This window comes from Cetorhinus maximus, chromosome 14, assembly GCF_964194155.1.
Source record: "Cetorhinus maximus chromosome 14, sCetMax3.hap1.1, whole genome shotgun sequence".
NCBI lineage: Eukaryota > Metazoa > Chordata > Chondrichthyes > Lamniformes > Cetorhinidae > Cetorhinus > Cetorhinus maximus.
This window is the reverse complement of record NC_135892.1, coordinates 64,929,567-65,073,745: the sequence shown is the minus strand read 5'-3', so window position 1 is coordinate 65,073,745 and position 144,179 is coordinate 64,929,567. Positions and strand designations below refer to the sequence as shown.

The window sequence follows — 144,179 nt, the reverse complement described above, 5'->3', positions numbered from 1 at the left end:
GTAGCGCATTGATAGGCTAATATGTTACAAGGTTTTTTCTTCATTGCTGCAGTCGTGTGGTGATATTGAAATTCCAGATCTTGAATCATAGAGAGAATTGAGTTACTACATTTCCCCCATTAAACTAAGGTAATTAAAATATGCTTTTAGCATACGTCAGCAAAAAAATTCACCAGTCAGGGTTGATCTGAATTCCAGATGCCTGCTTATCCTTGAAGAGCTAGAACATACACGTGAAAGGGGAAGTGAATGTTTATACAATCTTTAGGAGTAGTTTAAAAAATTCCAGCAGCAAACAATAATTTAAAGTTTATAATCTATCAACAATCTATTACAAATGTGAGGCTTTATAAGTTTGTTACGTTTTGGGACTGTGCTTTAATTTAGGGGAAAATGGAGGAATGAAGGGGGCCATGTAACCACGTGACGAAAGTTACCTACTTATCTCCGAATTCACTACATTTACCTGGAAGCTGTTTTGAATTCTGTTGGTAGTAAATGTGGGTGGCTTGTTTGAAGATTAAAGGCAGGCTGGATGGGGGGAGGATGGTGGGGAGAGGATGGTGGCAGGTTGTTACACTGAGAAGAAAGTGCAAGGTGTTCATACTTGCAGACAATGGCAGAAGCATCTGTGTTAGGGACTGTTAGTCCCCAAAGTCACAAGAAGGTGTTGAGAATGGCATATTTTAAATGGTTAAAACTGGCTATTTTATCCCCAGATAGAATAGAGTTGGGGTCTAAAGGTGGCTTAATCAGCATTTCCACCTGGATACAAGGCCCATGTGATTCGCATTGCCACAGAGATGGGCTTTGAGAGGGGAAGAGGCATAGGAAGCCACTGTAGGATCAGATTATAAGTTCTCCTAAAAGATAACCCTGAATTTCACTGACAGAACAGTCTGCCAGGGTCCGAGAAAGAGAGGGATCAGATAAGGGTGGTTCACAAGAAGGAATGTGGGTGGGAGCTCTTGCTTAGATTAAAAAGACCAAATTTGTGAGGATTTAAAACGAGGCTGGAAGATTTGTCTAGCTTGAGCTAGAGGGAGATCTCAAGGAAAATTCTCACCATAAAAGACAGTTCCGGGGTTAAACGTTACCAGGCTGGGAAAGGAAAAGAATGAAAGTAACACTTGGGAGCTTAAGAATCCCTTTGGACTGGCTCCAGGAGAATTGAGTGCATACTTAAGGACAGTGTGATGAATAATCATAGAGTGGGATTTTTGGTTCAGTTAAAACTAAAAGGTGAAAGTTATGTTCTGTAATTTAAAGTATAGTTTGCCTGCAAAAATAGTATTTAGTCAAAGTTCCTTAGAGTTTGTATGTTGTAGTAAAAGTCTCAAAACTTAAAATCTTGTTATGTAATCCGTTAAGTTGGTCACTGTGAATTCAAATTTCTTTTTTAAGAGTTGTTGGTCTCTGCAGAGATCATACCCAAGCCCCAAAAATATGGTCTGTTTTTAAAACTGGATATAAAAAGCCTCACTGGTTTTGAAATTGCCTATTGATTTTCTCCTGTTCTATTTCACGTATGACACAGTTAAGTATGTGTGTTTTCCACATCAGTTTCCACTGTGGCTCATCTTGTGCTGCAAAAAGAGGATAACAATATCTGAAACTCTGATGTGTGCAGGTCAGCAGATTTGATTCAATCCAAAATGCAGAAGTGTTCCATTCTTTTCCTAACCCCGCATTGCCCTGTCGGTGGAAGACAGTTTGACAAATTCTGCAGCACAGCCTATATTAAAGCACAACGGCAGTTGGAGCTGTGTTGGTGTTTATAGCAATGAGAGTTCTGGCTTTTGCAGTTAGAATGAGTATGTTTTGATTCTATTCCTGGAGTGCTATAATCACAAATGGGAGCCAAATTGCCTTAATTTATCTTCAAGGTGCTAATGATACTAAATTACGTATAACTGCTAACCATTCTTCTTATAAATATTTTTTGTCAGTCCCAAAGTACAGCAGTAACACCAGTGACGGTCTGATGCGTTGTTAACCTGATCATTAATTGTCTAAGTTCTATCGCCGTTCATCAATCCTGTGGTAGTCTCATAAGAGAAACTAATGACATAAGCAAGATTCGTCTTAGCAAATGTAAGTTAAGATTAAAATGGCCAAAGTTTCAAACTCTCAGATAGAAATAACTGATTTTTCAAGAAATTAATTGTATTGTGCCTGTGCTTAGAATGTTGCACCTGGAACAGAGAGAGCGTTTCACAATCCCAATATCATTAAAATATTGGAATAATGTTCAAGGGTTGATGATCTCTTTGGAAAAACTATAAATTATTTTTGATTCAATAATTGAAACCTGAGTTATTACAGATTTTCTAAAGTGCAGCAGATAGAATTGTTTCAGCACAATACTAGTTTTGAATGAAAATATGGCAATAGACTGCCCTCCAACTGCCCTTCAAAAAAAATCACATTTTACTGAATAGCTGAACACATCATTTTTTTTCTCAAAAATAAGCTAGTTTGCACAAAATTCAGTTCTTAATAATGCACAGCCGGCACCAGGAACAAATGCCAACCTCTTTGTATGGCTGCCATCTAGTGGTCGCTTGTGTTCATTACAAGAGTCCATTGGAACCGAATGAAGTTTAACCATCAGGTTTGTGGAACATAGGTCACATTATGTCCTTGTACTAATCAGAAAAATATATTAACTACAGTCTTTTTATATATTTAACATATTAATCTAAGTGACAACTTTTCTATTTGTCAGCCTGATGCTCACTGATCTCCATTAGGCAGTCTGCGAAACTTCATGGTAACACCTGGAGAATTTGCAGATCAAAACTTCAAAATCAATTTCCATTTTGTGCAATGAAGATTAATGGTCTTAATCTAGAATAGGATTCAGAGCCTGCATCCTTTGACTGTATGATTAATGTATTGCAATTATATTATCTTTTTCTTTGCATTCTATTTCTAAATGGTATCTATTAGCTTTTACTGCCAGTTTTATATATTAATGTTAATGGAGTAGCTATTACTGGTTTACTGTGATGGTGTGCCACAAAATAAAAGCGCTTAATGATGGTGTGTGAGTTTGTTTCATTGATCTCCCTGTGCTTTTGAATTCCCAATCCTCCGTTCTGTCATTGTGGGAAACTGCAAGAAAGAAAGCCACCACTTCTCCACAAGAAAAATCAGAAGGTTCATAGCCTAGTACTTTGCTCACTACTGTATGAGATAGAGGTTTGTAAACAGGTATTCTACCCTTACATTTTACTTATGTTGCATGCATTCTTCTAGGCAAAGAAATGTAATGGGGAAACTATTTGAAAAAAAAATAGGTATTTTAATTTAGAAAAAAAAGTAAAATCAATGACAACTTTCATTTGCTAAGTCTTTTTGAACATAGAAAAACTCCCAAGGTACTTTTCAGAGGTGTGATCAGACAAACATGCATGCTGAGCCCAAGATGGAGGTAATAAGTGAGGTTACCAAAAGCTTTGTCAAAGAAATGGGTTTTAAGGAGAATCAGAAAGAGGAGATGGAAGTGAAGGAAGAAGTTTAGAGGGGAATTTCAGAGCATAGGGCTTACTTTTACAACTGAAGGCATGGCCATCAATGGTGGGGCAAAGGAAATTGGGTTGCACAGGAGGCTAGAGTGGGAGAAATGGAGGGCTTGTGTGGGAGATAGTGTATGGCTGAAGGAGGTTAGGGAGGGGAAAGGCATGAAGGCATTTAGATACTTTAAATTGGGGAAACTTGGACCCAAAGTAGATAATCAAGGACAGGGGTTTTGGATGAGCAGGTCATGGTGCAGGATAGGATATTGGCAGCAGAGTTACAGAAAGCTGAAGTTACAGCATGTTGAGGCTGGGAAACTGCCAAGAGAACATTGGAGGCGGCCAGGCATGGATGAAAGTTTCAGCAGCAGGTGGGACTGAGCTGAGGCATATTACGGAATGGAAGTAAACAGTTTTTTTTAATAGAAAGGTTATAGGTTTGGAAGCTTGGTGTCAAGTATGAGGCCAAAGTTACAAATAGCCTGGGTCATCCTGAGTCAGTGGCCCAAAAAGAGTGTGGAATTAGTGGCAAGATTCCACAGTTTGTGGTGAGGCCAAAAAAAATAGTGTCAATTTTAACATTGTGTTTGGATCAGTGTGTGAGTAGGGTTCTGAGGAATGTAATTGACTTGAACACTATCACTGGAGTGATGTCCTGATGACTTAAAATGCTGAGTCTCCATTACATGGTGTAATCTGTACCTTGCTGGTTTTCTAGCAAATCCCATGACTTGGAAAGCAGGCTAGAGTGGAGCTTCAATCAGTTGGAGGCCACTGTCATGGACCCGTAGGAACAGTCCCCATCACTTTGAAAGGCTGATCTGGGTAGGTGGCAAGTGGCGTCAGTAGACGGTTATGTTTGAGTGAGGGAGGACAGGGGATGTGTAAGTTTGGGCACAAAGGAGCTTTTCTGCCCCGCAGTGAAACCTGAAAAATGTAACAACTGTGTAGCTCAACGGCCCTCAGTCCAGCCCTCAGCAGGGTTGACCTGATGAAAGAGGGGTCACTGTTCAGCCAATCAGGCTTCCAGCTACAATTGCAGGATCCAACGACGTCATCAGGATCCAAGCTGCATATTTAAAGCAGAGATAAGTTGTTGTCCTGTTTTACCTTTCCCTGCCCAGTGGAAACCAGGCAGGAGGGCTTAAAAATCCCCCAAACTTCTCAAAGTTTAACTGGAGGGAATCGTGCACCAACTAAGACTGAATGTTGGATGAGAACTCTGACAATATAAAGGCTGTAGAAGGATTTCGGGAAGTCGTGAAGTGTTAAAGCCGGTCATCATCAGCATACAGGTGGAAATTGGCCCTCTGGGCCAGATTTTATTCAAGGAGGCAGGAAGGTCCTGTCGGGAAACCTCCCAACACAGCAGACCTGTCTCCTTCCCACTCTTCATGTCAGGGGCAGAATGGAGTCAGGCCCACTGCCTCGGGAGGCAGGACCAAAGCAGCAATGGGGGCAAGTAGATGGTCAGGCAGCAGGGTAGAATGCCCAATTCTGTTTACTGGGATATCAGCCCAGTTTTAATGATGGGGGAGAATTTTCTCCCCATCGGGGGGTGGGGGGTTGTGTGCAGCCGATTGGCGCCCTCGAGCAGCTGGGCACCCCCATTTTTCGTGGGCAGGTCGATTAAGGCCCGCCCAGTGTGACACACTCCCGGAAGTGCTGTGTGCTCCCTGTGCAGGCAGGGTCGGGGTTGCCTGAGTCGGGAGTGCGCACAAAAGAGCGCACAGATATCCCTGAGGCAAAGTGCTGCCTCAGGGAGATTAGTTTTAAGTTTAAACAGTTTAATGAGGTGTTGAAAAATTTTTATGACACGCCCCCTCATATGAAACTGTCACATGAGCTGGGACATGTGCATTAATTTTAATAACATTTTTTCTCAAAACTTTAAATGATTCATAAAACCTCATCCCGACCGTGGATCTTCACCTGCCCGCCAAACTTAAGGTTGGACGGGCAGCTCAGCTGATTGCCTTAATTGCTTTTTAACGAGCCTTAATAGGCCTTTGATGGTTCGGAGGGCGAGCAGCCAAGTCGGCTGCGTGCCCTCCGAATTGAAAATCTAAACGACCCACAGTGATGCCAGGACATACGCCCGACGTCACGTGCAATCTTTTACGCCTCGCTGAGCAGGCCCCACCCCCGCTCGCCGAGCAAAGATTCTGCCCATGAATGCCAGGCCCTCAAACCCTCACCCTCTCAACCCTCTCAACCCCCTCAACCTATACCCACCCCAATGTCCCTCAAGACACCTCATATCCCCATGCTCCCTCCATGCACCCATGTGTGCTGTATAGTCACTCACCCAGATTCCACTATGGGTAGATCTCAGGAGCCATATCTTTGAAACGATGAATAAAAATTAAACTTGTAAAAATCAAGGAGTTCTCACTCAAACATACTTCCCAATGAATAGAAGACTGTCTTCATAAAACCCCTTCAAAAATGTAAATCCCCTCAAGTCGTCAATCTGGTGTAAAAACAAACACACATCTATTGTACTAACCACATCAAAGACAGTTAATCCTTTAATAAACTCTTAAAACTGGCAAGCAAAATGTGCACACAGCCCTCGGCTGAGGTAAGTGTTTTTGAAGCTTTTGAAATTTAGCCAAGCATTCATAATGGGCTCAGCTGTAACAACAACCCTTGGGAAATCTAAACAATTGAGTCAATTGAAATTGCCAAAACATATGACTGCACCAGATGGCCTGTCAACTAATGCACTCTGATTGCTGCAGACAGTTTTTTTTTCAATTTTAAAAGATTGGGAAATTAAATCACTTCAGATCATGACACTTAACCAAACTTTAAATCTACCCATCACTAGCATTTACACCTACCCCATAAAATCGTGGTCCCATTACTGTGGGTTAAGGCCGTTGGAGCAACAAAAGTTGGGTCTGTTTGTACTCAGCAATCATATCAAATGGCCATCTGAGTATAGGTTTCCCACCCATGGAATTCATACTCTAACCTTGCTGGCAAAAATGGGATCTTCTATAAATGGAGGTGGGATGTCCACCATTTTTAAAGGTCCCCCAGGTCAGCCTGACGTGGTGAAAATCTTGACCTATGGCCTCAGATGATGTTGCCATGGGATTGCATATAAAGGGGGAAGAGGAGAGGACCAACAATAAATCATTGGAGGATTACTAAGAAAAGGATTTCTGAAAACTAATATATAATGAAGTTTAAATCTTTCATTCAATGTTAGTAAGGTGCATTTCCTTTTATAGTGCTAAATTTTAGAAATGATGGATAATGCATTTAGTGTTGTGAGCTTCTGATTTAATGCAGAGATCTGAGTTTGAAGTCAGTGGTGAAGAGATGGTGCTTCACGGTGTCCAAGCAGTATCCTTCAAGCATTGCGGCAACAGAATATATCATGGTAATAGCGATAGAGTCCATCATGGTGGCAGCAAGGGATAAAAAATCCACATCCTCATTACAATGCTGAAGAACTAAAGAAAAGAACACCTTCAACACTTTCTGCACTGAAGCAACCTCAGTTCAGGAGCTAATACATAGAAACATAGAAACTAGGAGCAGGAGTAGGCCATTTGGCCCTTCGAGCCTGCTCCGCCATTCATTATGATCACGGCTGATTATCCAACTCAATAGCCTGCTCCCGCTTTCTCCCCATATCCTTTGATCCTTTTGCCCCAAGAGCTATACCTAACTCTTTCTTGAAAACATACAATGTTTTAGTCTCAACTACTTTCTGTGGTAACGAATTCCACAGGCTCACCATTCTCTGGGTGAAGAAATCTCTCCTCATCTCAGTCCTAAATGGTCTACCCCATATCCTCAGACTGTGATCCCTGGTTCTGGGCTCCCCCACCAACGGGAACATCCTTCCTGCATCTACCCTGTCTAGTCCTGTTAGAATTTTATAGTTTTCTATGAGATTCCCCCCTCATTCTTCTGAACTCCAGCGAATATAATCTTAATTGACTCAATCTCTCCTCATATGTCAGTCCCGCCATCCCAGGAATCAGTCTGGTAAACCTTCGCTGCACTCCCTCTATAGCAAGACACTGAGAAAACTAACCAGAGAAGCTCCATAGACACGAGAGCCTGGAAGCAGGAAAAAGATAGAAGATTAAACACAGGCAGGAGACGCCACTGAATTCCCTGTGGAAGTTTACCTTCAACCAAGCAGCCTGCAGGGTGAGAAAATTATTTTAAATTTCCAGGCTAGCCAGTCCTGTGAATCCTCTCTTTAATCACATCAGGCAGAAACGCTGTTGTTAATTTCAGTCACTAGCCCAAAACCCGACTTGGCATCCTCCCCACATGGCTCCTGAGTTCGGAACGGAATGAAAAAAAAGGCAAGAAGGCAGAGATTTTTTTTCTTGAAGTTGAGTACCTCGCAATTCTTCAGCCTCCTAGACAGCAAGAACTCTGACCTCTCAAGCTGTTCCTGACCTGCAGTATGCTGTCGCGGAGTGAAAAGTCCCAAGGCAGCCCTCCAACCCCGCAGCTTCGCCTATGGCCCTGATGAGGCACAGATTCGAATCCCTTGCACAAAAATTTCTTTAAGGGACTGAATTACTCCAAACACCAGCACAAGGGCTGCAAGCCCACTAGCCACAGGCTTCTTTACCCTCGATAAGGCCATCCAGCAAAATTGAATGTCGGAGCTGCGCACACAATGCAATCCTATTTGTGGGGCAGAAGCCATGCCTCAGTTCTGCATATTGAGTCACAGAAACGCAGGGACTCCCCAAGTCAAGGCAAGCCACCCCTAAACCACCCTGCCAAACAACCTCGCCAGTGCTGCAGTGCAAAGCACCCTCACAGGGAAGAGCAATGTCCTGCCAGTAAGGCCTGGTCCTTCCACCACCACAGTCAGCTGTGTAAGTCGAAACCCCAGCACCACACAGACATCCCAAAAGCCATCCATGAGATCAAAGCCAGCCGACCCATAAGACTCACAGCCTTTCTTCTTGGGTGGGATCAAAGGGTGCAGCTCTTCGTTCTAAGGAGCCAAGATGCACTGCAGGAACACACCAATCCTCCTTAGACAGCAGCTTCCAAACCCATGACCACTACCATCTAGAAGGAGAAGGGCAGCAGATAGATTGGGAACACCACCACCTGGAAGTTCCCTTCCAAGTCATTCACCATCCTGACTTGGAAATATATCACCGTTCCTTCACTGTCGCTGGGTCAAAATCCTGGAACTCTCTTCCTAACAGCACTGTGGGTGTGCCTACACCACATAGACTTCGGTGGTTCAAGAAAGCAGCTCACCCCCATCTTCTCAAGGGCAATTAAGGATGGGAAATAAATGCTGGCCCAGCCAGCGAAGCCCACATCCCGTGAATGAATTAAAAAAACACAGTGAATGACAATCTAACAAATTTTAAATTAGACTCTGGTGCCAAAGTAACCGTTCTGTCCAGCAAGGTTCCATGACTTAAAGACCTCCAGCTTCATCCGATGGACACTTCACTCCACACAACGGGGGAACTCTGTCTAGCGGTAAAATGCACTCTGCCGTCTACTCTGCAATATGGAGGAAAAAACAATTCAAGCAACCCTTTCCATGGTCCTCAACCAGGACTACTCGCTGCTAAGCTTCAACACCTGTATTGACCTTAACCTCCTGCAACATGTCTGTGAGGTCAACCAGCATCAGCCAGGCTCAAAATACAGGCAAAAGTTCCCAAAGCTCTTCACCTGATTGGGCCATCGTATATATGCCTACAAGATCACTCTCAGCAGTGATGCCAATCCAGTCTGCCTCTTCACTCCGTGGAAGGCCCCTGGGACAGGCAGTCAACAGCACCCAGAGGAGAGTGCAAGAGGAGAACCCTGGGACAGGCAGTCAGCAGCACATAGAGGAGAGTGTGAGAGGAGGACCCTGGGACAGGCAGTCAGCAGCACCCAGAGGAGAGTGTGAGAGGAGGATCCTGGGACAGGCAGTCAGTAGCACCTAGAGGAGAGTGCGAGAGGAGGACCCTGGGACAGGCAGTCAGCAGCACCTAGAGGAGAGTGTGAGAGGAGGACCCTGGGACAGGCAGTCAGCAGCACCCAGAGGAGAGTGCAAGAGGAGAACCCTGGGACAGGCAGTCAGCAGCACCTAGAGGAAAGTGTGAGAGGAGGACCCTGGGACCAGGTAGTCAGCAGTATCTAGAGAAGAGTGTGAGAGGGGGACCCTGGGACAGGCAGTCAGCAGTATCTAGAGGAAAGTGTGAGAGGGGGACCCTGGGACAGGTAGTCAGCAGCATCTAGAGGAGAGTGTGAGAGGGGGACCCTGGGACAGGCAGTCAGCAGTATCTAGAGGAGACTGTGAAAAGAGGACATGTTTCTACCTGCCTGAGTCGAAGTGTGACGTCAAAGGAAAACAGGTAGGTGATTGGTGGGTATCTCTTCCATGTCTCTTTTGATTGGTCAAGTGGTTTAAATCAGTAGGCATTATTACAGCAGAAGAGTATAGTTAAGAAATTCACTATTAAAGTATTTAACATCCAAATTAATTCATTAAATAGAATAGAGATGGCTGGGCAGGCGATGTGTTGCAGCTGTAGTATGTGGGGACTGGTGAATGCCAGTGCAATCCATGGTGACCACATTTTGCAGCAAGAGTTGGCTGCTCAAGGAACTTCGGCTCAGTTGACGAGCTGGAGCCCGAGCTGCAGACACTGCGACACATCAGGGAGGGGGAGAGTTGCCTGGACATTTTGTTTCAGGAGGCAGTCACACCCCTTAGGTTAATTACATCAAATTTGGACCGTGGTCAGGGACAGGAGGGTGTGACTGTGAGTGAGGCAGGTATGGGGATCCAAAATTTAGCTTTGGAGGACCATCAGCCTGTGCCCTTGTCCAATAGGTATGAGGTTCTAGCTCCCAGTGTGGACGAGGGCACAGGCTGCAGGGAGGATGAGCGAACTGATCACAGCACCATGGTACAGAGTGCCATTCAAGTGGGGGAAGAAAAGAGAAATGTAGTAGTAATAGGGGGTAACATAGTTAGGGGAATAGAAACTGTTGTCTGCAGCAAAGACAGAGAATCCCGAAGGCTGTCTTGCCTACCTGGTGCCAAGGTTAAGGCCACCTCCTCTGGGCTGGAGAGGAACTTAGTGTGGGAGGAGAGGATCCAGTTGTCGTGGTCCAGGAAGGTACCAACGACATAGGTAGACTAGAAAAGAGGATCTGCTGAGTGACAAAGAGCAGCTTGGGGTGAACTTAAAAAGCAGAACCACAAAGGTAATAATCTCCAGATTACTACCTAAATCACATGCAAATTGGCATAGGGTAAATAAGATTAGAACGGTAAATGCGTGGCTCAGAGATTGGTGTGGGAGAAATGGGTTCTGAGACATGGGGCACTGGCACCAGTACTGGGGAAGGAGAGAGCTGTTCCATTGGGACGGGCTTCATTTGAACCATGCTGGGACCAGTGTCCTGGCAAATCGTATAACTAGGGTTGTAGGTGGGACTTTAAAGTAACTAGTGGAGGGGAGAGGGTTCAATTGAAGGGAAGTTTAAAAAACCAAAAAGAAACGAGAGAGCAGAGGTGCAGGGTAGTGAAGAGGTGAACGATAATCAAAATGTGACAGGAAGGGGCAGATAATATAAGCAGAAGAGTGCAGCAGAAATCAGGACAGAATGAGCAACAATGGTCAAAGTCAAAGCTCAATATTCAAGGGTATTTGATGTTCCGGAAAAAGGAGGTGGGGTAGCTTTGTTAATAAAGGAAGGCTTCAGTGTGGTGGTGAGGAGTGATATAGGTGCAATAGATCATGACGTGGAATCAATTTGGTTGGAAATAAGGAATAGCAAGGGGTAGAAGTCACTGGTGGAGTAATCTATAGGTCCCGGAAGAGTTGCCTCACTGTGAGACAAAGTATAAATCAGGAAATAATGGAGGCTTGTAAGAAGGGTGCTACAATTCTCATGAGTGATTTTAATCTGCATATTGACTGGACAACTCAGATTGGCAGGGGTAACACTGAAGACAAATTTGTAGAATGCATGAGGGATTGTTTCTTAGAGCAATATGTTGTAGAACCTAGCCGGGAACAGGCTATTTTAGATCTAGTAATGTGTAATGAGGTAGGATCAATAAGAGATCTCATAGGTAAGGGTCCTCTAAGGGGTAGCAATCACAACATGATGGAATTTCAAATTCAGTTTGAAGGTGAGCAACTCCCAATGCAGCTCCCACAGCATCCAAGAAGCTTGACACCACCCAGGACAAAAAGGGGGCTCGATGAGAAGGATAAATCATCCGTGGTTAACAAAGGTGATCAAGGTGAGTATCCAATCTAAAACTAAGGCATACAAAGTGGCAAAAACTAAAACTCATTTCTTCCTATCTTGACTCCGTTCTCTCTCCCTTTGTCCAGTCTCTTCCCACCTACATCCGCGATTTCTCTGATGCACTACGTAATATCAACAATTTCCAGTTCCCTGGCCTTAACTGCCTCCTCTTCACCGTGGGCATCCAGTCCCTCTACACCCCCATCCCGCTCCAGGATGGTCTGAGGGCTCTCCGCTTCTTCCTTGAACAGATGCCTGACCAATCCCCATCCACCACCGCTCTCCTCCGTCTGGCTGAACTTGTTCTCTCACTGAACAATTTCTCCGTAAATTTGTCTCACTTCTTCCAAATAAAAAATGTGGCTATGGGTACCCCCATGGGCCCCAGTTATCCCTGTCTCTTTATGGGGCATGTGGAACATTCCTTTTTCAAGTCCTACTCAGGCTCCCTCCCACAACTCTTTCTCCGGTACGTCGATTACTATTTCGGTGTTGCTTCACGCTCTCATCTGGACCTGGAAAAACTTATCAATTTTTCTTCCAATTTCCACTCCTCCAAGACCTTCACATGGTCCATCTCTGACACTTTCTTTCCCTTCTTTGACCTCTCTGTCTCAATTTCTGGTGATAGACTGTACACCAATATTCATTACAAGCCCACCAACTCCCACAGCTACCTCGACTACAGCTCCTCACACCCCGCTTCCTGTAAGGACTCCATCCCATTCTCTCAGTTCCTTCGCCTCCGTTGCATCTGTTCTGATGTTGTCACTTTCCAAAATGGTGCTTCTGACATGTCTTCCTTCTTCCTTAACCGAGGTTTCCCACCCACTGTGGTTGACAGGGCCCTCAACCGTGTCTGACCCATCTCCCGCGCCTCTGCCCTCACACCTTCCTCTCCCTCCCAGAACCGTGATAGGGTCCCCCTTGTCCTCAATTTTCACCCCACCAGCCTCTGCATTCAGCATAATGCCACCACCAAATACATCTTGCCTTCACCCCCCAACTGTCGGCATCCCGTAGGGACCATTGCCTCCAGCACACCGTAGTCCACTCCTAAATCACCCCCAACACATCACCTTCCTCCTACGGCACCTTCCCATGCAATCACGGAAGGTGAAACACCTGCCCCATTTCCTCCTCCCTCATCGCCATCCAAGGGTCCAAACATTCCTTTCAGGTGAAGCAGCCCTTCACTTGCACCTCCTTTAATTTGGCCTACTGCATTCGCTGCTCCCAATGCAGTCTCCTCTACATTGGAGAGATCAAACACAGACTGGGTGACCGCCTTGCAGAACACCTTCAGTCTGTCCGCAAGCATGACCCATGACCCTGTCGCTTGCCATTTCAACACACCAACCTGCTCTCATGCCCACATGTCCATCCTTGGCCTGTTGCAATGTTCCAGTGAAGCTCAACGCAAACTGGAGGAACAGCACCTCATCTTCCGATTAGGCACTTTACAACCTTCTGGACTTAACATTGAGTTGAACAACTTCAGACCATGAGCTCTCTCCTCCAACGCCATCCCTTTTTTATCCCTTTTTTCTCAATATTTATTTTCATTTTTTATTTTTATTTTTTATCCACTTATTTCAATTTTTATTTATTTTCATTTTTATTCGTTGTTTTATCCCCACTTTTTATCCTATTTTCAATCTTTTTCCCATCACCATCCCCTCCCCCCACCCCACACCCACAAGGGCCATCTGTCACTTGTTCATGTTGTTCTTTCCACAGTGCTTACCCTTGTCCTGCTATTATCACATTCTGCTTTCTGATCTTAATGCCACTATCATCACCTCCTTTAGCCAGTACCACTATCATCAACGCTCGTTTGTCCTTTTGTTCATGACATCTTTGGCAATCTCTCCTTTGCCCCCGCTTATTGCTGGCCTTGTATTCAGCTTCACCTGCTCCACCCCCTTTAAACAGCAAAATTTCATCACATTTTTACTTCTCTTTAACTCTGAAGAAGTCAAATGGACTCAAAACGTTAACTCTGTTTTTTCACCCCACAAATGCTGTTCGGCCGGCTGAGTTTTTCCAGCATTTTCTGTTTTTGTTTCAGATTTCCAGCATCCGCAGTATTTTGCTTCTAACTTGGGATTGGTTAGATGGCCGTTTGCTGAGATGTTCACATTCCAGAAGGAGGAGCTGCAGCGCCTGATGTCGCCCAGGAAGAAGGGCTGTGTCTCTTCTGGGTCAGTGGCCTTGTCTTTATGGATGGCTCTCGGGTCTTTGGCACAGTGTGGAGGGTGTGACTGGCATAGCCTGCTGAAGTGCCCCTGTTTGTGACAGTGGAAGCATTTAGAAGCGCTGGCCAGGCGTTTGTCTATTTCCTGTGGGTGCGCTTCACCCCGCAGCGCGGACACAGTCATTCAGCTGGGTGGTTGAGGGTTGGCTTACCCTGGCTCAGACAGTCTCAGCGCTTCTGTGGCTAGATGTGGCAAACCGAGGTATGGCTTCTGCCCCATGAAGTGCTCTCCCCTCTAAGAATGGTCCAATGTTGGTCCCACAGTTCAGGAAACATGTCTAGGTAGTCAAGAAAGAAATCATCTGGGTATTCTGGCTCAGGCCCCCCATAAAGATAAATCAACTGGGGTTCTTGCCAGTAGTGTGTCTTCTCGGCTTAAAGATTAAAATACCTATAGAAGGCTCTTGATATTTCATTGAAGATGATTGAGGACTCATCGATTGGCTGCATTAGGATAACATAATCATCAAATTCATCAAAGGAGTGTAAAAAGGTGCAAACCTGAGGGAGGAGCTTCCCCCTGTCGGGCGGACGGGCCCGGGAATGGCCACACAACAGTCCGCCGCCCACGATTGGGCCCCGATCGTGATTTCACGCTGGTTGGCCAATTAACAACCAGCCAGCATGAATCATGTGCTGAAACGCTAAGCAATGCCTGGGTGAGGGGGAGGAGGGCAAGCGCGGAAGTCAGGGAGCCGAAGATTTATAGCATTAACAATAAAGATTTAAAAATTAAGGTAAACATGTCCCCTCCTGTGGCTCTGTCACATGAGCAGGGACATGTTAGAAATGAGATTTAAACATTTTTATTTTACTTTTAATTAACATCGGAAACCTCATCTCGCCCGTGGATGAGGTCTCCTCAAAAATGCAAAGGCCTCTTGCCCTTTTCGCCCACCCACCAACTGTATTTTAAAATCTTTACTTGATGGTTTTAAATTCTTCAGCCCCCTGAGGCAACTCTCTGCCTTTAGGGAGCTTTTATTGCGCGCTCCCCAGTGCCCGCGCTGACATCAGTGCTGGCCCTCCTCCTGCCCCCATCCCAGCAGTGTTGAGCCATTCAGTGCACACTTCACGCTGGCTAGCCGTTAATTGGCCAGCCAGCATGAAATTGTGGTCAGGGGACAATCACGGGCTGCAGGCCATTTCTCGGATGCTCCTGGGCCCACCCACCGCGCTCACCCGACAACCTCAAAATTCTGCCCTTGGTCTTCCTTTGCTAAATTCTAAACTGCTCCCAATCCTCAGGCTTGTTACTTTTTCTAGTAACTTTATATGACTTCTCTTTGGATCTAATGCGATATTTAATTTCTTCTGTTAGCTATGGTTGGGCCACTTTTCCTGTTGTGTTTTTGCACCAGAAAGGAATGTATAACCATTGCAATGCATACATTTGTTTCTTAAATATTTGCCATTGTCTATCTATCTGCCATCATGCCTTTTAATGAAGTTCCCCAATTTATCGTAGCCAACTCACGCCTCATAGTTTCCTTCGTAGTTTTCTTTGTTTAGATTTAGGGCCCTAGTTTCAGACCGGACCACTCCACTTTGCATCTTAATGAAGAATTCTACCACATTATGGTCACTGTTCCCTAAAGGACCCCGCACAACCAGATTATTAATTAACACCTTCTCACTGCACAGCACCAAATCTAGGACAACCTACGTACATATAGAATGATTTTTGTGCCATCAATGAGAAGAAACCTGCCATTTGAAAAAAATATAGTGTTCTCTTGTGCCCATAGGAAAGCCATGAAATTGTTTCCTCTGAAATTAATCACCAGTTTTATGTGCAATGCACAGCACATTTACTCACACCACTGATGTCTCCACTGGCCATTTGGAAATAGCCTGAGGCAAAAACGTTTGAAGTGTCTGTCAGTAAAGAGGGCATCCCTGAAGCCATCCAATTATGCTCCGGCTGTCTTCTTTGTTATCAAAGGAAGAACATTGTATTTGAACAGCAACGTTAACATTTTTGCCAGTGGTATTAGAATATAAAGATATTAAAGGTAAGTTTCCAGGTTATTGATAAACTAATTACTGATAAAGTAAGGTTTCTTTGTTTCCTTCTAGGCTGAAATTTCTTTGTCAAAAATGTCAAACCATTCCTCTTCTTCTAGGGAATTTGTATCAAATGGAGCAATGGTATGTGGCACATTCTACAAGAATGATATCTAAATCTGATTTTATCTTTTAACTATAACTAAGGGCTGAATTTTCACCTCAGCATGTGGATGAGCGCCTGGCACGCAGGAATGTGAAATAACACGCGAAGGTGTTGGGCGAGCGTCCCAATGTCATTGTGCACTCATGCGGGAGTCGGCAGCGCGCCCGCCGACAATTAAGAGGGCTGTTAAGCCCATTAATTTATTAATTAAATGGAATTTTTCCCTGCTCGTCCAACCTTACGGTTGGCGGGCAGGCAAAAAATCCAAGCGGCCTTTGGATTTTTGAGGAAACCTCATTCACGAGTGAGATGAGGTTTCTGATGTTAATTGAAAATAAAATAAAAATGCTTAAATCTCATTCCTAACATGTCCCTGCTCATATATAGAGTCACATGAGGGTATATGTTTTCCTTAATTTTAAAATCTTTATTTGAAAAATTAAAAATCTTCAGCTCCTTGAGGCAGCTCTATGCCTTCAGGGAGCTTCCTGTGAGCGCACCTGCGTGCATGTGCTGACTTTCACGCTAACCCTCCTCTCCCAACCCCCTCACCCAGGCAGCGCTGAGCGTTTCAGCACACAATTCATGCTGACTGGCCGTTAATTGACAAGCTAGCGTGAAATTGCAGTCAGGGCCCAACTGCAGGCTGCAGACCATTGCGTGGCTGTTCCTGGGCCCGCCCACCACATCCGCCCGACGAGTGGAAAATCATCCTCTAACTTTCTTTTGGTTCCTAAATTTAACTTGCATCCTCCTGTCTTTAAGCAATCCTGAAAGCTTCAACTAATTCACCTCACAGTCCGCATTTCCCTGACCCATGCACCACTAATCGCAATTATGTGGGATCCCTCCTTCGGATTGTCAGCTCCATTTAACTTTAGCTAAGACCAATTACAACTCTAATGAAGTCCCTTAACCATTACAACAGGAACCACAGTGCTGTGAAATGCCACAAAATGCTCTAAAATAGGTCTTAATTGCCTATTAACATTATTCCCAACATCACAATAAACCCAATATAGCAAGAAAGGTTAATCACCATGTCTTGATTGTCTTTCTCTTTCAGAACAGTTTTATATTTATGCTTGTGTGACAGATCGTCAAAAAGTCTGGAACTTTAGCCTCATTGTTTGTATTTCAGCAATTTTGATTACAAGTTAGGAAACCCAAATGCAAATGCATCTTGTTGACACTTAGGAAAAGAACTGCAAATGCTGGATATCTGGAATAAAAACAGAACATGCTGGAAATAAACCACAAGTCAAGCACATCTGTAAACAGAAAAGGCTGGTTATGACACTTCAGGTGTAGTACCTGTAGTAACTGAAGGTATAGCCTCTCCTGCTGGCTATTAGGGGTCATGTGATGTTTTTGGAGGCTCCGACAATGAGCCCTAACCATGGGCATTCCAGGGGCCGAGGCTTCCTGACGAGAGTCCTGATCTAGCATGTAGCACCTGAAAATCTCTCTGGAATAGAGTTTATATGTTTCGTGTTGAAACCTGTCCACTCTGTTGAGTCATTATATTGGCGACAAGGGTAAAATAGCCCCAACGCTGCACCTCACCCTGTTACCGTGAGTACATCGAATCTTAAGAAAAAGAAAAGACTACTCGCCAGGCATGCCACTCTTCAGCAGAATCAATCCTTACGATGCAACTATGGAAGGCTGGAGCCAGTATGTAGAGTGCCTCGGATTTTACTTTGTAGCGAATGAAATTATCACAGAGGAAAAGCAGAAAGCCATCCTTTTCAGTGTATGTGGCAGTCAGACATACAATCTCATTTGCAACTTGACGGCTCCAAACGCTCCCAATTCCAAGTCCTATAATGAATAAGTGGACCTCGTGCAAATGCATTTCCAGCCGAAGCCATTCGTAACAATGCAGCATTTTAAATTTAATTCCAGAGTTAGGGCCCCTGGAGTATCCATCGCAATCCATGTAGCGAACCTTAAGCAGTTGACGGAACACTGCAACTTTGGGAACAAATTAAATAATATGCGGCGGGACCTATCAGTCTGTAGACTTCAGGACGATGCCCTACAGAGCCGTTTACCCACTGAGGTCGACGTTGACTTTAAGCGCGCCCTAGAAATCTCCCTCGCCATGGAAAGTGCTGCAAGAGACTCGCAGGCTTTGCAACACATACAACATGGCGCCATTCTTCATGTGGGGTAGGAGCCTAGCGCCGACTATGGCACCAAAAGCTCGGCCCACAGCAGCAAAGCGAGAAACAATGCCCGCTGTTAAAAACATGAAAAGGCTAGTAGAAACACTTCAGCAGCGACTCCAAGGTTAATTTGTTATAGATGTGGAGGTGACCACGGAACAGACACCTGCAAATTGAAGGAGGCAGAATGCCATTACTGCCATAAGAAAGGTCACATAGTAAGGCAACACAGGGCAAAGTCTAAGCAGCCCGTAAAGCAGCAAACCAACATGGTTGAATTAAAGAATACTGCAGAACTTGAAGCTGCCGACATTTATTCCCTGTATAACTTAACCGCTGTAAAAACAGAACCTATCATTGTCACGATCCAAGTTCATGAGAAGCCACTAATAATGGAGGTGGACATGGATGCCTCAATTACAGTGGTGGGACAGCACACTCTCAAATACCATAATGAAGGTAGACAGCTAAATTGAAGGCATACACCGGAGAACCTATACAGATAAAGGGCATCGCCACAGTACCAGTGTCTTACAGGCAACAGACAGCCCAGCTGCCTGTGATAATAATGAAAGGAGAAGGACCCAGTCTTTTAGGCAGAGGCTAGTTACAGAACATCAAACTTGGCTAGTCTGAGATATTTCACCTGAAAACAAGAGGAGTTCCTGAACTGCTAAGGAAATACGACACGGTTTTTGGGGATGAATTATGGAAGTTAAAAGGCATGCTGGCCAAGATATATGTGGATCCTCGGGTGACACCACATATCTTTAAGGCCAGACCTGTGCCTTAAACGTTGAAGGAGAAGGTGGATGCAGAATTGTGCCGGTTAAAAAAACTGGGCATCATTCAATCTGTCCAATTCTCGAACATAGTTTCAATGGTTAAGCCTGACCAAACCATATGCATTTGTGGGGATTATAAATTGACCGTAAATAAGGCAGCTAAACAAGGCAAGTACCCCATTCCAAGGATAGACAACTTATATGCAAAGCTGGCTGGAGGCAAGTCCTATACAAAACTGGGTATGAGCCACGCCTGCCAACAATTAGAACTGGATAGCACGTCGAGAGAAGACATGACTATTAACACACACAAGGGTCTTTATCAGTACACTCGCCTATCCTTTGGAGTATCGTCTGCATGCACAATCTTCCAGAGAACAATGGAGAGTCATTTGCGAGGGCCTCTCTGAGTGGTAGTGTACTTAGATGGTGTTCTGATCAGATACTTGGCCAACCTGGAAGAGGTGCTAAGGAGGTTCATGGAAGCTGGCGTGTGGTTAAAGAAAGAAAAATGCACATCCCAATCACCAGAAGTTGCTTAAATTAACAGAAGTTACCAATCATTTATATAGATTTTTCTTTTCCCACCTATTTCCATTATTTTTAAATGTATTTCCATCCATTGTTTTTATCTCTACCTTTTAGTCTTTTTCAATTCCTTCACCCCACCCCACCCCCACTAGGGCTATCTGTACCTTGCTCGTCCTGCTTTCTACCCTTAATTAGCACATTCCTTAGATAATATCACCACCTTCAACACCTCTTTGACCTTTTGTCTGTGACATCTTTTGGTCATCTCTACCTATCACTGGCCCTCTATCCAGCTCTTCTTCTCCCACCCACACCCCACCCCCCCACCCCGCGCCCCCCACCCACCCTTAAACCAGCTTATATTTCACCCCTTTTCTATTTTTCCTTTGTTCTGTTGAAGAGTCATACGGACTCGAAATGTTAACTGTGTTCCTCTCCGCAGATGCTGCCAGATCTGCTGAGTTTTTCCAGGTATTTTTGTTTTTGTAGTAGAAGTTACTTACCTGGGTCACAGCGTGGATGTCATGGGTTTGCATCCGGTAAAAGAGAAAGTTCAGTCAAAATAATACACACTCTCACCATCCAATGTAACCGAACTCAGGTCCTTCCTGGGTATGATCAACTACTATAGTCGCATCTTGCCTAACATATCAACTGTGTTGGCACCATTACATTTGTTGTTCAAAAATAGCCACCATTGGCCGTGGATTTCACAACAGGGAGAAGCCTTTGTGAAAGTAAAGAAACTGTTGTATTTATTATGTTTATTGGTACACTACAACCCATTGAAAGAGCTGGTATTAACATGTGATGCGTCTCCTTATGGTGCAAGAGCCCTCTCTACAGTCAAGAAGGGTTATTCCCAGTCAGAAAAGGAAGGTTTATCAGTGGGATTTGGAGTGAAAAAATTCCACTAGTACCTACATGGATGACATTGTGTCGGACCATAAACCATTAATGGGTTTATTCAGTGAGGATAAGGCCGTTCCGCCAATAGCATCAGCAAGAATACAACATTGGGCTCGGATAATATCTGCGTATGAGTATATTTTTATGTACCGTCCTGGCTTGCATATTGCAAATGCGGACGCACTCAGTCATCTCCCATTACCAGATAGCATTGTACATGCTCCAGTGCCACAAGACGTTGTGCTATTACTGAATTTCTTGGATTCTACCCCTGTGTATGCCAAACAAATTAGAAACTGGACAAATAGAGATCCAATATTATCGAAAGTCAGAGACTTGGATTTGCAAGAATGCTCAAACTCGCCTGTATCTGAAGATTTGAGACTATTCCATATCAGAAATACAGAAGGTGGAATAGACCCAGATTTGCACTAAGTATAGTAGCAAGCGGATAAAACAATGTGATGGCGGGTTTTCATGCTGTATCATCCCAAACCTGCCACATTATTTATGCACTCCCGGAAAACAAGCCCTTTCCATGGTGGGCAGGCTCTCATTCTCCTGCCTGCCAACACCCCACTGCTGCATCACGCTGGGAGCCATATTTAAAGTCCAGCCACAAGTAAACATCTCAGTGCTTCCAGACCACCACTGCTGCATGGAAAACCACTGAAACTGAAGAAGACAGCGGCCCCCAGGCTCAGCGACACGTCCTTCAAGTGCATTTTGGATGTCGTGGAGACCCATCAGGATGTCCTCTACCCCCTGCTCTGGGCACAGGATGGGCAGCAATGACACTAGCCTGGCTTGGAAGGCAGTGGCAGCAGTGGTCAGCACCACTTCCCTTCAAAATAGGACAGCCACCCAGTGCCACAAGAGGATGAATGATCTCTTCCGTTCCACCAGGGCAAGTCACTCATCTCAACACTCTCAACTCACAAACCCATCACACATGCACAGGGCCCTCACTGCTGTTTCAAGGGGCATCACCATTCACTCTCTCACAGTCACCGTCATTGTCCTCATCCCATCCATGGGACCACTCACCACCCACACATGCCAGGCACACTTATCATCTGGCCTGGCAGGCATCCTGCTTACACTTTCTCCATCTGTATTCATACAGGACAAGCTAGCACACAACAAGAGGGAGAAGTCGCAGACCGGTGGCAGAATGCCCGAAATCAAGGCCCTCACCGATTTAGAAAACTGAATTATCCAGCTGGCCGGTGACGATCTAGACCGGTCTTGTGCTGATGGTGAGGTTGGTGATGCTCTACCAAGTGATGGTCCAGCAGTGCAACCTCCATCAGACAACCATGCTGTGAGTGATGTGTCCTGTTTCACAGGCTACTGCCATTCTCTAGTTATCTCCCTTTGCTTCCGCAGGCACATCTGGGAAACAGTCAAGAGAGTTCACAACCCAGGGCCTCCAGTCAAGATCCAAAGAAACCCCTGACGAGGAATCTGAAGGCACTTTCCTTGAAGTCCCATCACATTGCTCATCCACACCCTCCACCAGTGCAGAGACACACACCTCGGTGGGACCTGGCTTTAGAATAGCCTCAGGATCATAATCTGGTGAATGCATCACACTGTCTGATAAACAGCAGGTGGCGGCAGGGACTTCCCAGATGTCCGGCACTCAGAGAGCGGCTGGAGGCAAGAAACTTTTGGGCTCGGGTGCTGAAGTCGGACAAAGGATCAGATGCTTCTAAAGTTTCATGGCTGAGTCTCTATGATATGACACTGATCGTGGAGCACAAGCGAGTTGTCCCCGGCCAGACAGGAGCCAGACATTCTCAGAGGATATGTGAAGGTCAATGGAGTGTCCTCATTGCATGTCGTCATCATCCTCCTGCAATCGAGCAACTATTAGGGCCTCCACTGCATCTCCATGACAGAAGCATTCTCACAGAGGGTATTGGCGCTGCCATAAACCAGACTGGAATCAAACATTCACAGATGCGATGTAAGGATCCATGGGGTCACCTCACTGCATGCCGTCAGTATCCTCCACAAATCAAGCAGCTATGAGGGCCTCCCGAGTATGCCTGCCTCATCTAGCCAATGTGAGGGCTTCATCCCCATCATTGTCGCCTCTGAGGACCTCCTCACCATCATCCCCATTGGCGTCCTCCTCATTGGAGGAGGTGTGCAGTTCCTCCTCAGCCAGCTCATCTCCCCGTTGGAGCGCCAGGTTATAAAGGGCGCAGCAAATGACAACAATGTATGACACCCTTTGTGCACTGTATTGCAGGGCTCCAGCAGACCGGTCCAGGCACTGGAACCTCATTTTCAGCATCCCGATGGTCTGCTCCACCAAGTTGCAAGCAGCAGCATGAGCCTCGTTATATTGTCGCTCTGCTGCAGCCTGAGGCCGCCCCATGGGTGTGATCAGCCACGGCCTCCTAGGGTAGCCCTTTGTTGGCCAGGGGCTGCAGCTGAATTGTTGACACAGGCAAAAAATGTGATGAGTCCTTATTTAGAAAAGGAGAAACAAGGTGATCCTGCAGGTCTTGGAACAGAGCCAATGAGAATGTGCCACAGATCAGGCAAGCAGGCCTAAACCAATGGGAAAGAGACAGCACAGCTTGAAGAGATACGATTCAGTATAAGACTGAAAGGTTTTCGGGCGTGGAGCAGCGAGACTCCGGAGACCAACCATCGCAAAAGCAGAAGCACCTACGTCAGCAACGTAGAGACGCAAGAGAGAGAGAGAACGGAACGCCTGTCCAGCGTTAACTCTCCTTTTTGGGTATTAGCTTTTATATTCTGTGACCACTCAGGGAGTGTCAGAGAAACCTAGTGGGTTTGCATTTGGATCCTAGTTTTGGGTGTAAAACTGTATAACCTGCTGTAAACTGCATGTCTATATTTAACCAAACGTATCAGCTATATGTAGATGATGTAACAACGTGAATAAAGCGAATTTAGAGTTAAGAGAGAATTGACTCTTCTCCTCTGTGCACTAAGCTAATAACTGTTACCGGTGACCTCTGGCAACATATCTGGCGTCCCTGGGTGGGCTTAGGATAAATCTCTGTTGAGTCAGCGGGAGGCTCGAGCCGAACCGAGTTGGCAAATTACACAGAGAACAGGAGTTTGGGTTAATTCATAGCTGTTAATATAAGATGACGAATCAAAGGGAATCTCCAAGCCCCGGGGACTTGGACTTTTTGACTGGAAGGGACTCTCTTCAAAAATACGTAATAGGGAAGTGGCCGCAATACAGGAAGTATGCGGGTCACATTGGTGACAAGGGAAAACCCGCTGGGGAAGCCCTTTGGAGAATTGCGCAAACAAAGATGTCAGATAAGAAATTTAAAAAGGTACAGAAGTCGGTAGCGATCGGATGTTTATTTGAGGAATGGATAGAATGCCGACAGCAGGCTAGGAGAGAGCGAGACAAACGAGAAGAAGAAAATAAGAAACTCCGTGAGGAGATAGCTCGCCTTAGTGAGAAGGTAACTGATTTAAAGGGACAGAGAAGTGCGGATTTGATGTACATGAACCAATATCAGTTACAGTGCGAAAAATTGGCTAATGAAAAGAGTAAGAGAGAGGGAGAAGCCCAAGCAGCTAAAGCTGAGGTGGAGGGATGGAAACAACAATGTAGTGATTTAAAAACTACTATGAATGTGATTCACAGAGCAGCTCAGGAAAAGAGGAGCAGTACCGGTGAGCACACAAAGTGTCAGAAACTGATAGAGAAGCTGTAAGATCAGCTAGCTGCACGGAGGGGCATATTGTGTGCTTTAGCACCCGGAAGAGGTGATGAAAACGGTCAAGGGGATATAGATTGGGATGATTTAGCTGACAGGGCGGATAGATACAGCAATGGTGATGGGGAACCTCCACCAGAGGATCCACCGCCAGCATATATTCCAGAGCCGGAAAAACCGTCTGTCCCAATGGCCCCCCTTGTAACCACTAAAGCACAGGTAGGGGCAGATGGCCAGGGGCAAGCCGGCCCAAATATGACATTCCACCCCACTTGGGATACAAGAACTGAGGGATATTGTGAAAGATATAGGGACGTGTGCGCCCGGGGATGATCCTAGGCAGTTGTTCCTAGCGGTCAGGCAACAGAGACGGGTACACGGCTTAGATGATGCTGAGGAAAGAAAATTAATTCTAATGTGCCTACACCCACATATACACTCTGCTCTACCGGAGGAACAAAAACTTGGTAGAGGCACAAATGAGGCCTTAAAGGACCAGGTATTATCTGTCATGGGCGATAACAGAGGAGACCCAGTGGAGGCACTTTTGAAATGCTATCAAAGAAAAGATGAACACCCCCACTGCATTTTCGGCTCGCATTTGGGCGGTGTTGAAACCCGACAGTAGCTGGCGACTAACAATAGACTACAGAGAATTAAATAAAGTCACCCCGTTAACAGCCCCTGCTGTAGTAACTAGCCCAGAGACAGTAGTTCGACAAAACGAGGATGCGCAGTGGTTTACGGTTTTGGACATTAGTAACAGTTTTTGGTCTATTCCACTGGAGAAAGAATGTCAATATAAATTCACGTTTACTTTCCAAGGGCAGCAATATACATGGACTGCCCTGCCGCAGGGATTTCACAATTCCCCGTCCATATTTCACCAATGGCTGAGGGAAGGGTTAAAAGTATTCTCGAGGCCTGAATGTCGAGTGCAGTATGTAGATGACTTACTCCTACAAACTAAAACCAAAAAGGAACATTATCAACTACTAAGTGAATTACTGCAGTTGTTACATGGCTTGGGATTAAAGATTAACCCTCAAAAAGCGCAGACCATGAAATAAAAAGTTACTTACTTGGGAATGATTCTGACACCGGAGAAGAGGGACATTGACAAGCGAAGGATAGAGACAGCTGGCAGACTCCCTGTTCCACGGGATGTAAAAGGGTTAAGGTCCTTCTTGGGTTTGATGGGATATTGCAGGGACCACATTGATGGATTCGCCACAAAGGCGGCCCCACTAATGGAATTATTAAAAAAGAATGTAGCCTGGGAGTGGAAAACAGAACACACCCAGGCCATGACCGCTCTAAAGCAAGCATTAGCTGCCGCGCCTGCTCTGAAAACCCCAAATCCAACTGAACCGTTTTTATTGGAGGTGGCTACCACAGACACCAGCCTTTCAGCAGTTCTATTACAGGAGACACATGGGAAATTACGACCAGTAGCGTATGCCTCACGTATGCTCTCATCAGTAGAGCAGGGGTATACGGTATGCGAAAAACACTTGCTAGCTGTCTTTTGGGAAGTGCAGCATTTTACCTATATAGTGGGACTAAACCCACTTACAATATTAACAGAACACACCCCTGTACAGCTATTGTTAGATGGAAGGATTAAGGATGGTGCATTTAGCCAAAATAGAATCGCTAGATGGACATTGTTGCAGCAAGGGAGAAATATAACCGTAAAGGGGGTAAAAACCACCACTATGTTAGCAGACAACTTAGTTTATCAGGGAGAAAAACATGAGTGTCAATTGATGATAGCAAATGACCCCAAGGGCCCATTTGTATCAAAGAAAAAGGGAGGGAGTAAGACGGGGCCTTAAAGTAGAAAAACAAAGGAAACAGGAAAGGAAGAACCCTATTTTAAAATTTTTGTGGTCTTCATCAGTACAGGATGGGGAAAGGAGAACTGGCTGTGGGATATACATGGAGGATGAACATGAACAGGAAAGATTTAGTGCGGCTTTGAAATTACCTAAAACCATGAGTGCGCAGGCAGCAGAACTAGCAGCTGTCGCATACGTGGTTGGTCACCCGGAATACTTTCCACCTAGATCAGTCATATATTCTGAAAGCGTGTATATCTGTAATAGCTTCACAGAATATTTGCCCCTATGGGAAGCGAGAGGTTTTGTCTCAGCAGATGGAAGGCCCCTTCCTTCAGCCCCGCTATTACGGTACATCTTTGAAGAAGCACAGGGGAAAGGATTTGGGGTCACAAAAGTGAAAGCTCATTCAAAACTATCCCCCAAAGGGAACAGGAAAGCTGATGAACTAGCCAAACGAGGTGCTGTAAGTGGATAGGAATGGCAGCCACCGACTGGGGAAATCAGGGGCCAGAAAGAGAAGCAAGTCAAAGTAATGGATTTAACGGAGGAGCAAAAGAAGGATGGAGAATTGAGAAAACTAATAGAAGGAGCAGAGTCAGACACATATAAAAGGCACGAGGGGGTCCATATTCAAGACGGAGTGGTTTTATGTGAGGGAAAATTTGTGGTGCTAAAGGGAGGGACGAAACCAAATTATCCACTGGTACCATGACTTATGGGGACATAAAGGGACGGAGAGCACCCTGGATCAGATAAAGGAGGTGTGCTGGTGGCCAGGAATGAAAGGTGACGTGGAACACTATGTCAAGAATTGTTTGATCCGTGCACAACACAACCCCGATAGAAATGTTAAGAAAGGGGCCCTCCGACATACTAAACCAGTAGAAGGGCCTTGGACTAATTTACAGATAGACTATGTAGGACCCCTTCCCCCCACTCCAGGAGGATACAAGTATATTCTAGTAATAGTGGATACCTTCACTAAATGGGTGGAAGCTTTTCCGACCAGAACAAACCAGCCAAAATTACTGCGAAAATTCTATTAGAAAAGGTGTTTACCCGTTGGGGTTTACCCCGAAGCATAGAATCGGATCAGGGAACACATTTTACAGCCCAAGTAATGCAAGATGTTGTGACCCTTTTTGGGATCAGATAGAGATTCCACATACCCTATAGACCACAGTCTAGTGGAATTATGGAAAGAATGAATCGGACATTGAAAAACTTGATAGCCAAAATGATGCAGCAGCACAAGACAACCCGGCAGGTCGTTCTGCCCTATGTGCTGATGATAATCAGGAACACCGTGGCTTCATCAACAGGCTACACTCCTTATAGACTTATGACAGGAAGGGACATGAGGGGAATGGAGGGGTTGGTAGGCTTGGATTTGTCCGAACCCGAGGTAGACCACATTATATCAGAAAAATGGGTACAACAGCTAGTAGAAACAGTAAAAGAAGCAAATTATGTAGCTGCTCACCGACAGGGAAAGAAGTAACAGCAAAGCAAGGCTTATTTCGACGCAAAAGCCAGCCCAATAGAGTTGAGCCCCGGACAAAGAGTAATGATTAGAGTACATCAGCCCACCTCATTCTTGAGTCCAAAGTTTGCTGGCCCCTAGGAGATAGTAGATAAAGCTAGCCCATCTGTATACAAGATATTAATGACACCAGACAAGAGTGGCCGGTATCACATTAATCAGCTAAAGTTAGCGGGAGAAAAACAAGATAATCACCATTGGCATGTGCTGCTCAATGCTAACGATGTTCCGAATCTCGAAGGTCAGGGAGATCAAGAACAGGACCAGCTACAGATGAAAGAGGAGGTAATTGAAAACAAATTTGATACTGTCCGTTCACATGCAGAGGCGAATCCAGGAAAAAAATGAAAGAAAGCTAAAACAAAGAGGGGGAATAAGTGGGTTAGGAGAAATGGATGGTTAGAATCTGAAACAAATTAGGAACAGGATATGGACAGTCTGGCTCAGTAAATGGAGAGACTGGACTTAAAATAGTACTCAAAAGAAACTGTAAATAAGAACAGAAATTACACTTGTTCATTACAGCCTAAAATGAAAAGGGTAATGCATTTTGTTGCTATCGGATTGACCATCATCAGAACTGCGGTTGAACCTGCCTCGGAGCCGTCACAACGAATGAACGTGCCTGAAGCAGTGTCTACGGAGGAGGGATATCCCGAGACCAGGAACAACTCTGTTCTGCAGAATAAGACAGTCCGAACCAACAAAGGGAAAAGAGAGGATTTAAATTTGTATTATACGGGAATGGATGGGTTAGCGTGCGCGGGAAAAACTTTGGGTATACCGGAGGGAACGGGAGTACAGTTTTCATGCAATAAAGTTCTAGAGGTGACATTGTCGGTAATCCCAGAGGGAAAAATTATTAGTCAATTTGTGGGTCCATTTATTGAGCGACCATCGGGGAGCGACGGTCGAGGTAAAATTATGGTCCACTGGGACCACACCTATGTGAATATTGACTGGGGTAGTGACTCATATCGGAGGTATATTCACTGGGGAGGATATAGCAGGCATTTTAGAAAGATTGGCTGGATCATCATCAGTTTAGTACTTATGAAAATTGTTCATTGTCCATTCTGCCTGTTAACAGCCAGTCCTTTTTACAATATGCCCTTGTGGGACAAACATATTACATAGCCACAGCGGCTATGAGCCATAGCAAAGGATGGAAACAGTGCCCTCTGGAAGGACACAGTGTGGCCATTAACAATGTGACCTTAGACCTGGTTATCGGTGGACAAGTTCTGCCTAAGCCAATAATGAGGATGGTAATAAATGAAAATCTCACAGTCCAACGTACCGATATAGACCAAGATCTGCAGAAATATGTTCCTACTGAACTACCACCTATTCCGCACCTGACTGCGGATTGGACGCAAATAGCGGAGAAAGCCAATGAGATAATTCATCAATGGACTGAACATACTAAAATAATTAGAACTCATGCTGATAAAGCAGAGGAACTGCTACGGGGCCCTGAGTTCTGGGATAAGTTTTGGAATTGGGGAACTAATGTTCAAATACATCCGTGGGTCAGGATTTTATCACATGCTGCTGTAGTTGTGATCATATGTGCTTTAATACTTGTCATATTCAACATATATCAGCTTAGAAGGTGGAAAATTGAAATTTTGCACCAATTGAATGTTAGTGCTATAATGAAACAGAAGAAACGATTATCAGTATAAGGATAATGTGTGAAGTATATTTTATATACGCTTCTCTTTTACATTTTTATATAACCATATGATATCGCGGATGTAACATGCCCGTTGGGGGACAATGACAACCTCAGGAGTGGTACACAGAAAGGGAGAGTAATGATCCTAAGGTAAGTATCTTTGGATCAAAAGGGGGGAGATGTTGGCCAGGGGCTGCAGCTGAATTGTTGACACAGGCAAAAGTACTGACCTGAAGTAACCTGAGTCCAGTTGCTGGCCTGAGTAACTTTTGAACCCTGACTCCAGTCACTGGATCTGAACTGACTAGAACCGGTTTTAAAGTAGCTGAGTGTCTTGAAGACAAAGGAAATGTGATGAGTCCTTATTTAGAAAAGGAGAAACGAGGTGATCCTGCAGGCCTTGGAACAGAGCCAATGAGAATGTGCCACAGATCAGGCAAGCAGGCCTAAACCAACGGGAAAGAGACAGCACAGCTTGATGAGATATGATTCAGTATAAGACTGAAAGGATTTCGGGCGTGGAGCAGTGAGACTCCAGAGACCAACCATTGCAGAAGCAGAAGAACCTACGTCCGCAACGTAGAGACGCAAGAGAGAGAGAACAGAACGCCTGTCCAGCGTCAGCTCTCCTTATCGGTTATTAGCTTTTATATTCTGTGACCACTCAGGGAGTGTCAGAGAAACCTAGTGGGTGTGCATTTGGATCCTAGTTTTGGGTATAAAACTGTATAACCTGCTGTAAACTGCATGTCTATATTTAACCAGATGTATAAGCTATATGTAGATGATCTAATGACATGAATAAAGTGAATTTAGAGTTAAGAGAGAATTGACTCTTCTCCTCTGTGTACTAAGCCAATAACCGTTACCAGTGACCTCCGGCAACACCTGGTCCCTGAGGAGCCATCCCTTCTGTGGACTCTAAAGCCCCAGCGATCTGTGACCAACTGAGGATGTAGGCATCATGTACATTCCCTGGAAACTGTGCCCGCATTTGCAGGATGCATTTCTAGTGGTTGTACACCAGCTGCACATTCAATGAATGGAGCCTCTTGTGGTTGGTGTAGTTCACCATTTGTTGCGACGGTGATCTGAGCTCCACATGAGTGCGGCCAATCGCACCCTGAACCTGTGGGGAACCCAAGATCTGAGCGAATCCAATTGGCCTTGCATCTTGGCTGTCCTGATTCCGGGCGAAATGCACAAAGTTGTGTGCCCTCACAAAGATGGCATCCATGACCTCGTGGATACATTTGTGGGTGGAAGCTTGTGAGATCCCACAGAGGTCACCTGTGGAGCCCTGAAAGGAGCCACTGGTGTAGAAATTGAGTACTGCAGTCACTTTCATGGCCACTGGCAATGGATGCCCTTTATGTCCCCATGGCACCAAATCCTGCAGGTGTGACCAACCAATTCCCTAGATATGTGCAGTTTTCGGCAACACTGCCCCTCGGTCATCTGCAGGAATGAAAAGCGACATCTATAGACTCTGAGTGTCACTAGGTGCCGACCAGCAATGGCTCGCTGTGGCTCTTGGGTGGAGTGTGCGGGAGCCCCAGTCGTCCCTTCTACCTGAGATTGCTGCTCCTGCCCCTGCACAGCCAGAAGCCTCAGTCACACTCTGCTCCATCGTCTTTGTGCTCTGCAGGCCATCAGGCATACAATTAGTTCACCAGGCTCCATGATCGTGGTGAATGAACCCTGCAGGATGAAAGGGAGAGACATGTGGTTAGCGTGGGTGTCCTTGGAACCTGTCCTGGTTAAGTGTGACAGCCCCTTAATGCTTCTCGGAGAGTGCTGGCCACCACTCGGATAGCCAGAGATTAATGCACTGCATGGCTGCCCTGTTAGCTTGAACCATGGGGGAGACTAGTCCAAAGCAGAATGCTGACATTGCAAGGGGCTGTGAGCACCTCCACCAGTGACTGCTCCATGGCCAGCTTTAGGGAGGAGATTGTACATGTGCAGTCATCTAACTGTTCTGCAGTCCACGAAAATGCTCATAAATTTGCAGTCTATGCTGTGGTGGGTGGGGTTTGTGGGGTGAAAAGCTTTGGAGCACTTGATGTCACTACATTGCTTGAGTGGGCAGATAAGCTGGAAGCCCGACTCCAATCATATCAATGTGGCTGCGCCTGAACTGTCTCAGTTGCAGAGGAATGGTCACTTTATACAGGTTCCCCTAATGTGTGGCCACATCCCTCTTGGCGCCCGCTCAGTTAACCTGTCAATATCTCTTTGCAGCCTCTGTGACCTCCCTATAGATCACATTCCCACTTAGCCTTGAATCATCATCAAATTTAGATACATTACTATAAAAGCAAAAAACTGCGGATGCTGGAAATCCAACACAAAAAAAAAATACCTGGAAAACTCAGCAGGTCTGTAAAGTGCCCTCCCACGGCACCTTCCCATGCAACCGCAGAAGATGCAACACCTGCCCCTTTACTTCCCCTCTCCTCACCGTCCAAGGGCCCAAACACTCCTTTCAAGTGAAGCAACATTTCACTTGCACTTCCCTCAACTTAGTCTACAGCATTCGTTGCTCCCAATGAGGTTTCCTCTTCTTTGGAGAGACCAAACGCAGACTGGGTGACCGTTTTGCAGAACACCTTCAGTCTGTCCACAAGCATTACCCAGACCTCCCTGTCGCTTGCAATTTCAACACTCCACTCTGTTCTCATGCCCACATGTCCGTCCTTAGCTTGCTGCATTGTTCCAGTGAAGCTCGGCGCAAACTGGAGGAACAGCACCTCATCTTCCGACTAGGCACTTTACAGCCTTCCGGACTGAATATTGAGTTCAACAATTTTAGATCATGAACTCTCTCCTCCATCCCCACCCCCTTTCCGAATATCCCCCACCTTTTTGTTTTATCCAATAATTTATATAGATTTTTCTTTTCCCACCTATTTCCATTATTTTTAAATGTATTTCCATCCATTATTTTATCTCTACCTTTTAGCCTTTTTTGATTCCTTCACCCCACCCCACCCCCACTAGGGCTATCTGTACCTTGCTCGTCCTGCTTTCTATCCTTAATTAGCACATTCCTTGAGATAATATCGCTACCTTCAACACCTCTTTGACCTTTTGCCTGTGACATCTTTTGGTTATCTCCACCTATCACTGGCCCTCTATCCAGCTCTTCTTGTCCCACCCCTCCCCCCCTTAAACCAGCTTATATTTCACCCCTTTTCTATTTTTCCTTAGTTCTGTTGAAGAGTCATGCGGACTCGAAACGTTAACTGTGCTCCTCTCCACAGATGCTGCCAGACCTGCTGGGTTTTTCCAGGTATTTTTGTTTTTGATTTAGATACATTACTTTCTGTCTCTTCATCTAAGTCATTAATATAGGGGCCCCAGCATTGACTCTTATGGTACTTGACTGTTCATTAACTGCTAACTTGAAAAAGTTCCATTTATGCCCACTCTCTGCTTCCTATCTGATAACCAATCCTCTATCCATGCTAATATATTACCTCCAACTCCATGCACACTGATCTTGCCTTTAGTCTTTTTTGTGACACCCTATTGAAAGCCTTTTGGAAATCCAGGCATACTACAGCTACTTATTCCCCTTTATCTACCTGACCAATTACATCCTCAAAAAACTCCAAAAAATTTGTTAAACATTAATTTCCCTTTAGTAATACCATGTTGACTTGTTCTAATCATATTATGCTTTTCTAAATGCATTGTTAAGACTTCCTTAACAATTAATAGATTCCAGCATTTTCCCAACAACTGATGTTAGGCTAGCTAGCGTGTAGTTCCTTGTTTTCTCTCTCCCTCCTTTCTTGAAAAACAGAATAACATTTGCCAACTTCCAATCTGATGGGACCCTTCCTGAATCCAATTAATTCTAGAACACCACAGCCAGTGGATTCACTATCTCTGCAGTTATCTCCTTTAGAACCTTAGGGTATAGGCCATCAAGCCCCAGGGACTTGTCACATTTTAGTCCCTCAAGTTTCTCCAATACTTTTTCTCTGTTGATATTAATTTCCCTAATTTCCTCACTCTTTTTAGTCCCTAGTTTACTGTCTACTCCTGGAATGAAACTTGAGTCTTCTACAGTGAAGACAGACAGAAAATATTTGTTTAATGCTTTTGCCATTTCCTCATTCCCTGTGATAATTTCTCCTGATTCTGAGCGCTAATGTTAACTTTAGCTACTCTCTTCCTTTTTATATACTTATATAAGCTCTTAATATCTGTATTTATATTACTGGCTAATTTACTCTCATTCTATTTTTGTCCTTTTTATCAACTTTTTCATGGCCCTTTGCTGATTTCTAAAATGTTCCCAATCTTCAGGCTTGTTACTGTTTTTTAAATCTAATACTATTGTTATGATCCCACAGCATTTCTTTCTCCCTTGCAAATTCAACAATTTTTTGATTAGGCTTTTTCCACATGTTCCTAAACTTTAATCGATAAGCTTCAGGAACAAGCTCATAAGCATTGAGTATTGCCCTTTTAACCACTTCACAGACTGCAGATGGTTCTTCTGACAGACTAGTGCACACATTCATAGCTGCACCTGTCAGGACACTTTGTAATGTTAAGGTCCAATCATCCTTTGGCCACTTCAGCTTCACAGCTATCTTTTCAAATGAGGTGAAATATCTTTCAACTCCGTCCTCTGTAAATTTAGGTGTTAAATCAAAATCTTCAGTGGAATCAGGCTTGTCCTCTGAACCACTATCTCTCCTTTGTTTTTTTTATTCTATGCTTTCTCTAGCCAGTTCATATTGTCCGGTGTATTTCTTTGAAACTTGAGCTTCCACATTTCCATTTCTTTTAATCTTTCTTTTTCTTCTTTTCTAATTCAAGTATTTTTTTCATTTCTTGTTCTTTTTCAAGTTCAAAGCTGCTTCATCTGCAACTGAACTCTTGCTAAATCTATCTGTGATACACCAGTTTTAGGTCATTTTAATTGTAAATGCTAGATAATTACTTTAATCAGATCATCCTTATGAAATCCTGCTTTTATTTCTACATTCAGTTACTCTGCTAATTCTCTTAGCCTTATGCAAGGGTTTCAAATAATCTACTGTTACATTTTCTACTCCCAGAAAAGTCTTAGCAACAGTCAAAGCCATTTTTGAATTCCAGCTTGTGTAATATACTTTACAGTAAATTCTGTTCCTATGCCCAATATCCCCACGTACTTGTTTATTTAAAGATTCACAAATCCCACTTAAATTCAAGGATTTTTGATCCCAGACAAGCTCCCACTTTGTTATGATCCCAGCTACTGTTAATGCTGGACAAGTCAGATCCCTGAGTGAAACCTGGCTTTACAGATCCTAACTTTTTTATTCAAAACATGGAGGAAAGTTACTGAACAAATTCACAGGAGTCTGCTGATGAACTTTTAATACAAAGAATAAAATATTCGTTAAAACAAGAAAGATCCCAATACAAACACAAGAAGGCAATTCAAATTCCCACTATTCATTTACCCCAGCAATATATTTAAAGACACATAAAATCAGTGAAGAATTACCACTAGCTTGATACAAAAGCTTCTCACTTGGGACTGGCACAGTTGCAAATGGTTTTCTTCCAGTGAATTCCTAAGCATTCACTTGATGCTTCTCACCCAACTCTTATCTCTCCCTGAGACACCCAAAAACCACACTCTAAACACACTGGCCAAGATTTCCCGTTCGGCGAGCTGGGGATGGGGCCTGCTCGCCGAAGCTTAAAATTACATGGGGTGAGGTCGGGCAAAACTCCTGGCATCACCCTGCCTCATTTCAATTTGCAGGATGCCGGGGGCTCAGCCAAATCAGCTGTGCGCTCGCCAGCCTGTCAACGGCCAATTGAGGCCACCGACAAAGTAATTAAAGTAATTAGTGGACCTGCCCATCCAACCTTAAGGTTGGCGGACATTGGAAGAAGCATGAAACCTCATCCACGGGTGGGATGAGATTTCATGTATGTTTATAAATTTTTAATAAAACTGAAACTGAAAGTGATGGACATGTCCCAACTCTTGTGACAGTGTCACATGAGTAATGTGTAGCCAATCTCTCTGAGGCTGTCTCAGCTCAGGGAATCCACCACCCCCCACCCTCCCCCTCCCCCCCACCCCCCCCCACCCACCTTCCACAACAGGGGGAAAATTCTGCCCACTGTTTCATGAATTGTAGAACAAATAAATAAGTCCCCTAAATTCAGTCTCCCAGTCGCACCTTGGTTAAACTGATGATCTCACTGAGTCCAATAGCTGATTATTCAGCAACTATTGTCCCACTAGCCTTGCAGGCTTTCTTCTCAGAGAGTTTCAGATCCCAGATCCCTGTCTTCTCTCTCAGACACACACACTGACCTCCCCCTCTCTCAACTCCTGTATTTTCTGTGTCTGTGTCCCTCGATCACTGTCGCTGGGCAACAGTAAAGCTTTTCTACTTTGTGTTTTCTTCCAGAATCATTGAACTTTCAACCCTTTTAACTCATCTCTTTAGCTTCAGGGCTTTTAACACTTCGTTAAAAATGTGCTTATACAAACAAATCCAAAAGGCCTGAAACCTTTAGCCAAAATTATATCCAGACACCCAGGCACCAAGGTTCATAAAGAAAACCTAAATTAAACTGAAATCATTTTTACCTTTCTTAATACACACACACACACACACACACACACACACATACATACATATATGTACACACATCTGTAAAAATATTTATATACACACACAAACATAAATTAAACTTACAATAATACATTGTTCATTACATTATCCCAAACTTCTTGAGTGAGCCACAGATGGTTCTTTATTTCTGAGTTTTTGTTTTTGCATGGAAATGTATTTTTGTTGGAAATTTTGAATTGTTTCTTTGGGCTGAATCACCACCAAATTTGCACTCAGTGCAGTAGCAGGCGTGAAATAAGATGTTTTACTCATCAGCTGCAATGACGGGTTTTCATGGCAAATTGTCCCCTTCCCAGTACATCCCACCTCATTAATAATTCATTCATGGGAAGCAGGCTGGATCACTGTCGGGCGGGCACGGATTTGCCTGCCACACCATGACTGCAGTGCTTCTTCACTCCGGGCTCCATATTTAAGGTGCACCAGAGCGCATGCCTACTTCTTGTCTACAGACAAGGACTGCTCCAGGTGACAGATGGCCCCAAAAGCAAAGAAAATAGCAGCTCTCAAATTTAGTGACACCTCTCTGGGGCACCTGCTGGATGCAGTGGAAGACTGCTGTGATGTCTTCTACCCCTGCTCTGGCCACAGGAGGTCCACCAGAGTCACCAATCCAACCTGGTGGTGGTGGCTGTGGCAGTCAGTGCCACTGCAGCATAGATGAATGCTCTCATCCGTTCTGCCAGGGTAAGTCAACCACCTCATCACTCTCAAATCACACACGTGCAAACCCATCACACATCCAGAGGGATCTCACACCTCAAGGGACAACACCACTAACTCTCACACACACTCTCATATCTCCATCAGACTCATATATTCTGGAGCTCATGTCCTCATTCTGTCCATGGCTCTGCTCACCACACAAACAGTCCATGCAGTGCCATGCATCCTGCTCACACTCTCTCCATTTGTTTTATGCAGGAGAAGCTGGCTCACAAGAGCAGGGAGAGGTCCCAGACCTGGGGTGGAATGGCCACATGAGGCCCCTCACTCACTTTGAGGAGCATGCCATCACTCTGACTGGTGAGGATGTCGACCATGCCTGCAGTGACAGTGAGATTGGAGGCGAGCACCCACATGAGGATCCTGCACACATCATTCTTCCCCCTCTCGCAATGCGAGTGCTCTCTCTCCTGCTTTTGACTCTGCTGCCATGTATAATTATCTCTACTTTGGTTCACAGGGAGCTCTGCCAAGCAACCGATGCCCTCAGCCAGCCAGTCCCTCAGCTACATCCACAACACCTCCTCCATTAAGAGCTAGAAATAAGCAGCCTGGAAGACCCATTACAGTGCTTACCCACGCCCTCCACCAGCGCAGAGACACGCACCTCGGTGGGGCCTAAATCTAGAGCAGGCTCAGGTTCACAATCTGGTGGTCACCGCACGAACACATGTCCACAGCAGGACGAGGCAGGTTCAGCCGAGCTCTCCAACACTTGGAGGACTGCTGGGGAAGAGGCATCTGTGAGATCCGAGTCAGATTTCAAGCTTCTGTATTCAGCCTTCCAACTCATCCTGGAAAGTCAGCAGAAGATGGGGGGACATCACACAGCGCTGCTGGAAGCCCTCAGTTGAGTGGCACGTGAGTCGGAGGAGTGCGTCCGCCTGCTCTCTGATGAAGTGGTGCCCACATATGTGTGCATGGAGGTCTCCATGGGAAGGATGGTGGACACCATGGAGACCTTGGCCCAGCAGAACATAGAGATGCGTGCAGATCTGCACTCCATCACAGTAGCCATGGGTGAGTTCCTGCAGTGGCAATACAAGAGGGAAACAGAGCACCTCGACATCCCTCCAGGTGCTCCCTGCCCTCAAGGTGTCAGGCTGGGACCCTTGGACACCCGAAGGGAGGAGGAGTGGCAACTGGACACCCTGGGTCATCCACTCAGGAACCTCAGAGGCTATCTGCTCCCTCTGAGTCCCCTTTGCCTGTGATCCCCTCAACCTCATCCTCTGTCACTGCAGAGGGAGTGGCTGGCCCACAGGAGGACAGCCAAAGCAAGGCATTAGCTCTCCAGAGCACTCATGCTGAATTCTTCAGATGTAACAGAGCCAACCATTGCACAGGCTTTCTCTATCCCTGCTGCGGATGTCAGGGTAGCACCTAGGAGTGGTAGGCCTAGAAAAGCAAAGAAATTTTGATCACAAGTGGTTGCCCAGGTGAACACATTTTGTCACTTTGTAATCTGAAAATGTATTCACTTTCACTGAATAATATGTAACAATGTATTTCAGCTTTATTGACAGGATTCTCGAGACCTCCCCTTGAATCCGCACCCCACCCCCCGCCCCGCTGCCACCCACACCCCGACCCGCCCCAACCCCTCCCCCCACTAGCAGTTCAGCTGCACGTAGCCGGACCACAAGTGATTCTGGAGGGAGGAGTGTATGTGTGGCAGGGCCTTTAGATCTTCCTGCAAGCACTCTCCTACACATTCAGAGCCTTCATCCATCACACTTATCTCACTGTCCTGAGTATTTTCAATGTTGCCTGCTGGGGTTCTCTTTGTGTTGTCCATCTGAGCCGGCCTGTATCTCCGTCCACTGTGGACTCCCGTGCAGCATCTGTGCCCGTCCAACATGAAGCTACGCTCGTTTCAATTTCTGCAAAATGGTAGTTGTCAAGTTTATGATCAACTCCCCCATCCCTTCCTCTCCCCCAGTCACCCATGTCCTTTCCCCCATCACTATCGAACCCACTGGCATCACCTTCCACCTCCCCACCGTCACCTACCAACCCGAACCATTGTCATTCCAGGATGTCCAGGTGAATGTGCACGTTCCCTACCTTCCTGGAAATCCCAACCCCCATCCACACTGAACGCTCCAACCTCCTCCTTCCCACTCCCAGGGCCCGTGTCTGCTTCCAAGACCCCACCAACCACCCTCACTCTCCCATCCTCCCAACTCCCTCTGCCCCCTCTCACACTCACCCCATTTCCTCCTACCACGCCCACCCCTTGTTTTCTCCCCAGGAGGCAGTCATTGACTCCATGGACCCTCCTTTGCACATTCACATGGACATCCCCCACCCAACCCCCCAATCACTACTCACTCTTCCACCCTTACTCCCTCCTTCCCCCAATACCTTCCTCCTCTGAACTCCCTCCTCTGAAATCCCTCCTCCCCGCCAGGCACCTTATACCCTCCGATCTATTTCCCTTACACCTCCCTCACACCTTAAACCTACGACATGCAGCATTCTCCCCCATCACACCCTCCTCCCCCCATGCTCCCTCCTCCCCCTGGATACCCTCCTTCACCCTCCCAACCTCATCTCCCTGAGAGCTTTGTCCCCCTACTCCAAACCTCAACCCCCCCAACACCTTTTGCCCCCCCATCCCTCACCTTCCCGACACCTTTGGCTCCCCCCCAACAGCATCACCCCCCACGACACCTTCTCCCCCCCTTCCTAACCTCACCTTTCCCCCACCCAATACACCTTCCTCTCCCACTCACAGCGTGACCTTCCTCTCCCCCACCTTCGCCGATCATCCATAGCAGCCCATGGCCAAGGCCGTGATGTTCTGAAGCATCAATGGAGACCTCCCACCTTCCGTGAGCTGCTTCGTGGTGGAGCCATGTGCATGAGCAGCCACCCAGCATGTGATGCACGTGTTCCTCCAGGGTCCGGTAGCTGTAGGGCTCCAGCATCACCTTCTCCTCGGATGTCCGCGATCTGAGCAAGGCCCTAATGGTAAGTCCCGGCTTCTGCACATTACACTTGACCGGACGTGTTCAAAGCCACTGTGTTTTCCCACCAGCGTAATGGTAAATCAGGTGTGGGGGACGATTCCAGTCAGGCCTCACTTTGCATACTATTACTGGATGCAAATGGGTTCACGCTGGCCTCCAGCGGGATTTGCGTTCTGCCATGGCAGACAACATCAGATGATCTCACTGTGATTTCACGCTGGCATGAAACCACTTTCTGCCCCTCATGCCAAATTGTCCGTCCCCGCCCACCATGATGCCCGCCACCAGCGGGACCGTACGATTCCGCCCTTTACATGTTTCCCGCTGTTTATTTTAGCCATTTTAGTCTTTTTACTCAATTTACTTTAGCCAGTTCTCCCCTCATACCTAAGTAATTGGCTTTGTTTCAGTTTAAGATTCTTGTTTGTGATTGGAGCATGTCACTTTCAAATTTATACCTGGAAAGCAATTGTATTATGCTCACTATTCCCCAGTGGATCTTTTACTATGGCATTAATAATTAACCTTGTTTCATTACACAATATGAGATCTGAGATAGCTTCATCCCTAGTTGGTTCCATAATGCATTGGTTCAAGAAACTGTCACAAAAAAATTCCCTAAACTCATATTCTAGACCACTCTTGACACTTTGATTGTCCCAGTCTATATGAAGATTAAAGTCCCCCGCAATTATTACCTTGCCTTTGTTACAAGCTCCAATTATTTCTTCTTCAATGCTCTGTCTCAAGATATAACTACTGTTAGGGGGCCAATAAGCCAGTGTTTTCTGACCCTTGCCATTTCTAATTTCCACCCATATTGATTCTACTTCATGGTCTTCTGAAGCCAGGTCCCTTCTCTCTAAAGCCCTTATATCATCCTTCACTATCAGGGCTACTCCTCCTTCTTTGCCGTTTTGACTGTCTTTCCAAAATATTGTGTACCCTGGAATATTTATTTCGCAACCTTTATGACCTTGTAACCATGTCTCTGTAATGGCGATTTAATCTAAATCATACACCTCTATTTGTGCCACTAATGTATCTATCTTATTGCAAATGCTTCTCCATTCCAATAAATAACTTTTAATTTCAATTTTTTGTTTCTATTCCCTGAAATGACTTTATTCATTGATATACAAGTTTCGTTAAGCCCTTTGTCACTTTCTGTCCCATTCTGCTTGTCTTTACTCACATCACTATACTTCTCCAATGCCTCAGCCTTTCTCTTTGAATTTCTTAATCTGCCCTCACTTGAACTTTCCCCCAACTCTGCTCCTTTAAAGACCTGTCAGATAACTGTCCTATTTGTAGTTCTTGCAGATGACGACATTGCAGTTGGCTGCCATGTCACAGATTTTCCACAGGAACGACAAACCTTGAGCTGCCCAGCGTAGACAAGGTAACCACGGCTTCCCCCTATAGTGAAGGGAGGGTGGAGGATTTTTCCCTTGCCATCCATCTTCAGAGTCACCTCAAACAGCCATTTCTGGTCCAGATCGAAAAAGTGTCCTCGACCTCGGTGCATTCTCCAAACTTGTCGATGTACTTAGCGAGAAAAGTAAGCACATCCACGACGGGAACATGGGAGTTGTAGAGATGCACGGTCACCACCCAATCTTGTTGTGTTGGCATAGTGGCTCTGCTGTGAGGATTCCAAGCTGTGGCAGGCCTCTCTTCTCCCCAAACACCTTTAAGAATCTCATGTATACTGCAACATTCTTGAAAGTTAGGTCAAAGTATCCCGTACTGGGGAAGCCCTGCAGACAGTTCATGTCTTTTCACGCTATTGGTGTTACATATCCCCTGGTTTGGGGCTCTACTGCTTGCAGCCATCACCTCTTTATGTTCCCTACATTGGGCAATGAAGCCTCACCAAAGGAGAACAAACAATCATAGAAGAGCCTCCAATAACAAAGGGCAAAAGGCCCGAGCCTTTGCTGAAACCTCCCCAAAAATTAAATGAAACCCAAAAAAAAAACCCACAAACTTACACACTGGGACAACCATGATCATGATCTCTCCCTGCCAGGTCCTAGCAGTTACTCTGTGCTATTGAAGAGTCTCCACCTCAAGGATCAACTCAATTCCTATCTCCTGCATATGTATGGACAGATCTGACCTACATCAAAAGCATTCTTGCTGTAAAGAAATTGGAGGGTAAGGTCTGAAGTTAATAAAGTCAATGTTCAAATCAGAGGACGATTGAGTGTTCAGGGGCAAATTAAATGCTTTTGTTTCATTTCATCTTGAAATGTGGGCAAAGCTGCTTGTTTATACCCAATCCTAATTGCCCCAAGGAGGTAATGGACATTCTCCTTGAAATGCTGCCTTCCTTTTGCTGATGCTGCACCAACAATAGGAAATTCCAGGACCTTACCCAGCAGTGATCGAAGAACAATGCTGTTCTGTGGAACAACAACTTTTATTTGGTAATTTTAACATAATAAAATGTCCCAAGGCACTTTGCAGGAGTGTCATAAAGCAATATTTTATACCAAGCCACATATGGCAATATTAGGGTAAATGGGCTAAATTTTGGTGAAATGGAAAAAAGAAAAGAAAGACTTGTGCCTGAGGCAGCCTTGCATATTGTGAGATGTTGTTTTGTGCTTTGGTGGTCAACTCTGTGATAAACATCACCCGATGGGACTCGGGAGCCCCACTCTGTCATGGTAGTCTCTGGTGCATTTGCTGCAGATGAAGGCAATGGGCTGAGGAGGTGCACTGGCCTCTGTTTTCTCTGGGCTCTCTCCTCTCAGCCAGCTGAGCTTTCTGAGGTTTCTCCTCACCTCTTCAGTGCCCCTCCAGATAGTCAGCCGCCAGAACTCACAGCCACCTGTGCCTGCCTTCCAATTGTCTGTGTCAATGTCCACCAACTTCATATGTCCCTTCCAAGTGTTCTTGTAGCGGAGGTATGGACGTCCAGCATGTCATATCCCAGTGACCAGTTTACTGTACAGCAGGAGCAGGATTTTCCCTTCGTCGGGCGGGCGCGACAGGCAGGCCCAGGAGCGGCTACCAAACAGTCTGCTGTCCGCGATCAGGCTCCGAACGCACTGGCTGGCCAATTAACGGCCAGCCAGCGCAAAACATGCACTGAGAGCCTAAGCGCTGCCGGGGTGGAGGTGGGAGGAGCTCGAGCACTGAAGTTTGCACATGCGCAGGGGTGCGCTCACTGAAAGTTCCCTGAAGGCACAGAGCTGCCTCAGGGAGCTGAAGGTTTTTTAAATGGAAAATGAAGAATCTACAATTATTATAAACATGTCCCCACATGTGACTCAGTCACAAGAAGAGGGGCATATTAAAAATGAGTTTAAAAAAGTTTTTTTTTATTCATTATTGGAAACCTCATCCTGCCCGTGGATGAGGTTTCGCAAAATATTCTACTTGATTACTTGCTTAATTACTTGCCTTAATAGGCATGCATCTTAATTGTTGGCGGGTGCACTGCCGATGCTAACGCGCGCCCGCCAATTGAAACATCAGGCAAGCGCGTGATGATGTTGGGACACTTACCCGACATCATCGCTTGCTATTTCACAATTGGGCATGTCGGGCGTGCACTCGCACGCTGAGTTGAAGATCCTGGCGCAGGTCTTTGGAGATACAGCTGTCATCCAGCTGATGAATGTGGCTGAGCCATTGCAGTCATCGTTGGCTCAGTAATGAGTGTAATGCTGATGGAATTAGCATGCTCCAGGACCTCTGAGTTGGTGACCTTGTCCATGCAAGAGATAAAATAGTCTGAGACAACGAAGGTGGGAACTGTTCAGCCTTTTCTCCTCCATAGCATATGTTGTCCAGGTCTCACAACTGTAAAGGAACGTACTGAGGATGCAGGCTTGGTAAGACTGATGGTTTGGTGTTCTCAGTAAGGTCACTGTTGTTCCACACTCTCTTATTCAGCTTGGACATAACAGTTGCAGCTTTTACAATATATGTGTTGATTTCAGCAACAAGTGACAGATCGCTGGTGATTGTGGAGCCTAGGTATGTGAAGCTATCAACAACCTCCAGCATCATATTGTCAATGCTGGTAGATGGCAATATGGCAACACCCTGGGCCATGGCATTTGTCTTCCTAATGCTGATGGTCAACCAAACTCTTTACAGGCATGGGAGAGTCTGTCCATCTGAATGGATCTCAGACAAGACTGAACAGCTTACCGTTAGTTCTGGAATATAAATAGGCACCTGAAGGCATATGACAACATCAAAGGGAAGAATACACCAAAAGGCCCCAGAACACAACTATGTTTGATGCCACTGCAGATCTCAAAGGATTCTAATGATGCCCCGTCACAGCTGGATCTTACCCATCATATTGTCATAGAAAGAGAAGATCACATTGAGTAGCTTTTGTGGGCAGCCAATTTATTTCATATAGCATCTCTCAAAACCACCTGATGTCTCAAAGCACCTTACAACCAATGAAGTACTTTTTGAAGTACTTTTACTGTTGCAATTTATTTTTCATAATAAATATTCCATCAATATGGAATAACAGTAATAAAATTTAAATCTTTAGCTGGAAAACAGATGGCAGATTAGGGCCCAATAACAGGAGAAACATAAATGTGTGACAGTAAAAGTTCATTTGCGGCGCCAAACTCTTCCGTTTGGTAAACCGTGTCAATCTGTCCTGTTATAGATTCTAACTCTTGAATTTGATCTTTTGCAAAAAAAAGTGTTATATTTTCTCCTTGATGCACTAAGATAGGTCAGGAAAACTTAATCCCCACATCTTCATCCTCACACAAATTTGATTAAATTCTTTGAGGACGTGACAAGAAGGGTTGATGAAGTTAGTGCAGTGGATGTTGTGCACATGGATTTTAGCAAGGCATTTGACAAGGTCCCACATGGCAGATTGGTCAGGAAAGTAAAAGCCTATGCAATTCAGGGTATTGTGGCAAACTGGATAAAAGGTTGGCTTTGTAACAGGAAACAAAGGGTAATGGTCGATGGATGCCCTCGCGAATAGAAAGTTGTCTCAAGTGGTGTTCCACAGGGCTCGGTGTTGGGACCGTTGCTGTTTGTGTTATATATTAACGATTTGGACATGAATGTGGGGGCCACGATTGGGAAATTTGCAGATGACACAAGGATTGGCCGAGTAGTGGATAGTGTAGAGGTTAGCCATAATCTCCAAAACAATATAGATGGGTTGGTGGAGTGGGCGGTAAAGTGGCAGATGGATTTTAACATAGAGAAGTGTGAGGTCATACATTTAGGGAGGTCAAACAGTTGCAGGGATTACAAAATAAATGGGAATATACTAAGAGGGTAGATGAAGTGAGAGATCTTGGTGTACAAGTACACAGGTCCCTGAAGGCAGCAGTTCAAGTAGACAAGGTTGCAAAGAAGGCATATGGAATGCTCTCCTTCATTGGCAGAGGTATAGAATATAAAAGTAAGGATATAATGTTGGAATTGTATAAAACACTGGTGAGGCCACAACTGGAGTATTGTGTGCAGTTCTGGACACCACGTTACAGGAAGGACGTAATAGCTCTGGAGAGAGTGCAGAGGAGGTTTACAAGAATGTTGCCAGGGTTAGAAAAGTGTAGCTACGAGGAGAGATTGGATAGGTTGGGGTTATTTTCCTTAGAACAAAGAAGCTGACTTGATTGAGGTGTACAAAATTATGAGGGGAATAGATAGAGTGGACAGGATAAAATTGTTTCCCTTGGTGGAGAATTCTAGAACCGGGGAACATAGATTCAAGATAAGTGGTAGAAAGTGTAGGGGGGATATGAGGAAGAACTTTTTTACGCAGAGGATAGTGGGTGTCTGGAATTCGCTGGCCAAGTTGGTGGTAGAAGCAGAAACTCTAAACTCTTTTAAAAAGTACCTGGATCTGCACCTTAAGTGCTGTAAGCTGCAGGGCTATGGGCCGGGTGCAGGAAGGTGGGGTTAGAAAGGGCACCTGGGTGTCCTCGGGCTGGCATGGACAAGATGGGCCAAATGGCTTCCTTCTGTGCTGTAACTTTTCTATGGTTCTATGAGATGGCTGCCATACCCTGGCTGCAAGGATGAGGTCATTCATCGTTTATCTGCATTGGATGGCCAATCTCTTCCATGCAACATTGGCACTGATTACCACTGCCATCGCCTAGCGAGCCAGAGTGGTAATGTAGCTGTCCTTTCTGCAGCCAGAGCAGGGGTAGAGAACACCATAGTGGGTCTCCACAGCGTCCAAAAGGTACTGGAGAGCAGCAGTCTTCTTGCTTTTTGGGGCCAGGTCTTCTTTGCTGCAGTCCTGGGCTGGAAGCTCTGAGCGCAGCTACAGTACACAGCATGAAAACCCGCCATCACGGCTGGTGGGTAATACATCGTTTTACTCGCCCGCTACTGCACTTAGTGCAAATCTGGGACAATTCTGCCCAATGAGTCACATAATGAGCCAATTGCAAGGATATTTTTAAAAAACAACAGAAAATCTCAGCACCATGTTAACAGTGCTTTATATTGCTAGTGAAATGATTAATGTTTGCACCATCCTTAGTATAACCTGTACCTTAGGAGCCATTCTTTGTCTGATGACGTGTATGAATTTCTCCATACCAGACCAAAAATGTTTACAAGACAATGTTGAATCTGATTATGATATATATTGCAAAATCCTAAAATTCAATGAGCAATTTTGAGTAATATTCTTCTCTTAGAAATTCTACAGGACATTGCAGAATACTCAAGAAGCGATATTTTACAAATCTTGTATTATTCAATAACAGTCTCTTATGACCTCCTAATCCATTCTTTTTGAGCATCTATAAGAATCCTATAGACACCATGGATTTGAAATGTCACATATTCATTAACACACTGACAATCAAGCTACCAACAGGTAGTGGAGCATTTCAAGTTAACCAAAGTAAATATTTTTTTCCAGGCAGGGGTCTTGATCTCTCCAGTTTATTGATTTATTACTCTACAAAATATTGGTGAATAATGCTCCTACAGACACTTGCAATGAATATGCTGGAAATCACTTTGTGGTTGCCTTGCTTCACCTCTTAGTTCTAGAATTTGAACAGATTTATTCATTCACATTAGGGACATGTCAGTTGTATCTTTGTGTCGCATAGATTCATATTTACAGAGCATATTCCAGTCAATGTGCTCTAAATGAAGACTTTCAAACAGCACTTATTCTGCTCACTTTTGACAGCTGTATCATGTTTTATATTAAAATCCTGCCCTTTGAATTATTTTAATTGACTTTTTTAATGACTTCTTTGTGATGGATTTAGGTTCAGAAATGGGTTTTGAAATATTTTGTTCTTTTTCTTTGTTGGAACTGAATTTGTCTTTTCATGTGGCTGGGCCTTAGGAGTTAATCTTGAAAAGTTTGCTATGTTTTCCGTTGGCTTGGCTTTACATTTCTTCTTTGTCTTTTTCTTTCTCGATACTTTGTGAGAGGTTTTGTTTCATTTTTTAGTTGGTCTGCTGTCTGATGGTGGGCGCTGCCTTGTGGTGTTCCAATTCGCATGAGGTTATTTGGTTGGTTGTATTGCACTCTGTGGTGTGATTCCTGGTGTTTTTCGAGTCACACTCGTTTGTGATATGGGTTTTTAAACATTTAGTCCGACATTCTGATGAGAAGGTTGGCTCTCACTGGTTTTCTGAGATTGTTTTTCTTGGTAGGCCTTACTTTTATCAAATGTGTCATCGGAGGTCGGCTTATAGTTGGAGCATTTGTAGTTGCCGGCTGCTTTGTCTTGAGTCTCTCTCTTGAAGCTATAGCAGGGACAGCTGCCATACCATTTATTTCCATTAATGTCCCTGAAAGATCAACATAATATTCACTTTTCTCAGAGCAATAACAAACGTTACAAATGCAAACTACTTCTAATACTTCAAAGTCATTGATAAGAAATTAGGAAATGTGGGTGAGCAAGGAGATTTGGGTACATGTACAGAAATCGCTAAAGGTTAGTTACAAGAAGTAATTTAAAAAGCTAATGGACTATTTACCTTTATTTCAAGGGGGTTGAAATGCAAAAGGATAGTAATTATGCTACAGATATTTAAAGTTCTAGTTAGATTGAACCTAGACTACTATGTTTAGTTCTGGGGCATAAATAGACAAAATTGCCACTGAGGCTAATAGGCAAATAGGAAACATAGTGCAGCTGAACAAATGTTTGGTCAAAGAGTTAGTTTTTAAGGATAATCTTAAAGAGAGAGAGGGTTAGAGATATGGATACATTTTAGGGAGGGAATTCCTGAGTTTAGGGCCTAGACAACTAAAAGCATGCTGTCCAATGGTGGGGCAAAATAAATGGGGGGTGCACATGAGACTAGAATTGGAGAAACAGAGTTGTCAGTGGGTTGTAGGGCTCAAAGGGGTTACAGAAATAGGCAGAGCAAAATTGAGACATGGGGCCTGAACGTTAACAGGGACAATTCATGCAGGCAGGGAGGTGCAATTTCAGAGGGGAAACACGGAAATCCAGGTATCACTGCATGCTGTGGAGTTCTACCTCCATAGTGTGTGTCCTTTCTACTGGACAAGCTTGGTTTCCACTCAGGCGAGAAGAACTCCACAGCATGAGCAGGAGGAGTAGATCCCATCCAGGACCCAACGTGAGGGTGGAGGTGGAGGTGGGAGTTGGGTGGGTATGGTCTCCAGCCCTGATGGGGGCATGGGGAGGCAGGGGGTTGTCAATCCTGGGATATGGGGGCATCTAATCCCATGGGTAGGTTTGACCCCTGATCCTGGAGATAGGGCAGGGCTGTGAGGGTAGAGGGTGGGGGTATGGTTCCATCCCTAGGGCCTCTTATATCGGAAAGTGGGGCAGTGGTCTGAAGAGTGCTCCTCCTGGCCCACAAACTGTGCTGTCAAGGTTTTCCAGGAGCATTTTGACTGCCTGTCCCTTGCCTCGATTCCATTAAATCCAGAAATGGGCAGGTTGGAGACAGGTGGGGGTTGGCTTTCAGGTTTTTAAAATTTTTGATTGCTAAAATTCAGCACATTGTGTTTACTTGTAGATATTTTGAGCTCCTCTTTAAAATTAATCCTCACTGAACCCTGCATAGTATTTTTTGCTTCTTTGAATAGTTTCTTTGCTATGCCATCCACATAAGTTCTAGAGTATGTTAAAGAAATTGGCAGGAAAGTTTGGGCGTAAGTAGATATCAGAAAAACCATCACACAGAAGGGTAGAATTCGGGTTTATCTTTCCAATCAAACCCCCATATTGCAAATGCCAATTGTAACTTTTAAAGAGGCAATGGCCTTGTGAAACCATTTTGACAAAACTCTTCCATTCATTTCTGAACACTTGGTTTATTGCTACAAATTATGCGAAAATACATTGAACTCGCTTTTAAATCAAAAGTGGGGCATAGCAAAGTGAATAGGAAGGATTGACTGATATTAATGTCCCTGTTGCAAACTTCACAATCAAAAAGGCTGGGCAGTTAAGTGCTAGGAGGCTGCTGCTTGGGACAATGGGCCACAGGTTGCAACACAAGGGCCCGTAAATTACTTGGAGTGGCAGTTAGTGTCGAATTACCACTCTGTGCACAATCACCTTTGTGAATTTTCTTGCATGCCTGTCTCGTCCGACATTCCACCTCAGGCCAAGCGAGATCCAAGCAGTGCAGCTGTCCTCGAGGCTCAGCGTTGAAGTCCGGGGGGGTGGGGGTGGGGGGGTGGGGGTAGTGGTGGATCCTGCAGGGGGGGATGTCAGTGGTCATGGGGCAGTTTGGGGGGGGGTCACAGGTCGGGGGGGGTGTTGGGTCAGGGGGATCGGAGGTCAGCAGGTGGGGGAGGTCGGATCAAACCTGCGGGGACCTGGGCTTGGGTCTGTGGGGTATTGTGTTTGGGTTGGGTTGGGTCGGGCCTGCTGGGGTGTTGCGGTTGGGTCGTGGGGGTGTCAGGTCGGGACATGGGGGGCTGGGCTGAAAGTAGGGACTCTGGGGGGGAGTTCCATGCAAGTGGGGGGAATTCCATGGGGGGTCCAGGGTTGGTGAATACCTGGGGGTGGTGGTTATTCGGAGGGTGAGGGGAGTCCCATGGTGGGGTTCGGTCTCTGTTTTTACAATAGTTACCCAGAAGTTAGAAGAGGTTTTAATTATTCTAACTTTCTGTGAGTAACTATTGGTATAACCCTGTTGGAACCATCGAAATTCACAAGTTAAATTGCATTTTCGGATGGTTCCCAGCACAGAGTAATTGCCCAGAGGAAGTTTGCATTTCTGGGTAATTGCCATGCAAACACTTACCTGTGCAGTCCCAAGAGGGGTTTCCCAGCCCAACTTTGGGGTACAGCACCCACCCCCCCAAGCTGACGCTGGGGAGCTTGGACATCATGGCTCAAGGAAGTGCTCCAGGAGGGGAATGCCAGTCAGAAGAGATGGAGAAGTCTGAGACAATGGAGGTTCAAAGATCCCTTGTGGGTCCAGGAGGGGAACTCCTTAAAAAAAATTCGAAAAGCTCACCTTTCTGGTTGTCTTCTGGCCATGGCTGGTTTTCCTAGCAGGTTTAGCCTGGCAGAGAAAACCATCACTGTTCCCCCTGGACCTCAGGTTAAGATAGATTAGGCTCTGATCTGTATGTTTAAAAAGAACCCCGCTAGCTTAGGGCAGACATCCTTGCTACCTGCAACTTAAAAATTGTGGGAAAGGACTGGTGAAGTCCCCCATTAACTGCCTTTTGCATGGTTTTTGCCAGGCATGGAGTGTTAAGATCAGCCCCATTGGGTCACTAGTTTGACACTGACAATGAGAAAAAACTTCCGAAAAATTTATTATGAAGATGATGGCCAGGATTTTCCGGTCCTGTCAAGGGCAGGCATCATCGCAGTCAGGATGGGAAAATTTAGCAAGCGGCCAAAAATTGACTGGGTCTGGAGTCACATGCAGGCCAGACCAGGTAAAGACAGCAGATTTCCTTCCCTAAAGGACATTAGTGAACTAGGTGGGTTTTTACAACAATTGATTGTTTCACAGTCACCACTACTAACACTAGCTTTAATAATTGAATTTAAATTCCACCAGCTGCCATGGTGGGAGTTGAACTAATTTCCCCAGAGCATTAGCCTGGGCCTCTGGATTGCTAGTCCTGTGACATTACCATTAGTTACCATCTCCCTGCATAGTTAAACAATAAAAGTTTCAAAATAGAAATAACCACATTTAACCGTCATGAAGAGCTGTTAATGTCTCTCGTGTTATTGGAAATTATTTTTAAATTGGAATTGTAGTGGGGTCTGTGTCTATGTGTGTCTGTGTGTGTCTTAATTGGATTAAAACCAGCTACTCTAGGTGCTTTGATGTATAGTACCTTGAGATGTTAATTGGGTAAACAGTAAGGAAGTCAAAAGGTAAAGTGTACCTTTGCATTTGTTGAATAAAGCATTCGAGAGTGGGAGTAAAATCTTGTGCCTAGCTGGAAGATGCCAAGAAATGTGTTTATATTACTAATAAAATTAGTGGGATGAAAATGTTGCTGTTAGAAGATGTGACATTAAAAACTTAATGATACAATGGAAAATTTACATTCAAAGGGGAAGTTAGGTATAAACAGAAAGGGCTTTGTGTGTGCTAGGCAGAGGCATTTAAAATCTAACTAGCCTGTAAACCCTACAACTGTGTCCTACAAAGGAACCAAATTTCAAGGGAATTCATTTTGAATTTGTAAGGTCAAATGTGCTTTGCCTGGTGTCTGTTTAAAGTCTTTGGACAGAATTTTGCCCTTGGCAGGCAGGCTCAGCAGAGGTGGGCAGGAATGGTCAGGGAGCTGACCGCCGCCTGCGATTGGCACTGCACCACGATTTCACGCTGGTGGGCCAATTAACGCCCGCCCAGCATGAAACGCGAACAGCTGCGCTCAGCACTGCCTGTGCGGGGAGGAGGGGGGGGGATTGTGAGCGGGCCGAGTGCAAACATTGCGCATGCACGTGAGTGAGCGCTTCATAATCTTCCTGAGGCACAGAGCTGCCTCAGGGGGTTGAAGAGATATATTTTAAAAATAAAGAAAATAAAAATGTAATAAAACATGTCCCCTCATGTGACTTTGTCAATTCAATTGTAAAACTTTGATTTTATTTTTATTTGCTTTTGGAAACCTCATCCCGCCTGTGCAAAGATCGCTTGGCCTTTTCGCCTGCCCACCAACCATTAGGTTGGACGGGCAGCAACAAAATGAGCTAAATTGATTATTTAATGGTCTTAACAGGCCTTTTAATTGTCGGTGGGCGTGCTGCTGATTCCAGCGTACTCCCGCTGACCAAACTATCGCGCAGCTGCGCATCTGCTCGGCCGACGTCCATGCGCGTCATTTCACGCTCGAGCAGGTCAGGCACGTGCCCGCCTGCCAAGCGAAAATTTCTGTCAAACACAGGAACACCTTCGGTCTGTCCGCAAGCATGACCCAGACCTCCCTGTCACTTGCATTTCAACACACCACCCTGCTCTCATGCCCACATGTCTGTTCTTGGCCTGCTGCATTGTTCCAGTGAAGCTCAACGCAAACTGGAGGAACAGCACCTCATCTTCCGACTAGGCACTTTACAGCCTTCCGGACTGAATATTGAGTTCAACAACTTTAGATCATGAACTCTCTCCTCCATCCCCACCCCCTTTCCGATCCCCCTTTTTTCCAATAATTTATATAGATTTTTCTTTTCCCACTTATTTCCATTATTTTTAAATGTATTTCCATCCATTATTTTATCTCTACCTTTTAACCTATTTCGATCTCTTCCCCCCTACCCCACCTCCACTAGGGCTATCAATATCTTGCTCGTCCTGCTTTCTACCCTTAATGTCACCTATTAGCACATTTCTTAGCAAATATCACCACCTTCAACACCTCTTTGTTCTTTTGTCTATGACATCTTTTGGCAATCTCCACCTATCACTGGCCCTCTATCCCGCTTTACTTGTCCCACCCTCCCTTAAACCAGTTTATATTTCACCTCTTCTCTATTTTTCCTTAGTTCTGTTGAAGAGTCATATGGACTCGAAACTTTAACTGTGTTCCTCTCCACAGATGCTGTCAGACCTGCTGAGCTTTTCCAAGTATTTTTATTTTTGTTTTGGGTTTCCAGCATCTGCAGTTTTTTTGCTTTTATCTTTATGAAAATTTCTGTTCTATGGGTTACTGTTGCCTTGGCGAAGAATTACCTGGGAGTGATTCATCTGGGGATTTGCTTAAAAGTTATAATGGTAATTTGTAGACATGTGTATGTGTTTAGTTTGTTGTTAAATTAATAAGTACTTAATTTAGTTTTATAGAAAAAAAAAACCCTCTTGAGACTTGGTGGACTTATTCCTGAATTCAAAGCTGCATCTCAAACACACCAATTGAAAATATAGGTTACGATAGTTGTTCAAGTTTCCCTCTGGGATTTAAACAACTCAGCCTTTACCAACTGCTGTGTCATAACAAAACAACAACTTTAAAGTAGTGAAATAATCCAAGGTTCTTCACAGGAGTGGTATGAAACAAAATTTGACATCGAGCCACATTAAGAGATAAATGGGATGCACAAAAAGCCAGATTGGAGGAGTGCAGAGATCCAGGAAGTTGTATGGTTTACAGAAGTTACAGATTTAGGAGGGGTAAGGCCATGGGAGATTTGAACACGAGGATAAAAATTTTAAATTGATATACATAATTAATTTATCATTTCAATGTTGAGTTCACTATTTTGCACCTGTTTTAAAACTCAGTACAGTACGAATCACAATGAACTCTCTCTGTCAGGGAAAATATCATTTTTGCACAGCTGCATTCCTAGTACAAAGTCACTCACAGCTAATGTCATTAAATAATATTTTTTGCACTGTGGATTTATACCTGATGAAAAACAGAACAAAATCAGCTAACTTTATTTTGTAATCCTTATCTGAGATAGGTAAATTTTGTTTCAATCAAACTTCTGAACTGGCATAAGATAGTGATGGAGATCTATATTCAAACTGCAATGTATTGCGGGAAATATAAAAGGTTCATCTTTTAAGGGTAGTGCAGTGCCAGATTAGCAAGGCATCTTCTTGCACCTGTATTTGCTTACAAAGTAACCATAGAACACCACCAAGATTAAGCAATGGATGGAGGCTAGAGGTTATGTACTTCATCAGGGAGAAGATATCTTCTCCCTGACTGAATAGTTTGGATTTCAAAGTTGATTGAACAATTATTGTTGCTCTACTTAAAATTTGGGTAATACCAACTGGTAACCATTATTTTGCCCTCCTTATTGTGAATGATTTTAACTAATGTCTCTGCATTTCTACCTTTTAAAGTAGAACGCAATTAATACTTTACTAATGTGAAAATAGATAAGGAAGAGAATAGAACAGACTATCATAAGCAGTCGCTGTGAAAAAGTGGGTTTTCATTTCATAAGATTAATTGTACCCAGTAAAAGAAATTGTTTCTCAATTCATATGAGTAATTGCAGCCAGTTAAGAACTGAACTGTTAATTTGTGAGATTAATTGTGCTCTGCAAGGAACTGAACTCCAACTCATGGGATTAATTGTGACCTGTGAAAACCTGGGCAGTTTTCTGCTCACGTAATTCATTGCTTCTCAGTTCTTTTCTTATGGAACTCGATTATCTGTGAAGTGCTCAGCAGTTCTCAACCGGTGAAACTGAGCGTTAAAATGTTGCTGCAATGCTCAAAGCATGTGCACCTCATCCACACTCAGCCCATGACTTAAAATATTAATTTATGTGCAGCATGATAACCAGCAGCCGCATAGTCTCAGTTTGGCTTCCGTTCACATTACCATGGGTTCTTAAGAAGTATTAGAATGATGGATTGTTGACTTTGCAGTAATTTCTTATATTGATGATTAACTCTTACATCCTAAGTGGGGGTGGGGATTGGGTCAAATTTTTAGTATGAATGGCATTATGTGCTCAGCTCCTTGGTCATTTTCTTAGGGGACATTCAAGAATGCATGACTTCATATTTTGCACAAATAGAAGTACAGATGCATCGGGGTCCTCCAAATGTAATGCACAATTGATTAGCTAAGCAAAGCATTCATAAACTTACCAAACAGCCATTTAACCAATATGTTGTGCCAGGATCAATCCAACTTTGAAGTATGAAATCAATGGACAGGCCAAACAATGGAAAGCATGATTTACTGAAGATCTGCACATTATAGTTTACAGTGTGAGGCCAAAGATAACTTAGGGTAACCTGTTAATAACTATTTGCGCAGGTAGATATGAGGTAACTTGTTCTGGAAATTAACAGGGAGACAACACCACAGAACTGGAGATACCTTGTAAAGAAAGAAAGTATCTGGATCACCAAAAAGAGGAAAGGATGAGAAATGAAGATGATCATGATAAAATGTAGCCAACCATATGGCAAGATCAGTTCAAATGAAGAAGATCCTTTCATTCATTCGATTATCAACCTTGCAGAATATTAACCCCACCATTTTCCCATTATAGCATCTATTTGTCTTTTAAACTAATCTATTGTCAGGCCCAGGCTCCCTTTGGCAACCATTTCCATTTGACCCTTTACCCTCCCTGTAAGAAAATATTTCTTGCCATCCACCCTGGACTTCTCCTCCACAATCTTCAACAGGCCTCAGGTTCTATTGTCTTGTCAAACAAGCACGCACGATCCTGGGTTTACTTTACCCTTATAAGTCTCTTACATATTTCTGTGAGGACCCATCTGAGAAGTCTATTTCTAAGTCTGAAGAGCCATATCTTGATTAGTCATCCTTCAGATCTAACAATGGGAATTTGGGTTTTTTGTTCTCTTACATGCTGCATCTGGCACATGTATGCTATGGCAACCAATTCTGTTAACAGTGCTCTAATGGCCTGATCAGTGCATTGTAAAGCAACCTAACCTAACTTGTTTGCTTTACCGGTTCCTATTTCGCAGGCCAAATTTTCCATTCCCAAAAGCGGCAAGTTTAATGACGGGCAGGGGGCCAATGCAACGGGAGCTGAAAAATTGGTTTCCCACTGGCGTAAAATGACAGCGGGAATGTGCATTTCCACCCATGAGACGCAGATGAAGGCCTGACCGGAATTCTCCCCCACTGTCCAAATATCCCCGTCGCCAGCAGGATATCACGCCAATCTGAAACACATCTGGACCAATGTGGCGTGGGCATGTTAGTACTCAGCTGGTAGGCGGCCTTGGGAATCTTGCGGAGATCGGAAGATGGAGGCCTCCAGCGACCATGGAACCTGGAAAACCAGGTGCTGCAGCGGGTGAGTGGAGCATCAGCCACATAGATCCTCTTGTTGCAGGAGGTTCCAGGAGGTGGATCTTCTTACTACAGGTAGATGGCTGCATGAGGTACTGTTGGGCAGGGATGGTCTCTGTTGGGGGCCAGGGGTTGTTTAGATGGGGAGGAGAGGAATGAAGAAGTGGGGCAGTTGAGGGGGCCTTGAGGGGGTGGGGGAGTTGGAGGTGGCAGGAGAAAGAGGGAGATGCTGTCGGCAGTCGTCAAATGGGTGAGCTGGCATGGAGTGGGAGGGTGGGCAGGGTTGGGGGGGTGTGCAGGTGTGAACAGGCATGGGGAGGTGTGCAAGTGTGAATGGGCATGGAGAGGAAGAGGGAAAGTGATTCAGAAAGAGAAGTCCATGGTATCAACTGATGAGTCCTGGGGGTCATACTGAAGCAATTGTTGATAGGAAGGGATGGTGAGGGTTAAAGGGGGCAGTTGGAGCCTTTAGCGTGGGAGGGTGATGGTCCTGCGATGACTGGTGAGGCAACGCTGAGGGCTGTTGGAGGGGACACAGAAGCAAATCCGGATTCTCGGTGTAGGCAGAATGAGGGGGGCACGTCTATTGCCATAGGGGTGGGCTCCTCGGGAAGATAGGAATCATGGACATTCACCCGCACAGGATAGGGGGTGATGGGGAAGGGTTGTAGGGTCACTGTGGGGAGGTCTAAGGTCATACCAAGAGGGTCAATGGTTATGGATGGGAGCATATTGGTTATCGGAGGAGGTTGGAAGGTGTTGGACTCAACCTGAAAAAGTCACACGCACCATGGCCACTTGCAATGATGTAGGGCCTCGTGGTGGAGATCTCAAGATGCTGCATGGGAGTTGGGTCAGCGTGGGCGGGTGCAGCAGCAGGTCAGCTCAACTGGACAACAGAAGGGGAACCCCAGAATGTAGTACTGACTACAATAGGCCATTTCAACAGATGAGTGCATGAAGGGCAAAGGCTCAGCAAGTACGGGAGGTTTGTTGCACACAGCTTGCAAGGCCCTGGCAAAGATCTTTGCCTCCCTGCACAGGCATGAATCTGTGGGACATAGGCCCACCTAGGCTGCCCCTCTGAAGATGGGGAGGGTAGGGGTGGGGACACAGGTTTAAGGACTACAAATCGCAAATAAACCACATCAGACCTTATTAAAGTGCAAGTGTAGTTTATTTACAGAAGTATAGTAACATTAACAATCATAGTGTAATAATAATAACAAATACCCATGCAACCACATGTGAAATCATAACTTATTAATCTTGCATTCCCTACCACTTCTTCCAGGTTCTCCTCTGACACCCGCATCAGGGATGGAAGCAGCCTGCTGACCAGTTGGCCCTGTTGCCTTGGACGACCTTGATGGGTGTCCTCTGGAGGCCTAAGGCCTGGAGGCTCATGGCTTACTTTGGCTGTCCTTTTGTGGGACAGCTGCTCGCCCTGTGGTCACAAAGGATGAAGCTGAAGGGGTCACAGGCAAGGGGGTTCCGAAGGGCCAGACACCCTCAGAGATTCCTGAGGGGAAGTCTCAGGGGTGTCCAACAGCTGCTCCTCCTCCCTTTGGGTGTCCGAAGGCCCCTGCCTGATTCCTTGACAAGAAGGGGCACTTGGAGGGCGGTCAAGGTGCCACGTCCTCCTCTCACATAGACACTGCAGAAGCTCACCCATGGTTACAGTGCTGGAGTACAGGTCTACACGCATCTTGGGCAGAATCTGCTGGACCAGGTTCTCTATGAAGTCCACCACCCTCCCCATGGAGACAGAATAAATGGATTGCAGTAGGGCTATGAACCTTATCACATCGAGCAGCTCCTTGATGCATGGGATGCATGAATGTGGCCGTTGCCACTGAGGCCCCTGTCCCCTCTACCACTCAGTAAGGTGACTGTGAGCAATTGAAGGTTCACTTACACTGGCGGCAGGATGAGGTCATTCATCCATTTCAGGCACTGCAGGGCAGTCTTCCTGTGGAGACTGTGGGCACTGACTATATGAACATATGAATTAGGAGAAGTAGGCCATCCAGCCCTTTGAGTCTGCTTGCCATTCAATAAGATCACGGCTGATCTGACTGTAACCTCCTGCCTACCCCCAATAACCTTTCACCCCCTTTCTTATAAAGAATCTGTGTAGCTCTTGAAAACATTCAAAGGCTCTGCTTCCACTGCCTTTTGAGGAAGGATATTCCAAAGGCTCACTACCCTCTGAGAGAAAAAATTTCTTCTCATCTCTGACTTAGATGGGCGACCACTTATTTTTAAACAATGACTCCTAATTCTAGATTCTCCCACAAGAGGAAACACTCTCTCCACATCCGCCCTGTCAAGACTCCTCAGGATTATGTTTCAATCAAGTCGCCTCTAGGATCATTCTCAACTGAACCATCAAGATCAAATATTTAAATTAAGTTAAAAAGAAATGAAATAATCCAGGTCCATAACCTTTTATAATAGAATTCCGTGAAATATATGTTCTTTTTTGCTCAGATTCTGTCTGGAAATGGTACATAATAAAATTAGTTTTATTCACTTTTCTTACCTGCTTTCAGTTCTCAGCATTTCACATGCTATTTCCTATCTGACATTGGAGTTAGTCAGACTTCTGCTTATGCCACTAGAAAGGCGCATGCAAGCTGCCATTGGTGAATCAGCAAAACAGTCCACTTGATTAGCATCCTATCCACTTGCTTAACATCCACCCCCTCTATCATCAGATTACTGTGACTGCAGTGTGCACAATGTAAAGGATGCACACAGCAACTCACCGAGACATCTTCAGCAGCACCTCGCAACACATGACCTGGAAGGAATGGGCAAGCAGGAGCATGGAGACACCATCTCCTCCAAGTTCCCCTCCAAGTCACACCGATGTTCACATGGGCATGTATCTCTATTCCTTCATTGTCAACAGGTGAATGTCCTGGAACTTCCTACCTAACAACATTGGGGGATCGCATTCACCACATTGAATGCAGCAATTCAAGAAGGAGGGCCCAACCACCTTCTCAAAGGCAATGAGAGATGGACAATAAATGTTGGCCTTACCAGCAACACAAATTTCCATGTTGATTTTATTTTTCTTAAATTGCCTTCCTCTGACACAGATCAGCTCAACAACTTGTAGCATGATGAGTCACAAAAACAAACCTATGTCCATCATTCCACAAGTTGGCTCTGGGAAACCTTGCTCAGTTGAGACCTATTGTGGTCAGATTGATTAACCAAATATTGAGGGCAGAAACAAAAACAAAAATAGCTGAAAAAACTCAGCAGATCTGACAGCATCTGTGGAGAGGAAGACAGAGTTAATGTTTTGAGTCCATATGACTCTTCGTCAGAACTAAAGAAAAATAGAAATGAAGCAAAATGTAAGTTGTTAGAGGGAGGTGGGACAGGTGGAGCTGGATAGAGGGCCAGTGATAGGTGGATGCAAAGAAGAGATTGCCAAAGATGTCATAGATAAAAGGACAAAGGGGTGTTGACATATGTGATATTAGGTAAAGGATGTGCTAATGGTGACATTAAGGGTTTTCCACCCTTGCAGGACGAGCAAGTGACAGTTGGCCCTAGTGGGGGTGGGGTAGGGGGAAGGGATTGAAATAGGCTAAAAGCTGGAGATAAAACAACAGATGGAAATACATTTAAAGAAAAATATATTAAAAATATATATATAAATTATTAGAAAAAAGGAGGATCGGAAAGGGGGTGGGGATGGAGGAGAGAGTTCATGATCTGAAATTGTTGAACTCAATGTTAAGTCCGGAAGGCTGTAAAGTGCCTAATTGGAAGATGAGGTGCTGTTCCTCCAGTTTGCGTTGAGCTTCACTGGAACATTGCAGCAGGCCAAGATCGGACATGTGGGCATGAGAGCAGGGTGGTGTGTTGAAATGACAAGCGACAGGGAGGCCTGGGTCATGCTTGCGGACAGACCAAAGGTGTTCTGCAAAGCGGTCACCCAGTCTGCGTTTGGTCTCTCCAATGTAGAGGAGACCACATTTGGAGCAGCGAATGCAGTTGACTAAATTGAGGGAAGTGCAAGTGAAGTGCTGTTCACTTGAAAGGAATCTTTGGGCCCTTGGGCAGTGAGGAGTGGGGGAGTAAAGGGGCAGGTGTTGCACCTTCTGCGGTTGCATGGGAAGGTGTCATGGGAGGAGGTTGAGGTGTAGGGGGTGATGGAGGAGTGGACCAAGTTGACCCGGAGGGAACGGTCCTGACGGAATGCCGACGGGGGGGGGTGAAGGGAAGATGTGTTTGGTGATGGCATCATGTTGGAGTTGGTGGAAATGGTGGAGGATGATCCTTTGAATGTGGAGGCTGGTGGGGTGATAAGTGAGGACAAAGGGTACCCTATCGTGGTTCTGGGAGGGAGTGGAAGGTGTGAGGGCGGATGCGCAGGAGATGGGCCGGACACGGTTGAGGGCCATGTCAACCAACGTGGGTGGAAAACATCGGTTAAAGAAGAAGGAGGACATGTCAGAGGAACTATTTTGGAAAGTGACATCATCAGAACAGATGCGACTGAGGTGAAGGAACTGAGAGAATGGGATGGAGTCCTTACAGGAAGCGGGGTGTGAGGAGCTGTAGTCGAGGTTAACTAAGGGCAGAATTTTCCCGTTGGCTCGCGCAAAATGACACAGGGTGACGTCGGGCCGAGCGTCCTGACATCATGGTGCGCCATCGCGATATTTCGTTGTGCGAACGCACGTTGATCTCCAATGTACGCCCGCCTTTAATTAACCGGCCACTTAAGGCCCTTGAGGCACCAATCTATGGGCACTTTTTTGGTGCCCGTGCAATCTTCGGGTTGGCAAACGGGCGCAACAGGGAGGCGGGTAGGACATATTTGTATAAACCTCATCCATGGGCAGGATAAGAGGGTTCAGTGAGGTCCCAAGTAAAGTTACTGATACTTGCCTGTGTGATCTGCAATACTTCAAAACACATACCAGCTGCTTGGTCTGGACTCACAACCTTCAGGTTTGCAGTCTGCAGTGAGGAATCTTTGTTGGGCCTGCATATTTCAGGAAGCCTCCCTTAGCCTGGGAATGGGAGCTGAACTCTACACTGGAGGCAGCTCCTCTGAGGAGGAAGGAAGGGCTAGAAGGGGGAGGAGGTCAGGAGTGCACATTGAACCTCCAGGGGAGCCACCTTTGGGAGGTCACAAGGGGCGTAGGGCCAAGAGGTAATCCAAGGCGGAAGGAGCCACAGAAGACGCCACTATCCTGCTGCCAGGGTATACAGGCGGCGAAGCAGCTGCCTCAATATGTCTGAGGTGCAGTGCCGAAAGAGGCTCCGTCTCTCAAGGGAGACAGTGAACTATATCTGTCAGATGATAGGGCCTGAGATCTCCGCGAACTGTGTGGGCGGACACCCCATGCCAGTGGCTCTAAAGGTCACAGCTGCCCTCAGCTTCTATACTTCTGGCTCCTTCCAGGGGTCAGCGGGTGATCTTTGTGGTATCTCCTAATCAGCTGTGCACACTTGTGTCAAGCAGGTCACAGACGTTCAGGCGTGCATTGACCTTCATCCACTTACGCTGTGACCAGGCAAGCCAGGTATAGCGAGCCAGGGGCTTTGCAGTGATTGCTGGCTTCCCCCGTGTCCAGGGTGCAATAGACTGTACACATGTGGCCATCAAGGCGCCAGCAGGTGAGCCCGGTGCCTTCATCAACAGGAAGGGCTTCCACTCCATGAACGTGCAGATAGTGTGTGATCACAGGATGCTGATTCTATAAGTCTGAGCAAGTTACCCAGGCAGCTCCCACGATGCCTACATCCTCAGACACTCCCAGGTGCCGGGGCTCTTCAGTGCTCCAGCCCAGCTGGATGGATGGCTGCTGGGTGACAAGGGCTATCCCCTCAGAAGGTGGCTCAGGACGCCTCTCCGCCATCCAAGAACAGAAGTTGAGCAGCGGTCCAATAGGAGCCATGCCTATTGGTGGTGGAGAGAGCCATCGCTCTTCTCAAGATGCGCTTCCGATGGCTGGCCCGCTCAGGGGGCGCACTCCAGTACCCCCCAGATCATGTCTTGGTGATAGTGGTTGCATGCTGCGCTCTTCACAATCTTGCGCTGGAAAGGGGGGACGCAGTGGACGATGAAGACGTTGACGCAGTGTCTGCGGCTGCACACGATGAGTCCAGCAGTGAGTCCGAGGATGAGCACGCACAGGGAAATGCTGAGGGGGTAGCCACTGACCCGGGCATACTCCAGGGAGGCAGGGACACCCAGGAGGCTTTAATCCAATGAACATTCAGCTAGCACATCACATATGGACCTCCAGGACAAGCCTCGACTATAGGCTTCATACTCGATTCCGAAGTGCAAAATCTCCCTGGTTAGGAACATTAACTAAAGTCTTGGTTAATAAAGCTGAATATCCCACAAAACAGTCCTAACATTTTTGGGAACCATCCACCTGCAGAAGAAAAGAGGCACTCTCAGCCATGGTGACATGTCTGAATTTAATATTACAACCAAAGAAACTTAATGAAACAAAATGATAAACGTGTTAAAAATCACACCAACTCACAAAGACCTCATCTCAGGCCAACACAAAGGCACCAGTGAGAAACCCGTGGTGTGCCTAAGATGTCTTTTGTTTATGTTTTCGGGTGCTGACCCGTCGCTGGGAGTGGCATCTGAGACAGCCTGCTGACTCTGCTGTCCTGTTGGCCTCAATGACCTTGACGGTCGCCCTTTGGCCCGTGGAGCCTGTGCTTGTCCTGCCTGGGAGGGAGCTGCCAGTTCCACAGCTGGCATCTCCCCAGTCATCACAGCCTCAACGGAGCCAATGGTCACTGGCAGAGGGCCAGGGGAGCTGCCGCCCTCATCTGGGGTGCCCTGAGAGGAGCCTGCAGAGACAACAGGCAGCTGCTGCGCAGACATGAGGTCATTTCGGAGCTCCCTGCTCACCGTGCATGGATGGGCACCAAGCTGGGAAACTTGGTGCCCAGACCATCTCCCACATTGGCAATGACCAGCTGAGGTCAATGCTGATGTAAGGGCTTGCGGGTCCGAGCACATCCCCAGGAAGCTCTGATGGGTCTCCTGGAGGAGGCTTTCCACGAAAGTCGCCACTCTCTCCATGGAGGACGCATGGCGCTAGGCCATTTGGCTCATTGCTTCGACGATCATCCATGTAGACTCCTCCACCACGGAGACCAAGCCAAGCATAGCATCTTCTATCACCACCAAATGCTCCCGCACACCCGGCTGCATTTCCTGCTCCTGCTTCGTTGTGGACGACTCCAGAGGAACATCATCAGGCACTGACTGAGCATATGCCTGGTCCCCTGCAGTCCTCCGACTGCTGGCACCATGGGCACTGTCTGACTCTGCCAGTTCCTCCAGGGACTGTGAAATACCCTCATGGCTGTGCCCCGGGACACTAGCCGATGTTCTAATTCACACCAAGGTGCTAATATCTGCGCTAGTGCTTGACTGACAGAGATGGTGTGACGCTGGTGTGACTTCAGGGCCCTCAGGTTTGAGATAGGGCCTCTGCTGCTCCGCTCCTTCTCCCGGCCCTGCTCTGCTGATGCTGAAAGGGAGAACAAAGACATTGGATCAGTTAACATGGAGACAACGTCAAGTGAAGCAACATTTCACTTGCATTTCCCCTAACTTAGTCTACTGCATTCGTTGCTCCCAATGCGGTCTCTTCTACATTGGAGAGACCAAACACAAACTGGGCGACCACTTTGCAGAACACCTGCGGTCTGTCCGCAAGAAAGACCCAAACCTCCCTGTCGCTTGCCATTTTAACACTCCACCCTGCTCTCTTGCCCACATGTCTGTCCTTGGCTTGCTGCATTGTTCCAGTGAAGCCCAACGCAAACTGGAGGAACAGCACCTCATCTTCCGACTAGGCACTTTACAGCCTTCCGGGCTGAAAATTGAATTCAACAACTTTAGATCTTAAACTCCCCCTCCCCCCATCCCCACCCTGTTTCTTCCCCCTCCCTTTTTTTTTCAATAATTTATATAGATTCTTCTTTTCCCACCTATTTCCATTATTTTTAAATCTACAACTAATACCTTGTTAGTCTTTCCACCCCACCCCCACTAGAGCTGTACCTTGAGTATCCTGCCATCCATTCTTAATTAGCACTTTTCTTAGATAATATCACCACCTTCAACACCTCTTTGATCCTTTTGTCTGTGACATCTTTTGATTATCTGCTCCTATCACTGCTTGCTTGTCCCCACAACCACCCCACCCTCAGCTTCTCTCTCCCCCTGCCCCCCACCTTAAACCAGCTTATATTTCACCTCTCTCCTAACTATACTTCAGTTCTGTTGAAGGGTCATGTGGACCCGAAACGTCAGCTCTTTTCTTCTCCACCGATGCTGCCAGACCTGCTGAGTTTTTCCAGGTAATTCTGTTTTTGTCAATGTGCACCCCTGTCCCCTGGATCATTATGCGCTCATCCTTCCATGAGCAATGGTCAAGCCATGTTGCAAACTTCAATCCCTGAATATTCAGCACTGCCATGGCTGTTGGGAGAACAAAGGCGACCTCACTGCTGGGCAAACATACCTGCCCGTGGCACCCTAGCCTCACCGACACCGATGAACCTGGGCGCATGGCGCCTCTCCAAATCTAGGGCTTTCTGCTCAAAGCGGCTGAGAAGTTGCCAACTGTGCCGGGCCACCACCAGTCCTCACCCGCTCGGCAGCATTATGTGCATTCTTCTCCTGACTCTATCTCCTTTCTCAGAGATAATTCAGGCTGAATCAGGCTTTAAATCCCATATTCTATCAACACAAGACTACTTTCTTCAACCTCTAAAACACCAGGTTATATGAACCACTGCTGAAACCAAGATCTGTTCTCTCATTCTCTCCATGCTTGACTTCTCCAGCACTGATCTCCTATGCTCCATCCTAGATAAACTCCGACTCATCCAAAGTACAGCTGCCCACTTTTTCTCCCATTCACCCATCACCTCAACAATGTAGTGAATTCAAAATCCTTACAAATTGCTGGCATGGACTATCCCCAACTTTACTCCATAAATCTCCCCCAGTGCTATAACCCAGATCAAGCCATTTGGTCTTCCATCTCTGGTCTCCTATGCAAACAATCCAATACATCTTGAGCATGAAGTCTTCAACTACCATAGCTCCATTCTCTAAAATTACCTGCTTAACCCTTCCCTCCCTACAGTACCACCTCCCAATCTACTTTCCAAATCAATTTCTTCAACCATCTTTTAAGTCATCTACCCAACTTTCCTTCTATTGCTGGACATCCATGTTTCCCTATGTGAAGCATCTTGTGCCAATTACATTAGTAAAAGTGCTACACAAATAATAGCTGCCTTTGAATCTTCACCTTGATTACAGTTCCCATCTTTTGACAACATAATTCTGTCAATGTTAAACAGGATTAAACGAGCCCCCTTTATGGTTATAGCTATTGATATATATTAAAGAAAAACATTTAGCATCCAGTAAATGGGTGGATTTTATTTCCCCTTGTGGGAGAGTCTCGGACCAGAGGGCATAATCTCAGAGTAAGGGGTCGCCCATTTAAGACAGAGATGAGGAGGAATTTCTTCTCTCAGAGGATAATGAACCTGTGGAATTCTTTACCACAGAGGGCTGTAGAGGCTGGGTCATTAAGTATACTCAAAGCTGAGATAGACAGATTTTTAACAATTAAGAGAATCAAGAGTTATGGGGAAAAGGCAGGAAAGTGGAGTTGAGGATTATCAGATCAGCTGTGATCTCATTGAATGGCGGAGCAGACTCGATGAGCTGAATGGCCTACTTCTACTCCTACGTCTTATGGTCTTATGGTCTTGAACCCTAATTAAGCGCATATATTGATAGACACTGTGGCTATTTTAAGGCCATAATGTTTCAGCAATCTTACCAGAATCATCTATGAGATTAAATTCCACTAATTAATTCAACCTGAATCATTTAGTTAGTTTAGTCCCATATAAGTGATTACTTCTTTAGATTTTACTATTTAAGTGTTTAAAAGGTTCTAATGTGTTTCCAAATTACCCACAACTTAGATATTAATTGCCTAATAATATTCAAGGCATTAATCATTAAAATATCTAATGATTTCAGCGGAGATCCTTTCCTATATTTTACAGAAACGTGTTACATGGTAGTCTATTAAACACAGACTAGTCATAGCTCACTACTTGTGTTGAACTATAGTAGACAGTAGACAAGGTCATGAGCATAAAATGAACACTGACCTGGAAGGATCAATGAGCTTGTAAATCATTCCTTGTGAGGCATATGCACTTGGAAAGGAAGTAGGCAAGAAGTATAACTCCCCTAAAGGGATTATAAAATATTGCTCAGGGAATAGGATTAGTTATTGACTGATCTATAATTCAGAAATTTTGTAGCTTGGTGATATAGATGTATTCACAAAGGAATACATGTGACTTGCTTAATATCTTGCGCCAAATTCATATTAGTCTATTCATAAATCATTAGGTGCCAATGTCCACATCACTGTGCTGGAGCGTTCAATAAATCGGGATTATCTAACTGCTCTGCCATTCACATGTATTATTTTGCTAATTTTCCCAATGTCATACTCCTATTTTCACCATGTGCCTAATGTAGTTTCTAAAATCTGTAGAGAAATATCTGCCTAATTTCCAGGACTACAAATTACCTCATAACAAATGGCATCAGGCAACTAAACTCAAACTAAATTTCCTTTTCATCAATGTGTTTACTAAGCTGACAATGAATTATTCGCCTTTAATTTTTTTTTAGGAACAGGAAATTTTAAAAAGTTTCAATGAGTCGATTTTGAAGTCTCTTCCTGGGTTTAAACAATTTGCATGCATTGAAGTCTACTCATCCCCTTGGGTACTTTACAGATTTGTCAATTTTTGGTGTTAAGTCCTTGTATGAAAGTTAGATTTGGCTGAGGCTATATACTTAAAAATAAAGATTTTAAGGTATTAAATACTCAAATACTCACATTTCTGATTTTCTTAAGCCTAAACATCCTATGCTTTATGACTGATCTATAATGTGACCCAGCTGAGAGTTTAAACATCTGCTCATTATTTCTGGGCACATTGATATTAGCATGCAGTAGAGTCACATTAGAGCCCTGTAGCATTGCAAAATTCCTGAGCAAAGTTTCCACTTTTTTTTATAATAAATGAAAAAAACTACTAAATAAAATAAGTATTCTAAAGAGTAAAAACAGCATAACAAAAGTTAACTTTTAATTGTGCTATGCACAGAATTCAAATTCTCCTTCGTCCTCAAGTTGTATTTGGTGGATCAAGCAGCCAGATGGTTTTGTGATTTTAAACAATGCTTGGCAGTTAACTGTCAGTCACCATGACTTGTGCATTCTCCATGGTAATGCCTCTACCAATCAGAGTCCACTTGCCAACCAATCAGCATTCTCTTCTCATACTGTATAAATTGTTGCTTTTTCCTTTATTGGTATTCTTGTAAAGTATCCTGATGAGTGCAAGGCAAAAAGCTTCGACATGTCTCTTTGTTCAGCAATAATGTTAAAATTTACGAAGCAAGCATGAATAATGAAGCCTTAATGCTTTGGATGTACTTCAGGGCAGGATGTGCTCCTAACATCCTCCGCATTCACTGAGAAGGAGCTTGTCATACAGATATCTTACAGCAGCACCTGCAGTGGGCAGTATTGTGCTTTACAGAGATGCATAAATACAACATTCTTAATTTTTTTGTTTTTTCCACTGGAAACATTTAAATAAAGCCAGACACTGAGGCTATAATGGAAATGTGTGGCTCCCAGCCTAAAGAAAACTGTTTCATTTATATTTAATTGCATTTAAATTGTATTTTAATTGCTACAATGTTATTGTCTGTAAACGTTTGCAGTTTTATTGAAACTCTTGACTGAAACCCAAAGAGACTATCAAATTAATGTATAAAAAACTGCGGATTCTGGAAATCTGAAATAAATCAGAACTGAAACATTAAACCTACCTTTCTTTCTCCATAGATACTGTCTAAACTACTGGGTATTTCCAGTCTTTTTTTTTAGCCATTTTAAAGCAGTGTTTTGCATGCAGTTAAATTAAAAGGTATATTTATTATCTCCAGGTTCTGGATTCAAATCTAGTCTAGCCAGAGACTGCAGTTATGTGAAAAATGCTCGGCTAGACTGAAGCAACCTCTTTAAAGAGAAATTTGCTTACTCACTTTTTCAACCCTCCCAGGTGTTGCCTATTTCAATGTTGTTAGCACCATGTTAAACACGTCCCAATTTGTGGCTCAGTTCATAGCACCCTCGCCTTTGAATCAGAGGGTTGTGGGTTCATGTCCCACTCCTGGAAACCAAGAACTGTGATTGTACTCAAAAGAGTTGCAATCTGTGACTGTTGATAACTCGAAAGAATTTTGAGGGGTCAGCTGTGGCTCAGTTCATAGCACCCTCGCCTTTGAATCAGAGGGTTGTGGGTTCATGTCCCACTCCTGGAAAACCAAGAACTGTGATTATACTTGAAAGAAGTTGCAATCTGTGACTGTTGGTAACTCAAAAGAGTTTCCTCTCAATATGGACAGTGCTAGATGCTGACATTGAGTCCCTGAAGTCTGATTCACCAATGCCAACACCTTTTACCTTGATTTGCACAAAAATTACCATTTTTAAAACTACCTACACTTGATCAGCAGCCCAACCAGTACTTCAAATATTCATTTCCCCCACCACCAACACACAATGGCAGTATGTGTATTTCCTATTGAATTCAATGCAGCAACTCATCAAGGTTTCTTTGACAGCAACTCCCACACCATGACATGCATCACCTTGAAGGTCAAGGGGCAGCGGGTGTTTGGGAACACCACCAAGAGCAAGTTCCCCTCCAAGTCCCACACCATGCTAACTTGGAAATATATCAAAATTCCTTCATCATCACAGTCTAACAGTTCAAATGCTCTTTTTGCTGGGGTGCCAATCTAATCAAATCTGAAGCAGCAATGTGCAACTCTATAACAAACCATCCCGATTAAACTCCACTCATTTGCTGCATCAAGCCATAAACAATATTGAAGTAAGAAGACTAGATAATCAATATACCATGGCATTGAGCCTGCCAACTTAGCTTCACATCTTAAAAGTGACTGACTTCACTTACCTGTTTCATCTTCAGCAAAGGAAATGATAAATTTATGATGACGATTATTCAGTCCTGGAAATAAACAGGCGTCTTGTTGACGCCTCAGCGAGAAACTTTGTCTCTTTCTTTCAGGTGCAAAGGAACGCAAGCTCCAACAACTCATCGACACCAACACCCATCCAGGACCCTCCACCCCTGCCCGTCCCTCTGTCCCCATCCCGTCTTCCAATCCCAGCCCCGGCTGAGTATTCACTATACCCCCTGACCTTCCCCTCTCCGATGCTGAACGTTCAGTGCTTAGCAAAGGACTTAGTTTCATTCTCTTGCGCCCTTATCTCAATGAATTTCGGGCTTGGCACGATGCTGAACTCTTCTTCCGCCGCCTTCGACTCTGTGCTCACTTCTTTGGGCAGTAGGCCTCTCCCCGTTCAATGGATCCTTTTACCCACCCCCAATATTCTCCCTCCAAATAGACCCCTCCCTCTGGATTCTTACCTTCTCTTGATCTTATCATTGAGAACTGTCAGCGTGACATTAGTCGTCTCAATTTCTCTGCTCCTCTCACCCACTCTAACCTGTCTCTCTCTGAACTTGCTGCACTCTGTTCTCTCAGCTCTAACCCTGACATTGTCATCAAACCTGTTGACAAGGGTGGTGCTGTTGTTGTCTGGCGCACTGACCTCTACCTCGCAGAGGCTGAGCGTCAACTCGCAGACATTTCCTCCTACCTCTCCCTGGACCATGACCCCACCACAGAACATCAAGCCATTGTTTCCAGGACTGTTACTGACTTCATCTCATCTGCAGATCTTCCTTCCACAGCTTCCAACGTCATAGTCTCCCAACCTCGGACGGCCCGCTTCTACCTCCTACCCAAAATCTACAAACAGGACTGTCCCGGCAGACCGATTGTGTCAGCCTGTTCCTGCACCACGGAACTCATTTCTTGCTATCTTGACTCCATTCTCTCTCCCCTTGTCCAGTCCCTTCCCACCTACATCCGTGATTCCTCTGACACCCTACATCATATCAACAATTTCCAGTTCCCTGGCCCCAACCGCCTCCTCTTCACCATGGACGTCCAATCCCTCTACACCTCCATCCCACACCAGGATGGTCTGATGGCTCTCCGCTTCTTCCTCGAACAGAGGCCTGAACAATCCCCATCTACTACTACTCTCCTCCGTCTGGCTGAACTTGTTCTCACACTGAACAATTTCTCCTTAAACTCCTCTCACTTCCTCCAAATAAAAGGTGTGGCTATGGGTACCCGTATGGGCCCCAGTAATGCCTGTCTCTTTATGGGGTATGTGGAATATTCCTTGTTCCAGTCCTACTCCGGCCCCCTCCCACAACTCTTTCTCCGGTACATCGATGATTGCTTCGGTGCTGCTTCATGCTCTCGTCTGGACCTGGAAAAATTGATTAATTTTGCTTCCAATTTCCACCCCTCCATCATTTTCACAAGGTCCATCTCTGACCCTTCCCTTCCCTTCCTTGACCTCTCTGTCTCAATTTCTGGTGATAGACTGTCCACCAAAATTCATTACAAGCCTACCGATTCCCACAGCTACCTCGACTACAGCTCTTCACACCCCGCTTCCTGTAAGGACTCCATCCCATTCTCTCAGTTTCTTCGCCTCTGTCACATCTGTTCTGATGATGCCACTTTCAAAAACAGTTCCTCTGACATGTCTTCCTTCTTCCTTAACCGAGGTTTTCCACCCATGGTGGTTGACAGGTCCCTCAACCATGTCCAGCCCATCTCCCGCACACCTGCCCTCACACCTTCCTCTCCCTCCCAGAAACATGATAGGGTCCCCCTTGTCCTCACTTATCACCCCACCAGCCTCCGCATTCAAAGAATCATCCTCCGCCATTTCCGCCAACTCCAGCATGATGCCACCACCAAACACATCTTCCCTTCACACCCCCTGGCGGCATTCCGCTGGGATCGTTCTCTCCGGGACACCCTGGTCCACTCCTCCATCACCCCCTACACCTCAACCCCCTCCCATGGCATCTCCCCATGCAACCGCAGAAGGTGCAACACCTGCCCCTTTACTTCCCCTCTCCTCAGCGTCCAAGGGCCCAAACACTCCTTTCAAGTAAAGCAGCATTTCACTTGCACTTCCCTCAATTTAGTCTACTGCATTCGTTGCTCCCAATGCGGTTTCCTCTACATTGGAGAGACCAAACACAGACTGGGTGACCACTTTGCAGAACACCTTCAGTCTGTCCGCAAGCATGACCCAGACCTCCCTGTCACTTGCCATTTCAACACTCCACCCTGCTCTCATGCCCACATGTCCGTCCTTGGCCTGCTGCATTGTTCCAGTGAAGCTCAACGCAAACTGGAGAAACAGCACCTCATCTTCTGACTAGGCACTTACAGCCTTCCGGGTTGAATATTGAGTTCAACAATTTTAGATCATGAACTCTCTCCTCCATCCTCACCCCCTTTCCAATCCCCCTTTTTCTTTTTTCTCCCCAATAATTTATATAGATTTTTCTTTTCCCACCTATTTCCATTATTTTTAAATGTATTTCCATCCATTGTTTTATCTCTACCTTTTAGCCTATTTCAATCCCTTCCCTTCACCGCACCCCCAATAGGGCTATCTGTACCTTGCTTGTCCTGCTTTCTACCCTTAATTAGCACATTCCTTAGATAATATCAGCACTTCAATACCTCTTTGTCCTTTTGTCTTTGACATCTTTTGGCTATCTCCACCTATCACTGGCCCTCTATCCAGCTCTACCTGTCCCGCAGATGCTGCCAGACCTGCTGAGTTTTTCCAGGTATTTTTATTTTTGTTTTGGAAATAAACAGGTTTGGTAATCATCCATACAAATATCTTGTTTCTTCCACATTCCTGTTTTCAGATCTTCCTGCAGTGCCATAATTTGTCTGAATGAAAAAAAACTAATGTCTTAGATTCTAACTAATATAGAATGAAGGCTTACATTTGCACGATCTTATCATTTTGTAAAAGTCTTTGATTTTGTTTCTTTCTATTTTTTCGATATAAATATTGTGATTAAAATTGTCATATGTTAACAGTTAAAATTTTATTTTTTCTAAACATGTCAAGCTGGAGATTTACCAAATGAAAAAGTACTAAGCTTACAAAAAATAATAAAATTAAATATAATGGCATGATTTAATAGCAAGTATAGCAAGTGGGAGGTCCATTACTTAACTAAACCAATATAAACTGACTCCATTGATACTGAGCTATGCCATTAGTGACACAGAAGTACTCAAGGCTTTTAGCTCAAATTCTCAAATTTATGTAACATAAAACTATGAAGATACAAGAACTGGGATCGAATTAAAATGCTTTGCCATTTCCACCTATTTCCAGTGTCCAACAGAAGAATATTGTTAAGTTACTGTCAATTTGAAAGATCATTAATATGAATTACCCTATACCTTATCTGTTATTCACTACTGCATCAAGTAGTTATTGTCCACGTTTTAGTGGATGTCCTTCTCAATATTTATGAGGTGCCGAATGCTTTCCAGGTTTCCAAGTGCTAGAACTACTAGACAACCCACAAATATATTCCCGAATGACTGAGACATCACATATGAATAATACGTAGCAGCAGATTGACAAAAGGTTACTACTTTAAGGCTTTACCACTTCCAGGGAGCCATGAATTGTGCTAATTGTATCATCAAAAATAATAATTTTTCCACCTTCAGTTTCCTTAATTTTTTAATGTTCCCACTGAACAAAAAAAAATCTAAAGAATCTCTTTTAAAATGCAGTGATTTTCACATATGCACAAAGCTGATTGAAACGCGACTCACCCACTCATGGAATCTCCAAAAATGTACAAGCCATTCAGATTAGGTGATTCACAGCCCCTGTACACATAACCACTAGTGATAGACTTGCCAACACTATGATCGTATGCATAAATAGGAAGGATATCATCAATTATTTAATGGAAAAATGTATTACTTTGCATAAATTCAACCATATCTACCACATAACACACCAAATGACAGCTTTGTAAGCTGATAGCTTTTCAACCCTTTTGTGTTAGGTGTGGGTCAGTGGTAGCACTTTCAATCTCTTCATTCAGAAGGTTGTGGATTCACGTCCCACACCAGGGACTTGAACACAAAATCTAGGCTGCCATTCTAGTGCAGCATTGAGGGTATGCTGCACTGTTGGCGATGCTGTTTTTTGAAAGGGACGTTAAAGCAAGGCCCAATCTGTCCTCTCAGGGGGAAGTAAAAGGTAACATGGCACTATTTTGAAGAAGCACAGGGAGCTCTCCCCAGTGTCCTGGACAATGTTTATCCCTCAACCAACACCACAGAAATAGGTTATCTGGTCATTGTCACATTGCTGTTTGTGCAACCTTGCTGTGCTCAATCTGCCTGCTGTGTTTCCTACTTTACAGGCACTACAGTTCAAACCAATCAAATCATTTGAAAGGTGGAGCTAGAGCTGTCAGAATTAAAATAGCTTCTCCTATTGTTTTTTGTGCAAAAACTTGATAGAGAAAGATGGGCTATGAGCTTCTAGTTACAGATGTGCTTATTTTGTGTATATTTTCACGAGTTCTTCATGGAGGATAAATGTCAATAAGGATTGTTTGGGTCAAATGATATGTTTCTCTGTTGTAACTTCTATGAATGTACTCCCTTGTATTCATATACAACACAAGCTGCTAAAATACAGCTTCTATAAACTTTTTATTCTGCTCTGATACATTTCTTCAACATGTCTGTTGTCTTTTGTGAAAGTTTATTTTCTTCAACACAGGTGACAGCTGCTTTTTTTTAACATATGATGGCTGTTCTCTGATGTATGTGTAGAAATTCCTGCTTTTGGGGGTTTGTGAAATTGCCAAGATTTGGAAATAAAATAGAGCGTAAAGCTGCAGTGATGCTTTCCATAGAATTACATGGAACATACATCACAGAAACTGGCCATTCAGCCCAACAGGTCTTTGTATGTAATTATGCTCCACACAAGCCTCTTTTCACCCCTCTTTAACTTACATTATTGTATCATGTTCCACGTTTTAACTGCTTTTTAAATGCGTTTTCAAAATTACAGAGATTTAGACTCAGAATTGCTATAAGCTACCTACATGCCAATAAATGCACCACACCAGAGGTTAAAATAAGAATAGTCTGGAGTGGGAGAGCCATAGACCCTTGGATAATAATGACCATGTCTTCAGAGCTCATGTACACCAGTAAATTCTAAACATCACTGCTTCTAACTTTCTATTTGTGTGCTGTAAAAACAGGGTGGAATTTTGGGCATACCTGTCAATTAGGTGGTGACAAGCCCAAGTCCCACAACACTCTCGGTCCAATTCCCAGCCTTTGTGTGCCATAGGTCTATATTCACAACCATTTTTGAGCTACCAGTTCTTTTTCAGGTTGTGTCAGGTTTTGTCAGTTATGTCAGGTATTATGTTGCTACGACACACTTTGCCAACTTTGATAAGTTTGTCAAACATAAAATGTACACCACCATTAACACTCCCTTTATCTTGTGTGCATAACATCTTTGTCAATCTCTCCTTTGCCCCCACCTATCACTGACCTCCTATCCTGCTTTACCTGCTCCACCCCACTTAAACAGTATAAATTTCATCACATTTCTACTTCTCTTTATCTTTGAAGAGTCATACAGACTCAAAATGTTAATTCTGTTTCTCTCTCCACAGATGCTGAGTTTTTCCAGAATTTTCTGTTTTTATTTCATATTCCTAGCATCCACAGTAACTTGCTTTTATCTTAGTTGTAATTCACTGCCACTCCTTTTCCAGGAATACCTACCTTGAAGAAGTACTGCTCTTCTCTCCGACAGGATGTCCGCTTGTCTCTTTCACCCTGTTCACTTTCATTGCTTTCCATTTCCCTCCTGGTGTTTGATAAGCTTTACATTCTGCTTCCTTACTTTTATGCCACTATCAGCACCTTTTTTAGTCTTCACCACTACCATTAACACTCCCTTTGTCTTGTGTCCATGTCAACGTTGTCAATCTCTCCTTAGCCAGCCCCCACATAGCGCTGACCCTCTATCCTGCTTTACCTGCTCCACGCCAGCCAACCCCCACCACCAACACCCCTCCCCACCCCCCACCCACCCACCCGCCCCCTCCTCCACCCAAACAGTATAAGTTCCATCATATTTCCACTTTTCTTTATCACTGTAGGGCAGCTGGATTTCTGGTCGGCCTGGTGCCAACGGACATTTTAGCTCAGGGGGTGGGTAATCCATGCCACCCACCTACCCCACCCTATCCCATAAAATTCACCCCTTCGCGTGAGTTAGGAAAGAATTTTTTGGATTTTTTTTTGAATGCTCTGATCTTCAAGGTGCAACATCACATTTTATTCAGTATAATTTCTAAGGACAGGGTTTTACGCCCCACGGGCGGGCAGGCACCGGGAATGTCCAGCTGCAAAATAGTGTGAGATAACGTCGGGTGAGCATCCCGACATCGTTGTGTACTCGTGCAATACCTCGCTCAGCGGGTGCACACGGCAGTCAGAAGCACAGATGACGAAACATTTGCAGGCAATTAGCCCATTAAGGAGACACTTGAACCTGATTTTTCATGGCCCGTCCACTTTTATGGTTGGTAGACAGGCCAATCGGCCAGGCGGCCTTTCCACATTTGCTCAAACCTTGATCCAGAGCGGGATGAAATCTCTGTGGGCAAATAAAATAAAAAGAGATATCTGGGGACTGTTTTTTGTATGAAGTATGCTTTCAGGTGCTTGATTGTGCTGCATGGACATATTTTGCAGAATTTTTGTTGTTTTGTTTATTCTGTGGAGGTCTGCAGCTCCCTGAGGCATCTGTCTGCCTTCAGGGGGCTCACTGGACGTGGTAACCAGCACCCGCGATGAGGTCAGAGCCCGCCCTCTTTCTGCCCCCACCGGCAGTGCTGAGCCTTTCTCAGGGCGTATTTCATGCTGGCTGGCTGCTAACTGGCCAGCCAGCATGAAGTCACGGTCGGAGGCCTATTGCGGTGAGGGCCCGTTTCCCGTCTGCTCCTGGACTTGCCGATTGTGCATGCCCAACAAGCGAAAAATTCAAGCCTAAGTGCTCCCAATGTGTAACAATGCTAAAGCTGCCTGATCAAATTGATCTCCAGGTCCAGGGACTGCAAGGAAAGATGGCTGGAAGGTGACTCGCTCCACGCAAGCCCACCCAGCAGCCAAAACACACTGCGGGTGAGCTAAATTGGCTAACAGTGAATTCCACCCCTCTGGCCAGCAGTTCTGACCTGAACTGTAGGAGACAGTGGCCAGAATTTTACGTTTGTCGGTCGGGCGGGTGGCCGATTGCGAAACAGGCTTCACCGCCATTTTCCACGGGCGGGCCAATTAAGGCCAGCACCGCGGCTTTACGACTCCCGTGGAGACCGGGAAAATAGTCGAGGGGGCGGGCGGCCGCAGACTGCTGGTTCCAATGGAGAGCCGGCAGCCTGCATAAAGAGCAGCCAGGCAGCCTGCTTGAAGCAGTGCACTATGGCCACTCAGAGATCAAGAAAAGGAGGGCAGAGGAGGAGGTGGAGGAGGAGGGGGGCAGGCTGCAGGAGAGGCCAGCAGGGGGGCCACTGTGCACCCAGATTTTCGGATGCACGCCTTGCTGTCCTCCTGCAAGAGGTGGGAAACCGGCATCAGATTCTGTATCCTGAGGATGGGAGGAGGAGGGCCCCCCATGTCACCAGCCAGGCATGGGAGGAGGAGGGTGACACTGTAAGCACCCATGATGACGTCCGGCGCACTGACACTCAGTGCAGAAAACGATTCAATGATTTGCTGCGCTCCGGACGGGTGAGTACCATGTCTGTCTGGGCTATTTGAGGCAGAAGGCAGCCTTTGTCTTTGACCCCCCCACCAACACCACCATGTCTTGCTGTCGTTACTGCATAGGGCATCTGTCGCACTCTGGGTGGGCAAATGGGTACTGACCATGCTTACATCAGCCTTAGTGGCTGAGGAGAAGAAGGACTTTCCCCGCAGCATATGTTGGTTTCTGTGGCATTTGAGTAGTCTGGGGGTAACCTGCAGGGGAGGCCGCTAGACACAAAGTCAGAACTCCAACACATGTCATATTGATGGTGATCAGATGGTGCAAGGGGAGCCTCAAGGTCTTTTGGGCAAGTCCCATCTGCTGGCATCGGCGCCGCACCTATTTGCTTCTCCTTGCCATGGGCGCTAAGGGCCGTGTGTTATTCAAAGTGATGGACGCCGAATGAGTCCAAGGTGGCCGTTGGGGGAGGGGGTTGGGAGCAGCCGTACTATCTTCTGGGGACTCATCACCAGTAGTGTGGACAGGAGCCGCTGGAAGCCTCAGATGGGCCATTGTGGTTGGGGTGCGGCGTGCACGTGCAGAGTACATGAGCGATCAGCCCCAATAAATCCTCTTCTCTGTTTTGCAGGCAAAAAGTCACCACAATGCCCGGAAGCGCCAGAGGACTGGTGGTGGGCACGCCCTCCTGCAGCGCCTCACGCCTTTTGAAGAGCAGGCCATGGAGCTGGGGAGGAGGCAGGAGCCAGGGCGGCCGGGGGCAGCGAGGCTGGGGTCCAGCGGGCAGGTATTTGAGGCCCACAGTCCCATCCATTCTGTCTGCCCACCATCCAAACCACTGATGGTTGCTGCAATCGTTAATGCTGAAACACTGCTCATTCACAGACTGAGACACTCTGACGTGTGGGTCATACAGACGGGACCCTCGTCCCCTTGAGGAATAGCCTCTCCACCACCTTCCAAAGTCACCTTATCCCATTTGTGACCACTATCACCATGGTCTAACATGCCATTGGATCGCTGCTGCAAAGCCAAAGACTTATTCCATTCTAGGGGGTTTGGGACCTCCAGCACCCTTTCAGCCAGTGCGCTCCACATTACTTTGTCCAAAAGGTCCTCAGCACCTCAGCTGTGAACCTCATGGCACTCAACTTAGATGAATGCCACCACATTACTCATCCCTGTGCCAAGGGGAAATGTCGCCTTCTGCCCACCCGGTCTATGCCCCTCCTTACAGAATGAAGGGCAATAATGTGACCTCTCAATCTCCTGTGTTCGGCGGAAAATGTCACAACTGTTTTAGATGTTTCCTCAGCCCCGCAACTATCCAGACAACAATGCATCCACGTCAGGTACCTCTGCACTCTCCCCACTCCTATGGTTCATAACATGCCATGTGGCATTCATGAGGCCATCTGACCAGCCTGTCTGCATGTACGCTTAATGGTTGGGGCCCATCTTGACTCATTTCCACCTCACCAATGTTCTTCTCCTTAGGGTTTTTAAGGGTGAGCGACTTATGAGGCTGGGGGGAAAGGGATGAAAGGTTGAACTGAATGTACGCTAACTGATGCAGTGTCCATGTTGTTAATTTCAGCATCACCACCAGAGCAACCCACACGTTCGCACCGCAGCCCCCCCTCCACACCTGAGGGGCAACATGTGCAATTTGCGGCACATCATTTCAGCCAGCCAGGCACCAGCGCAGACACACACACCTTGGTGGGGACTTTACCGTCGGCTAGTGTCCTGGGTCACAGTGGATAGGGCACATCACAAACGCTGGAGGAGATGGTAGGAGCAGAGAGTGCCAATGGTTCCAGCAGCTGGAGGGCTGCAGGGGACGAGGCACATGCTGAGTCCGGCACTGATGACTTGCCTCTGGAGTTGTCCCCAATGCAGCAGCTGCAGGACAGGTGGCAGGAAGTGCGTTTGCATCTGGCAGGGTTGCATGAGGGAATGGTTCAGTTGCTCTCTGCGACGGGGGAGTCTAGGCAGAGTGCATGTTAAGATTCTGCCCTCAGGGCAGAGCTTCAGGTTTCCTTCAATGAGAGATCAGTGACTCTCATAGAGTCAATGGATCAAAATATGATTGGGATATGCTCTGACCTGCAAGCCCTTACAGCGGTACTGGCCACAGGTGGTCATTCCCAATGTGGGAGATGTTGTGGACACCAAGTATCGGCGCTCAGTGCCCATGCATCTGCGGTGAGCAGGGAGGTGAAATGGACCTCACGTTGGCGCAGCAGCTGCCTGTCGTTGCTGCGAGCTCCTCTCAGGGCACTCCAGATGAGGGCAGCAGCTCCTCTGCCCCTCTGCCAGTCAACGTTTCTTCCGTTGAGTCTGCGACAACTGGGGAGGTGCCAGTTCAGGAACTGGTTACTTCCTCCCAGGCGGGGCCAGCACAGGCTCCATGGACCAGAGGACGCCCGCCAAGGGCATCAAGGCCAACAAGACAGCAGAGTCAGCAGGCTGTCTCACAAGCCACTCCGAGCGTTGGGGTGGCACCTAGACGTAGCACCCGGAAACATAAGCATAAGGCACCTTAGGCACACCCTGGGTATGTCACTGGTGATTTTGTGTTGGCCTTGGAATAGGGACCCATTTTTATGTTATTGTGAAATAATCATGTGTGCTTTAATTTTGGACACAATAAAGTCCACCTTTGTTACCATGGCTGAGGGTCTTTTCATTGTGGTGCTTTTTACTTTTTCACATAATTATCATTAGTGCTTGAGTGGACATTGATGTTTCTGTACTAAGGCCTTATTTGTGGAACATGTAGCACCTAAGTGCCATGTGTAGAAGTGCCAGGCAATGCTGTTCCTGCTGATCCATGTGTGTGGAGCGAGCTGAAGGTTCTTTGGATTAAATTGTCCCAGGTGTCCCTGCCTCCTTGGTGTAAATGCGGGTCATCGTTCTGCCCCTCATCATCGCCCTGTGCTTCCTCATCCTCTGAGCCACTGCTGGATTCAACATGTGCAGCCTCATCCACTGCGTCAAGGTCTTCATCATCAACTGCATCCCCTCTTTCCAGCGCAAGATTGTACAAGGCACAGCAGACTACCACAATCAGAGGGACGTGATCTGGAGGGTACTGGAGTGCGCCCCCTGAGCGGTCAAGGCAACGGAAGCGCATCTTGAGAAGACCAATGGCTCTCTCCACCACAGCCCTTGTGGTGCCCTGGCTCCTATTGTACCGCTGCTCAGCTTCTGTTCTTGGACAGCGTAGTGGTGTCATGAGCCACCTGCGCAGGGCATAGCCCTTTTCACCCAGCAGCCAACCATCCAGCCAAGCCGGAGCACTGAAGAGCCCCGGCACCTGGGAGTGTCTGAGGATGTAGGCGTCGTGGGAGCTGCCTGGGTACCTTGGACAGACTTGTAGAATCTGCATCCTGTGATCACACACTATCTGCACGTTCATGGAGTGGAAGCCCTTCCTGTTGACGAAGGCACCGGCCTCACCTGCTGGTGCCTTGATGGCCATATATGTACAGTCTACAGCACCCTGGACACGGGGGAAGCCAGCAATGGCCGCGAAGTCTCTGGTTTGCTGTGCCTGACCTGCCTGGTCGCAGCGGAAGTGGATGAAGGTGGATACTTATCTGAACAGGGCATCTGTAACCTGCTTGACACAATTGTGCACAGCTAATTGGGAGACACCGCAAAGATCACCCATCGAGCCCTGGAAAGAGCCAGAGGCATAGAAGTGGAGGGCAACTGTGAGCTTCAGAGCCGCTGGCATGGGGTGTGCATCCACACAGTTAAGGGAGGTCTCAGGGCCAATCATCTGACAGATATAGTTGACTGTCTCCCTTGAGAGTTGGAGCCTCTTTCGGCACTGCACCTCAGTCATATTGAGGTAGCTGCTTCGCCGCCTGTATACCCTGGCAGCAGGATAGTGGCATCGTCTGTGGCCCCTTGCACCTTGGACAACCTGTTAACCTTGTGCCCCTTGTGCCTGCGCCTGGACACTCAAAGGTGGCTTCCCTGGAGGCTGATTGTTCAGTCCTGGCCTCCTCCTTATTCTATCCTTCCCTTCCTCCTCAGGGGAGCTGCCTTCATTAGAGAGGTTAGAACCCATAGCCCCAGGCTAATTGGAGGCCTCCGGAAAGCTGCAAGGCCGAAAAAGAATGCTATCTGCAGGCTGGTTTCAAATTACACTAAAACCTCTTGGACATCGATGAGAACTACTAACAATCACACAGACAAGTTTTAAATACCTTCATCAATTATAACTTCATGTAAAACATGAACAACCCCTCTGAGTCCACATATCTCCTACCGGCCTGCCTGTTGGGCCCGTGCTCCGACCCGAAGTTCACACGGGCCCCTCAAAATCCTGGACAATTCACATGTTAAGGGCCTTAACGAGCCCTTCAATTAATGGCGGGCAAACTGTGTGCACAGGCCCAACGAAATATCGCGCTGCCGCGCGCTGACGTCGGCACACTCGTGTGACATTTTACGCGCTAGCGTGCGGGCTACGCCACCCACACGTCAGCCAGAAAATTCTGCCCAGTATTTACATAGGTCAAAGACACGCAATTTGGATCTGAAACTACAATAGGTCCTGGGATAAGACACCTGGGGCTGGATTTTACGTGCTCCTTCCAGACATGTTTTCAGCAAGTGGGGCGGCGATACATAAATTAGGGCGGTGCTGAGCCCACCACCTTCCACCACCAAATTCAGCCCCATAATACAAAAATTGGCAGCCCGCCCACTATGCTTAAAAAAATAATTAAGGGTCAAGTGAGCTTGTTAACAAACTAATTGATCCCAATAATGCACTGCCGATGCCATAATATGGTTAGCATGTGCTGGCAGGTGGGAATGGGCAGGCCATTTTTCAAAAATGTTTTTAAAAGGGCAGTAAGGGAGAGGGGGTACTATCTGGCATTGAGGGCACCTCCTTCTCCAAAGATAGTGCACCCCTTCCTTCCTACCCACCTGCTCCCCAAAACCCACCTACCTGCACCCCTCCCTAAGCTGGCCAAACCCTCCCTGCCCAATACCCCAGACTTGCTTCACTCCGGAATCCATTGGGTCTTCTTCTTGGGTCTGGTTGCTGCCCCAGCAACGTCCACTACTGAACTCCAGGCACTGCCGGGATTGTTGGAGCTGCTTGCCACCAATGTGTAAATACTGTCTCCCAAAGTTCAGGGCCCAAAGTGCAAAGCGTACCAAAACACATCTTAAAAATTCAGTTGTTAATCATATTCAGTTGTTCCTCCTGGGAATGAAGTTTGAAAGATTCTATTATGCATTTCTGTGTGGTATGTCACAATGTCATAACCAAATAAATCCGCAGGAGCTCTGGTCAGGATTTGCAAGCACTTGTGTGAATGGAAACTCCAAATCCAAAGTAAATTCCCTTAGAAGTTACAAGATGGAGGATGATTCAACCAAAAAGATACATTCTGCTCATGGAAAAGAGCCTGCAAGCCTTTTCTTGTTTGTGTACAAACATGTGATGTAATGACATTGCACTCTCACACCAGTTCCAAGAAATATCACTATGATAAACATGAGGTACAGTCCAGGTCTTGCAGCTCTCTTCACTTTCTACATGAAAGAGAGGATTGCCGAATAATTTTTCACAAAGACAGTAGCCCTGTCAACAAACATCACATCAATAACAGTTATTCATATATTGTAAAAATTGCCAATGAATGGAAGTCGAAATACCTAATAATGAATTTTGACACAACTTCTTGTCATAGCATTCAAAGCCTTCCTTAGCTCTCCAGCCATTGTTGCCTCCTTTTACAATGATGTCAACTTCTTCATACTTGTTCTGACCCACATCACCACAGAAAAGTCTTTCCCTGCCTTCCTTTGTTGTTGGGCCTCACCCGTCCACTGAACAACGCTACATATTTCTCACGCCGTACGCATAACCCTCTGGTCGAGCATTTTGATCATGAAGGAAAGGGTTATCCAGTGGGATTTGATATGGCCTGTCATAGGAACTTCCATCAACATCAATTCATAAAACTTTGCCTAACAAGACACTCCTACAATTAGAAAAAAAAAGTTTGCTGAATTATTGCAGCAACAGGATTTTCTTTCGCACTTTAAAATGTGTTTTATTTAAATGGTTGCATAGAACAGACATATTGGAATAACGTGTCAACTTGCCACTGGGTGTAAAGCTAATCCTGTGGATTCACCAACTATCGTTAAATCTGCCTGCTTTTCACTTAAACATATTAAATAGTTTATATAACAGGAGGATTATCCACAACAATAGTTTGACATCCGAACAGCAAGTTACAAATCCACCCATTGTCTTATAATATGTGAACACAATCAAAATTTCTGATTGAAAACTTAGGAAATACCAACAAACCAGCTCTTCTTAGGATAACTTATCTTCATGAGATTTCAGTTCCTTTCCAATTTACAATGAAGCTCCCAAAGCACATTCCTAGTGGAAATCAATGTATCCCAACTACTTCATGTCTGGGTATTTGTGCACTACCATTGAACCTGAAGCTGAACCTGTTTCACATCTTTAACCACCCAAGTTGCAAATCTTATGGTGAATGAATCGATTTTTTCTTCCGTTCTAGTTCATTTGTGTTCTTTACGGAAGGAAGTTGCTATCTGTACCCATTCGTGATGGAAATCCCACACCAGCGTGGTGACTCTTAACTGCCCTCTGAAGCGATCTGGGAAGCTACTCAGTTGTATCAAATTAATACAAAGAATACAATAGTAATTTAAGCAGAAGGCCCACTGGTTCCTTTTCAGGGCATTTACGGATTGTCATGACAGCAGTGTCCAAATTCCAAGCCTGATTTAAAAAAGAATGTAACCATGCCTGAACTTCATTCCAATCTACCTCTCTTCCCCGACAACCAGCTTCTCGTTCTTCCACTTCCGATTCTGCTCCACTACTTCCAACGTGATAATTTAGCCTATTTATGTCATTCATAAGGATGACTATATTCAGCAGTAATACATCCATGTTCATTCCTCATTTGAGCTAGAAGAGAGTATTTTACATTGCATCAAATTGAGCAAATCTGCTGATTGATCTCTGATTCCCTGGTGGGCCAGTGTCCCTTTTTGCAACAATTAACTTCATTGTGAACAATAGTGTGTTTCTGTCTAGGGTTGGATATTTGATCAAGGCATCTAATTCTGTAATGATTAAAGCAGAGCTGGTGAGGCACCCATGCTGCTTCCTCTGGGAAGGCCTGCAGTCAGTTGAGAGGTCATCAGCAAGTTTTCCCCTGGCATCAAGACCCGGGGGGTTCAGGGGTGGGGGGGGGGCGGTGGGCAGAGGTGGAGGGAAGTTCTACCCACTGACATCTGCGAGCCAATCAGAGGCTGGCACTTCTTTTTCCCAGCAGCACCATTGGAGAGGCAGTGCCTATGCCAGTAGAACACCCACCAGAGCCCAGGCTCGCAGAGCAACCCGGGCCAGAGGTAAGTCAGGGTGAGAGTCACAGGGGAGATGGTTGTAGGGGGATTGGCAGCAAGGGCAGGCATGTGGCTCTCAGTGGGCCCTGCTCTTCCCAATGCCGGGTCCCTTGATCAGGCACTGCATGTCTTTGAATGAGTCCCCCCCACAACCCGGGTGACCACAAGCAACCAGCACAGGTTTTCTTTTCATGCTCTCTGATGCCATACATGGCAACAGGCCCACCTACCACTGGACTGATACCAGCAGTGGCAGGAAGAGCTCCTTAATTGTTGCATGATGTTGTTATGTGCCTGTATGCCATTGTAATGTAAATGTGCTCGGCAGAGCAAGGGTTGACATGGGGCTGGAGAATAGCACTGCCCATGATATGGTGCATAGAGTCACATGGTAATAGGCTGAGAGAACAGACTAGAGAGAACACTCTGGATGCAGCCTACCTGCATGGCAACAGCGCCATGCATAACAGGAACCTGGGATCTGAAAATAGTTAAAGATTAACAATAAAGGGTTCATGTTTAAATACAAGTCTCAAGATCTCATAATTGAGACATCTAAAGAACCCATATTACAACATTAATTGGGCATTAGTTGCCCCTTAAAGGCCTGAAATGACAACAGGGTGGGTTCTTGTCCACAGGCCTTCCCGCCACAGACTTAATCGGGATGGAGATGGGAAGGTGGTATGGTCCTCAACCACCACCATCCCACCCGATTAAATCCCCTCCCTGACTCAAAACTCGCTGCAGGGGAGGGAATCAAATGCCAACCATTGTGATTAATTTTCACAGGTTTACACTGTTTTAATTGCAAAGCTTCATTTAACAGGCAGTTTTATTCAGACATACTTGTTTTGAGCATTTCCAAATTTGCCAAATGGATCTCCAGCTTTTCCACTATCTCCAGTAAAGATGTAGAGAAAACCATCAAAGCCAAACAGAATTTGTCCACCATTGTGATTGGCTGCTGGTTCTTGAATTTCCAATATAATTCTGTAATTGGCACTGCACAAATTAAGTTTTGAATTTCTATTGCATGCTCGTTTCTTTGTACTGCTAATTTGCAATTTGGATGCAAAGATTATGGTACAAAAGACAATTCTGAACCATTTACTTATTGGATTATTTAATTAATGTTGATTAAGTTCATATCAGTATCTATGTGCCCTTGGTCTTGACTCCACCATATTTCCTCATTGACACGCCTGAAGGTATAGAATCTTGTCATACTGGTCAATCATGATCTGAGCTTCCTCTTCAACATACACGCCATTGCAAAGACCAATTCCTGACACTTCTGCGATATTTTTGCCCTTGTCTGTAATGACCATCTACTGAAATCCAAAGGAGTACCTTTATCACTTTGAATCTCAACTTTTCTAGTGCTCCTCCTGATCCACCAATAACAGCTCATTCAGATCATTGCAATATGCAATTGTGTGTTGCTATGGATTTGTATAAAACATTGACCGTTTTTAAACTAACCCTGCCAGCTGTTTTTGTAAAAAAAATCTTTGAAAGCGCATAACTTGCTGCCCTAAGCTGTAAATAGTGTGGTATTGAATACATTTACGAAGGGTCTTGTCGTTTACCTTTCAGAATAAGGATCTGACTGGTTCATGTCATGAGATGAAATTTTCAATTCACTTATGCAAACTTTTTCCAACTTGCCTTTCATAAGGATGGAATAATACACACAAAATTTGGTGTTAGTTTTGAATTTTGAATAAAAGGCCAATCTCAGGAATCCTCGCTCATCACCAACCCAAGGAGTGGTCAGCACTTGTCCTGTAAGGTCAAGGAATGGCTCCGACAATCGAATGCCATCTGGCAAGTAGACCCAGACAAAAACAAGTTGCTCAGCTACTAATAAACAATGGGTATCATCATTAGCGTGAATCATAAGAACAGGGTTTTTTAAACCATCGGCAATCTCTTGGAGACAAAGACGCAGACAGCCCTGTTGATCCGCCACCACTGAGCCTAGGTTCTGGTTCAAGTCTGTGCCCTTCAGAATGTTAGGAAAGCAATAGTCTGGGTCAGGAAGCTGGAGCAGGTTACAAAAGTAGGCCTTGCCCCTTTCACATGATTCCTGGATCTGTCTGTCCTTGGTCAATAGGTGAATGGATGAGCGACAGTTTCGATGAAATCCTGAACAGTAGTTGAAGCAGAGTCCTGGAGTGTTTCTAAGAGGGGTAAGAGGGTCTTCTGCATCATACAGGTGTGCAGCATAAGGGGAACACTCCTGTAAAGCAGCAAAAACAATTTAGAAATCTGTCATTAAGTGACACTGCCTTCTCTTTGCATCCTAACATGTTTTCATTTAATTTTAAACTATGCCACTAGGTTGAAGACCATGGCTGTCTTAAAGAATTAAACCTTTCTATATGACTTCAGAATTGCATAATGTACCCACCCTGTGTCATGAATACTTTAATCACAGCGAATTGTTCATCTTCAAGGACTAAGACATTCTGGAAGAATTTGTGTTTCAAAATATACTTATCCCTTAACGGGTTAATGCAGGACTCTGATTTTTAGTCCTGGAAAAAACATCCTTCTACAAGAAAAAGCAATTAAGTAGTTTTAAAAAGCTGTAATCCTCTTGACCTGGTAGTCTGTGTACAAAAGGGGTCACACAGTAACGTTGAAAAAAAAACATGTCTAGAAAAAACTGTTTAAATGTTGGTTTTGGTTTTGCTTTGAGAAGAGAAAGGACCAGCTGCTTGTGAAAAGAAGACAGCAGCCTTTTTGCAGGCTAGAGCCAGTCTATAGCCAGAAGTGAATATAAGCTGCTCCTAAGTTGTTACGTACTGAAATAGAGTACCTGTGAGTGTTCCTCAAGTCTGCCAGAAAAGCAGTGCAAGAGTCATTGACTGTTTCACAGATCAGCGCTGAGAGACCAACCACATGACCCAGGCACCACTTCAAGGACTCCACCATCTTTCCTTTTCCCTCGAACCATTAACTTTTAACCCTTGGCAGAGTTCCTCTATTGTGTGTGTATGTGTGTGTGAGTGAGAGAAAGAGACTTAGGATATTTCAAAAGAGTAATTGGTGTACTGTACTTTCATATTCCACACTGTATAGTAATAAACCTCGTCTTTCTTTCCGACAAGACTAGTTTTATAACAATCTAATAAGTTTGTTGTTTATTGAAAGAAGCCCGGTTAAAGTCTCTTTTATTCTAGGTAACAGTAGCAAAGGTAAACGATTGGCCATTTTGTTGAGTGAATCAAACTTTTAAACTAATGGTGTGACATGTCGAGTAGTGGGGTTAGATCAACTGCACACTCCTCCCATCCAGGTCATAACACCTGACAGATAGAGACAGGAGGTTTCTCTCTATCTACCCTATATTTGCCTGTAACTTCCATGGAGTGGCAATCAGAGTTGAATTGCCACTCCGCTCCTACATACTTAACTGGAAATGAAGCCGCTCCTTTCTCGCCTGCCCTTCTGACTCAGGCCGGGTGAGAACAGTATAGTGCAGCAGGAGTCCAAGGCCTTGTATCGAGGACAGGAGAGTCAGCGGGAAGGGAGCCTTCTTTATGGCATTAGCTCAGGGGAGTGGGTGAGAGCCATGGGCGATCGGGGAGTATTCGGGGGGTTCCATGAGAGGGTGGGGGAGTGGAAGGAGTCCTGTTGGGGGTTGTGGGGGGGGTGGTGGGGATAGTCAGGGGGTCCCATGGGGGGGGCCAGAGAAATACCCTGTATCCAGTTGGGAAAGGGACCCCTCCAGATGTAATGAAAAATGCTTGTCAGGCAATTGCAGCTGGAGCAAGTGCAGCAGGGGAATATGATAGGTCAGTGCCACAAGTGGTTCCATGACCTGCTGCACTTAGCCAAGGTGAGTTGATTGACAGAAGCACACAGTTCTCTGTGGCATGGCTGTCAGCTGACTGAGACCTCAGATTGGACATAATTGGCATGTACTTCCCATCAATGAAGATGACCAAATGGACATGGCACTCTTGTATGTCCAAGCATTGATGGGGTGGCATCTGAATGCCCACTGTGACACATGGCCAAATCGATGAGCCTCATCCCTGGATGCTGGATTCATTGCCCTTATACCTGTCTTTATTGATTACTTACAAGGGAAGAGAAGGCAGAATGTCAAGGAGGTGGCCCAGATTGGGGTGGGCATGCGAACCTGAGGGTGATTTGGCCAGTGGAGGAGAGGGCCATGGAGATTGTGTATGTATCTTCCGAGGCCAGTGTAGGAAGATGGCGAATTGCCCATGGCAGGTGCCAAAGGTGCTGTTGTAGGCACCTTCGAACATAGTTTCATTGGTGGTAGTGATGGTTGTTCAGCATGGGGGAGGTGGACTGAGCATAATGGGAATTTGGCACGCGGTTGAGCACAAAGGAAGGGTTGCATGCCAAGGGTCCTGCTCATATAGTTGCTGAGAATGATGTGTTATTGCATGTGTGCTCACAGTGACCAAGGCTTAAACTAACTATCTTCTGTAGTAGGCCCTCCCTGGTGATTATGGTATTATGTACTGTTCCGGCCTAGTTGTCTGGGCACATCTGTCATCATTTCCTCCATTGTCGCCCTCCTTCTCTTTCTTGGTTACATCTTCATCTGAGGCAAAGGGCTCCTCCGCTTCCTCTGATGAGTAGTCTCCATCACAAAGATCTGGAACCAGCATGTGTACGCCCCTTTGCTGTGCCATATAATGCAACACGCTGCAGCCACCGCCACCCTTGCCACTTTTGCAGGTGAGTATTGCAGTGCTTCCCCCGAGCAGTCAAGGCATCAGAAACACAGTTTTAAGAGGCCAATAGCCTGCTCAGTGTATGTCCTGGTCTGAAGGTGACTGCTGTTCTAAAGCTGTTGTGGTTCCATTTCTGGTTGGTTCTTTGGAGCAAGCAGCCACCTCTCAATGGATAAACTTTGCCCCCAGTAGACAGCCACGGATCTGGGGTCACGGCTTGAAAAGTTGCGGCACATCAAGGAAGCTGAATCAGCTCAGGTAGATCCTTTGCTCAGGGTAACATCTTACCCTCCTCCTTCTTGCTGCTCTCTCTGTGGGCTCTGCCACCTCATGCCCAGGTGCCCTGGCTCAAGCTACACACTGCTGCTGCATTTCCTTTCTGTGCCTTCTGTGGGAAGGTTCTATGCCTATTTCTTTAACCTTCCTTCCTGAGCTACACGTTCCTCACCCAGTGAGACTGGCAGTCTATAATGTCGCCCACTTGGCTGCGAATGCAAGGGATAATGAAGAGGCCCCCACACAGAGGTGCCCTTCCTCTTTTCCAGCCACCTCACCCCTACTTCCTTGAGATCAGACAGCAGCCTTAATCTCAGAGGCAAGAACAGCTTTTAAACTGCTACTTTACACAGCTCTATATAAGGCTTACAAACCTTTGATTCAGGCCTTCAGAGCTGCTCACATCTCCAATAGCAAATTGTGAAACACACACTGCGAGTTGAGGATCCGTTGGGGGTGAAAATCACAACTTCCTGTTCTCTGCAATGAGTTTAAATGGCCTGGCTGATTTGGAACTTCCACGTCTGCGCTTCACGTCCTGACCCTTTCATATGGCTGCGAAAATCAGAAACCCAAGAATGGGGGTGGGACTTCCCCATTCAGGTCCCGTATGCCATTTTTTCACCTCCAGAGTCTCCCAACTTTATAAAAATGCAGCTCACTAGGATTACAGCCAGGATGAGAAATTTTCATCGAGGCGTGACTAGAGAACCTAGGGCTTAATTCAATAGAACAAAGAAAGTTAAGAGATTACCTGACTGAAGTGTTCAAAATGTGAAAAGGATTTTTATGAAAGGTAAGGAGCAGCACGAGAATGGGCTGAACTTGACAAGCTTTTTCAGAGAACCAGTGTAGTTACAATGAGCTGAATAGCCTGTTTCCCACAATACCATTCAATGAAGCTCAGAGGGTCCTGCCACTGTCTTGGCCAACAGTCCACCCTCAACCAACACCATTAAAAACAGATTAAGGGGATATTCATTCTTTGATGCTTGCTTGATCTTTCTACTACATTTGTCTTTTCGCACACAATGAATTACTGCATTTCGGAATAAATCATTGTAATTGAAATACTTTGAGATGACAAAAAAGCGCCATAAAATTACATGTGTTTTCATAAATAAAATCTTGCCTGGCGATAGCCAATGATATATTTTTTGTTAGAAGGCAACACCTCACTGGATCTATCTGCAATTGATCCAAAAAGTATGCCTATACTTTCAAACTTGGAAGATACTCACCATAAGACTTGGAGTTGATATTTTACAAGAACTACATGCATTTTCCTGATGTCAGAAATGTTGGAAAGAAAATAAAGTATCAAGAATTCTTCTTGTATTTTTTACAGGCCAATGTATTGTCTACAGTACTTACCTCACTACCCTGTTAAACCTGCTCCCTTTTGGTGTCTCTCTCTCCTGCTAAACCTGTTCCCACTCACTGTCACTGCTCTATGAAACCTAGTCCTCTCACTGCCTTGTGAAAGTTGTTCCCTCTCACTGTTTTTTCAATGTCAAATTCAGATACATTGGCCCTGATTTTCAGCTTTACTAATGGACAACAAGGAGGAGATATGATGTACAGTACAGCATTTACCAACATTCTTCCAATGACTGAATTATTACCATTTTTCTGGGACCTTTGCCATAGGCAGCAAAGGTGCTTGCACAAAATAGTACCCCAATTCATTTTTCAGATATCAATGGGCAGAATATACACCTTACATAGACAACCCAGTGTGTTGAGTGGATTAATTAACAACTCTCTAAAGGGACTGTTCCAGAATGCTTAGAAATAGTAAATTATATATTTTAAATTGATCTTTCTAAGGTCAGGAACATTAAGATCAACCCTCATGATGCACAACCCTCTTTGCTCCAGCACCCACCAGCCTGATGTCTGCACATCTTCTGCAAAAAAACTATTGGCACTATTTCAAGAAGAGCCCAAGGAGTTAGTCTAGTGTATCCACCAATATTTACACCTTAAACAACATTGAGATGGGTGGATTAGTCATTTATCTTATTGCTGGTTGTGGGACCTTGTGTGTACAAATTGGTTGCTGCATTTCACTATATTGAAAGTACCTTAAAAGCTACTTTATTAACTGTGAATGGCTTTAGGGTATCCTGAAATCATGAAAGACACAATATAAGTGCATGTTCTTCCATTCAAACAATCAAAGAGGGAGAAGAATTGGTTTCATATTGCAATTCAGACACATAACCAACTCAAATATTTACAGACAGTATGGAGATCCTACAAGTATAAACAATAAATATCTTTAATAAAGGAACATTAAAACTTACCTGACACATGATTTTTTTTCACATGCTCTCCACACTGTTTAGATCCATTAAAGTCAAGCAATTCTGTGACTTCCCTGTATTTCTGTGCAATTTCATTATTCTTCTCTTGATTACAACAGCCAAATGTACTGTATTGAGGGCAGAATTGCAGGTGAAAATCTGGTTTAAAGGGAGGTCTATAATCCAGACACTGGGGATGACATGACACATGGGCTGCTTGTAGATACAAATAAACAAGGAGTAAATACCTGAAAAAAGTGCTTATTGATGTTTCATCTTTCAAAATCAAACAAGGAGATTTGATGGAAAATGTCATTAAATACCACCAGGCTGAGCATTCATTCAGCAGCAGTCCCAGCATCATTGGAGATGAGACAGTAAAAGATGTGTTTATACAGCCAAGTCATGGGACTTCTACATCTTGCGAATGGATAAAACAACGGCCCTGTCCCTGGTATTTCACATCACAAGTCATCAGGGACTGTGGTGGAACCTAATGATTGTCTGTCCAGTAACCATGCGTTTGAGGCATCTTAAAGCATTTGAATTGGGACTGCTTAGGAGGAGGGGCAAAGGCAGTTACAATGCAAATTGTGCAATTTAGACAGGCCACCCCATACATGTCATCTGTCTTTAAAAGATCAAGTGTCACAGGTATTGAGAATTTTGAAAGGTTTATTTAAAATAAACAAAGAGACAAATTTTAAGTAAAGCCCAAGTCTTGGATTCTACCGCTAGAGACAATGGGCAAGTGTAGAACGGAAGATACGCTTACAAAACACAGGACTTAACATTAGTTAATCATCTTCCTAGAATTACATACTTCCCAGGGAGTCTGCTCCATTACCTGTTCAATAATAGCATTTTGTTTACCCTGTGTAATTTTGTGCTGCAGTTTATGTCTGGAATAAGTGTCCTTTAATCATAATTTGGCATTAAGAAACTGAAGTGCATAAACCGATGGGGTCACAAGGTCACCAAATATCTGGCGTTCTTGACATACTGTATTGAGGGCAGAATTGCAGATCAATAGATCTGGCCTCAGATTCAATAGAACATACTTTCAGTTGAGATTCAAATTACAATTTAATTATTTTGGTATTGTTTGAATTTCGCAGTGTTCTTTATATTGCTCAATTCAAATTATTGGATAATTCAATTTATTTGTGTAACCAAAGACTAATTTAAAAACAAAATCACAGCACTGTTTTCCTGTGTCTAGTTGACATTACATTTCACAAGTGCGGGACAGTTTCCCAGGAATCTCAGTATTTACCAAGAGTCTCAATCCACACTCTGACAAGTTTGATAATCTTTGTTGCAAATACAAAATTAGCTTTCATATTAGAGTATCTTCATCGCTTTTGTCTTCTCTCCAACTGGCCCACTCCATCCTTCTCTAGAACCATTTCACAACTTTTTCTGTCCACTTTTCCCAAGTTTGACATTTCAGCCCCACATACAACAACAACACTCCAAATCACAGTCTTGATAATTCTTTTCTTAAATTCTCTACTCATTCCTTTGCTGGACAATTCTTTATGTTTGACAAATGCATTGTTTGCCATGGCTATTCTAGCTCTGATTTATTTACGGAAGCCCATCCGCTGACAAGATGCTTCCCAAGTATGTAAGTTGTGATACCTGTTTCAGCTATTGCCTGTTTATCTTGACCTCTGCTTTCCCACAAGAGTGAGGAAGAAGTTCTCAAGATGAAGGAGTAGGAAAGATCATTGGTGAATATCATGAGAAAAAGGCTGCGAGATTGGATTGGCCCTATTCTAAGGCTGGGATTTTTTTAGCCCCACCCACCACCAGAATCTTCCGGTCCTGCCAAAAGTCAATGGCCTTTTAGCTAGCCGTCTGTATCCCCCCCGTGGCAGATCCTGCCAGGGCAGGGCCCGAAAGTCCCAGCCTAAGACATGAAAACTTGCTAAAGGAGGTGACTGAAGCAGGGATGTAGACCAAGAAGGAGAAAGAGAATGACGATATTAGACAACTTGAAATTGAAAATGGATGACTCCTATGATCAACTGAAGAGGAAACGGCATGATTGTGATGCATGGAGAAATGAACAGAGGGCCTGCCATAGGCTGATTATTACCACAGTAGAGTATACATTATACCTAGCTAGTATAAAATGTCTACAATGTTTAGATATTTGGGCAGTAATGCACAGCAAATTTCTAAATAAGATTTGTATATTTTAATGTAGTTTTGAATGCACAAGTTTCAGCTTCAAAATACAACCTAAAACAAAACGTAAGTGTAAACCATTTAAAAAATATATTTCTGGCTTTTCAATTATGTAAGTAAAATAATGGTGCTGTTAAAATCGCCATCTTTGTCTTCAAATCCCTTCTTAGCCTCACAGCCACCCCCTCCCTTTCTTTTGTAAACTTTTCCATCCCCACAGGCTTTCGGGCTCTTTTCACCCCTCCAATTCTGGCCTCTAGCGCATTCCAATTTTAATCGCTCCACTATTGGTGGTCTCGCTTTTTGCTGCCGTAACCACTCTTGAATTTCCTCCCTAAACCTTGCTGCCGTCTCTCATCCTTTACGACGGTCCTTAAAACATACTTCATTACCAAGCTTCTGGTCATCTGTCCTGATTTAAAAAATAAGTCCTTCTGTGTCTCAGGGTCAAAAAATGTTTTATTGATATCTCTCTTATGTACTTGGGATATATGTTAAAGGCACTATATAAATGCAAGTTGCTGTTGTTGTTAATTGTTATTGGGAGGTTTAAAGAATGATGAATTTAAAAGTTATTTTTAAAAAATTTTCCTTTGTCTCTTGTTCCTCTCTCTCAATGCAATGTTTCTTATCCTTTGTTTATCTTTTTATGGCTGATTTAATATTGAACGTACCCACTCTAATTTACACTTCTCAGTCCTTGCACTGTTTATTTCTCAATTCTTCAATCTGATTTGCTAAGGAAATATAATTGGTAACCTTTTTCATTCAAGATCCCACATGGCCTGCATCCCTCACTGTGACATCAGCTTGCACTTTCAGCAACTTAATGGACCAAAGAGGTTTTCAGTTGAAGGATGCAAAGGCAAGTCAAACCAATGACAGATACCATTAGATCCCAAAATCGGGCGCATTATGCCCACCAGGCATAAACATTTCAATGTGAGAGAAGGGTCACGTGGAATTGTGTTCATAACAAACCAGATTAAAATAGGGCATGTGGTCCCAAAGCAACCAATGGACTATACGCCAACAAAGCTTCCTTCAAAAGGGGTCAAAAATACTGAAATCTGGTTAGCTCTTACACAAATCAACAGTTACTGTGCTAACTAGAAATACAAACTAAATGCAGAAAAAAAACCTAAACTCCTCCGCAAGTGTTAGCAACTCCTGCAAACTGAAAATGGTACAAAATGGTTCAGCAGATATTCTGAATACAGTCAAATTCAGTAAAGTTTAATTTTTTGGAAAACATCTGCAAGCTCTTTATTTCCTCTGCCCCACCCCATGGTATACTTCACTCTAATTTTTAGCCAACTTTACCCAAACTTGGGATATGCTGTGAAAAGGATCCAGGGAGGGCTGCACACTCAGGATCATTCCTGTGCTAGCTTCTAGTTCTAATGCTTTTTTTCTTGAATAAAACATTCTGTTTTATAACTATATAAATGCTGACTGTTGGTTGGGGAGGGTAGGGGTTAATATTCGTTTAAGATTTTTACAACAAAGCAAAATAAAAAACCTTGCCAAAGTCTCAAAAGCTTATAAACATAGTTACAAGAGGGCTTCTTAATTTTGATTGTAGGACAGAACAGCTTTGTAATTCCATCTCCTACAGTAATCCCCGAGAGAAGTCAACACTCTTGCAAGTACAGGTATTGTATTTCGTAAATAATTTGCCAATATATTTATAGTTGTTATCACAAGCCACCACTTTCCTTCATCATGAGATATTTTACACCAAAACAGGTTAATGGGATTAAAGATCAAGTTGCAAACCAGAAATAGGAGGTAACCTTGGTGCTAAAAAGTGAGAAAATTAAGGCAATTAAGATCAGCAGATAAAAAGTACTGGAGAAAGTTAAGGGACGAAAATCTTACAAAATCCCAGTACCTGATGACTGACATCCTAGTGTTCTAAAGCTGTAGAGATAGTGGATGCGCTGGCTGTGACTTTTCCAGAATCTAGGGAATTTTGAACGGTCCCAGCAAATCGGAAGGTGACAAATGTAACACTGCTATTCAAGAAAAGGAGAAGGGAGAAAATATGGAACTACAGGCCAGTTAGCCTGACATCAGTTGTCAAGAAGATTCTGGGATCTCTGAATAAGGAAATCTTAACAAAGCACTTAGAAAATCATGGTCTGATCATACAAAGACAGCATTGTTTTATGAAAGGGAAATCATATTTGACAAATTTATTAGAGTTTTTGAGAATGTAACTAGTACAGTAGATAAAGAGGAACCAGTAAATGTAGTGAATCTGGATTTCAAAAGGCATTCAATAAGGTGCCACACAAAAGGTTAACAGGCAAGATAAGGGCTCATGGATTTCAGGATAATATATTAGCATGGATATAGAATTGGTTAACAAACAGGGAGAAGTGATAAATGGGGAGTTTTCAAGTTGGCAGGCTGTGACTATTGGAGTACCGCAAGGATCAGTGCTGGGGCCTCAGCTATTTCCGGTCTATACTGATGAGTTAGATGAAAAGGCAGAGTCATGTATCTAGGTTTGCTGATGATACAAAGCTAGGTGGAAATCTAAGCTGTGAGGAGGATACAGAGAGGCTGCAAAGAATATAGACAGGTTAAATGAGTGGGCAACAAGTAAAATGTGGGGAAGAATGTGGTTGCAAGAATAGAAAAGCAGAATACTTCAGGTGTGAAACTTGTAAATGTTGATGTTCAGAGAGATTTGAATGTACTCATTCAAGGAATAAAGGTAGTATCTAAGTATAGCAAGCAATTAGGAAGGCAAATTGCATGTTGGCCTTCATTGCAAGGGGATTGGAGTTTCTGGGATAAAGAAGTCTTGCTACAATTGTACAGGACTTCGGTGAGGCCACACCCAGAATACTGTGTGCAATTTTGGTCTTCATATTTAAGAAGGATATACTTGCATTGGAGGTGGTACAGGTCCCTGGGATGAGAGGGTTGCCCTATGATGAGAGGCTGAGTAAATTGGGCCGATATCGCCTGGAGTATAACAGAATGAGAAGTGATCTCAATGAAACATGCAAGATTCTTAAGAGGCTCGTCAGGGTAAACGCAGAGGCTGCTTCTGCTGGCTAGGCAATCTAAAACACAGGGGCACAATCTCAGAATAAAGAAGTGGGCAATCGTTTAGAACTGAGAGGAGAAATTTCTTCAAAGGGTTATGAATCTTTGGAATTCTCTTCCCCAGGAGTTTGCGGATGTTCCATCGTTGAATATATTTAAGGCTGAGATAGACAGATTTTTGGTGTCTCTCTCTCAGGGAATCAAGGTATATGCAAAGCGGGCAGGAAAGTGGAGTGAGCCCAAGATCAGCCATGTAAGCTCGAAGACTGTATGATCTACTCCTGCTCCTATTTCTTGTTTTCTCACATTAAGCAGTTTTACCTTTCATGAATTTAGATCCTTGATCTTCAATCACTCTGGTGACACATGAATGTCCACTTTCATTGCCAGGAAAAACAACAGCCAGTTTCTCTTGGGGCAGGATCTTCTGGTCAGCGAGCGGGGGCAGGGCCCGCTCGCCGACGCGTAAAATGACGCGGGGCGACGTTGGGTGGAACTCCCGACGTCACCCCACGTCATTTCCATTTTCAGGTCGGTGGGGGCGCAGCTGAGTCGGATGCGCGCCCGCCGACCTGTCAACAGCCTATTAAGGCCATTAGAAAACCAATTCAGCTCATTACTGGACCTGCCCATCCGACCTTAAGGTTGGTGGGCAGGCCAGGAGCCCAGGCAGGTTTGTGAAAAAAACATGAAACCTGGCGGGATGAGGTTTCATGAGGATATTTAAATTTTAATGAAAGGTTTATTTAAAAGTTATGGACCTGTTCCAATTCATGTGACAGTGTCACATGAGGGGACATGGCAGGGAAAATTTTTAAACTCCTTTATTAAAAGTTGAAAATCTGAGCCGATCTCCCTGAGGCAGCACTTTGCCTCAGCGGGATCTGTGCACTATTTCACGCGCATGCGCGAAAGAGCGCACTCCCGGCTGAAGGAATCCCCCACCCCTGTCCACACAGGGAGCGCATATCCTGGCGGACATCACGCTGGGCCAGCCTTAATTGGCCCACCCACTTAGAATGGCGGCATGCCCCCAAACGGGGGTGCCGATCAGGAACCCGTCCACTCGCGCCCACTCCTGCTCTTCAACTCCGACGGAGGGGAAAATTTTGCCTTTGATTTCCATTTCCAATATTATCTGATTTTAAAGGGTTCAGATCTTTGATTTGTTGGATCATGTCTTTTTCATTTACCTTGAGGTCTATTGTCATTTGGCCTTACAGAACAACCAGATGATTAATTTATTGAATAAGAAAAAAAAGCTTGGTATGGAGGTCTGCCTCATGTCCATGAATATAAAAGGTCAATGGTGGTTTACAATGGAAAGTGAGATGACTCCCAAAATCCAGAAAAGGGAGGTTATTACCATGGGATAGGGCACTTTATCTGAAAAGAAAGTCAGAATCAAGCCTCATCAGCTTAACTTAGATGCAGAGTAAAGCTCCTTCCATTCTATCTCAATATGCAATGACAAAAAACATGATTTTTTTTTTGTATTTCCCACAGCAGACAATCTAAGGTCCATTAATTTATTGATAATTCTAATTTGGGAAAAATTTTACACTCTGTACTCAAAGGAATGTAGCAACAATAGTAGATCATTCAGCCCCATGAGCATGTTCTGCCATTCATATGATCATTGGCTGATGTGTATCCTAACTCTATTTACTTGCTTTCACTCCATATCTCTCAATACCTCAGCCATTTATCTCTCAATTTAAAATGATTCATTGAGCTAGCATCTAGTTCCACACTTCTACTACTCTTTTTGTAAATTAGTCTCCCCTAACTTCTCTCCTGAATGACGAGGTTCTGATTTTATGTTTTGTATCCCTTTGTCCTAGACTCCATCAGCTGAAAGACATTTTTTGCTATCAAACCCATCAATTCCTGTCAAAATCCTAAAACCCTCAATCGAAATCACCCCTTGACCTCTTACATTCCAAGAAATATAAACCTAGTTTATGTAATCTTTTAATTTAACCACTGGAACCCTTGTAACATTCTGGTGACTCTGACCTTTCAAAACTAGTGCATTTTTTCTAATGGTGTAGTGTCCAGAACCGTACACAGTACTTCAGCTGTAACAAAATCTCCCCTTTATACTCCAGCCTTCTAGACATAAAAGCTAACATTCCATTAGCCTTTTTGATTATTAGGTGCTAGATTATGAATGTCAAAATCCATCGCATTTAGCATTTAAACCATTAGTTTTGGCTGAACTTTATGATGCTCTAGCCCACAGTGCCGCCACAGGCTTCCCATTTGCCATCCCCACCAATGCACCACCTCTCCCCAATAAAAAACACTAAAATCATTAATCTTGTGACAATAGAACTGGTCTTTTCAGACAAGCACTATTGTTTTATTAAATTATTATTTTTTTTGTCATAAATACATTATTTTGTACATGCTTCATTACAAAAAAAATGTTCAATGTTTGCTTGCAAACTATTTATGGGTTTGCAATAGTACAAATTTGTCAAAGTTACACATTTTTATAGCTTTACATTTAGCATTTTTATATACAACTGTTATTTTACGGAATGTTCTTCAAAACAATCTTAGCTAATGCCTCACACTGAAGAAAATCTGGGCCTGTTGGGGGAAGCAGTAGCTCAACCCTCCTGGTGCCGCCCTCACTTTTCATTTCCCCCATCTTCCCCGCGTCACACTCCTGTTTCCTCTTAACAAAAAGGAATATGCTAGCCAATAGTTCCTAAATCAGTGCAAAAGGAGCTTTCTGTTTAAAAAAAAATTATGAAGCAGCAGTTCTCTTACAAGTGGAGTTAAAAAACTTTCATTCCCTTTTAATTCAAAGAGAGATTTCAAATGTTAGAAATTCTTGAAAATTTCAGTTTCAAGTTTTATAAACTTGAAATGCAAACTCCCACAATTTAACATTCACTCAGCTGCAGCAGACTGTGATCCTTTACATATTGCTTCATCTTCTTCATCTTCGCATTCTGAACTTTATATCCCAATCGGTAAATGGTGATGAAGTATTTGCAACCTGAATGAGGAGATAGAAACAGATTCAAAATGTTGGAAGAATTAGTAAAGTTCAATAAGATGTATGCACAAATCTTTATTAGCACAGAAAATAGAGGCCAACAAGCCCAAGCTGTTCTTCTGTAACCCACAACAGCTGGATCACTCCCACTTCATTCCAAGGTGAGGCTCAGGAAATAAAACACTCGGAATTTCGGAGTTTCAGAAAAAAAAAGTTATGTTACTTTATTCAAATGTAAGTACTGAGAATTTCCCATGCTCATTAACCCAAACCTTCAGTATAAGAATACAGATGGATAAGACAGGAATGCAGTCTGCTTTCTAATCATTCTTCCACTCTGACTGTGAAAGCCATAAGTAGTAGAAAGATTCTTGCAAAGAGAGAACTTTTTTTGTATCATTTCAGTAGCGGTGTCATCCAAAAAATATGCTTACATTAACAAAATTGCTCATGGCTAGTTACTTCAAGTTTTACGTGTTACTTAATTACAAATAGCAGCAGTCTGAAGGAGAAAATGCTTTGGCAATCTGCGTCGATGTCGATAGCTGGTTAAATAAATTGATCTTTAGACTGTGAAAAGATGTTTACAATTGTAAAATAAACAGGATGTTACATTTTATTTGTCCGTCTGATTTACAGTGTAACATATTTTAGCCACAATTTAGAGATAAGATTTGTTGCAGACTCTGCATTTCAGTTTTACAGTTTACTCTATTGTTTTTAAAACAGAAAATTACTTTTAAGGTTAGTTTGTTTCCTCAACCAATTTTAGATATATGCTTTGACATCCTATTATTTTTCCAATCTTCTCTTATAACGAATTTTATGATCTTTAGCAAACATCTAATCTAATTCAACTGATTGACAGGAATGTTTGGAGGGGAAGGGTGGGGGGGGACAAAGGGGGTGGAAAAGAGAGAAAGAAAGAGGGCAAAGGTAACTGGGGACAGCATGAAGATGGTTAAAATAATAAAAATTATATATGTGATGAGATGATGACATTTTTGAACAAAGGCCTGAGGTAAACTGCTCCATAGTAGGAGGTGACGAGAAAAATCAAGCATTTTTCAGTATACGAGGATGTTGTGAGAAGCAAAACACATAAGACAGTACAATACATTGCAGGAAAATTTAGAGGGGCACTAACCTCAACTAGATGTCTAGGAAGGACAAGGGCTATTGCCATGGAGAATCAAGAATGTTGATTAAAGTCAGGCCATGAATAATGCGGAGATGCAGGGCAAAGCAAGAGGACGTAGCAGACATGGCTAATAAGAACCGGATGCCTCAGAGATGTGATGATTTATGATCCAATAGCTTGTGTTTGGATGATGATCACAATGGCGATAGACATGGAGAAAAACAGATTAAAGGCCATGATGATTGCAATACAGGAATGGTCCAGGAGATTCTACCCTGTAGTTCACCTAGCTTACCCATGGGCCTCTTGTGTACATACGTGGCTGTAACCTGTATTCAGTGCAACTATGCTGGGAATTACACCCACTAATGGAACAAAGTTCCAAAGCTCCTCAGCTCCACTGATCTATGCAGGTCTGTGAAGATCCCATGACTACCTCTAGATATTACTTATGATCATAGTAGCCTTTCCTGGCACTTTGCACAGTAAAATGGACAGAGAGAGGAGAAAAATAGATGGGTGGGGGAGTGTGTGTGTGTGTGGGGAGAGAGCACGCACGAGAGAGCGTGAGAACAGGTGAAAATATAAGCACAGTAAGGTGGCTGGGAAGGGGGTGAGGAAGAATCATTATATAAAATAAATTTATAAAAGGAACTCCTAATTAAAAGTGTTAAAAAGAGCTCCCCATGACTCAGTTAAATGTAGCATATAATGGACCAGATTATCCGATCCCTGCTGATGAGTGTATTGCTGCTGTCTCCGGAGATCAGTGTGTGCTTTACCTTTTGAGCCGGGACCTCTGATCCCAGCTGGAACATTGAAGGCTCGGCGCAGTGATCCAGGAGAAAACTGGCGAATTGAAAAAGTGCAGAGGACACGCCTATTTTTACAACGTCAGCTGCCATATTCAGGCAAGTTTTTAAAAGGACTCAAGCCTTTCAGTGGGTGAATGGGTGGCTGGGTGGTTGGTGGGATGGGGGCAAGGTCAGGGGTGGGGAGTGGTAGTCAGGTCAGGTGTGGTAGTCAAGTCAGAGGGTGCAATTGGGGGTTGGTTGTTGTGGTGGGTTGAGTTACACAAGAAAAAAAAGTGTAATGTTTCCTGTGCAAGTATCTGGGTAAGTAACATGCACCTAGCCCAAGTCTCCGACCTGAGGTCAGTGGAAAAGGCTTTTGCGTAGTCTCCATGTGGCACAATAAGCCCATCATAAGTTTTAATGTCCCGGGAAATTACAGCAATTGGCATTAAAGACCAGCGAGAAAGGGAGAGAATACATGTGGTCAGCCAGCAACATCTGTGAGTAGCACATTTGTGGCTGCAGTGAGTGGATTTATCTTAAACACCCATTTTTAAAAATATTTAAACTTTTGTGGCTTTAAATATATTTCTTTAGAATTATAATAAAATAAGGACTCTTTAAGTAATCAGATGTACTAGTACATCCAAAGTTTAATTATAAAAGAAATTGCCATAGACAATTTGGCACCAACTTACCAAAAGTTTCAAACGTTAGCAAATGGCTGTGAGTTCAACTCAAACTAAGTAGATGGAAGACTGGCTATAAATGAGGGCTCAAGCAACAAGCATAACCTTTTGCTGCAACTCCAGCATAATGACTGGATGGTTCCACAAGAGTTTAAATATTAGTTCCAGCTACAGCTGAGAAGTTCAGGCCTTCATTCACAAGGCTTTCAGAAGGATAATACAACTTCAGTTTGAGATTCCATGAGCTGCACATTTTGCTTCTCACCACTTTTCTAATTTAACTATTCAAAAAGTTTGAGCAACAGCATCTTGTAATTATAGATTTAGTGCCTTAACATAATAAAACATTCCAAAGCACTTCACAAAGGCATTATAAAACAAAACATGGCACTAAGCACACAAGGCACTATTAGAGCAGATGACCAAAAGCGACAGAGATAGACTTTGAGAAACGTCTTAAAGGAGGAAGAGAGGTAGAAAGATGGAGGTTTAGGGAAGGAATTCCAGAACTTAGGGCCTAGGCAGTCGAAGGCACGGTGAGGTGAGGGTGTTCAAAATTGGTGATGCTCAAGAGACCTGAATTAGTGGAGTGCAGATATCTCAGAGGGTTTTGGGGCTGGAGGAGATTACAGAGTTGGGAGGGGCATGGCCAGGGAGAGATTTGCAAACAGGGATGAGGATTTTCAAGTCAAGGCCTTGCTTAACTGAAAGCCAATGTAGGTCAGAGAGAACAGGGTTGAATGGGATTTTGTTAAGTTAGGACACGAGGAACAGAGTTTTGGATGACCTGAAGTTTTTGGAGTTTATGTGGGACCTTATCTTTAACACTATGGGCTTTAACTTTGCAAATAAGTCTGACTCCACATACATAATATTGGCCGAAAAATGAGATTTTTAGTTTACCTTTCCCCGTTAGGATTCCTGCAATCACTGCTTTCCTACAAGCATAGCTCTCATTTTCTTCAAAATCCCTATGTGCTCGAAATTTGCTGAAATGAAATGCAGGCCACCAATCTTGTCTTAACTCCCATTGCTCTTTGATCCAGTCAGAGTGACCCCTAAAGGGACAGAAAATAATAACACTAAAATATGATCAAAAATCATCCAAATTGTTTTCAAACTCCACTGTTTATGATATTAAAATGAGCCAGAAAGTCATGGCTTCAAAGCTCACTCCAAAGACTTGAGCACATAATATAAACTGACACACTATTACCATGACTATAAATTATTTATAAGGCAACTTTAAAATAACAAAACATCCCAAGGCCCCTCATAGGAGCGTTACACGGCAGAATGTGCCACTGGTACACATAAGGTTATATCAGATTTGACCAAAAGCGTTGTCAAAGAGATAGATTTTAAGGAGCATCTTAAAGGAGGAAAAAGATTGAGAGAAGCAAAGAGATTCAGGGAGGGAACTCCAGAGTTTAGGGCCTTGGCATTTGAATTCTCAGCCACCAATTGTGGAGCAGTTAGAATCATTGATGTTCAAAAAGCCAGAATTAGAAAAGTGCAGCTATCTTGGAGATAGGGAGGAGTGAGAAGGGAAAGTTTACTTCCCAATCTTCCAGCCCTAGTCAGTGTACTCCAGGCCCTAACCACTCCCATAAGCAGTGACTGAGCTCAGCTGCCCCAGATTCTTTGCCGTACTTAGACCACAACCTCCATAGCCTATTCTTCAGAATTATTCTGAAGTCCAGTCCTCTCCCATGCCCACCCATGCTGCAGAACCCCTCCTCTCACATCAAATCCCAAACCTCACCTCCCCTGCTCAATAATCACACTTCAGAGCTAACTTCTGTCTCAATTGCCCATGCTGCTGCACCTCATTGCCCTATTCTGCATACTCTAGCCTTAAGGTGAGAGATAGGTACAGTGTGAATAAGAGGGATATATGTGAAAGCTAGAGTATAGTTAGGCATAAAGAAAGGAGAGACTCTCAATACCAAAAAGGTGAAACCTTGAGGAGTGTGTAGGACAGCCGTAGGGAGAAGCTGGAGGGTGCGTTGGGGTGCAGGGGCAAAAGAGAATAGATGAAGATTTTTAAAAATACTAGAAGAATTAACAAGAGGGGAAATAGGGATGTGAATACAAGGAGACTTTTTTTTTGTCTGTATGCATTATTACTAAAGATCACCTCTAAGTGTTGCACCAGGCAAATTACAAAGTCCCACCAGTCAATTTAATATCATGGAAAATGCAATCATATTTTCAAAATGTCTCTCAATCTCCACTACGGGATTAGAACAGTTTCCTGGAGTTGGTCCTAGTAGCAGCAGCACTAAAGGGTCATCCCAAATGTGCAATTTGAATATCACCATTAAAACAGATGGTGATAACCGATGTGGTTAATTTTTAAAACATTTAAGTTTAAATAATGCATTTTTGCATTTTAATTATTCTACAGATCCAGAAATAAAACTACCAAATTTGAACACATCTTGAATATTTCATCTAAAATTCCTATTTCAATGTTTTACAACTTTCCTCCTCCTCATTACATTCATTTGCAGATAGTTGAAGACGGCACCAGTGAGTTCCATACACAACGATTTCAAGAACTGAATATATAGATATGGAAAAGCTGGAACTCCTGTTGTTGGTTATTTTTTATACTTTTTGTCTATTCTGCATTTATGCAGATAAGTTGCTTTCACCATTTAAAAAAAAACGGAGTCTGGATCCAACTTTGTATAATGTGGCCTCAGTGTAGAAACATCGGGCAGAACTTTGCCCCTGGCGTGCTGGCTTGGCAGGAGCAGACAGGAATCCGACTGCAGCCCGCGATCGGGCCCGGAATGCAATTTCACACTGGCGGGCCAATTAACGTCCGTCCAGCGCGAAACGCGAGCAGGGGGGAAGGAGTGTGAGCTGGGCGAGCATGACCTTCATGCATGCGTGTGAGTTCCGCTACATAATCTCCTTGAGGCAGAGCGATGAAGGTATATGAAAAAAAAATTGAAAAATAAAAAAATGTAACATAAGCAGGAACATGTTATTAATTAAAAATTAATGTTTTCATTTTATTTTTCCTTGCTTTTGGAAACCTCATCCTGCCCGTGGATGAGGTTTCCAAAAAAAGTGCAAAGGCTGCTTGGCGTTTTCGCCTGCCCGCCAACCATTAGGTCGGACGGGCAGCGGAAAGTTTATTTTAATCAACTTTTTGATGGCCTTAATAGGCCTTTTAATTGTCAGCGGACGTACGCCAGACTCTGCAGCGCGCCTGCCAGCTGAAATATCGCGCATGTGCAGGATGACGTCGGGGCGCTCACCCGGTCTCATCGCGCGTCATTTTACGCTCGGTCGGGTCGGGCGCGCGCCTGCCAGCTGAGCAAAAATTGTTAAAGGGATTCAGGTTTGAACTTCCTTATGTACAATCAGCAAGTTTTTCCCAGCCCTCAGCAGTAGTAGCTAGAGATGAGTCACCAATTTAAGAACTGCATCAAATGAAGCAACAGAATTTGGAAGCTTAAGAAGAGGAGATCTATCAAGAAGAGGAGATCTATCTTAAGGAAAATATTCAAAGTTATGCAGCAGGTGCTTTGGTCAGCACCTTAGGGAGTATTACATTGCTAAACCATCTCCAGCATCATGACACTTCAAAAGCTAACATTTTTGGATCTATAAAATCCTATAAGTTAGTCAAAAAATCTTTACCTCCATTCTAATTGTCTAAGTCAGTGCATTAACTTGGGCTGACAAGGCAGACACTTAGGCCCAGGTTTTCACCATGACGGGGAGGCTCTCCATTGTGGCAAAAATAGCGCAAGTGCCTGAAAATCAGAAGTCCCACCACCAAACATGGCACATCCCATTTAAACAGGGGCAGGATTGGGGACCAGGCACGTTTTGCGCATGCATAGTTTACAGAAGCAGCTGGTCATTTAAATCATCGTTTGCCTGCAGTGGGATTTTGGTAGGCCAGGAGTGTGATACCTAGCATGTGCATACTAGAACAGGTAAGAGCAGATCTGAACATTGTGGAATCATTTGGATAACTCTGGAGAGGTATGGTACCCCTTTGGATATAGTCCCAGGGCACAATTGGGGGAGGTCAGGTGCCCTCTGGCATATTAAAAGTAAGCATAAATGTGTGTAAAGAGTGCATAAACCCATTACTGTCAAGCTCATTGGAAATGTCAACAAACTAAAAATCAACTGTCCAAACTGTCAGAGGCACCTGTCAAAGGGAGCTGTCAAGACATTTAAAGGTCCAGCCCTTTTAATTCTTTAAAAGAAAAATGTCTGCAGTGTTAGGGAAAAAAATAATTACTTGCTATTTCACTCTCTCTGTTCTCATAACCATGAGGGTTTCCATTACTGGATTAGGGCTGCATGACTTGACTTCACAACCATCCATTTTCACAATGGGGTGCTTGCTATTTCATGGTCTGATTGACAGTTACTAGTGGTTATGGACTCTTTGATATGGGACTATGAATTCCAATGCTTGTTGTTATAAGGGGCTCTACACTTGAATTAAACGTGTGTTGTTTTCAGGCTTTATGTAGCTGAAGGAATATAAATGCAGTAAATGAGTTTTTATGAATCAGAGCATTTATTTCGAAACAGTGAAGTCAGCAATCGACACTTAGAACTTTATTTTATCTCATCTCTGCATGGGTCCTGAGGTCTGCCCATGATGGATAAGAGGTGAGCTGGCATGGTGGGCATAAGGGCAAAGGGTGCTATTCTAGCCCACACTTGCCTGCTTTCTAGTTCTCTGCAGCTTCTATAAAGCATTGCTAGGATTCAAAAGTGAAGTCTCTCCTTTGCCACTAATACCCTAAGAAATTTTTAAAACAAAAGTCAACTACATGACTGAACATTTTATGGGATTAATTTTTATCCTGATTGCAATTTCTGATTGTACAACACTTTGCCAATCTGTAAGATTGTGAGCGAACATACCATTGGCAAGCATCAGTAAAAGCCTACAAAAGGAATAAAATAGTTGCTGCTTTTCCAAGCGTACATACTCAGCTATAGCTTTCTTCATCTGTTTTATTAAACATTTCCAAGTGCGGTAGTTTTCTTTCCAACTAGGGAAATCCAGAAGACAGAAAAGGACACCCAGTGCTTCCTTATGATGCTTCATTTTTTCTGAAAAGGACCAAGAGCACATGGAATAGCAGAGTGAAAGATTCCTTTTAACCAACTTGGTTCACAGTTCAAAAGTGTCACCTTCGTCAGTAGGGAGCATTCTTATCTCTGAGTCAAGTAGTGAGTTCAAATCCCGATTATACACCGCTTTTCAGCACAAACAGTTTTTACCAAAATATTTACCTGATTGCAGCAGTAGTGAATTAAATTCCAACATCAGTTCATGGGAAGGAACCAGCTGATACAATATCTAGAGATTCAATACAAACATTTAAGACTGTTAGCTGAAAAGAGCACAGCAGGATGCACATATTCAAATCTCCCTTTATTTTATGTTATATATGTATTTTGAAACCAGAAGGTCACAAGGCTAACAATTTCCTATTAATTGTTGCATTACAAGCTTGCTGAAAGCATATGCCACACAGGAACTTTTCAAAGGCCTGCTGCTTCCACAACAGCTCACTTGTACTCAAAGATGAAGAGTATATGTCCTGACTAGTTAGCAGTCAGGGATGTACATTTCCACTGGGGTCCAAGATCCTGGTTTCTGGGAAAAAAAACTTGAAGTTTCATGAAACATGTTATGGAATAAAACCAAGGAAAATTGTCCAATTGTCATTAAAGAGAACCAAGGATGTTTAATTGTCTAAATCCTGCAGTGAAGCACAAGATAAACCCTTGTAAGATAGTTGAGAATGTGGTTAACCAAGAGTTGCAGTATCTACAGGTGTATTTTGCACTTCTGCCCAGGATGCCATGGATGATTAGTGGGGGTACAATCAGTATCATTGGCACCTCACTCCTGAGATTGCTAGCTCCATCCTTGAATAAATGGTCCTTGGAAAGGAGTGGCAGAGCTAATCTCTGGCCACACAAGTGGTCCACAAGCTTCCACTAGAATCTGGACCTCTGGCCTTAAGCTGAACTTCCAACTCCAACTCAACCATGTCTCAAAAGGGTAGCACTCTAATCTTTGAGTCACAAGTTACTGAGTTCAAGTCCAACTTCAGGATTTGAGCACATGAAAAAAAAATCTAGGCTGACGTTCCAGTGCAGTACCGAGAGAGTGTTACACCTTCAGAGATGTCATCTTTCAGATGAGATATTAAACCAAGGCTCCATCAACCCTATCTGGTGGGTATAAAAGATCCCATGTCACTATTTCAAAGAAGAGCAGGGGAATTATCCCCATTGTCCTGACCAATACTTCCTGTCAGTCAATATCACAAAAACAGATTATCTGCCCATTATCACATTACTGTTTGTGGGAGCTTGCTGTGCGCAAATTGGCTGCCAAAATTCCTAAATTACAACAGTTACTGAGTACTTCACTGGCTATAAAGCACTTTGAGATGTTGAGCAGTCATGAAAGGCGCTATATAAATACAAGTCTTTTTTTTCCCAAACAAATGCAGTAAACATTCTCCAAAATAGTTATCAGATGAGCTACATAAAAGTGCAACAGTTAAAATAAAGAAAACATTATTGCCTTATGTTTTAGCTTACAAAAAGATTGGCTAGGTTTGTAAATGTTTAGGTAATTTAATGTGTTTGGTGTGCAAGTTGACCCAGATCTTTCCCAGTCCCAGGCCTGAGATGTAGGCTAATTCACAACACTGGGATCTTACCAGTCACACGGGTTCTACCACCCTCAAAGCCCAGCCACTCAGCATAGGGAAATAAGCACACACCATATTTTCCCTGTTCAGCCCAGCTGCTAACTGATGGATCTGTGGCCCAGATACCTCCCCATGCAGAAAGCAGACCACAGCAGGTAGAAGAGGACTGACAATTCCATGCAGATAAGGCAACAGCTCTCAGTGCGCCAGACATTCCCTCCATCCCATACAGTGATTTCCCCACAACGTGGGGACTGATCAAAGAACTGACTGAAAACAAGCTTTAAAAGTTTGCAGTTAGATACTGCACAAGGACAAGCCCAAGAGCAGGAACAAATCAGCAGGAATATAAACACAGGTTTGTCATACGCCCAACTTGGTGTTATGTGGCAAATATGGTTTCTGTGCCCAAAGGAAAATGAAATAATACAGGCTATAAGTCAACTCAGATAAGTAAACCTTACCCTCAGTACTTTCAGCAGTTTTTTAGGTGAGGTGTGGTGTTTCTTCAGAAACTCGTACAAATACACATGTGCATTTGGGTTTGGCGGAAACCTGCTATTATAAGCGTAATCGTTTAACACCTTCAGGGCTTCTTCAAAACCATCATAAAAGTCAAGTAGCTGAAATCAAAAACAAGACGAGTTACCAACATTTACAATAAGGGATACAGTACCTATAGATCTTCAAATGAATTCCATGCAAAGATAGATTATCCACTCATGCACATTTGTGGCAGTTTTTGAAGAGCCAAACTTCAACCAACTAGCTAAGTAATCATTCTGTATCTTCTATAGACTTGAAAATAATACAGCATTGGAAGGGGGGAGCCTGTGTTGCAGCCAGCTGTCAGGACATCTTCGACAGCAATGACATTTAGACAGGGAACCTTTCAAAGACAAAGAATTGAGACCAGCGAGTATGATCCAAGAGATGGGAGCTGAAATTTCTAGCATAAATGCCAAAACAGAGCATGCATCTACATCTAAGGGATCGTAAAATACATGGAATTAAAAATGGTTTCCTCCTGGTCAGTGTGAACTCTCCATTACTCCTGATAGGAACAGATCATCTACTTCAGCTGACAGTGCTGATCAAGGTCCTAAAGGCGATCGAATGTGATCAGCACACTGAATTCAGAGGTGTTTGCGCTTGCAAGCTCAGAGTCATGACTTTCCACGTGGCCACACACTTCTGCAGATAGCCCTTGGCCCAGGTAAAGTGAAGAATATCAATTATTGCAGGCACCAAGTGACTGAAAACTACTGTCAGCAGAAATCTCCAAGAGTGAACTTTATTCTAGAGCAAGGGCATTCTAGAGTACAGCACCATGGGAAGGATATGACATGAGCTTTAGCTAATCGAGCAAGGGAGGAGATCTCACATTTCATGCTTCTCCTTATTACTGCACATGTATTATGGTAGTTTTTCTTAAAAACAAGATCCCAGCAGTTTCTCTACCATCACCCTATAAACCATGTTCTTAACCAAACGGCATTTCCAATATCCACTGCTGCAGCTGCCAAAGATAATGAGCACAACCTTGCCAAGCTAATCAGCAACACAATGGAAACTATCAGCCTGGCTCGAATTCCAGGACATTTAATCCACTGTTTGCTGCAGCACCAATTCAAAGAGTTGTACTGAAGTGGTTTGAAAGGTCTCTGTTGGATGTAAGATTCCAGTCTGTCTAACTGTGGATGCAAGCCTGTTAAGTAACTGCCGATCATGCTTAAGGAGAAGTCAAATCAGTTATGCATACTGTGCTTCAGCAGCATACTGATCCCAACAATGTGTGCCAGTATGTTTTCCCCAGAATCTAGCAATCTAGCTACATCCAATAGTGCATGGAGAACACAGAACGAAGATGAATAAATTCGCTAAAAACTTTCATATACTCAAGGGCTGCAAGTAAGTCAGAAAGCACCATCTAGTGGACGAGTGCATGCAAAATTAATGTTCAAAAAGCTAAATGTTTTCCACAAGTAAAGATTAAAGACAAATGAAAAAGAGGGGCAACATTTAGCTAAGTTGCTATCCCCACTTCAGTCAGAATTCAGTGTGTTTTCCTCTTTTGCAATTTCATAGCCTTCCTAGACCATGATCTGCAAGACTTTCTGCTCACTTTCCTGATCCCCACCTCCCCAGTATATTTCAGACAGAATTGTTTAAATAGCTAGCATTTGTGGCACAGGTTTTCCAATCATTCACTCAGGCTGTGAATATGGCATTGAACCAAAGAAAGAAATTACATTTATATAACATCTCTCATGACCTTAGGGCAACCCAAAGCATTTCACTCCCAATGAAGTTCTTCTTTGATGTACAGTCATTTCTGTAATGCAGGCAAACATGGCCAATTCACACACAGTAAGGTCTCACATTAAATGACAAGATAAATCACCAGATAATTTTGTGGCATTGACTGAGGGGTAAATATTGATCGGGACACCAGAAGACCTCCCCTGCGTTTCTTGGAATTGTGCCATGAAATGTTTTTGTCCATCAAAGACAGTAGACAGAGCCTTAGTAAAATGCTTTATACAAAAGGCGACACCCTTTGACAGCGCAGCAGTCATCTGGTATGACACCGAGTGACAGCCTAGATAATGTGCCCCAGTTTTTGGAGTGGGGCTTGACTCCTTGAATCTCTGACTGAGAGGTTAGTGTCCTACCACTTATCCAAGGCTAGTGAACAAATCACATCATTTCAACTGTTGGTCTTAGTTCAGATAGAAAATAACACTGGGGTAGTATTAAACTCCTTGCAAAACGCTACTAAAATAACAATGAAAACATTGAAGTTTTATAAGTTTTGTATTAAGCACCCAAGAGGACTGAAACTTACATTTACGTAACTGAGTATAAAGGGATCCCAAACACCAGGATGTTCTACAACATCGTGCAGACCAATAGAGGCTTGTCTGAAATAGTTGTGCATCTCTTGTGCTGTGCCTGAATCCACTGCATCATCAGCTAGTTTTAGAAAACAAAATATTACTTATTGTAAACAAGATAAAAGTTTGCATTTGTACAGCACCTTTAAATGAAACAAAGTCTCTGAAGGGGTTTCCCAGGGGCATAGTCAGACAAAACCAGTGCCAAGTCAAAGATAAAAATTCTTTGAAATGATGCATCAAGCAGAAACACATAAATGAGGGAGAGAAGGATTAAGGGAGAATTTTTGGAGAAGAATTGCAGAGATAAAGGTGTAAGGACAGGAAGAGAAGCCATTGTTAAACATATTCTGGCTCCAATTGGACAGGCAAGGGTGACAAGACGAATCCTATTGAGCTGCGCAGAGATGTGCTACAGGAGGATAGGGTGGCCGACGTGTTAAAGGCAGCAAAGAGGTAAAGGAGTACAAGGAAGGATGGTGCATCATGGTCACAATCAATGTTATTTATGACTTGAATTAGGGTTGTTTCAGTGCTGTGGTAAGGATAGAAACTTAATTGCGAGGATTAAACGTCAGGTTCTTTCAGTTCTCTAAAAATTAAACATGCAAAAGTACACAAAAATAGTAAAATCTAAATTTCACGTGGTTAAAGGTACAGTAGGAAAGAAGACAGACATGTTGCGGGGGGGAGAGGGGGTTGTGATTTTAACCTGAGACAAGCAGATTTGGGTTGGGTGGGATATATAAAAATCTCAAACCTGAACCTAACCTGTCTCAAATCTACCCACTTCGGTTTTTAAATGGAGGGGGGAATGTTGGAAGAGCAACCAACCCTCTCCCAGGAGGCAGGTCACTCACTTAAATATCTCAATGAGGCTGCACACCTCAGGTTTTACCGTAATTTTACACCGGCCAGTCAGATTTCACAGACCTCAGGAAACACAGCAGCCAGAGGGTTGGTGAAGACTGCTGGTTACAGCAGGCAAGTGCCTCTCCAGCACTGGGTCAAATGGAGCAGGAGCCCTCTGTTGCCCACCAACCCCCCCAACCACTCCCACATCCCTAACCCTCGCAAGTCACGATTTCCCAAGCCATGGCCTTGCGCCAACTCCACACGGCTCCCTAACTCCAGGTCTCTCCAATCTCTCCCGCAGTCCTCTGTGTTGCCAGGCTGTAACCAGTGCCAAACTGCCAGCCTCTCATTCCAACAAGCTGCGGTTGGGAAACAGAGACAAAAAATGTTGATTGGGCCCTGTCATTAAATTCAGACTGTCCTGAGGGGCCCCGACTGCAAAACTGCCCTCCCCCATCCCTACAAATACCAGGGTTATCACTTTTAAAATTTCAGTCTTGATAAGTGTACTTCAGTAGACAGACAGGCATTTACTGGATTTGGAAAATCCAATTAAAGGATTTCCTGTTATCTCATTAAAATGAAGCAAGTCAATAAGAGTAGCAACGTATGTTATGGCACCACAATCATCACTTACCATTCTCCTGAAGAGCACTATTCTTTTTAACCCATGTATAATAGTCAAGCAATGCCCTATAGCCCTGAATGAGTTTAAGCACTTTGTGCTGAGTTGCTGATTTTTCTCCATATCTCCATGTTTCAGCTAAAGACAGTTCCCGGTAGGCTTCATCCATCTTTCCATTGCACATCAGGTGAATAGCATGCTCCAAGCACACCTTGGGGAACAGAGAGAACAAGAGAGATTATATTTTACCAGGCGCAGCAAATTGAGCTGGTCAGCTAGCTGTTTGAAAAGGTGCACATGCATACTAGAGGGCTTATTGATAAATACGCACTGCCCAGCAAAGGTACTGAGTCATTAAGGTAAAGATGGTTCCAGATTTAAATTTTGATAAAGTAACTGATCTCGGCCATGTACTAAATATAGGTACTGCAACTGAACTCAGACTTCATGGTTACTGAATTTACATTCTGTAAAAATGTACCAGGCAAGAAGCCCTTTTATTAATGACCATAACAATGCTACAAATATTGATAATTGTCACAGGCTAGTCCATATTACATACGAGTCTGGAAACACACAGGTGTACCAGAAGATACTATAATCTAGTTGAACTATAATCAGCAATTCTGCTTCTGTTTAATACACAGGTGGTGAATTTTAGATTGCTTTTACTTTAAGAAAAAAAAACATTTTATGAAAAAAAGGGCAGTGCCTATCATTTGAGAACAACAGGATCTTAACATTCAGAATCTTTGATCCGATCACAATGCAGAGTCAAGTTAACTGCATTTTGAAAGTTCTTCACTGGCTGTAAAGCACTTTGGGATGCCAGAAGGTCATGAAAGGTGCTACATAAATCCAAGTCTCCTTTTTTAGTTACCTTCAGGTAATGTTTCACTCCAATACTCTTCATTTTCCCGGCAAATGAACTGGTGTCCTCAATACAGCTGTTGGGATGATGCTGAAGTATTGCAGTTCCCATTTTCCAAATTACCTAATGGAAAAAGACCACCAGTGCTATTTCAATATTTCTTTATTAAGCTTTCTCACAAAAATAAAAAAAAGCACAACCAACCAGATATAATATCAGCACCTTAGCAATTTCTTTACTGAAAAATCTTTCATTGCAAAATGTTTTCTCAAACAAAAAGTTTTTTTTTAAATATTTCACAAGATTATCAGTGAAAGGATACAGATATAATAGAGCAGGGGTCTGAAATTATAAAGGAATCACTCTGGGGCACACCTTACTTAACATCTGTTCACTTTTTATTTTTAGTTTGGTGCTGTATTAGTTACCATGTAACATGCAGTTATTATTTAATAATACTAGTTATACAGCTATAAACATTCAATCAAGTACACTTCCCCATGAAGAAGATTGAACTTTGTGACCAGATGCATTTTTGAAAGTAAGTTAATTTGTTAATGGCATAAAATGTACACAGCACAGAAAAGGCAAGTTAACGTCTATAGACCAAGTTCTGGCACTGGATGATCAACTATCTTTGTAATTCGAAGTATGGTTATTGTGTATAAGAGTAGTTCTCCCATGGTATTGCTCACATAGAGTCTGAGAGTCACTGACCTGTAACATGAGCTACCAAACCCTTATGAATCCTCCTCCTCCCTCACCTTCTCCCCCACCCAATCCCATTCAGAGCCCCAAAGAGGGGCAAATCGTATGAAAGAAACAACTTGTGAAAAGAGAACAGATCATACAGTGGGAATTAACAAAACCTCTACTTCAGGAACTAACAACATTGCAGGTCTGTTAAGAGTGTGCCAGTGTTAGCTTTCCTCTAGCAGCAGTGTCAGCATGGGGAACTGACACAACTGCTTTTCATTTGAATCAGCAATAGTCACTAATGGACCAATGCTTCATTTATAATTTACAGCAAAAATGGGCAATGAGGGGTATAATAAGAGTGCTGACTATGTTATGGATGATGAAATCCAGAGAATGCATAAATACCACCATGCCAATTCAAGAATTTGAATTCTGTTGAAGAAAAAAAACTGGAACTAAAAAGCTGATCTGTCAAAATGACCATGAAGTTGCCAGCTTGTCATAACAACCCAACTGGTTCACTAACGTCATTGGGAAGGACCCTGCTGTCCTTACCTTGTCTGGCCTTTTAATGGCTCCAGATCCACACCAGTGTGGTTGAATCTTAACTGTCCACTGAAGATGCCTTGCAAGGCACTCAGCTGTCAAGGATGCCTAACACCACCACCTTTCCAGGTCCACGCCAGGGACACCCACACTTTAAGTGTAGTGTCCGATGGTGGATTTTGTAATATTACAATGACTTTCCAGGGTATCCTTTACCTTACTGGCAGATTCCTGTTTTCTGGTAGTATTGTCTTCTAAGATCTGGAAGTAGTTTGTCATCAGTTCTGCAGCAGTCTGCCACTGGTGATGAAACATGGCATTCTGAATGCGACTCAGACAGGTTTCGACCGTCCTTCGGAAGCCAGTTTGTTTTCTGTCTTTGATACCTGTACACCAAAAGTGTAGCCTTAAAAATCGCATCGACTTTATAACTGAATGTCCACAGAACTGATCAAAGGTGTACAGACACACAGTTTTACTTCTGAAACCAACAATATTCCCCAAAATAAGTTAGCTTATTACAGGAAATGTTGCTATTTATTGCACCATTACAGTTTAGGGCTCTATCAGGTATTTCTCCAGTTGGGTCCCAAACAAAACTCCAGTTTACATTCTACAATTATCTGGTAATACAGCAGTGCCCAGAGCCCCTGTTACTTTGCATTCATTGCCCAATCTCTCAGCAGAAGATTAAATACATTTTAGCATTTAATTTGGGTTATAGACTGCAAAATTAAATCCCATTAGAAAGTCAGAACTGCAGACCTTAATCGCTTACAGAACGTTTCATTTCCATCTCATTGGGAGCATAACTACAATATGAGAACTCAAAAAAATGTCCTTTACAGTTGATCTAACTTGTTCAAATGGCTTCTTGAGCTTCAGCTAGATGCTAGGTATATGCCGGTGTTACCAAGTTATCTTAAACCAAGTGCTTGTTTTATCTTTAATAGAAGCTGTGTTAAACGGGTTCTAAATGGATTGTAATGAAACAAACCTATGGCCGCTACCAATTAGAAGGACAAGGGCAGTAGATACATGGGATCACCACTACCTGGAAGTTCCCCTCCAAGTCACTCACCATCCTGACTTGGAAATATATCACCGTTCCTTCACTGTCGCTGGGTTAAAATCATGGAACTCCCTCCCTAACAACACCGTGGATGTACCTACACCACATGGACGGCAACAGTTCAAGGAGGCAGCTCACCAGCACCTTCTCGAGGGCAATTAGGGATGGGCAATAAATGCTGGCCTAGCCAGCAAAGCCCACATCCCTTAAATAAAGAAAAAATATATTTGTAATGTTAATAATGCCTACCTCCCCAAATATGGGTTATCATCTGATGGCTACATCCCAATCAACCACTGCAGTAAACTGAATTTAAGAAGAATCTAGACATATCTTAAATAAAGATAGTGTGATTTAAAAATACAATGGATCTCCCTTTTGGTCGCAGGTACTTCTAGCGCAGCCGTGGACGACAACTCCAACTTCAGCGATAGCCTTGGAGAAGCAACAACATTAAAGTCTGCAAACATAAACATTAGCGACTCTGCTGGCACCAACACATACAAGACACAATGCTCCATTATCTGGCCAATGCTATCTCCAGACAGCGAAGAAGACTCATGACTAGAAGTGCAATTTGCAAAAAAAAAGTGCTTTGGTGTAAACGGGAAACAATCCCCTGAATATCACAGTGGTGCTATTTTTTTCCACTTGCGGATGTGGGTGTCCATTTGTATTTGTCCTTGGATTGCTGCAATTCAAGTGGTAAAATTAGGTATAGCTCCAAACCGTGGTGGAATTTCTCCTTGATCTCCATTGACTTCAATTTTACTGGGAGCCATTCTGTAACAAAGGTGGCATCAATCCATTTGTTCGATTTGTATTTATGTCCTACAAGTCATCTACTCCAAATACGATCATCCTTTTAACTAAAAAAAGTGTCTAAATTCCTTTAGATACCTTAAACTATGTCTCTAACCCTCCAATCATATAACTAACAGAAGAACATTCATTAAGACCACCTCATCTTCATCTCCAGAGAGCAGACAATTCAGCCTTCTAATCTTCTGTAATTCATTCCATGTGTCATCAACATCGCCATTTCTTCTATCTAATCTCAACTTAATACACTTATCTACTCTTGACAAATTCCTTCCTGAAATCCAGTTAGATCATATCAAACACCTCACCTTCATTCACCAAATTTATAAAGACTTGAAAGAAATTCAGTCATTTAATCAAAGATGCCCTTCTCCTTCAGAGTCATGTTTGCTCTCAATAATCAGAAACAAGTTTTTTCCTTATAGTATCCTTCAAAGTCTCAAATACATTCCCCACAGTCAAGGCAAAACTCAACGGTCTGCAACTTGTGGATACAATTTCCCCACCACAGACACCGCCCGAATTTAGCCCAGAGAGCCACTAACCATTTGTTATTGCTATAGGAGTTATTTACAATGGCACTACCTGTAACATAAGAGGGACAGCTCTACAAGTGGGACAGTTCTATTGGGCAGTCTTTTTCCCCCCAGATTTCATTAACCCCTTTTACAGTATTTACTGATGCCACTGTATACAGGCTCAGCACGTAAAAGCTGACAAGAATGTTAAGCTAGGCACAAATGGCTTACTGAGTTGGCCATACTTTGGGATTGAAGTACACTTGTAGGCAGAGGGAAACGGATTTCTGGATGGGAGCAGCTTGTCCAAACACACTGTTCGTCAGTCGAATGATCTTGTTCTGCTACGAGCCGAGCTACCTCGTCATCCATCTTCAGTTCACCTTGAAAGTGAAACCAGGATAGCCTGAAAGGTAGAGATCATCCTTGAAGAAGCAAATCAAGTAAATGAAATTACATGAGTAATAATCAATAGGCTGATAATTTGACTTCTGCTTTTTTCTTGGATTCAGACCTAAACCAAACTGGTGAAATCAGCTTAAAGCAAATACAGGCTTTAAAAAAAAAAGCAAAATGTTCATAATGAATAAAGTGCAGATTTAAATCTCAGTTTTGGAAGGAACATTAAATAATACTTCAAACGCTTATAACGTCTATCAACAGGTCTAATGTTAAAAGGGGTAAGCATGCATCACTAGCTGCATCCTCAGCACCTCCTCTCCCATGGGCTTCTGTTTATCAATCTGCCCAAGAAGCAGGTAAAGTTCATACTGACCCTGCCAGTCTGTAGACTGAGAAACACACCCCATGCCCAATGGAAAGCAACACACCAGAACTGCACAACAAAAATCAGTGGCATTATTCTGATACAAACCACAGCCAGGATTTTACATTGGTCAGGCGGGCTCGGAGGGTGGGTGCAGTTGGGAACCCGACTGCCGCCCACAATCGGCACCGCGCCATTTTACGGGGGTGGGCCAATTAAGGCCTGCCCAGCGTAATACGCGACTGCGACATCAGTGGGAAGGGGTGGTCGGGATCGGGAGGGCAATGTCCACCGGGTCCAATGGCGACCAGCGGCTGATTCAAAAGCGGCCATGGCAGCCATGCGAAGGCTGCCAGTGACTCGGAGGACCCTCGGTATGGAACACTTCAGTTCTGAACACGGCAGGCAGGAGGGCAGGTCCCATGAGCTCCCATGATGTGGTGAGGCGCACATGGGTGTAGTGCTGTAAGCGGTTCAATGATCTCCTGCGATCGGGAAGGGTGAGCACCGTGTTGGCATGGGTCACTTAGCACAGCAGTTAGGAGCAGTTCCCCCTCCACAATCGCCCCGCCTCCCCCCCCCGGGACCTCAGAGCTCTTAGTGCGTGAGTTGCAAATGTCAACGAGGAAGCATCTGGGCAAGGGGGTGAGCCCTGGCTGCTTGGAGTGAGTGTCCTGCAGCTCCAGGGTCACAAATCGGCTGAGCCCTGCAAGGTTTCCCTCAGATGGGGTTGGCCAGGCTGCAATGGCACTGCAGGTACAGGGTGGATGAATCAATGCTCCTCTCTCCTCTCAGGAGAAGACAGCACACAATAATGCTGAAAAGTTGCGGACTGGTGGAGAACTGCCCCATCTTCTAATCTTGTCAGATACGAGCAGGAGGCACTGGAGCTGGAGAAGCGCCATGTGCCTAGATCAACCGGTAGCGGTGAGGTTGGGGTGCCACAGGGAGGTAAGAGTGCACTGAGGTCAGAGTGTCTGTCATAGCAACCATTCCGCTGTTGTCTCTATATTGATGTGAGCCTCGAACACAGAATCCCCATTGATAATGGAGAGATGAGGGCACCAGTAACAGTGTAACGTCTTCAACTAATGACATGCCCTTGTTCTTCCTTTCAGGCTTACAAGAGGCCTGTTGGGGTCAGGAGCCTGAAGACCCGCCGCTCACCCCAGAGGACAATGACCACAGACCATAGTGTCACACCCTCTCAGCCAAGCAAGCACCAGCGCAGATACCAGCACCTCGGTGGGAACTAGGTCGTCGGCTAGTGCCCCGGGGAGCAGCGGTGAGGGCACTTCACACTCGCTTGAGGTGTAGACGGAGGCAGAGAGCGTCCAGGGTGCCGGCAGTCGGAGGACTGATGATCTGCCTCTGGAACAAAAACAAAATTACCTGGAAAAACTCAGCAGGTCTGACAGCATCTGCGGAGAGGAATACAGTTAACGTTTCGAGTCTGTATGACTCTTCACCAGAACATCTATGTGCCTCTGAGGCAACAGATGCTGGAAGTCCAGCAGGGTGTGTGGGAGGATCTGGCAGAGATACATGAGGGAATGCATGCCATGGTCTCTGTTGTGGAGGAGTCCATGTGGAGCATGAGCAATGCAATGACCCTCATGACGGAGTGCAATGCCTCCTCCATTGAGAAAGCAGCGACTCTCATGGAGAGGCTGCTCCAGGAGCTGAATCAGGGCTTCCTGGGGGGGGCGTTCGGACCTGCAAGCCCTCACATCGGCAATGACCTCAGGTGATCACTGTCAGTGTGGGGCATGGATTGGGCACCCAGTATCCCAGCTAGGTGCCCGCCCATCAATGGTGAGCAGGGAGGTCCAAATTGACCTGACGTTGGCACACGAACTGCTTGTCGTCTCTTTGGGCTCCTCTCAGGGTGCTCTGGATGATGGCAGCGGCTCCTCTGCCCCTCTGCCAGTGACTGTGGCATCCAATGAGGCTGCGGTGACTGGGGAGATGCCAGCTGTGCCACTGGCCGCTCCCTCCCAGGCGGGGCCAACACGGGCTCCACGGGACAGAGGACGTCCACCAAGGTCATCAAGGCCAACAGGAGAGCAGAGAGAGCAGACTGTCTCCAAAGCCAATGCCAGAGAGGGGACAGCACCTAGACGTAGCACCCGCAAACAAAAACTTAAAGTACCTTAGGCACAGCATGGGCTTATCACTGGTGATATTTTTTTCCCCCCACTTTGATGGAGAACAACTTTACATTTGATTTGATTTATGTACGCCAGGCACCAGACCAGTAAACGTGTTTGTTTTCAACAAGCCTCTGGGTGCTTCATTAGTTCTGCAGGTGAAGGGTAACCCATGATGTTATGAGTGACTTGTTTGTCATTGAGCTTTATTGAAATAGCACATAGTGCATGTTATTCACCAAGCAAATGCTCCTGTCAAGTTTCGAGTATGGAGCCTGCAGCCCTGGCATGTGGTGGTGGTTCATCTTTGGTAGGCTAGCTGAAGGAGCGTCGGATCAAAGCCTCCTGGGTGTCCCTGCCTCCCTGGAGGTTGCCCAGGTCTGCCTCAACACCCTCAGCGTTTTCCTGATCATGCTCGGCTTCAGACACACTACTGGGCTCGTCTGCTGCCAGAGCAGCTGTGTCAACATCTTCTTCCTCCACTGTGTCCCCCCTTTCCAGCGCCAGATTGTGGAGAGTGCAGCATGCAACCACTGTCACTAAGCCACGATCTGGAGGAGTACTGGAGTGCACCCCCTGCTCGGTCCAGGTATCGGAGGCGCATCTTGAGAAGACCGATGGTTCGCTCCACCACAGCCCTTGTGGAGGCGTAGCTCCTATTGTACCACTGCTTGGCCCCTGTTCTTGGATGGCGGAGAGACGTCATGAGCCACTTTCTGAGGGGACAGCCCTTGTCACCCAGCAGCCATCCATCCAGCTGGGCTGGAACACTGAAGAGACCTGGCACCTGGGAGTGTGTCTCAGGATGGAAGTGTCACAGGAGCTGCCGGGGCACCTTGCACAGACTTGCAGAATCTGCGTCTTATGGTCACACACTATCTGCACGTTCATGGAGTGGAAGCCCTTCCTGTTGACGAAGGAACCGGCCTCATCTGCTGGTGCCTTGATGGCCACATGTGTACAGTCTATAGCACCCTGGACGTGGGGGAATACAAAAATCGCGGCAAAGCCTCTGGCTCGCTCTGCCTGGCTGGCCTCGTCCATGAAGTAGTGAATGAAGATCAATACCTGCCTGAACAGAGCATCTGTCACCAGCTTGACACAAGTGTGGACAGCTGATTGGGAGACTCCACAAAGATGAGCCAATGACCCCTGGAAAGAGCCGGAGGCCGAGAAGCTGAGGGCAGCCGTGACCTTCAGAGCCACTGGCATGGGGTGCCCACCCACACAGTTGGAGCTGATCTCAGGGCCGATCATCTGACAGATGGAGGTGACTGTCTCCCTTGAGAGATGGAGCCTCCTTCGGCATTGCACCTCAGACATATTGAGGTAGCTGCATCGGTGCATGTCAACCCTAGCAGCAGGATAGTGGCGTCTTCTGCAGTCCCTTCTGCCTTGGACTTCCTGATGGGCCTGAGTCCCTTGTGCCTGCACCTCTCTTCCCAAAGGTGGCTCCCCTGGAGGCTGAATGTGGACTCCTGGCCTCCTCTCCCTTCTGGCCCTCTCTTCCTCCTCAGAGGTGGTGCCTCCAGCAGAGACCACAATTCCCAGGGTAAGGGAAGGCTATCTGATACCTGGAAGGCCCCAAGTGTTATGACTCCTCAGGAGTCCTGAACTGAAGCCTCTTATTTCTGTCAAAGCAGCTCTGAAGCTAAATGAAGTTGTCCAGTTCACACAAGCAAGCAACAGCAAGTAATAATCTAAAGTACTAACAACTCACATTAGTGAGCCCGCTCACCCCTCTTATCCCACGCGTGGATGAGGTTTTTGAAAATGTGACCTACCCGCCTGCCCGTGTGACACCCTGAAAATTGCACGGGCTGCGCAAAATCACAGGCAATTGGTGCCTCAAGGGCCTTAACTGGCCTGTTAATTAATGGCGGGCACACCTCCATCTTCATCGCGCACCCGCCTGGCGAAATATCGCGACGGTGTGCAGTGACATCGGGACACACGCCCGACATCATCGCACGTCATTTTACGTTCCAGCGTGTTGGGCATGCGCCCACAAACCGAATGGAAAATTCTGCCCCACATGTTCAGTACCGTCAGATCTACTACTGCAGGAAAACATGGAGTAGAAGATATATCACAAGGTGCACTGCAGGAACTCACCAAGCCTTCCTAGACAGAACCTTCCAAACCCACGGCTAAAACGATCTAGAAGGACAAGAGCAGCAAGCACATGGGAACATCACTACCTGGAAGTTCCCCTCCAAGCCATTCACCATCCTGACTTGGAAATATATCACCGTACCTTCACTGTCACTGGGTCAAAATCCTGGAACTCCCTCCCTAACAGCACCGTGGGTGTAGCTACACCACATGGACTGCAGCAATTCAAGAAGGCAGCTCACCACCACCTCAAGGGCAACTAGGGATGGGTAATAAATGCTGGCCCAGCCAGCGACACCCACATCCCATGAATGAATTTTTAAAAATTAAATGTCTCCATAGGGAGAGAAAGGATTCCCTTGAACATCTTGCTGCTAGTTACATTCGAGCAAGCCTGAGAGTAGCTGCATAATGTGGGAAAGGTGGTCTTTCAGCTCATCTGATACCACCCTTCCAGAACCCAACCCCACTTCCTTCCCATCTCAGTGTCTGGCTGCTTTTTGAGAAAAAAAATCCACCATGCTGCTCTTAATCATGCACCTCACCCACTGCAGTTGGCAATTATCCTCTGTACAGAAATACTCATTCCTCCCTGTGCTTCCTTGTTCTGGAAGCATTATTTCAGGTTCACTCCATCTTATAAGTAGCTCATATAGCACTAGAAAGTTTCGTGGCACAAGAAATCTAGTGTATTAAATTGTTTTGTGTTGGTTTTCCCTCAGTACCCTGTGTATTGGTTGGCCCCCTCATGTCACAATGCCTGCAATGCTCTCAGCCAAGAATGGCTCGGACCAATGGAAATTATGGAGTAAAGAAAGCACGCACAAGGAAGAATTTCACACCATTTCCCTCATTTTCTGGATACTTGATTCCTGAAAGGTGATTTAATAGAACATTAAAAAGGAAAAGAACAGAATAACTTTTTGCAGTCATACTGTTGAAAATTGAACATATTAAAGATAGTCTCTGGGTTCCCTGAAGAAATTGTATTTTTAAAAAGTAGTAAAGCTCCCTCTGGTGGTAAAGAACAAGTATTGCTATAATATTACAGTAAATTACGTGGCTTAGTGCTAACATTGGAATGCTCAGAATAATAAAAATACAAACATGCCCACTTCGATACTAGATGTCTCAGTCCCTGATTAACAGCTCATGTGAATAGCTGAATAGCTTTGAAGCATTTCCTTTGTTTTGCGCTCTTAAATAACCAGGGACAAAAAAGTGCCAAAACCAAAATGGGTGACTTTGCTCCATCTTGCTCTCTATCTCACTCATGATTCACTTGTACACTTACGGACTCTCAACGAGCAGGCACCGACTCTCAGTGGGTATAACTACCAGATGATGTGCTGTGGTTAGTCAACTGCTTGTACACTAGTGAGGCAACGAGTGGAGGGCATGTCTAAGAAAGACTCATGCTGCAGGATTTACACCAAATGGAACGACTCACTTGTAGACCATAATCCTTACAAAATGAACTCCAAATCAGGACAGAACTGTTAAGGTGATGGACAGTCAAAGTTGAATAACTTTAGAAAGCATCAATACAGGGATAATACAGGGAAGTCAACTCTGATTGGCCAAGGTATTGCCATAGAGAAAGTAGCGGTGAACTATAAGCTTCTCAAGCTCCCGGGTAATTCAAAACCGACAAAATTCAAAACAATGTCTAACGTTAGATGTGATTTCACGATTAGACAGCACTTGCTAAACAATCCTGATTATACCGACAACCTATTTAAGATTACCAGTCAGGCTTGCAGTGTGGCTCATTTATGCTTGCTAGAAGCTGCATATATTCACCCATAGGGCCATGCCCACTCAGGCCTTCAAGCATGCTTCACCATTCAATAAAATCATGGCTAAACTAAAGCTTGGTGGACAGCCAATCCCTTGTTCATTCCTCATGGCAATACCTTGACTAGAGTCCACCTGCCTGGTTTGAATTTAAACAAAAGCTTGGTAATTAACTGTTCCCTGGTACATTCCCCTTGGCAATACCTCTACCAATCAGTGTCTACTTGTCAACCAATCGGCACTCTCTTCTCATGCAGTATAAATTGTTTTTCCCTTTACAATTTGTATTCTTTTGAATCTGTCCTGATGAGTGCAAACTGAAACGTTTCAACAAAATGTCTATTGTTTCAGTGATATTCAAGTTCTGTACTACCAAGCGACTTCTTGTAAATCTTCTCTGCACCCTCTACAGTGCCAGCTTTTTCCTTTTTATAAAATGGTGACCAGAACTGCACACAGTACTTTAAACATGGTCTAAACATGGTTCATGACATGTTTAACATAACTTCCCTACTTTTCAATTCTATTCCTCTAGAAATATAGCCTAATCGCTTTTGTTTTTTTATGGCCTTGAGTATTTTTACTCCGAGATCCCTTTGTTCTTCTACCTCACCTAGATTTGCGCCTTCCAAGTAACAAGTGGTGTCCATGTCCACAAATAACTAAAATCTAGTGCACAAGTGCAAAAATAATCCGAAAGGATAATGGAATCTTGGCCTTACATACGAATTAGGAACAGGAGTAGGCCACTCAGCCCTTCAAGCATGCTCAGCCATTCAATAAGATCATGGCTGATCTGATTGTAACGTCAACTCCATATTCCCTCCTACCCCCGTGAACCTTTCACCCCCTTTACCTCAAGGGGAATGAAATTCCCAAATGATGCTTCAGTTCTACACAGTCTTGGTCAGGCACCTTCTGCAAGGCAGCATTTATTTTTGTGCACTGAATCACAGGAAAGATAAGCTACCCTTGAAGGGTTAACATTATAGATTTGCCAGAATTTTACCAAGGCTTCACACATTAAATTATGAGGACAAATTGCATAAAGTTGGCTTCCCTTGAGTTTAGAAGGTTGAGCAGTGGTCTAATCACGGCATTTAAAACAATTGAGGGATTCAACAGAATAAGAGGCAGATAAACGAGTGTGGGCCCTAAATCATGTCCGACACATCTCCCGCACCTCTGCCCTCACACCTCCCTCCCAGAATCATGAGAGGGTCCCCCTTCCACTCACTTTTAACCCCTGAGCCTCCACATTCAAAGGATCATCCTCTGCCATTCCCGCTAATTCAAGCATGATGCCACCACCAAACACATCTTCCCCTCACTGTCCCCCCCACCACCCCCACACCCACCCATCAGCATTCCGCAGGGACCGTTCTCTGCGTGACACCCTGGTCTACTCCTCCTTCACCAACTCCTCATACCCTTCCCAGGGCACCTTCTCATGCAATCGCAGAAGGTACAACACCTGCCCCTTTACCTCCTCACCGTCCAAGGCCCTAACCACTCCTTTAAGGTGAAGCAGCATTTCAATTGCACCTTCTTCAATTTGGTCTACTGTATTCACTGCTCCCAATGCAGTCTCCTCCACATTGGTCTGTCCACAAGCATGACCCAGACCTCCCTGTCGCTTGACATTTCAACACACCATCCTGCTCTCATTCCCATATGTCAGTCCTTGGCCTGCTGCAATGTTCCAGTGAAGCCCAACGCAAACTGGAGGAACAGCACCTCATCTTTCGATTAGGCACTTTACAGCCTTCTGGACTTAACACTGAGTTCAACAACTTCAGACCATGAACTCTCCCCTCCATCTTTACCCCCTTTTTAATCAATTTTCTTTACAAAAATGTTATTTATATATATATATTTTTATTATGTTTATCCCCAACAGGGCCAGCTGTCACTTGTTCTTATGTTTTGCTTTCAGGGTGCTGACCCTTGTTCTGCTATCTTACCTTTATGCCAGTATCAGCACCTTTATTCTTTAATACTACCTTTGTCTTGTGTCTATGACATCTTTGTCAAATCTCTCCTGAGCTCCCACCTATCTCTGATCTATTTTACTCCACCTGCTCCTCCCCCTCAAACAGTATAAAATCCATCATATTTCTACTTCGCTTTAGCTCTGAAGAGGCGTCATACGGACTCTGATAGCGTTGTAGAAAAAAAAGATACAGTATTATAGGAACTTATTTGGTCCCTGTTTGGAAGGGGACTGCAGCAAACACTTGCAGGAGAGATCAGAACTAGGGGCAATTAATATAACACAATGACTAATAAACCCAATAGGGAACTCAGAAGAAACTTCTAGCTAAACAGAGAGTGGAACACACTACCACAAAGAAGTATCTTCGCACACCTTCCTTTTGCCCTTGGGGAATGGCGAGGAAGTGCTGAAAGGATTAATGGCTGATTTCTCAACCTGTTGAGCCACATCACGAACATCTCTTCCATGGCCAACGGGTCCTGGAGGGAGGCTTGAACCAGAGCTTCTGGCTCAGAGACAGGGGTGCTTCCCACTTGAGCCACAAGACTTCCTTAGCATCTGAGATAAATAGCAGTGATGCATTTAAGGGGAAGTTAGATTAACACAAGGGAGAAAAAACAGGAATAGCAGTGATGCATTTAAGGGAAAGTTAGATAAACACAAGGGAGAAAAAAAAAACAGGAAAAAATAAGATGGAGTTAGATGAGGGGTGGGAGGGAGGTTCCTGTGGAAATAAAAATACCAATGATCTTTTGCACCAAATGGTCTGTTTATGTTGTAACTACCAGGCAATGTATTTAATTCCCGCACAATAAGTTACTTTCTTCATAAGAAATACAATACTGAAATCATCAGTATCTTCCATCGCATCATTATCTGATTTTAAAAACATGAAAGCAGAAACTTTACAAACTTTCAGCAACATATATAATACTAAGTATTCCAATAACTTTTCCCAGTTAAGGGTCTTCACCCCTTTGATCTCCCCCTCCTTTTGTTAGTCTGTGACACCGAAAGCGTGTTCTCAGCAGTGAACACATGTTCAGCACAAACTCCTCCACATCACGTACCCTGTTAAATCCTCAACTTAAACTTCTGCTCCCGGGCCAACATTCCGCTTCCGGACAAGGTTCTATTCCCGGGCTAACATTCCGTTCCCGGCGTTCTATTCCCGGGCTAACATTCCGTTCCCGGGTAACGTTCTATTTACTTCCCAATTCCATGAACTCACTTAAACTCCTTCCGGGGTCACGCTGCAGGTTGTAGTGTTTTCTCTTCAAGTAACCGTCGGGAACCCAGATCATCCATTTTCCCTATTGTATGGGCGGTAATCGGAAATGTTTATTTTGTGGTCTGGGACCAGGTTCGGTCCTTTCAAACAGTAAAAGTATTATCGCCTTTTCGTCAATTAAAACATTTCATTAAATACATTCAACACTGAGCAGCCCCTGCGGAGTCACCACCTAATGTGTACAACACTCACATTGACTTATTCAATTCCATTCGCATAAAGGTAAAGATTAGGGAGTGAGATGTATTTTTTAAAGTGAAACTTGCTGCCAAATAATTTAAACTCCTAGAAATAAGTCCTGTTTTCGAAAGAAATGTCTAATTATATCGAAATGAGCCAGTTTCGCATAAAGGGAGTAAGACTTGGCAGATGTATAATAGATTTAAATACTGATTATGACCATTGTCCTGCCTGACATATACCACACTTATTGTGTTGTAGTTATGAATATCTGATTTTAAAATTCATGTGTTTTGGAAGTATAACTTTTAGTTTGAGTATTGAAATATTTAAATCTTAGATAAATGGAATTTATAAATAGATAAATGTTTAAACAGCTGGTAAACAAACCAAAAGTGCAAATCAAACAGATCTGGGGTAATTACTGATCAAAGAAGAAGTCCTATTGTGTTGCTGGGATGCTGGTTGTTGTGATATGATGCGCATGTACCTTTAAGACGAGTATCTACAACTGCTGTCAATCGTTACTCCCCTCTAAACAGCATGTCATGTAGTAGCTCCGTGTCTCTAGTCTGTATACAGCTGCAGTCGTAGATGTCAGATGTGTAAACACAGCCTTCCGGTTAATACTGTTCTATTCCTGGGCCATGAAGAACCCACATTGTTGTTTTACCAATCTATGTGATGTGATTGGTACGTTTATGACAAATAAAAGAACATAACAGTGGTGAGAGGTATTCACACCTAGGATTATAGTGGCCACTCTGGATCTTTCTGGATGAGACAATCTGTTTCAAGACATCTCTGAAGCTTTTTGTCTTGCACTCATCAGGACAAACGCAAAATGCTAATTTTAAACAATCACAATTTATACTACAGGAATAAAGGGTGCAGATTGGTCGGCAAGTCGACTCTGGCCAAGATGTTGCCATGGAGAAAGCAACAGGGAACCATAGGCTCCTCAAGCTTCCGCATAATTCAAAAAAGACGCAAGGTTTGAACATATGCCTTTTTGCAGAGAATGGGTCTCTGCATAGTAATGTCTGTTGCTTCTAGCAAGTGTAAATAAGCCACATTACAAGCTCAACTGATTATCTTTAATTGGCTATTATTGTAGCTATAACCACATTCAGGATTGTCCAGCAAGTGCTGCCCAATCATGGAATCACATCTAACTAGATATTTTATTTTGAGTTTTGCAAGCACGGGCTGATTGAATACAGTCTGTACTCTGCCTATTATGAACAACCGAAGGAACATGCTTTTTGATTCGATCAGCCAATTGCTGGGACTTACGGCCTGTGAACCTGGCATCGCACCAGCACTGAAATTCATGTATGACATTGCTCAATTGTGTGGTAGGCAGAAAGTCCTGTTGGACTGATGGCAGCATCCTGTTAGTGGGAAATATCATATTGGTAATCAGTCAAGCCCATTATGCGGCTCATTTACGTCTGTTGGAAGCAACATATATTCGTATGCAGGGACCTGCCTTCTGCAAAGAAAAGGAATATATTCAAGCCTTGTGCCTTTTTTGAGTTACCCATTGCTTTTTCCATTGGCTTCAACCAATCAGAGTCGAATCGCCAACTGGAATGTGTAGTCCAACCTTTACCTTTCACTGCGATATGGGGCGTCTTAGCAACTAGTCTCATATCAGGGTATGAGCCATTTCTTGATCTGGGTATTTATATTTTCAGCATTTACATTTCCAAACAGATTTTTGTTCAGATAGAGAAACAAGTTTCAATTTTCCTCTTCCTCAACATGTGCCTAAAAATACTAAAAATGCTCAGGGAAAGGATGCTGGTATACGTTGTCCATTTAAATCATCATAAAACCTTCTAACACCTCCCAAGACGGCTCTCATCGAAAAATGCAGCATTAACTCCCTCTGTCCTTGCCATAGTAGCACCTTCAACCTCCCTTCCCTGTCCAAAGTCCTTGAACATATCATCAGCTCGTACATCTGTGCCCATTTGCCTGTGACTCCGTGTTTGAACCTCTTTAATTGGGTTTTTGCCCCAACCACAGTACTGAAACAGTCATAATCAAAGTCACAATGCTATCTAATTGTGGCCGTGTTGCATTATCCTCATCCTTCTCCACCTGTCTGCAGCCTTTTGACCATACCATTCTCTTCCAACATCTCTCCTCTGTTGTCCAGCTGAATGGAACTGCCCTTGTCTGGATCCACTCTTATCTATATAGTAATAGTCTGAGAATTTCCTGCAATAATTTGACTTCCCACACCTACACCAGTACGTCTGGAGTCTCCCAAGTATCTATCTTACTCTTAATTCTTCTCTACATGCAGCCTGTCAGCTACATCATCCAAAAACAAAACATTAGCTTCCACATGAATGCTAATGACTCACACCACTACCTCACCATAACCTCTGTTGACCCCTCTGTGTTGTCAAAGTGCTTGTCTAACACCCAGTCCTGGATGAGTCCAAATTTTCTCCAGTTAAATGTTGGGAAAACTGAAGTCATTGTCTTCAGCACTTGTTAGAAACTCCGTTCCAGCCATCGATTCCATCAGCCACTTGGACAGTTGTCTCAGCTTCAGACATACTGTTTGAAAGCTCAATGTCGTATTTGATCCTGAGTGGAATTCTGACCCTCATATCCTCCCTATCACATAGATTATCTATTTCCATCTCCATAACATCATCTGCCTCAGCCTGTGCCTCAGTTCATCTGCTGCCTGAACTATTCCATATGCTTTTCTTACCTCCAGACTCAATTACCTCAGTGTTCTCTTGGTCAGCTTCCCATCTTACATTCTTCATGTTGTTAAGCTTCTGTTTCAAAACTGCTGATTATATTTTAGTTCACACCAAGTTCTACTCACCTACATCGTCTCCCATTCCAGAATGCCTCCATTTAAAAATTCTCATCCTCCTATCCATTGCCTTGTTCCTCTCTGTTTCTATAACCTCTTACAACCCTCCAAGAATTTATGCTGCTCCAACTCTGAGGAAAAAATGTCTGCAATTTAAAGTAAAATATGACGGAAGTTTGAATGATTCACAATGGTTAGTTTATCAGTATTTTGGCTGATGGTTGACTGCCAAGCTTTGTTTGAATTCAAACCAGGCAGTTTTGAGCAAGTTTTCCACATACACGGTGAATGATTCCTTCACATTTGCGAAGACCATACAGGACTTGCATATCAATAGTGATGCTGTGTCCATGTGCACATTTGACATTGCTAGCCTATTCACCAATGTACTGCTCAAGGAAGCTATTAGACAGTTGCTATAATTATAGTGCCATAGAGCAATCTAGACCTGCCACCATTTTCTGAATCTGTATTCACTGCAGTTATGAACTCAGAAACTCACGCAGTTGAGTTCAGTTTTCATGACACCTTGTATGCCCAAATAGGTGGTATTGCCATGTGATCCCCTCTAGGCCCAGCTCTCGCAAACATATTTGTTCCACAAGAAATGCTTCTTCAGTGGAATGACACCTAACCTCCTACCTCTTCCATATTTCTGATATCCATCTCGGCCCCCTCCAGGGGTCCCCAACATCATGGATGCTAGTCTTCAGCCAATTCAATTTGCTGCACATAATATCAAGAAATGGCTGAAGGCACTGGATACTGCAAAGGCTATGGGCCCTGACAATATTCCTGCATTGTACTGAAGACTTGTGCTACAGAAATTGCCACGCCCCTAGCCAAGCTGTTCCAGTAAAGCTACAACACTGGCATCTACTTGGCAATGTGGAAAATTGCCTAGGTATGTCCTGTACACAAAAAGCAGGTCAAATCCAACCCGGCCAATTACTGCCCCATCAGTCTACTCTTGATCATCAGTAAAGTGATGGAAGGGGTCATCAATAGCGTCATCAAGTGGCACTTGCTTAGCAACAACCTGCTCACTGATGCTCAGTTTGGGTTCTGCCAGGGTCACTCAGCTCCTGACCTGATTACAGCCTTGGTTCAAACATGGAAAAAAGAGCTGAACTCCCGTGGTGCGGTGCGGGTGACTGCCCTTGACATGAAGGCAGCATGTGACTGAGTGTGGCATCAAGGAGCCCTAGCAAAACTGGAGTCAATGGGAATTGGGGTAAAGTCTCCGCTAGTTGGGGTCATACATAGTGCAAAGGAAGATGCTTATGGTTGTTGGAAGTCAATCATCTCAGTTCCAGGACATAACTGCAGGAGTTCCTCAGGGTAGTGTCCTAGGCCCAACTACCTTCAACTGTTTCATCAATTACCTTCCTTCCATCATAAGGTCAGAAGTGAGGAAGTTTGATGTTGATTGCACAATTTTCAGCACCATTCGCAACAACTCGGATATTGAAGCATTCCATTATATCCAGGCTTGGGCTGACAAGTGGCAAGTGAAATTTGCACCACAAGTGTGCCAGGCAATGACCATCTCCAACAACAGGGAACCTAACAATTGCCTCTTGACATTCAATGGCATTACCATCACTGAATACCCCACGATCAACATCCTGGGGTTACCATTGATCAGAAACTGAACTGGACTAGCCACATAAATACTGTGGCTACAAGAGCAGGTCAGAGACTGGGAATCCTGTGGCGAGTAAGTTACCTCCTGACTCCCCAAAGCCTTTTCATATCTACGAGGCACATGTTAGGAGTGTGATGGAATACTTTTTCTTGCCTGGATGAGTGCAACTCCAACAACACTTAAGAAGATTGACACCATCCAGGACAAAGCAGCCCGCTTGATTGGCACCCCATCCACAAACTTTCATTCCCTCCACCACCGATGCACAGTGGCAGCAGTGTGTACCATCTACAAGAAGCACTGCAGAAACTCACCAAGGCTCCTTAGGCAGCACTTTCCAACCCACGACCACTACCGTCTAACAGGACAAGGGCAGCAGATACATGGGAGCACAGCCACCTGGAAGTTCCCCTCTAAGCCGCTCACCGTCCTGACATAAAAATATATCGCTGTTCTTTCACTGTCGCTGGGTCAAAATCCTGGAACTCCCTCCCTAACAGCACTGTGGGTGTACCTATACCACATGGACTGCAGCAATTCAAGAAGGCTGCTCACCACCACCTCAAGGGCAATAAGGGATGGGCAATAAATGCTGGCCTAGCCAGCGATGCCCACATCCCACACCTGAATTTTTAAAAAATTTACTTGTTTTTATATTGCAGATTCCTCATTTCAGTGACTAAATATGTGGTGGTTGAAATAGTAAGAACACAAGGAATAGGAACAGGAGTAGACCATACAGCCCATGCTCTGCCATTCAATACAATCACAGCTGATCTGCTACCTCAATTCCACTTTCCTGCTCACTCCCAAATCTCTTGACTCCCTGAAAGACCAAAAATCGATCTGTCCTAACCTTGAATATATTCACTGATAGAGCATCTACAGCCCTCTTGGGTCAAGAGTAGAAGTGGGAATGAGTCAGTTTGCCCCTATTTGACATGGTTACCCATCAACCTGAACTTCAAAGTCTGATCAGTAGGAGTCTGGGCTAGAATTATTTTAGGCATTGCAAGAAGCAAGAAGTAACTGGAATGTAGGATGTTTATCTCCATCTGTTACATCAGTCTTATTAAAAAAGTGTTGGGTGCTAGGTGCATACCAGATGTCAGTGCATGATTAATTACAACCATATCTAGTTTGCACATGGCAAGTGGAATTTATCAGTTATTAATAACATAATTTTGCAATGTTTAAATGAAGTTGTTTCATCAGTAATTTGAAAACATTTGCAAATGTTCGCAATTATTAACGTCACTGTAGAGAAAATGTGTGGCACTTATAGGAAATGACTTTTATAATTCCCTAAAATAGAAATGAACCATTATGTTTTGGGACATGAGTCAAATAAACTGTAATGAAATGTGCGTCAATATTGGTGTATGTCACAGCAATCTGCAACATTTGCAAAATTCAACACATTCTGATAGGTGGGACTTTTCAGCTGTTGGATGTTTGCATTGCTCCAAATGACATCACATGGTACTTAGAGAGAAAGTATTATCTCAAAGCAGAATGTGTCATCGGTGTCCATTTAATGTATGAGGACACTATTGCATTGTGTTGGTATGTTATAGCTTCCAGCCAAATAAAACTTTTCATACATCAGTTATTCCTGTTCATCCTAAATTGGATACTTTCAGATAGACAGACTGACAGACATAAAGATAGCTAATTGGTTTATTGAAAACTCATCATGGTGGCAGGTGCCAAATTGTGAATACAATACAAATAAACCAGGTAATCATAAATCATAACATAGAGGCAACCATTAAAATAAAAATAAAGCATAACATAATAAAAGGATTGCACAAATATGTACATTTCAGAGTACAACTAGTTATAGTACTTTGCAAAATGCAGGTCTCCTTAATTTACAGAAGAAAAATGAAAGGTCTACTGCATTCTGCATTTTGTGTTAAAGTCCATAGATCCTATGCTGTCAGGTTGAGTTCATTAAATTCTCAATCATTTATATACTATTTATAAGTTTTATAAAGTAGGAGATATGGCTGTCTCAGAGTCTATTCGGAGTCCATATCTTTTTTTGCGGAATGGGGTCTTTTCTCCTTAATTCAATTGCACATTTACTTTTGTGTGGTCATGGCAAGAGATAGTGGCAATAGGAGGTGGGATTGAAGAGTTTCCTAGTGTTGTGATAAAATGACTACTCTCAAGCCTGAGGGATTCAAGCAAGCTAAGATTTTATTCAAGCATATGCAAGGGAAAGAATCTCGGTAACCCAAAGAACCTCTCAATGATACAGAGTTTACAGCACATGTTTATTCCTACTTTCACTACAATGATTCGCAACAGTCATTAATCCTTAACCATACTATTCCATCAGTGAACTAGATCATGCAGGCTCAGCAGATGTTCCCATTATCTCAACCTTCAGCCTTGGGTCTGCTAGTTTCCACTGTGACTCAACCACCTTGTCTAGCCTTCAGTTCCCCTTATCTCCTTCTTCTGTATAGCAATGAATATGTTTACACAGGTTGTTATGGCTGTTACTGCTAGATACTGAGCCAGCATCCTCAGAGCCACTTTTTATCAAGCCTAGGAAAGGAACCCTCATAACTACAGTGCTTATTTTAACATTAGTAAAGCATTTTAATATTAACCCTACCAGTATAAGGTCCTTGGTCCCTACTTCACTAGCAAAGTCTAGACAGAGTTTATTCCACCTTTCAACCAGGAACATTTATTCAATTGTTTGATTGTGTCAGAGTATCTTTGGTAATCATTACCTAGGATCAGTTTCAGTGTTTGTTTCTGATGCTTTTGAGCATGTTCACATGCTCTTTGGTAAGTCTAGCATTCCAACAGGCACTGTAATGGTTCTTGCATAACTATTCCTTAACTTTTCATGTATTCCAATGACCATGGCTCGTTTAAGCTGTAAAAAACGGAATTTTGTTTGGGGGAAAAGGATAACGGAAAATGTATTTGAAACGTCTTGATTGAAGGTTTATGATTTTTAGGAAACCAACCCCATAACATTAATTGGAGGATAACTGAAAACTTTAAAGTTAAACTTTCTAGCAAAGTACATAAGATTATATGCCAGTGGAGCTCTGTTACAGTTAAATCCTGGTCAACACGTCTTGGCCTTGTCAAGAAGTAACTATCCAATGTTTGACTGCTGGGTGATAAGGGCTTTCTGCTGATCACATGGCTGATACCCCCAGTGCACAACCCACACATGGGCAGCATACATATAATGGCAGTCATGCTGCCACATGAAATATGATAATGTAAATATTGGTGTGCTGAAATAACATTTCACTGCTTCGACTACTCTGGAGGAGGCCTGCAGTGCTCAGCAAAGCGGGTGTCAACATTTGTTAAGGTATGCTGTACTTCCATGACATCTTGAGGGTGCAGCTCTTGCTACCAGCTATACGGTGAACAGCTCAGGAGGAGGGACAGAGGAGGCTACCTAAGACAGCTCTTTTATGGCTGTGCTGTCTGTGAAGAGCTCAACTGAGTAACCTCAACTCCAATTCACACACCACCCTGACCTGAAACTATATCGCCGTCCCTTCACTGTCTCTGGGTCAAAATCCTGGAATTCCCTTCCTAACAGCATTCTGGGTGTACCTACACCACATGAACTGCAGTGGTTCAAGAAGGCGGCTCATCGCCACCTTCTCAAGGGCAATTAGAGATGGGCTATAAAAATGCTGGCCTAGCCAGCAACACCTAAGTCCTGTGAAATAGTTTTTTTTTAAACCCCCCCCATCCATCAACAGTCCCACAGATTGCATTCCCTTTTTCACTGACCATCGCAGCACCTGCTTGGCTACAATGCAAAATTAAAAGCCACTGAAAATAAACATTCCAAACCAAATTTATGAATGAAATATTTCTATAATGTATACCAAAGTTAACCTGTGCATTCCCTTAGTGCCTGCCTTCTGTGTGTCTTTACTTGTCTGAGTGACCCTACGCAGCACTATCTGAATGGCTGCCGCATGGCTGATGAAAGGCTGCTGACTTACAGCGGAGGAGACTACAGATGACCTTGGAGGACAACCTCAAGCAGCCCTGAACCTGTAAGACACTGGCTGGGGACTGCACCATTCTGCAATGCAGTAGTCTGGGCTGGTTGACTGACAGGCTCTGGATACCAGTGCTGAAAGGGTGTCACAGAAGTTTAGTAATCTCTGACAGATTACTGGATTGCTGAGGCACAACTCTGGGAGAGTGGCAGTGGCTCCACGCAGCACAAGCCTGCTGTCCTCTTTCAGGATGATTGGCGTTCTTACTCAAACCTCTACCACTCCACCATTGTCCATGCTGTTGCCTGTCAGACAGCCCATGTTAATTTCCATGCCAAGATGGTGCAGTCTTAAGCCTGGCTGTATTGGCCCTGAGCTGCTCAGGTTGCCCTTCAAGCCCACCTGCAATGCATGAAACACAATGATTCTGATTTTGAGGCCTGGGGGCCATGATTTGAAGCATGTTTCTTTCTGTTCAGAGCGAGGTGGACACAACACAAAGTTGGTCCATCCACCTCACCTGTGTGCTTTCTGCACAAAAATCTGGGCTTCCAGCATTGGTCTCCTTTTCTTGATGCTGCCAACGTGGTCTTCATGCAGCAGGTGGCACTGGCAGCATTGTTTCTCAATGATGTGGCTTTTTCTTAAAGGAAGGTTGTCTCTTAAAGGTAAGGTGGAGAAAAAGATTGCCACAGTGGAACTTCTTGAGAAATGAACTCCAGGGGGCCTAGAAAGATCCAGGCTGATGGATGCAGTACTGAACACATTAATGCAGGTGTTAAGCAGGGCCACCGTCAGATGGGAGTGGGAGCTCGGTGACCAGAGGGTCGACTCCTTTAGTCTAGTAGAGTTCTGATCAGCGCATGATGAGTCATCAGGGTATCAGTGGGCCGCAGCCAGGCTAGGTGGAAAGGATGATTCATTTTCCAGCTGTCTGGAGGGTGAGGGGTGCAGATGACTTCTGCTACAGAGCATACATGAAACTCTCGATGGGAAAGTGCACAGGAGAGCACTGAATGGGCACACACAACAAAATGCTGAGTTCACAGGCCTGCCTGCCGGACAGCCTCCTCCCTCTGCCAAGAGGCACCAAACTTGCCCCCTCCGTAGCCTCTGCTCTATCTCCGCATTGTGTTGCAGACCCAGGGATACTGCCTCCCCTGTCTCCATATCTTTTTCAGCCTTTGTGTGGACAGGTCACTTACTCTTCTGTCATCCTTGTGAAGCTTTGGCAACACTGGCAAATATAGCAAAACACTTCCAAAAAGTGCTTTCAGACATTTAAATTCCATAAATTTTACTTTCTTGCAATCAGGAGTGCCTGACCCTTTAAAGAATGCTGCTGCAGGGCCCACCTTGTTGCTTGAAACTTTTTGTAATCGTGGACAAAGCAGGCATTTCCAGCACCTGCATTGTCTAATTTTGGTAGCCTAGCATCACATCAGCCGGCTGAGCTGCGTGATGTCAGGGTGACACCATTTACAAATGTTTGGGCATAAGCAGCTGTATCCTCTTCATGTCCCTTGCATATCAATGTTGGATGCCATGCAGGTAGCAGCCTGCAGCACAACCTGTTCCCAAAGAATCAAGGTAATTCAGCGATATACAAGTGAATTTCTCACCCACAGTCAGGAGCCTTTCACTAGCTATGTTGCAGTCAGTGGGGTAGCACTATGTAGGAGCACTAAGACAATCACAGACAGACAGGAGAGTAACTAAAGGAGTGCAGAAGGGTGATTATTTTTTATAGCATATGGTATTACTTAATACATAGGGCAGGATATTTTGGATGGCAGGGTTTCCTGTTCAGTGGGGAACGCATCCCCTCCGATACCCACTGCCCCACAGTCATTTATCATTTGGGGGGACGTTAATTGGTCAAGGACAAGACTACCATTACCATCTGGCGAGGCAGTCCAATCAGATGGCCAGCAGTGCTGTAGTCCCAGCAGCGCCATGCTCGAGTGGTGGCCACTGCTGGGACTACAGCCAGTCCCTGAAGAAGAGGATCTAATGGAGGCTGGGCTGAAGATAAGTCCGAGGTATCAGCGGGGCCTGGCTGGCAGGCCTAATGGGCACTGATTACCCCCCACTGCCTGCCTTGCCTGCTTGCCTGATACCAGCCCACCCAGTAAAAGCTGTTGGGCTACCTGTTCGGCATGGGCCTTCCCCTGCCATGGGTAAAATAGCAGTAGGAGCTGGATGAGGCACTTAAGTGGCCATTAACAGTCTGCTTAAGGGCCTCAATAGGCCCAAGGGTGGGCTTGCAGTCCGACGCCTCCACTACCCCCTGTAAAATAGGAGACAGGTCAGAGGCAGGTGGCTAAGTGGTGGGCAGGCCATGGACTACATTTTATGAGCCCACCCCCATCCTCCCCCCACCCCCCACCAGAGGGGGACCATAAAATTCTGCGCACAAATCTGGATTAGAAGGCCAATTTTGTTTTAGCTTTTATTTTTCCATGGTGGCCATAAGGACACTGATGGTTAGTGACAGGTGGAAGGTAAGGACTGTGGGACTGTTGGTGAATGGGTAATTATTGATATCACTCTTGAATTATTTGTCCACACACACACAGTCCCAATAGAAAGCAGTTGTCTAGGTTGCATTATCCTTCTCTCTTCCTCTCCCACCTCTCCTTCCTCAGTCTCCTCCTCATGCTCCTGTTAAAGTTGTGCAGCATACAGTATACCACAGCAATCTAGGAAAACACTCAGCTCCTCACTGCTGGGCTCATCCAGAGTGGTCTCAGCAGTGGAATGGTTGGCTCAGGATGCCAGTGGTCTGCTCTGTCTGATTTCTTTGGCAGCATGGCTCTCGTAAGCCTGCCACATATGTGTTCATGGTTTGTGAACCAGTCATAACCCATGCTGCCGGCAGAAAGCCCTTGTGACCCAGTGGCCACCCGTTTGTTTGCCATAATGGTTGAAATATAGCAGGCGCTGAATCTGCTGCAGAATTAATGCATTGTAACTGCTGCCAGAATACTGGGCATTGACCTGCATGATGCTCTGCCTCTGGTCACACACCAGCTGCATGTTTTGGTTCAGGTACATGGGGAAACCTGCAATCTTTGAAAATCCTTGTGCTCACTCACTGCCTACAATAGGGAATGAGGTGAAGCTGCCTGTCTTTGCATAGAGAGCTTCAGTTACTGCCCTAACATAGCAATGCACTGCCAACTGCAAGATGTTGCTAATATTTTGAGCAGTAGCTTGGAATAAGCCAGATGCATAAAAGTTCATAGTCATGGTCACCTTCACAGTCACTGGCAGTGCCATCCTTGTCCTGCTCTGATGTTGGAGTTGTGGCTGCAGCAGTTGGCATATTTCAGTGACGACATCTTTAGTGAGGCATAGAGAGTTCAAACATTGGTTGTTGCTAAAGTTCAGACTGAAGAAATGCTCCCTAAAAACCATAATAGATAGATAGATCCTCCTACTGAGAGCCCTATTCCCCCCTCCTCTGCCTACTACCCATGGCTTGTCCTGCTTTGTGTGACCTGTTAATTCTCACAGTCATGCTCAATGCCAAGTGGAAGGTCTACTAATACACTCAGGTCTGGGAGTTATTAGTTTGTGCAGAAGTCTTGGAATCAGCAGAAAAATATTTCCGTATCTGCCAAACCACTCCATGTAGACTTTTGAAACTTTAAACAACTACATTGTTTATAAAATTCATAAAATTGCAGCAACACCCAGAAGAAATAAATTAACATCTAACCCATAAATAGTTGAGAATCCTTTAAATTGATGGGGGTCCTACATCACTGAACATGTGTTCAGCTGTGCGAGGTTAAGAAAGGCCATAACCTGGAGCGTGGAGCTCCAAAATGGTAGCGTTGGCATCAAATCAACATGCCTGCTATGCATGTTTCCAGTAAGTATTAGGTATGTGCGCGCTCACCTCTTTATCAATATGGTGTCCATTGCACTTCACATCATGTGTGCGTGTGCACCACGGATGCTGTTTTGGAACCTTAAGAGGTCTCATACTGCCCAAAAAACAGGCCCTGCTGAGCTCAATTTTACTTGCCTTGTAATAAAAGTTTGTTAAAATGCTTAAAGAAAAATCACATCTGACAACTGTTGTTTGCTTCTCACCATTTTAGTTCAGAACCTTAATTGTATCATTAACAGTGAGCTTTCCTGCTCTAGCAATTAATTGCAGGGAAACTGTTTGGAAAACAAGTATAGGGTGGGAAAAGTAGCTGGGCCCACCATGCTTGCTTATTCAACAACTCTTGTACAGTTTGCAACTTTATTTTTTTCTCTCTGATTCACCGCAAGAGATGCAAAGCCATGGTAAAACTTACAACAAGATTCAATGCTGAAACTTCTCCATGGTCCAGAACCTCAAACAAACATTGAGGTTTATGTTCTCAAGTCAATTACATTCAAAAGGAAACATTCCTGTAATTCCAACAGGATTAAAATCAATTTTCCGTACACTATTTAATCATTTGTACTTCCTATTATCAATTTTATTCTTAACTAGATGTTCCTGAAAATTCTTGAAAAATTAGTTATTGTAAGTTAGATGATTTTGATGGGAATCCATTCCACATGTCTACTGTCCTGTGAGGAAAGCTAAATGTAATTTGTAGGCCCATTTAAGGCCTACCAATTTTAGAATTGTCGAGATAAAAATTGGTTGAAAGCCATTTTCAGACATGAAATAAATGATGGCTCAGAGCAAATATCTGAGAGCCCTCAACCAAAGGCTCACCCAAAATTGGGCTTTGGATCCCATCAGCATATTTCCAGCAAGCCCTAGATTTCAAACGAACGACCAAAGGTTGCCGATTTGAGGGGGGCCAATTCACCGGTAGTAGGCCTTAGATAAGTCCTGTGGGGTAGGAGGGAAAGGGAACATAAGGGTCTGACCTGCAATGACCTGCAGTGCTGCTTTGGAGCCAGGAATCTCACTTCTACTCCTCCTGGCTCTATATGAAGGTAAATTTAAAAGAGCAAATTTACCTTTTTGTTGGCTGTCACAAGCGATCTCTTTATGCACTGCTTGTTCGGTGGCCACTAATAAACTGAGCAGAGTTGGCCCAGAATATGCTCTACCCAGTGATAACTAATTTCTGTTTTGGGCATCTGCCAAGGTGCAGGAAATATTTCAGATGCCCTTGGAGTGCAGAAGCCAAAATCAGAAAATTGGTGCTTTTTGCTCCTGTTGTGTGCTGGGAAACCAGTTGCAGCTGGGTCCAATTTGTATCCTATGTTCTTCAGCTTTGAGGTCTCAGTTTCAAGTTAAGTAATTGTTACACTCATATTATCTGTGCCACTGTGCATTATCCAGCAAAGCCTGATTTTCACTCCCTAACAATATCCACAAGTAGCTAGTTCAACTGCCTTTTGTCATAATATAACATATTAAGTACAAGATTATCATTTTTGCTCACGTTTGAACCTTATTTAATACATCAATGTCATTTTGAAAGCATTCAATATTCCAAATACGCTTTTCCGGGTAGAATTATATGGGATTGAAAATGACTGCCTTGACGTATAATCAAATGCAATTGAGATGTATCCCAGTATTTGATTGACCATTGACCTATGCAATGGACCTCCATTGATTTGTGCATAAAGTGAAAAATCTGTGTACAATTTCTGAAATACAGTCTTCATTTCTGATGTACACACCTGAAATGTCATTGTTTTTCTTTACTACTGCTGACTGAGCTATTGTGTATTTTTTGAGTCTTTTCCATTTCAACAATCTCTGATAATGCTTATCACATTTCTACATTTGAACAGCCTTTAAATTGGCTTGACTGCATTATAAACATGCAAATAATATTCAGAATCCCCTTGAATTCATGTTAAAAAGATTTGCACATGTCAAGTACTGTTATTCTCAAAATAGCGCATCTGAGCCTGGTCTTGTGAGGCACAATGTCAAGTGTACCAAATATGGAACTCTCAACTAACCTCCAACCTTTAACTGACATGTTCATTAATTAGGCAATTTACAGCAGCAAACATTTTGCAGGTTTGCTTTCATAAGAAATTTGGTGAGGAAAGTGAAAGACAAATATTATGAATACTTTAATAAGTATTGTCCAAAAAGTTTCAATCAGCTGAACATTTACTGAGATTTTGGGCAGAATTTAATCTGGCCCATGGGAGCTGCCTAGGAGGCAGTTGGTGAGGCAAGGAGGGGAGCAGGTGCCATATAAACAGGAGGGAGGGAAGGCGGTGGGGGTGGGGGGGTGGAATGGCCACCCCCTTCCCTACTCCTTGTGATTCAGCCAGGGATGGAGAAGGTCAGGGACAGACAGCCTGCCTAGAAGCTAATTGAGGCCCCTAGTGACCAATTAAGAACCACTTAAAAGCCCCAACCCACTGCCACTGGCATTCTGCCAATGGTGGGGATAGCTATATGCCACATGGGGAAACTGCCCACTAAAAGCTGTCAGCCTTCTTTGGGGCTTGAAATGGGAGTCGTCCTCCTGATCTGGCACCGAGTGGCCCGTGGAGGGCCCCTCCAGTGGGAAGGGCTACCCTTGATGAAACATACATCCTGCCCTCAGCAATGACAATGACCCCTCTCCCACTGCTGGAGCATACCTGACTGGCCGTGGTGAGCCCAATGCACTTACTTGGGTTCTGAGGCCATCTCCATGGTTGCTGGTCCTGGCTGGCTGCAGTACCAGAGGTGGCCACTGCTCCTGGTGGCGCTGCTGGGACTGATGAGTTGCCAGCCCTCCTATTGATTGGCAACTCTTGGAGGTGGGATCTTTGCCCTTAAAGGAACAGATTGCAGATCTTACATGAAGAGGTGGCAGTTTTCCGTTTGTACCTCCTTTCTGAAATGGAGATGGCAAACATGCAGCCACTGGCTTAGGTTGAAGTCAGAGCATTGTTCTCAGAAGACCCTTGGAAGATAAGGACTCCTGCTGAGAGCTGTCCTCCCCTTCCTCCATCTCCCTCTCTGAGCAGCTTGTCCTCTTTTTTGCTACCTTTGCTTAGTCTTCCTCTCATGCTGTAGCTCAATGGAGATGGTAACTATAGCACCCATGATTGGGAGCAAGTGGTCTAACCAGAACTCTTATGAAGCTTTGTCCACGTGCAGTACCACTTCCTGTCGACTTTACCAACTTTGAACTCTGCAAACCACCAAGCTCTTCTCCATACTCAGACAAAGCCACTAGAAATCAGCAACTAACTTGAAAG

The 144,179-nt window shown here is 44.4% G+C and overlaps 2 protein-coding genes across 4 annotated transcripts; both read right to left on the bottom strand.

The window, feature by feature from the left end:
- Window positions 1-27,904: 27,904 nt before the first annotated feature.
- On the bottom strand, window positions 27,905-93,010 carry hhipl2 (HHIP-like 2). Its single transcript, XM_078556362.1, is given in 13 exon segments — window positions 27,905-28,003; window positions 41,165-41,334; window positions 47,447-47,577; window positions 66,231-66,312; window positions 69,135-69,209; window positions 71,960-72,027; window positions 72,937-73,064; window positions 82,617-82,944; window positions 85,208-85,351; window positions 85,951-86,603; window positions 91,668-91,685; window positions 91,687-91,883; window positions 92,944-93,010. Coding segments are annotated over 13 exon segments (2,160 nt in total).
- A 6,239-nt stretch (window positions 93,011-99,249) lies between these two features.
- taf1a (TATA box binding protein (TBP)-associated factor, RNA polymerase I, A) lies at window positions 99,250-128,377 on the bottom strand. Of its 3 annotated transcripts, none has more exons than XM_078557007.1 (11): window positions 128,252-128,377; window positions 118,442-118,602; window positions 116,001-116,170; window positions 114,549-114,662; window positions 113,681-113,879; window positions 112,140-112,267; window positions 109,756-109,914; window positions 107,853-107,919; window positions 107,546-107,669; window positions 103,467-103,621; window positions 99,250-99,939 (listed from the first exon to the last, which is right to left on the bottom strand). In XM_078557007.1, the coding sequence occupies exons 2-11, from the start codon at window positions 118,566-118,568 to the stop codon at window positions 99,824-99,826; spliced, it is 1,359 nt and encodes a 452-aa protein (XP_078413133.1). In that variant the 5' UTR covers window positions 118,569-118,602; window positions 128,252-128,377; the 3' UTR covers window positions 99,250-99,823. The 3 variants fall into 3 exon arrangements, with proteins under 3 accessions (XP_078413133.1, XP_078413134.1, XP_078413132.1); XM_078557008.1 differs by lacking the exon at window positions 128,252-128,377 and adding an exon at window positions 128,091-128,245 and having other exon boundaries at window positions 118,428-118,602; XM_078557006.1 differs by lacking the exon at window positions 128,252-128,377 and adding an exon at window positions 128,091-128,245.
- Window positions 128,378-144,179: the final 15,802 nt, after the last annotated feature.

What these genes read in the sequence shown, in the direction of transcription:
- taf1a (XM_078557007.1), bottom strand. Translation starts at nt 118,568, where the DNA reads ATGGATGACGAGGTAGCTCGGCTCGTAGCAGAACAAGATCATTCGACT. An exon ending in GAGTGAAACATTACCTGAAG is followed by an intron (nt 113,880 to 114,548) that starts GTAACTAAAAAA and finishes CTGTTCCCCAAG; the next exon opens with GTGTGCTTGGAGCATGCTAT. An exon ending in AGGAATCCTAACGGGGAAAG is followed by an intron (nt 99,940 to 103,466) that starts GTAAACTAAAAA and finishes CTCCTCATTCAG; the next exon opens with GTTGCAAATACTTCATCACC.